This window comes from Coregonus clupeaformis, unplaced genomic scaffold (genome assembly GCF_020615455.1).
Source record: "Coregonus clupeaformis isolate EN_2021a unplaced genomic scaffold, ASM2061545v1 scaf0034, whole genome shotgun sequence".
Lineage (NCBI taxonomy): Eukaryota > Metazoa > Chordata > Actinopteri > Salmoniformes > Salmonidae > Coregonus > Coregonus clupeaformis.
In genome coordinates this window covers 226,009-370,187 of record NW_025533489.1, presented here as the reverse complement: position 1 = coordinate 370,187, position 144,179 = coordinate 226,009, and the positions used below count along the sequence as shown (strand labels likewise).

General features: G+C 44.2%; 1 protein-coding gene and 3 pseudogenes across 1 annotated transcript; 1 reads left to right on the top strand and 3 right to left on the bottom strand.

Moving 5' to 3' along the window:
- LOC121556734 overlaps positions 1-53,954 on the bottom strand; it is a 55,333-nt pseudogene extending 1,379 nt beyond the window's left edge.
- Positions 53,955-66,079: 12,125 nt separating this feature from the next.
- Positions 66,080-118,201, bottom strand: LOC121557054 (annotated as a pseudogene).
- A 185-nt stretch (positions 118,202-118,386) lies between these two features.
- On the top strand, positions 118,387-122,341 carry LOC123483139 (annotated as a pseudogene).
- A 9,007-nt stretch (positions 122,342-131,348) lies between these two features.
- On the bottom strand, positions 131,349-132,936 carry LOC123483138 (rho guanine nucleotide exchange factor 38-like; the record flags this gene model as incomplete). Its single annotated transcript, XM_045212640.1, has 3 exons — positions 131,349-131,417; positions 131,821-131,957; positions 132,627-132,936. Coding segments are annotated over 3 exons (516 nt in total), but the record flags the coding sequence as incomplete, so codon positions are not given.
- Positions 132,937-144,179: the final 11,243 nt, after the last annotated feature.

The window sequence follows — 144,179 nt, the reverse complement described above, 5'->3', positions numbered from 1 at the left end:
TGTTTGCAACGCCAGGGTTGTGGGTTCGATTCCCACGGGGTGCCAGTATGAAAATAAAAAAGAATAATGTATGCACTAACTGTAAGTCGCTCTGGATAAGAGCGTCTGCTAAATGACGTAAATGTAAAATGTAAATTTTAAAGCCTTGATACAATTGAGACATGAATTGTGTATGTATGACATTGAGGGTGAATGGGCAAGACGAAAGATTTGAGTGCCTTTGTACAGGGTATGGTAGTAGGTGCCAGGCGCACCGGTTTGAGTGTGTCAAAAACTGCAATGCTGCTGGGTTTTTTAATCTCAACAGTTTCCTGTGTGTATCAAGAATGGTCCACCACCCAAAGGACATCCAGCCAACTTGGCACAACTGTGGGAAGCATTGGAGTCAACATGGGCCAGCATCCCTGTGGAACACTTTCAACGAATTGAGGCTGTTCTGTGGGAAAAAGGGGGTGCAACTCAATATTTGGAAGGTGTTCTCTATATATGCTACTGTATACTGCTTTACACTCTCTATATACCACTGTATCCTGCTTTAAACTCTATATATTCTACTGTATACTGCTTTACACTCTCTATATACCACTGTAAACTGCTTTACACTCTCTATATACTACTATATACTGCTTTACACTCTCTCTAATCTACTGTATACTGCTTTACACTCTCTATATACTACTGTATACTGCTTTATACTCTCTCTTATACTACTGTATACTGCTTTATACTCTATATACTACTGTATACTGGTTTACACTCTCTATATACTACTGTATACTGCTTTATACTCTCTATATACTACTGTATACTGTTTTACACACTCTTTATACTACTGTATACTGCTTTACACTCTCTATATACTACTGTATACTGCTTTATACTCTCTATATACTACTGTATACTGCTTTACACTCTATATACTACTGTATACTGCTTTACACTCTCTATATACTACTGTATACTGCTTTACACTCTCTATATACTACTGTATACTGCTTTACACTCTCTATATACTACTGTATACTGCTTTACACTCTCTCTATACTACTGTATACTGCTTTACACTCTCTCTATACTACTGTATACTGCTTTATACTCTCTATATACTACTGTATACTGCTTTACACTCTCTCTATACTACTGTATACTGCTTTACACTCTCTCTATACTACTGTATACTGCTTTATACTCTCTATATACTACTGTATACTGCTTTACACTCTCTATATACCACTGTATACTGCTTTACACTCTCTATATACTACTGTATACTGCTTTATACTCTCTATACACTACTGTATACTGCTTTATACTCTCTATATACTACTGTATACTGCTTTACACTCTCTATATACTACTGTATACTGCTTTACACGCTTTATATACTACTGTATACTGCTTTACACTCTCTATATACTACTGTATACTGCTTTATACTCTCTATATACTACTGTATACTGCTTTATACTCTCTATATACTACTGTATACTGCTTTATACTCTCTCTATTACAAAAAATATATATACTTTACCCCCTTTTCGTGATATCCAATTAGTAGTTACGATCTAGTCTCATCGTTGCAACTCCCCTACCGACTCAGGAGAGGCGAAGGTCGATAGCCATGCGTCCTCTGAAACATGACCCTGCCAAGCCGCACTGCTTTTTGACACACCGCTCGCTTAACCTGGAAGCCAGCTGCACCAATGTGTCGGAGGAAACACCGTCCAACTGATGACCAAAGGCAGCTTGCAGGCGCCCGGCCCGCCACAAGGAAATCCCGGCCAGCCAAACCCTCCCCTAACCCGGACGATGCTGGGCCAATTGTGCACCGCACCATGGGTCTCCCGGGCACGGCCGGCTGTGACACAGCCTGGGATCGAACCCAAGGCTGTAGTGGCGCCTCAGCACTGCCTTAGACCGCTACGCCACTCAGGAGGCCCATACTGCTTTTCTCTCTCTCTCTCTCTCTCTCTCTCTCTCTCTCTCTCTCTCTCTCTCTCTCTCTCTCTCTCTCTCTCTCCCTCTCTCTCTCTCTCTCTCTCTCTCTCTCTCTCTCTCTCTCTCTCTCTCTCTCTCTCTCTCTCTCTCTCTCTCTCTCTCTCTCTCTCTCTCTCTCTCTCTCTCTCTCTCTCTCTCTCTCTCTCTCTCTCTCTCTCTCTCTCTCTCTCTCTCTCTCTCTCTCTCTCTCTCTCTCTCTCCTCCTCTCTCTCTCTCTCTCTCTCTCTCTCTCTCTCTCTCTCTCTCTCTCTCTCTCTCTCTCTCTCTCTCTCTCTCTCTCTCTCTCTCTCTCTCTCTCTCTCTCTCTCTCATATATATACACTACTGTATACTCACACTCTCAGTCCCCATGCCCCACAGTGTGATCTGGGTATGTCTCCAGCCGCTGCCTCCCGTCCTTCCCCACACGGCCGGGCTGTACTGCTTCCCTTTCTTCACAAACACCTGGAGCATACCCACGTGGTGCCCTGCCAGCTTGTGGCGGAACGACAGGCACAGGTTACCGTCGTTCCAGGGAGGGGTCAACGGGAGGACCAGGCGCGCCCCTCGCCCACTCCTCTTGTTGCCCACCTCTGGGATGGTGAGGTATTTTCCACCTGTGGAGAGGAAGAGGAAGAGGAAGTGACATCACAATCAGGGTAGTGTTCAATAGGAGAAAACGGGGGAAAACGTTTAGAACTAAGGAGATGCTACATGAAATTGTCCAATAAGATCACTGGTTTTGGTTTTCAGTTGCATGTGTCACAATCAGATGGCTTCATCCTTTTCTTATTGGCAGCTCCGTTTTACAGAATATTGTCCTCATTGAAATTAATTTGTCAAACCCCCAAAATGTCCTCCTGGGACTCTAAGTTATACTACTAAATAAAGTCAGACTAGGCTGAATTAAATGTGCTCTTGACATATGATTGAGTGAAACCATTGCAAAAACCAATTGTCCTCCTGTAATCAAGTGTTTTGTTTTGAAGTGGGATGTCAATGACTACATTTTGAATACTGTTGAATAATGCAGTCGCTTCAAAAGGCATTTGTTTCTTTAATGAATAATAACCACAGCTAGTTCTACCAAGTATCAGACCTTCCAGTGTAAAACCAGCAACACACTTTTAGAGCCAATGTTTTAAAATGAATAGAACATCTCTGTGCTTATCATTTAAATGTTAGTATCTGAATGCAAAAGTGAGGTTAAAGGGTTAGTTAACTTTTTGAAGTTGACATGCATCTCATTTTCACCTTCCCCTAAGGAAATGTTGTTTCCTCTGAACAGTTTCAGAAAATGTTTACCTAGTTATTTAGGCGATGTCCAGAATAATCTGGTTGCATTAATCTGGCTAGCAAAAAGTAAAGTCTAAATAAGTGAACTCTGGTTCTTACCAGATGGGTCTGGTGTGGTCTCCCAGTGCAGGTCGCCATCTTTGTCCCGGATCCAACCAAAGGCCGTTATCAAAGGAGCAGCTCAGGTAGCCAGCCTCTGAAGACGAATTTAAACAACATTGTTTCACATATTTCAAGTACCTTTTTCCCCACAAAGGCTCTCCTTGCTTGAACGTAGCTCACACAAAGGCTCTCCTTGCTTGAACGTAGCTCACACAAAGGCTCTCCTTGCTTGAACGTAGCTCAAATCACTCCTGCTGTGTGCCTTTGATTCCAACGGATGCAAAATAGTTTCCATTCTCTCTTATGTACATGAAAGAACTTACAGGAGATGTGAAAGACGTAGAAAGGTGGTGAACGAACAAGAACAGCAAATATTGATTTCTCTAGAGCGGTGGACTGAGAGCGCCGTGATGGATGAAATGGGAATGAACTGATCTGAAGTAAGCCTTCATTTCACTACATAATGTGTGTGGATTTGTGTGTATGCTTGTGTGTGTATGCTTGTGTGCTTGTGTGAATGCATCGTGTATTCGCATCTGTGCGTGTGTGTGTGCGCGTGTTCCGTCTGTGTGTGTGTGCATGTTCATCGAAGTGTGTCAGCCACATCATCATTTAATTTAGCTACTCCCCATAAACCATCAACAAATACGTTGTGGTCATGACAGTGAGTAATCGAATACGAATTATCATCTTGATTTTGATTGGTTTGTTTTGGACATAAGCCATATTAATTCATGCGTCGCAAGTACAAATTGGGTCTGAGATGAAACTAGCATTCATCAATTTGACCCTGAAAATAGGGTTGTGAAAAGCACCGCAGTGGATCATTCTCTGAGCCGATGAAAGCCCTGTTCCATGGCAAACTGCTGATCTGATGAAGTACGGAGGAGCCAATATAAGCCCATAGTGGAATCATTAGGCAATTGAAATAGTGTTCTATTGACATCAATAAAACACATAAGCAAACCCCAGATGTGGTGTATAATGCTCTCAAGTACAAAGCATACACTGCTCTTCCTTATTCAAGTGTGTGTGTGTGCGTGCGTCAGTGTGTTTGTCTAACTGCCGCATCGGTACCAGTGGAGGCTGCTGAGGGGAGGACGGCTCATAATAATGACTGGAACGGAGCAAATGGAATGGCGTCAAACACATTCCACTGATTCCGCTCCAGCCATTACCACGTGCCCGTCCTCCCCGATTAAGGTGCCACCAACCTCCTGTGATCGGTACATTAAACCTTCAACTCAACCAATCAATCAATCAATCATGAAGCAATGCATTCTGGGTAGGTATCATATAAATGAGCAGGATGAATTTCACCTGTCACTTTCCGTGACAGCGCATCAAAAACACACCTGGCCACTATCATCTCTTTCCCTTTGCAGCCTTTTTCCAAAGCGTTGCAGAACACTGCAGAATTTAATCTGGGCTGGCGAATTGAACTCGTCCATCATCGTTTGAGCTACGTCCTCTGTAGAGAAGTGTTAGGAAGCGTGGAGATGGTTAGGGTTTGACAAATGTTTCTGTTTACCTGAGTCATCCTTCGCTCGTCAGCCGTGTTGCCCAGCTCAATGTCAAAGTCCACCCCAAGACGGTGGTTGTGACCATTGTTACGTGGAACTAGGGGAGCAAAGAGAAAAAAGAGAAATCAAGAGGTATTAGCCAAATTCATAAAAGTGTGTGTGTGCGTGTGCGTGTGTGTGTGTGTGTGTGTGTGTGTGTGTGTGTGTGTGTGTGTGTGTGTGTGTGTGTGTGTGTGTGTGCGTGCGTGCGTGCGTGCGTGCGTGCGTGTGTATGTGGACGTGTTTAACTATTCTTGTGTGGACCAGAAGTCCCCACAAGAATAGTAAACGAACCAAAATTTGACCAACTGGGGACATTTTGTTAGTACCCACGAGGTTGCTATTTATAGGGGGTTTAGGGTTAAGGTTAGAATTAGTGTTAGAATTATAATAAGGGTTAGGTTTAGGAGCTAGGGTTGGTTTTAGGGTTAGGTGCTAGGGTTAGGTTTAGGGTTAAGATTAGGTTTTTGGGTTAAGGTTAGAGTTAGGGTAAGGGTAAGAGTACGGGTTAGGATTAGGTTTAGGGAAAATAGGATTTTGAATGGGACTGAATTGTGTTTCCCCACAAGGTTAGGCTGTCCAAGACTGTGTGTATGTGTGTGTGTGTGTGTGTGTGTGTGTGTGTGTGTGTGTGTGTGCTACATGGACAGAGAATAAAAAAGAGCTATTTTGTTGATAATGATAGATAGTAGGGGAGAAGAGCAATATCCTCTGGGATATTTGGCTGTTATTCAGCACACCTACCAGGCAGTTGAATACGTTCTCAGACAGGTTTGACCAACTCTTTATAAGAGCATGAAAATCACTATCAAACCTTAAAAAAAATACGATATCATTTGGATAGAGACAAAACACAAATGGACTCTGTGTTTTTGATGAATTAGAACAAAAATACATTCATACACTGCAGTACACTGTACTACAAACGGGTTCATATATTAGGTCCATTCTGTCTACTGTACTCAACTCTGCTAATTCAGACCATTTGATTGGCAGCCACAGAGCGAGGGGTGTGGTGGAGGTGTGTGTGTGTGTGGGCGGGTGGGGGTCAAGAGTGGGGGGTATCTTCAGCTGTTTCTGTCTGATGCAATTGCCGTGTAAATGCTGTGATGCACGCACACACACACGACCCTGGGGCCCCTCTGTCGTGGCACAGTGACACAGCCACTACTGAAATAACCCTCAGTCTCTACTGACATAACTGTGGTCATACTGCCTTAAATACTGAAATGCCAAGCCGCCCCCCTGCTAAAAGGTCACAGGTCAAATGGAAACATGGGGAAACACAGTACTTCCTGTCTAACTCAATGTCGCTCAAAGGTCTATTGACCAGGTTTAACTTGTCAAACATGATTTTTAGATTAAGGAGCCTATGAAAAGTTACATTTTGACAACTACAAAATCTGGTGATAACACGCATGTTATCATCAAAGAAAAATAGGATCGATAAAACGTAATTGCCGACATCTCAATTTGGGTACGATACACTGATACAGTTCCACAAGCGCGACACTCTGACCTCTGAACTCCTAACCCCTGGCTCTCCCACCCCAGCTTGTGTCCTAGCAGTCTACTTAATTTACCCCAGTGTTAGCCGCTGGCTTGGGCCACCTGACCTGACATTGATGTAGCACGTCAGCCTGTCTGTCTGTGGAATCCAGGAAGCAGAGGGCTGTGCACAGATTCCCTGTTAAGACACCAGGCTCTCCAGCAATGCCAGGCATCCAGGCCATAGACGTATCCAGGCCAAGGAGGGGGGAAAGAGGGGGGGAAGGGAAGGACCTCCTGGGAGCTACATTAGTTGAGGTCTGCTACTGTACACTCTTAGAAACATTGAGCTATCTAGAACCAAAAGGGTTATTCTGCTGTCTCCATAGGAGAACCCTTCGAGAACCCCTTTTTGGTTCCAGGTAGAACCCTTTGGATTCCATGCAGAAACCCAGAGGGTTCTACATGGAACAGAAAAAGGGTTCTATCTGGAACCAAAAAGGGTTCTATCTGGAACCAAAAGGGTTATCTTACAGGGACAGCTGCAGAACCCTTGGTTGGAACCATTTTTCTAAGAGTGTAGTGCCCTGTATGTAGGCATCTTCAGCTGGGTCAATGTTGAGAAACAGCCTCAGCACAATGGAACCTCCTTCAGCTGGGTCAATGTTGAGAAACAGCCTAGCACAATGGAACCTCCTTCAGCTGGGTCAATGTTGAGAAACAGCCTAGCACAATGGAACCTCCTTCTAGCTGGGTCAATGTTGAGAAACAGCCTAGCACAATGGAGCCACCTTCAGCTGGGTCAATGTTGAGAAACAGCCTAGCACAATGGAACCACCTTCAGCTGGGTCAATGTTGAGAAACAGCCTAGCACAATGGAACCACCTTCAGCTGGGTCAATGTTGAGAAACAGCCTAGCACAATGGAGCCACCTTCAGCTGGGTCAATGTTGAGAAACAGCCTAGCACAATGGAGCCACCTTCAGCTGGGTCAATGTTGAGAAACAGCCTACCACAATGGAACCACCTGCAGCTGGGACAATGTTAAGAAAGCCTAGCACAATGGAGCCACCTTCAGCTGGGTCAATGTTGAGAAACAGCCTAGCACAATGGAACCACCTGCAGCTGGGTCAATGTTGAGAAACAGCCTAGCACAATGGAACCACCTTCAGCTGGGTCAATGTTGAGAAACAGCCTAGCACAATGGAACCACCTTCAGCTGGGTCAATGTTGAGAAACAGCCTAGCACAATGGAACCACCTTCAGCTGGGTCAATGTTGAGAAACAGCCTAGCACAATGGAACCACCTTCAGCTGGGTCAATGTTGAGAAACAGCCTAGCACAATGCAACCAATGGAATGATCGTTAAAATGTAAACACAGCCCACATGGCACTCCATGCAGGCTCAATCAAAAGAGATTAAATCGTTTTGAAAGAAAGCAAATATACTGAACAAGAATATGAACGCAACATGTAAAGTGTTGGTCCCATGTTTCAGGAGCTGGGAAATAAAAGTTCCCAGAAAATGTTCCATACGCACAAAAAGCTTATTTCTCTCAAATGTTGTGAACAAATGTGTTTATATCCCTGTTAGTGAGCATTTCTCCTTTGACAACATAATCCATCCACCTGACCGGGGTGTGGCATATCAAGAAGCTGATTAAACAGCATGATCATTACAGGTGCACCTTGTGCTGGGGACAATAAAAGGCCACTCTTAAATGTGCAGTTTTGTCACACAACACAATGCCACAGATGTCTTAAGTTTTGAGGAGCATACAATTGGCATGCTGACTACAGGAATGTCCACCAGATCTGTTGCCAGAGAACTGAATGTTCATTTCTCTACCATAAGCCTGTCTCCAATGTTGTTTTAGAGAATTTGGCAGTACATCCAATCGGCCTCACAACACAGACCACATGTAACCGCGCTCAGCCAAGGACCTCCACATCCGGCTTCTTCATCTGGCGGGATCATTTGAGACCAGCCACCGGACAGCTGATGAAACTGAGGAGTATTTCTGTCTGTAATAAAGCCCTTTTGTGGGGAAAAAACTCATTCTGATTGGCTGGGCCTGGCTCCCCACTGGGTGGGCCTATGCCCTCCCAGGCCCACCCATGGCTGTGCCCCTGCCCAGTCATGTGAAATCCATAAAACAGGGCCTAATGAATGTATTTCAATTGACTGATTTCCTTATATGAACTGTAACTCAGTAAAATCGTTGAAATTGTTGCATGTTGCGTTTATATTTTTGTTCAGTATACAATTTCAACCCAGGTCTGCCCTACTGAAGCCTGTCAATGTTATTTTCTCTAAGGCTATGCTACTCCCAGCCAAGTTGGCTGGATGGGTGTCAGGTTAACAATAACCTGCAAGGTGTGAATGTAGCAGCAACAAAATAGCTTTGTTTGTCCAGCTTATCTTTGTTGTGAATTAAAGTCACCTCACAGGATGAATGGCACCTGGTCAATGTTTGTATAAACACATACTGTTCAGATAGCCTGGTTTCAGATCTGTTTGTGCTGACTTTGCCAACTCCTTTCACCATAGGAATTGGCAGAGACAGCATAAGCGGCCTGGGACCAGGCTAGCGTTTCTCTGCCATTAACACGACAATAGCAGAAATGTATTTGACCCTGGCAGTTGGACACTATAGTGTAAAGTGCCACTTTACACTGTGAGAAACAAAGGGCTAAGTATTTCTTCAGGGAATCAATCTCCCTCGGCCAGCAGCTGCACTCCCACGCTTAATAAATCGGTTTACTCCACTGTGTTAGCTGTCCTTGTCACTAGCGCTCCTCTTGACCCTGTCTTGTTTAATTTAGTGGCAAATATTTGGGCAGTCGATAGGGCTAAAAACTCAAGGGGGATTTTCATATACTCTGTCAACCAAGACAAGCACAGGCTTTTTTCAATGTGTCTTAAAGGGATAGTTTTCTGGATTTTTACCCAATTCATAATTGTTTTCTTACCTCAAGAGAAGAAGGGTTTGTATTAGAATTGAAATCAAAGCTTTATGAAAAGCTGTGAAATAAAGAATGCCTGGGATGTGAGAATGAACGTGGGACAAAAAATCATTGGAAAACACTTCTGTTCCAAAAATCATACTTATATTGCAACAATAGCACTCCAGAATATCTGTGTTTACACTCTTGAGGTAATAAAACAATTAAGATTGGGTAAAAAAACCTGGAAAACTATCCCTTTAAAGAGGAATATGATCAGCCGATGGTGACACATTTCTGAAATGTTTGTGTGGGTAAGAAGACAGAGTTTTCCTGGGGTGCTTCTTTGCTGTGATCACTTCAAGGAAGGAATGGAAGGGAGGATGCATCTTCAAAATGATTCGAACAGGGCCAAGAAAGTGGTTAGCGCTCGCAACAAGACAATTACAGGGCAATCTGCAGATTCCCAATTCCGAGCTAAAAGTACTAAAAGTTAACTTTTACTTTACAATTTTTTAAACGTAATTTAATTTATTTTACTAAAAGTAAACAAAATCATACAGTACAAACAAGCTGATGCCTCCGAGTTCTGAACCACTTTAATCAGACAAGTTCCTTATGCTTTGACGATCATTCTTGTCCTCTTGAATCACAATCCAATTAAAATATTCTATTGATATCGCCAGGGCAACATCCTTTCCTCTCCCGCGTCGTCTTATTCAAACAACACATTTCAAAGACATTCTCCGAGGCTATTCTGCTGAATAAATTGATGTCGCCCTCCAAATAATGCAAACTGATGTGAATGCAATCTACCTCCTAGTTTATTAATTTTCTAATTATGTGAGGCCATCTGGCTAGGTCGGTGGGAAACACGATCTCACCTCCCAGCATGCACAATGGCTGCTGCACCACCACCCTTTCATCCTCACAGGCTATTGATGTCAGAGGGCCTTGGCGATTACTTTTAATCAACAGTGTTCAAATGGGCACTGTGATTTTTACATTTTTGTAATCCAGTATTATATTAGCCTGATTGCAGTTCTGTTTATAACGTCACACTGACCATTGGAGTTGACAAGACAGATCTGGTACCAGGCTAGTGTGTTCTAGTGCAGGCTAACTGTGTAAGGTCAAGTCCGGTACAATAACAACTAGGTGAATTATTGTCAATAACTGCATTGCAAACTGTATTATCATATGGTGAGTCCCTTAAAGGGGGAATGGAAACACTAGGATTTAGATTGACTTCCCTAAAAGTGTTTCCATTCCCCCTTTAACTGTGTTAAAATAATGTTTCTCTATCCTCTATTGCCACCCCCTGTACTGGCCTAGATAGATAGTAGACTATACTTTGGCAAAAGACTGACAAACCCCCTCAGTTCAATGGCATTCAGATGTTCTCCAGTTTCTGTTGAAAATGGGTTAAGATAATAATAATACACACTTCATTTTCTCTGGACCGCTTCACAACTGATTTGCTGTGAAGTGTTTTCGTTCTGTCATTGGGGATGGTCGGATGGACATATTTCACAATCATGCCTGATATATTACGAAGCGACTGAAATAAATATGGATATGCAAATGTGGTCACATCCGGTTTGCAGAAACTTGTCAAGCATCTTATCAAGATAACTTGACCACATATTTATATTTTTTATCAAATCTCCCAATCAAATCTGCTGAAAAGTAGCTGAGGTGGAAATTCAGAAGTTTATGGATGCTATACACACACACACGCATAACAGTCAATGTAAATCTCAAGCAAAACAAAAAAGCAGACTTACTGTGGACGTCGCCTCTCTGTTTGGTGACCTCCTTCTCGATGGTGTTGTGTACTGGGGTGACCGGCTCGGGCTGTTTTGGGGGTGGCAGGCGGGTGGGCACCACAGGGGGTGTCCTGCGGGTGGGGCGGTGGAGAGGGATGGGGGGACGCCGTGGGGGCACGTATGGCTTACGGGTGACCACAGGGGGTCTCCTGGTGGGTATGATTGGTCGTCTCGTGGGGACCACTGGCTTCCCGAGGGCGGGGGCATCGTTCTTGGAGGAGGTGGGGGTGGTGGTGGTGGTGTGGCCTTAGTAGGTGCTCTAGTAGTAGTGGTAGTGGTAGTTGTTGGTTTGGGAGTGGTTGTGGGTTCTTTTGGGGGTGGTGGGATGACTCTCTTGGCGGTCATGGGCGGTCGGATCGTGGTGGTGAGTCCTCTGCGGTCCCAGTCAGGGATTCAATGTTGTGGTGGTTCGGGGGAACCTGGGGGAATCGATGACCACCTTGGGAATGGCTGGAAGGAAAAAGAAGACAGGAAATGGATTGACAACTGAAATCTGTGTTGTGTTCATTAGGGAATGCAACATAAAAACATTTGAAAATGTTTTGCAACGAAAAACAAATTCCGGTTCTAATTGGAGGTGTCCATAGATAGTCCCTCCCTGTTTCAGTGCATTTATTTTCTCTGTTTGGTGCTTAATGAACACCATCCTGGATGCTTCGGTGTTAATGAGACATTAAGAGGATGGTGACTGTAGTGACCCAACTGACCCTTTGAAAGAAAAAGGCCAGCTCTTTCATCTGCAATGACTTTACCTGAGTAACCGGGCAACCAGCTTTATCTCTGTATCCATAAAGCATACTTCCCTCATTAAGGGACTTTAAAAGATCTTATCTTTGAAACCAAATCACTCCCATATAATCAAGACGCATTACACTCATCAGTAAAATCACCCGTCTTCATTTGCAACGTTCATTTCCACTTTATCCCCTGATAGAGCAGCTCCCCTCTATTCCAAATTAGACATGAACCCCTTCTCTCTGTTGCTTTTAGTCAGAAGTTCTCAGCCCTGAGCTAAAGCCAGACAGACAGCCAGACAGCCAGACAGACAGCTAGAGAGCCAGACAGCCACCAGCCAGACAGCTAGCTGGTATTCCTGTGTGGAGTGATACCAACCACACCTATAAAATCCCTGCCTTAGGTCTCCCACAAAGCCTCTGGTGTCATAAAGGAGACCAACCCATCCTCTATTTACGTCCTCACTTCCCACGTCGAGCAGAGTAGAAAAAGGCATTTAGGCTTGGGAAAGGCTTCAGATTGAGGACTGAAGGGGGGTGAGGTGGGGTGTATTCTCAAAGAGATCACTCAAAGAGAGTCTCGGCTCACGCTTTCTCGGGTTACAGAGGGGCTTTGATATATGACACACAAATAGGATATCGCAAATCAACCCTCTCCCCCTCGAGGCCACTTCTCCATCCTCACCCACAGGTAAGAGCGGACAGATTGTTTCAAATACCAGTGTCTGTGGGATTCTGCCAGTGCTCTAGGCGGGGGGGAGGTTCTGTGTGCTCTATGCTACACTGCACATCAAACAACACCCTTTTCCCTATAAAGTGCACTACTTTTGACCGGGCATATAAGCGTTATGGTCCAAAGTAGTACCCTTATACGGAATAGGGTGCCATTTGAATCCAACACTGACTAAACGTGCAGCAGTTCAATCAAAAGATTAAACTACTGAGGGATATAATGATAATGAATTACTTTTCTTTTGCCATTGAGCCGCTGTGTGAACAGCGACAAGCAGCGACAAAAGAGACAGGCATCAGAGTGGTCTGTCAGGTTAGTGGAAGGAGACACCAGCCAGACCAAGTAAAAGAATAGATGTTTACTACCCCTTTTTTTTTTTTTTCTTTAAAGATCCCACAATGCCAGGCGTCAAGCAGTCGCGCTCTTTAAACCCCGTACCTGAACTATTATCTCACTCAATGAGTACCATTACAAAAGACAAAAATTTCAGCCCATTGCTCTTAAGTTTGCAGTCTACTTTTCCTACCACGTAATCTCTTCAACCCTCCAGCCTTCAAAAAAACACACCAAATAAAATAAGGGCCCTTCCCTTTAAGGCGATGGGGCCATTCAGTGGCCCAGCTTACGTTTGCATCGTGCCCATCCCCCCTGTAGCCGTCTTTGCACTTGCACTTGTAGATGCGTGTTATAGCAGGTGGCGAAACTGTTGCAGTGGTTTTGGCCTAGACACTCTCATCCACATCTGAAAGACAGGAGAACACACGCTGATTAGGGAGGGGAAGAGGGAAAGAGAGGGGAAAAAAAGAAAGAAAGAAAAAAGAAAAAAAAAAGAAAGAAAGAAAGAAAAAAAAAAAAAGAAAAAAAAAAAAAAAAAAAAAAAAAAAAGAAAGAAAGAAAGAAAGAAAGAAAGAAAGAAAGAAAAAAAAAAAAAAAAACAAAGAAAGTATCTCTTTCTTTCTTTCCCCTCTCTCTCTCTCCCCCCCCCACTCTCTCTTTCTTCTTATCTCTCTCATAAAATAATTAATGTAAAAACAACACCTGCGCTCTACGCGTTAATGACTCAGTGATGGTCCCAACATTTCAACAACCTGTCTGTTGTCACCTTTTACCTTAAACCCCGTAAACGTGTGGAAATTGATTTTTTCATCTGGTACTTCCCTTATTTAATTAACCCTCGTACACTTGCAGATTTAACTCCCGAAGGTTTATCACTTACGGACCCGAGGACACATGGCCATGCCCATTCGCTCACTCGTCCACATCTGAAAGTAAAACATTACAGATTAACTACAGTTCAGATTTTATCATTTATTAAATACTTAGAAGGGGAGGTATTAATACTAAAGAAAGGGAGGAGCTGTACAATATCATGGCTCTGATTCAATCTTAATAATACCACATTTAAATCAACTAGCCTACCTTCTTCAGGTTTTCAATTTCTTTATTAATATACATATAGTTTTACCTATACCAAAGCCATATATATCCATGTAAATCAATGAATATAATTATTAATGTTAAGGTTGGCTAGCAACACATCAACGCATATTGTATGTATTAAATGAATAAATCCCATAAATATACCTACAGTTTAATCTCATCTTTCAAACCTTCCTCTTTTCACGACTTTTCTCTCTTTTTGGGTTTATTCAACACTGCACCCATTATGCATTAAATCCTACGATCAAACAATACACACACGGTTGTGGGGTTTAGCTTATTCTGTCAGGATAACTCAAATCCCTCTGTAGCTACATGGGCAGATACATTAAAGGACTACTGCTTTGGTGAGTCTATTTTATTTATTGTGCTGTAAAATGTTGCATGATTGAAACACTCTGACATTACGCCAACTTAAACATACAGTGTTATGGAGAGTCTAGAAAGATGGATGCATATATAAGTAGCCCTACAATAGGCCAAAATGTGTACAAGGTTTCCAATCAACCATTTGCTTTTCTGTCTGAAAACCTACCCATAAAAAACTGGTCGTCTAGAATAACAGTGCCGTTTCATTCAATCCTTCGTATTTAGTGTTTATCGGCTTGTATTCAGTTCTGGATAGCTGTTTTTTCTGCTACCATTTTTTATGAGAAGAAGAAATGAAATATGAAGCTGTCTAGTTTCTGGAACATCCAAAAATCCCAGGAATTAATCATTAATTAGCACTCATTAATCCCAGGATTACTCATTAATCATACTATTGTCCTCAACATGTTTCTACTCCTCTCCAATCTCCTTCGCTTGTCCAATATAGGCCTATCCACGTCAAATTTTAGCATTTTCTGATTTATTTTGCAATTTCTGAGGGATTTGACATGGGCTTCCATGAGCTTACCATAGGCTTCTTCAGTTGCCAGAGGAACAACCACGACTAGTAGACTGACCAACATTATCATCCAAATCATCCTACTCTATCAACTCTATCTAGTACCCTTGACCTTGAGTGTTGATTTAAAGCAACACCCTCTTCCATAAAAACTCCTCTTTCCAAAAAAGGGTTCAAGGGGTCTCCTCAAATATTTCCAAGTCGTTTAACACTGTTAACACAACGCTCTCTCCTTCTACAACAATGATTGATGTGCCTTTTTTAAGCCCACACCCCCTGCCTCCCCTCAGTCTCAAAGCTGTGACTAGTGTGCATCGCCGGAAGGCTCAGCCAGCCAATCGACAGACTTGTATTTAAGCTAGACCAATCGTCCAGAGCCTGCATTTAGATGTGACACGGATAACTGCTTCAATTTGTCCATTTTTACTCATTTGTGCATTTAAAGGGGGGGGGGGGGATTTTTACTCCCCAGTGAACTTCAGTCAGTCACACCTTCATTAAGAAAGGCCCTTATACAGTCTCCACGTATAAAAAATGTAATTAGTAGCTCAAAAGGGAAGCTAGAGCGTGAGAGAGAGGGGGAATCCCTGGTTTCAGACTATCAAATCCAATGACAAGCAAAAGTGAAGGGGGTGTTTGAGAATATCAGGTAGGTTTTTCTCCCTGCTGCTGTGTCTTCCCCGTTCAGGAGTCCTAATTTGATATTTCTATATCGTGTTTTCATTGCTGCCAAAGGTATTTTATCGAGCTCTGTAGCAACCAAATTTCGGCAAATTCAAAACTACAAACTTTAAAAATTCTATCTGACATTGAATAATTGAACCAGGCTCCCACACCCCTTGTTGTGTGTGTGTGTGCGTGCTCTACGTGCGTGCTGATATATTTAACACTAGAACAGAACATACCCACACAGAGTTCTTCCATCCAGGCGCAGCTGAGGCCCTGGCGGCAGGCACTGGCTGTGTGCCTCTCCCTTCAGCACCTCCCAGCCGTACTGGCAGTTGGCCATGCCACAGGTATGGGTATCTGGAGGGTATACAGCAGCAGGTTATAGATGGCTAACACACACAGTACACACACAAACATTAAGGACACACTGGCAGATTTAGTAAACGCAGGCACAAACACAGCAGATTAATTGCAACATCCCCCTGGATCTACAACCTAGAGTAGGGTTGGAATATTGGCACTTACAAAATACCCACAAACCCAGACACAGAGATCTTACATTGTAAGTCTGTATCTCCCAGGGTCCTAAACAATGAAACCTAGGCCAGCCTGGACTAGAAGTACATCTGTTCTAATATAACCAGGATACGTATTCAGAGAACACACACCAGGCTAACAGGTAACCCCACATTATTATATTCCCCTCTTCGGAGTCCTTTTAGCCGGATCCTAACTCCTTCATCCTCTTCCCTCCCTGCCACCCTCGCAACCTCTCCTCAACCTCTCCCTCTCCCTCACACCTCCCCTCCCACTTATCCATACCCCTGCCTCCTGTCTTCTCCCCTCTCATCTCTCACCCCCTTTCTCACCTCCGTCGGCCTCCCTATCTTCTCCCTCGCTCTCTCCTCATCTTTCGACCCCCATAGCCTGCCTTCACTCTCCTCTCCTCTCCTTCACCCCTCCCTTCCATCTCATCTCTCACCCCTCTCTCCTCTCTTCTCTCGCCCCCTGTTTGTCCCCACCAAACACCCCTCTGCAGTTCCATTCTCATTGGTCTTACAGGAGTTCAACTCTCTCAAAATAACATGAAATCATGTTTCTTTGTGTGACCCCCACCTCCCTCCCTCCCGCCCCACTTCTACTCTACTCCATTTCCATGAAATGAAAGTTGCTATGTTTGTTGCTGCAGCAGGTACTCTGGAATAGATTGTGGGAGAAAGAATGAGTCTGGTAATCACACCCAACTCAGTGTACAAAACATTATGAACACCTACTCTTTCCATGACATGGAGCTGACCAGGTGAATCCAGGTGAAAGCTATATCCCATATTGATGCCACTTGTTAAATCCAGTTCAATCAGTGTAGATGAAGGGGGAGGAGACAGGTTAAAAAGAAGATTTTCACGGCTCCCACAGTTTCCTGTGTGTACTCAGAGCAGTCCACCACCCAAACAGCAGCCAGCCAACTTGAAACACTTCCACTGAGGAAGCATTATAGTCAGCATGGGCCAGCATCCCTGTGGAGATCCTTCCGACACCTTGTAAGAGTCCATAACGGACTCCAATTAGGAGAAGTGTTCTTAATGTTTTGTACACTCAGCGTATTACGGTAGATAGAACACACATGGATATTCTGATGTTATACTTCAACGTATCTTTGGGCTTTTTTTTTTTTATAATGCAAATGAGGCCTTGGGCGAGCTCTGCCAGAATCTAATCAAAAAACAAAACTACTTCCCTCTCAAAGAGAGGGCCTCCAGATTCAAGTGGGGCATATCATTAAATCATCACAACACTCAGTGACCACATTCATACTTTGATAAGGTTCTCGATTAGATTGTGTGGTTGCAAAGGTGCAAAAAATAATAAAAATAATACCCACTGGGGGCAAGTAGAACACACTATTTCCTCCAGAAGATGAATCAGAATACCTTCAGGGCTAAGCAATATAATCCCATTTACATGCAGGTTAAAGTTCCACGTCTCCTATATATTTTTTCATTTTAAGTCATCCCAGTCTCTTTGACTTGAGATCACTTCCCCCATGAATACCCTATTCCTATATAGTGCATTACTTTTGACCAGTGCCTATAGTCATTTAGGAGCGCATACAAGGGTTGGCCACCCAAGCCTGCCTGTAGAGGTAATGGTGAGTGGATAGAATGGGATTTAACTTTTTTTCTTCAAAACATTTTATCTGGCAAGACTGTGGTCAAAGGTCTTCATGTGGATGTGAAAATGGACTTCATACTGGAGAGAGAGCACAGTATTCCTATGGCTTTAAAGAGCAGCCGTTCCTTATGAATACATTTGAGGTGAGGGAGACCGAGGCGTGAGAGAGACGAGCTGAGAAAATATAACAGAGAGAAGAAACGAGAAAAAAGGAAAAAAGAGAGAGAGAGAGAGGAAAAAGAAAGAGAGAGAGAAAGAGAGAGAGAGAGAGAGAGAGAGAGAGAGACAGGGAGACGGAGACGGAGAGAGAGAGAGAGAGAGAGAGAAGAGAGAGAGAGAGGGAGATGAGAGAGAGAGAGAGAGAGAGAGAGAGAGAGAGAGGAGACAGGGACAGAGAGACAGAGAGAGAGAGAGAGAGAGAGAGAGAGAGAGAGACAGGGAGACGGAGATGGAGAGAGAGAGAGCAGAACAGAGAGACACAGACATGATGCAGAGAGAGAGAGAGAGAGAGAGAAAAATGAAAGACAACAGACTGACAGACAGAGAAAATAAGCAAACGAGTCAAAAAGAGAAGAGGGACAGACAGACAGAGACAGTCAACACTGAAATGCTGCCCATATCCTCCCGCCAGTTCACACCCACACAGACCCACGTCTGCTGACATTCCCTCACTTCCCACCCAGGTCCCGTCAAATGGCATAGCTGTGCCATTGAGGCAGTAGCACTTTGTAGCGCTGCCATTCATACCTGTGTTACGGCTGTGGCTTCAGCACTTTCACACTCGTTCAGGTCTGGAGGGAGGGAGAAATGAGGGAACATAAACAGGAGTAGGGTGGGGGACGTGAGAGGGAAGAGGAGAGAGGTATCATGAAGGAGGTGGGTGGGGGACTGAGAGGAAGGGAGAAGGAGATCAGAAGAGGTAGGGTGGAGGGACGGAGAGGAAGGGAGAAGAGAGGGATCGGGAAGGAGGTAGGGTGGGGGACGAGAGAAGGAGAGGGGGAAGGAGAAGAGAGGGATCTGAAGGAGGTAGGGTGGGGGTGATCGGAGAGGAAGAGAGGAAGGAGAAGAGAGGGATCAGAAGGAGTGTAGGGTGGGGACGGAGGAGGAAGGAGAGGAAGGAGAAGGGAGGATCCAGGGCTGAGGTAGGGTGGGGACGGAGAGGAAGAGAGAAGGAGAAGAGAGGTATCAGAAGGAGGTAGGGTAGACGTGAGAGGAAAGAGGAGAATGAGAAGAGAGGGACTGAGGAGGTAGGGTGGGGGACTGGAGAGGAAGGGAGAGGAAGAGAAGAGAGTCACAGAAGGGAGGTAGGGTGGGGGACGGAGAGGAAGGAGAGGAAGGAGAAGAGGTATCAGAAGGAGGTAGGTGCAGGGACGGAGAGTGAATAGAAGAGAAGAAGAGGTATCAGAAGGGAGGTAGGGTGGGGACGGAGGGAAGGATAGGAATCAAAGGGCATATGGGTCAATCTGGGTCAAACCAAGCCTCATCCATTTTGTGTGGTGTGTGTATGGGAGGGGTGGGGTGTGAGAGTAACCTAAAGGAAGTGGAAAAGTAAGCCGTGTTCAGCAAGCCCGGCGCGACCTTCCTCCTCTCCTCCCTCTTTTTCACAGGAAACAGTTAACAGCTGTTACAACCTTAAAGCTAGCTTTAGTACATGCACTGCAAATGGTAAAAACAAATCCCTCCCTAAATCAAGACGCAGCACCAAAACTTCATTCCGATGGTGACATTACTGTTGTGGTATCGCCTTGACAACACCATCTGATTTCAGGGTTTCTTTTGTGACTATAAATGTACTGGATCACACCCTCTACCAGTCTGATATTATTAAAAACTATCCCCTTTGTTAAGGGTTAGACCCAAGGCTCAACACCTGTCAAATACTGCTGAGAAAAAGCTCAAGTCACATTCTCTTTATATTGGTCTGAAACACACAGACACCTAACAGTGAGTAAGGAGGTTGTCTATCTACGAGCACTGATGTCCACGGTTGAAAAATGCTATAATTCAAAGGGGTTACTTTTTTTTTGTTAGCGCACTTCACCTGCCAGAGGACTCCTTTTGAAGTGTGTTAAATAGGGTCCCTTGGGAGAACAGGGACCACCAGGGTAGCTTAAAGAGATACTTTGGGATTTGGGCAATGAGGCCCTTATCTACTTCCCCAGAGTCAGATGAACTACTAGCATGCTTGCAGATACAGAGACTTCCGGTCATTTGCGCTTGACGTTAGTTAGCATGAGCTAGCGTAAACCACCTCTAACTTCCTTCATACTGGCACCAGAGACATAAAAGTTTCCACAAGTTCATCTGACTCTGGGGAAGTAGCTAAAACGCCTCATTGCCAAAACACAGAAGTATCCCCTTTAAGTGTGTGTGGGGGGGTGACACACCCACACCTTCCTGCACGCACACTCACACACGCACCCCCACCTACCCAACAATATAAAATAACATCTACAATTAAGTCGAAATTTATGCATATCGCCTTAGCCAAATACATTTAAACTCAGTTTTTTCACTTCCTGGACATTTAATCCTAGTAAAAATTCCGTCTACCCTAGGTCTTAACATCACCACTTTATTTTAAGAATGTGAAATGTCAGTCATAGTAGAGAGAATTTATTTCAGCTTTTATTTCTTTCATCACATTCTAGTGGGTCAGAAGTTTACATACACTCAATTAGTATTTGCATTGCCTTTAAATTGTCTTTAACTTTCAAACGTTTGGGGTAGCCTTCCACAAGCTTCCCACAATAAGTTGGGTGAATTTTGGCCCATTCCTCACATGAGCTGGGTGTAACTGGAGTCAGATTTATTGGCCTCCTTGCTCGCTTGCTTTTTCAGTTTCTTGCCCACAAAATTTTCTATAGGAATTGGTAGGGCTTTGTGATGGCCACTCCAATACCTTGACTTTGTTGTCCATAAGCCATTTTACCACAACTTTGGAAGTCTTGGGGTCAGTTTTGAAGTCCATTTCCAGAAGACCCATTTGCGAACCCAAGCTTTAACTTCCTGACTGATGTCTTGAATGTTGTTTCAATATATCCACATTTTTCCTTCCTCATGATGCCATCTATTTTGTGAAGTGCACCAGTCCCTCCTGCACAAGGTCACCCCCACAGCATGATGCTCAAGCACCCCCGTGCTTCACCCGGTTGGGATGAGTTCTTCGCTTGCAAGTTACCCCCTTTTTCCTCCAAACATAAGATGGTCATTATGGCCAAACAGTTCCATTTTTGTTTCATCAGACCAGAGGACATTTTTCTTCAACAAGTAAGCAATCTTTTGTCCCAATGTGCAGTTGCAAAACCATAGTCTCACTTTTTATGGCGGTTTTGGAGCAGTGGCTTCTTCCTTACTGATCAGCCTTTCCCAGTTTTGTCGATATAACACCTAGTTTTAATGTGGGATATATACTTTGTATCTGTTTAATGATGGATATGATACTTCAGTATCTATTTCCTCCAGCATCTTCACAAGGTCCTTTGCTGTTGTTCTCGGATTGATTTGCACTTTTCGCACCTGTTAAAGACTCTAGGAGACAGAACGCATCTCCCTTCCTGAGCAGTATGATAGACATGCAAGCATTGCCTGGTGTTTATACTTGCATGCACTATTATTTATACAGATAAACGTAGTACCTTCAGCTGGAAAGTTCTCTCAAGATTAAATCCAGACTTGTGGAGAGGTCTACTATTTTTTTTCTGAGGTCTTGGCTACGATTTCTTTTGATTTTCCCATGATATCAAGCAAAGAGGCACTGAGTTTAAGGTAGACCTTGAAATACATCCGTTACACCTCCAATTGACTCAAATTATTTACATTAGCCTATCAGAAGCTTCGTAAAGCCATACACATCATTTTCTGCAATTTTCCAAGCTATTTAAGGCACACACAGTAATGTAACTGATCCCTGGATTGTGAACAGACATTTACATTACAATGAATTATGGGAGTGGAATAATCAGTCTGTAAAAAAATTGGAAAAAATTACTTGTGTCATCCCCCTTCCATGTCTGAGGCCACACCACGAATAACAGATCTCCATCTCAACTGGGGGCACAGTAGCTAAATGGTTTACGCCTGGCCCTTCAGACTAAAACCACAGGCCCATCTTTATCTCTCTGGGGCAATAAAAGTGCGGAATGGGAATGCATTCTTTAGGCGCTTTGGCCGCTGGCATCCCCGTCTGTATCGGACAGATACAGGATTTGGGGCTGAAGGAATGGGAGGAGCGGATTTGTACCTTGGTCGTATACCACTGTATTAATGTGAACGGTTGGCTCCTCATAAAGGTCGTGTCAACGCCCGATTGGGTGGAGGAGAAACGGTCTGTTTAAATCCTCCGCTGTGCATTGGGCTTAAGTCAATTTCCAATGCAGTAAATGTTAAGTCTGACAGTCTGACAGAACGGGTTGTGGCAGTTAGGAATAGGACACTGTGGCTACTAGAATACAGTAAATGAGATACGCTGATTATCATTTCCTTCCATTGGTCCCAATAGCACTAATTCACATAAAACAACTAAGAGAAGCTTCTCTATTGGGTTTCCTAAGAGAAGCTTCTCCATGCGTTCAGTGGTTTTGTATAAAACCATTAAGATTTTAGTAAATGAACTATCCAGAAGTTGTTTTATTTTTACTAAATTTTGCAATAATTACTTTAACCCACAAGCAAAATTAATCTGATACAGTTTATATCCAACATATCTTTTACACTTCCTGATACCCTTTGAGTTACTGTCGATGAAGAGATGGCGCATTTGGAGCTTTCACACACAAAGTCATCATACATTAAATATCGACTCCACCAAGACATGAACTTGGAAATCCTTGACGAATGAGAAACTGGAGTGCCCATTTCAGCTCTCTGAGATTTCTAATCAAGGCGCAATTACCAAGTAATTTATACACTAGAAAAGAAAAGACATTGTCTCTCTTTTGGAGTATTATCTTTGGAGAGGCAATCATACACCTGTCGGGTGTTCTTTGTCAACAAAGTGAATTCATACATGCAGAATGGTGATATACGAAACAAATGTAATTTTGAGGTTTACGATCGAGATAACGACAGATATATTATTGGCTGCCGTTTGTGTAAAAATCCTCATCCTTTCATCGTTAACTTTCCGAACTTAACTCAAACTTGTTTTGCACAAAGAACAATTCCAACACTTCAACTCAATCTTGTTAGCATCGTTAACACTGTCCGACATACAGTGATTGCCGCTAACTATCATTAGCTCAGCAACATGGCCAAACACACAAACGACAAAGTTTCTCGAATAACGCACAACTCCTCCCAGACTTCTGTCTGCTATTTTGGTCACCATCCACTGTTTTCTTTATTATCACCTTTCATTTTACGTACCCTCCCTGACAATTCAATAATCACACACCATGCCACACACACACACGCACACACATTTCAGAACCCTGGAACTGGTATTTCCAGCCATTTCTCCACACTGTCACACCCTGCTTTGACATCTGCCGGAGCTTCTACCTTCATCACTAATAAGAGCTGCTGTGGAGAACACAGGGGTAACAAAAATCAGAGAGAAAGAGAGAGAGAGAGAGAGAGAGAGAGAGAGGCATAAGAGTGGCATGGCGGCGGCGGTATGCTGTATATATAGATGGAATAATGGTGGAGAGGTAAGAGAAAGAGAGAGGATATATAGATTCGAAAGCGAGCGACAATACAATGGTAATATTAGACATATACAGAACAAAAGACAAGACGGTTTTACAGAAGACATTTTTGTAAAAGACAGGATTTGGCTTCCCAGGCAGTGACAACTGGAAAAAAAGCTTTCTGAAAATGTAAATGAAAGAGAATGAGTGGGAGTGGAATGAATGTTCTCAGACCGCTATAAGCTCTGAGCAGCAACTGCGCAGCCAAAATGACATACAACCTAGCTCCGAGTCTGGCTTCCCTGTTGGAAGATCAACAAGATAGAGGGGAGACAGGAGTGGAGATAAGGAACCGGAACAGAGAGCCCGATGAGGGAGGATTACAGATAGGAGAGATAGAACCACCACTTGACAAGGTGTTGGGAGTCTGTTCTGTGTGTCTGTGGAGTAAAACCCTTCTCTGATTGATAAATCCGTAACTGGGCAATGAACTATGTGATGCATTGAGAGAGGAGGAAAAAGAGAGATGAAGAGGGAACTGAGTAGAAATAGAGGATGAGGACAGAAACATGGACGGACAATACAGACGGCAGAGACTGTTAAGTAGACAGAAGCAAAAGAGAGAGAAGGGAGAGAGTAGTCCAAGTATTGGGTGGACTGCTTCGAGGTCTTTGCAAAAGGTGTCACGTTCTGACACGCCACTATCACTTCAACAGATCACCCAGGGCTCTGGTCAAAGAGCATGCAGAGTGGTCCATTGTTCTAAGGTGTCTGAGAAACCAGATGAGAATCCATAAATCGGTGATGGATCCCCCTCCAATGACTTTGGGCTGTCTAGGTTCAGGGGAAATACAGCATGTGTGGGGAACAGGGAAGAAAAACCAACGAGGCAGGTTGACACAAAGAATTAAATTGGGAATAGCAGAGAGAGAGACAGAGACAGAGAGAGAGAGAGAGACAGAGACTACAGAGAGACAGAGACAGGAGACAGACAGAGACAAGAGAATAGAGACATAGAAGACAGACAGAGACAGAGAGACAGAGACAGAACAGAGACAGAGACAGAGACAGAGACAGAGAGAGACAGAGACAGAGACAGAGAGACAGAGACAGAGACAGGGACTATAGAGACAGAGACAGACAGAGAGAGAGACAGAGACAGAGACAGAGGAGGAGAGAGGCATGACAGGGACACATACAGATACAATGAGACAGAAGACAGAGAGGGACAGAGACAGAGAGAGAGAGAGAGAGAGAGACAGAGACAGAGACAGAGACAGGGGAGAGACGTAGAGAAGGGAGAGAGAGACAGAAACAGAGACAGAGACAGATGGACAGAGACAGTATAACAGAGACAGAGAGAGAGACAGAGACAGAGACAGAGACACGAGAGAGAGAGAGACAAAGACAGACACAGAGACAGAGAGGAGAACAGAGACAGAGACACAGAGAGAGAGAGACATAGACGAGACAGAGCCAGGACAGAGACAGAGACAGAGACAGAGAGAGAGAGACATAGACAGAGACACAGACAGACAGACAGAGACAGAGACAGAGAGAGAGACATAGACAGAGACAGAGAGGGAGCAGAGACAGAGACAGAGAGAGAGAGAGAGAGAGAGACATTAGACAGAGACAGAGAGAGAGCAGACACAGGCAGAGACAGAGACATAGACAGAGACAGAGAGATAGAGACAGAGACAGAGAGATAGATAGAGACATAGACAGAGAGACATAGACAGAGAGAGAGAGACATAGACAGAGACAGAGAGACAGAGACAGAGACGAGACAGAGACAGAGACAGAGACAGAGTACAGAGACCAAGAGACAGAGACAGAGACAGAGACAGAGACAGAGAGACAGAGACAGAGACAGAGAGAGAGATATAGGGATAAAAATAAAGATAGGAAACCGAGGGTGCTGCAAAAAGAGTCCAGAACAGAAAGGGTTCAGGTGCCAAGAGGCAGAGTCGGCAGAGGCATATTGGCATCATGGCATGCTTAGCGTTCGCTCTGTCATTCCCTGCTGCCAGGGCCAGGCTTTGGCATCGGCTCTCCTAGAAGAAGTAGGGAAGGAGAGGAGGAAAAGAGAGGGGAGAGGGGACTTCATTCTCCTCGGCCCACCATGAGGACTCCATGCATGTGGGCATGGAGGCACAAAGTGGTTGGTGTGACGGGAGCGGAGGGCACCCTTCACCACCTCCACGTTCCACAGTTTATCTCACCCTCCATCAACTTGGAGCCGCTGAGGCGGTGGTCTACAGAACAGATAGGGGGTGACTGTCCCATGTTAGGGTTACATGAGTCCGTTCCTCTTCTTAAATAGGGAGGGGGAGACAAAACAACACACAAAGAGAGAGAGTAGGAGATCTCGCCAGCCAGGTGGGAAACACCCACCCCCATTCTGGGATTAGTGCCTCTGACCACGACTGCATTCCTGGAGGCAAGAATGACATTATGCAGCAAAGAGATTACCTTGTGGGAATTGGACATGGCGACTAGAATCCTGCAAAAAGAGAAAAGAGAGAGATTGGAGCCAGTTTCTCCTTCTTCTCCTTCTTCTCCCTTCTTTTTCGACTTCTCCTCCCTTCAGCATTCCTTTGTGTCGCGATGACAATATGAAATAAGCGTCTCGGACAGAGAGTAATCAGGTCTGGATTCTGATACCTCTGCCTGTATATCAAATCCAAATCAAATCAAATTTTATTGGTCACATGCGCCGAATACAACAGGTGCGACATTACAGTGAAATGCTTACCTGCCCTTAACCAACAGTGCATTTATTTAAAACAAAAAAGTAAGAATAAAACAACAGCAAAATGAGAAAAAAAAAGAGCAAAGTAAAATAAAGTGACAGTAGGGAGGCTATATACAGTAAAAATAAATACACATAGAGGCTATATATGCCCATAGTCATTCGCGGGGCACCGCTAGTGAGTGAGTTGATATGTACGTGGGTAGAGTTAGTGACTATGCATAAATACTTTGCCGAGTAGCAGCAGCGTAAAAGGGTGGGGTGGGGCAGTGCAAATAGTCCGAGTAAGATTCTGTTCAGTCTTATGGCTTGGGGGTAGAAGCTGTTGGAGAAGTCTTTTGGACCTAGACTTGGCACTCGGTACCGCTTGCGTCACAGGTAGCAGGAGAACAGTCTATGACTAGGGTGACTGGAGTCTTTGACAATTTTGCGGGCCTTCCTCTGACAATTCCGCCTGGTTATAGAGGTCCTGGGATGGCAGGGGCTTTGCCCCAGTGATGGTACTGGGCCGTACCCACTACCCTCTGTATGTGCCTTGCGGTCAGAGGCCAAGCCAGTTGCCATACCAGGCGGTGATGCAACAGTCAGGATGCTCTTTGATGGTGCAGCTGTAGAATTTTGAGGATCTGAGGACCCATGCCAAATCTTTTAGTCTCTGAGGGAATAGGCTTTGTGTGCCCTCTTCACGACTGTCTTGGTGTGTTTGGACCATGATAGTTCGTTGGTGATGTGGACACTCAAGGAACTTGAAGCTCTCCAACCTGTTCCACTACAGCCCCGTCGATGAGTATGGGGGCGTGCTCAGTCCTCTTTTTTTTTCCTGTAGTCACAATCATCTCCTTTGTCTTGGTCACGTTGAGGGAGAGGATTGTTGTCCTGGCACCACACGGCCAGATCTCTGACCACTCCTCCCTATGGCTCCCGTCTCATCCTGACAGTGATCAGGCCTACCACTGTTGTGTCGTCGGCAAACTTAATGATGGTGTTGGAGTCGTGCCTGGCCATGCAGTCATGGGTGAAAACAGGAGAGTACAGGAGGGGACTGAGCACACGCACCCCCACCCCCTGAGGGGCCCCCGTGTTGAGGATCAGTGTGGCAGATATGTTGTAACCATACCCTTACCACCCTGGCAGCGGCCCGCAGGAGTCCAGGATCAGTTGCAGAGGGAGTGTTCGTCCGACAAGGATCCTTAGCTTAGTGGGATGAGCCGAGAGGGCACTATAGGTGTTGGAATGCTGAGCTGATCAATGAGTAGCATTCTCACTGTAGGTGTTCCTCTCTGTCCAGGTAAAGGGCACTGTGGAGTGCGATAGAGATTGCATCATCTGTGGATCTGTCAAAAGGGCGGTCAAATTGGAGTGGGTCTAGGGTTTCTGGGATTATGCTGTTGATGTGAGCCATGACCAGTCTTTCAAAGCACTTCATGGCTACAGACGGTCAGTGCTCGGGTCGGTAGTCATTTAGGCAAGGTTTCTTAGAGTTCTTGGAGTACGGGACTATGGTGGTCTGCTTGAAACATGTTGGTATTACAGCTCAGTCAGGGACATGTTGAAAATGTCAGTGAAGACACTTCCCAGTTGGTCAGCACATGCTCGGAGTACACTCCTGGTAATCCGTCTCCCTACTGCGGCCTTGTGAATGTTGACCTTAAAAGTCTTACTCACATCAAGCTACGGAGACTGATCCATAGTCGACCGGAACAGCTGGTGCTCACATGCATGCCTACAGTTTTTCCCAGCTCGCCTCGGCGAACATAGAAGTGGTTTAGCTCGTCTGGTAGCTTGTGTCACTGGGCAGCTCGCGGCTGTGCTTCCCTTTGTAGTCTGTAATAGTTTTCAAGCCCTGCCACATCCGACGAGCGTCAGAGCCAGTGTAGTATGATTCAATCTTAGACCTGTATTGACTCTTTGCCTGTTTGATGGTTCGTCGGAGGTCATAGCGGGGATTTCTTATAAGCGTCCGGGTTAGAGTCCCGTTCCTTGAAGCGGCAGCTCTACTCCTTTCAGCTCAGTGCGAGATGTTTCCTGTAATCCATGGCTTCTGGTTGGGGTATGTCGTACGGTCACTATGGGGACAACATCCTCGATGCACTTCTATTGATGAAGCCAGTGACTGATGTGGTGTACTCCTCAATGCTGTCTGAAGAATCCCGGAACATGTTCCAGTCTGTACTAGCAAAAACAGTCCTGTAGCTTAGCATCTGCGTCATCTGACCACTTTTTTATTAGCCAAATCACTGGTGCTTCCTGCTTCAGTTTTTGCTTATAAGCAGGAATCAGGAGGATAGAGTTATGGTCAGATTTGCCAAATGGAGCGAGGGAGAGCTTTGTTATGCGTCTCTGTGTGTGGAGTAAAGGTGGTCCTGTTTTTTCCCCTCTGGTTGCACATTTAACATGCTGGTAGAAATGAGGTAGAACGGATTTAAGTTTCCCTGCATTAAAATCCCCGGCTACTAGGAGCGCTGCATCTGGATGAGCATTTTCCTGTTGATTAATGGCCTTGTACAACTCATTCAGTGCAATCTTAATGCCAGCATTAGTTTGTGGTGGTAAATAGACAGCTATGGAAAAAATATAGATGAAAACTCTCTTGGTAAATAGTGTGGTCTACAGCTTATCATGAGATACTCTACACTCAGACGAGCAAAACCCTGAGACTTCCTTAGTATTTGATTTTGTGCACCAGGCTGTTGTTTACAAATATACAGAGACCCACCCCTCGTCTTACCCAGTCTGCCGTTCTGTCCTGCCGATTTAGCGTTTATAGCCTGCTAGCTGAATGTTGTCATTGTTGTCGTTCAGCCCACGACTCCAGTGAAACATAAGATATTACAGTCTTTAATGTCCGTTGGTAGGATAACCGTAATCTTAAATCGTCCATTTTATTCTCAAAGCTTGAACGTTGGCTAATAGGATTGATGGGAGGAAGCAGTTTACTCGTTCGCCGTCGGATCCTTACAAGGCACCCGGATCTGCGTCCCACGATATCTCCGTCTCTTCCTCCGCCGAATGACGGGGATCTGGGCCTTGTCGGAGTCTGTAGAATCAATCCTTCGCGACGCCTCGTTGAAGAAAAGTCATCGTCCCAACGCGAGGTGAGTATCGCTGTCCTGATATCCAGAAGCTCTCTTTGGTTATAAGAGACGATGGCAGAAACATTATGTACAAAATAAATTACAAATACGCGGAAAAACACACATAATAGTACAATTGGTTCAGAGGGCTGTAAAACGGCAGCCATCTTCTTCGGCTGCTGTATCTGGGGTTCAAAGTGTGTGTGTGTGTGCGTGTGTGCGTGTACATTTGAGTGTGTGTGTGTGTGCGTGTGTGTGCTATTGAGAGTGTAGTGACTGGCTTGATTAACTCAACCAGTCAGTAATACCTGGTCCTAACTACTTCCTTGCCAACTTGGTCCAGTCTAGGGCCTCTTGTCTGTCTGTCTGCCTTCCTTCCTTCCTTCCTTCCTTCCTTCCTTCCTTCCTTCCTTCCTTCCTTCCTTCCTTCCTTCCTCCCCTTCCTTCCTTCCTTCCTTCCTTCCTTCCTTCCTTCCTTCCTTCCTTCCTGTCTGACTTTGTCTGTCTGTCTGCCTGCCTGTCTCTCTGCCTACCTGGTTACTTGCCTGTCTTTCTGCTTCCCTGCCTGCCTGTCTGCCTGTCTCTCTGTATACTGACCATTAGGTGACCTTGGGTGGAGGAGAAATGGGACAGACTACATGCTACATGGTAATTGAGCAATGCAAAGGCCTGGGTGACACAAGGCTAATTATATGATGACATGTAAAGTATCCTTTGTAATCCTGTGGCAGCTGAAGTGTTTGACTTTCAACTTTAAAAATATCTCCCCAACTAAACAGACAGCCAGAGAGAGAAACAGACAGACAGACAGACACAGAGAGATAGATAGACAGACAGACAGACAGACAGCTAGCTGTTGATTTTAAACAGGAGTGTTTAACGTCATCTAACTACAGATGTTTGTGCCGGAGGTACAAGGCTGCTTCCAAATCTTATATTAGCTAATGCTCTCAGAATAGAAAGCGCTTATGATGACATAAGCCAAGCGGTACTCGACTTGAGGTACGTGAAGCATAATATTTGGAGAGATGCCACCGCTGCTGGCTCGCTGACACGTATAGGAGAGAGCGATAGAGAGAGAGAGCGATAGAGAGAGAGAGAGAGAGAGAGAGAGAGAGAGAGAGAGAGAGAGAGAGAGAGAGAGAGAGATGTAGTGAGAGGGGGAGGGAGGGGAGAAAATAAAGGGAAAGAGAGAAATAAATAAAGAGAGAAATGTAGAGAGAAAGAGAGAGACAGAGAGCGAAATAAATGGAGAGAGGAGGTCTATAATTGTATAAAGAGGCTTGTCAACTCGATTACAGATATATTTCTTTTGATGTTTGAAACTGTTACATGGCGCTGCTCCCCTCACAGGACCTTTTAATAGCATCTAAACAGCAAGAGACAAGGGGTTAATTGAAACCTCCCGTAGAAAATTAATAATCTTATTAAAGTGATTTTGATCTGCGGGGAGTGACGGAGCGAGGGGAGTGTGTGTCTAGCACACCGTCTCAGTGCTAACTGGATTATCTTGGTAATGAGTTTGATTTGGTGTGATACAGCATCAGTACCCATCTGGCCCACACCACATGAGCCCCACCATGACAAGATGTTATTCTGTTAAAGGGGCAATCTGCGATTGATACTTCTGTAGTTTGAACTGCAGATTCCCCTTTAACACAGAAAGTCACGGCGTTCCTCAAAATAAAATCATTGACATTTCAAAACAAGCTGGACGTGATTTTGATCATTAATTGCGATAGAGCAAAATGCTGTTAACATTTGGTGTTATTGCAGGGGACGTTTGTTCCATGACACTGAATTAATAGCAATGTACAATTTATAACTTTAATCATAACACTAAGTTGCTGGAATAATTGCTCTCTAATACTAATAGATCATGGGTAGACATTGGTCTTGCCATTACAGTGGTACAGGGAACAATAGCAACACAATGTTATGTTCCTAACCAAGCTAGATTCTAGACAGAGACTTTAAAGTAAGAGAGAGAGAATTCTCCTCAACGATCACCTCTATGGTCCCGCTTGTTGCTGCTACTGTGTTGTGGTGTTTTAACACTGTTGTTAATCACAGTGCCTTGAGGGTCATTCATCTGTCCTCACCACTCAGTTACTGCGGAAGAGGAATGCCAAGCCCCCGAGCATGCACCTTACTGCACTGTACTGTGTGTGTGTGTGTTTGTAGCTACTGCTTGTAAACATGTTTCTGTGTTTACAACCCCACATCACTATTTAAACCATTACAGTTCATGTCACCATCTAAGTGGGTGTCTAACCGAACATGAATTAAACATAAAATAGATCAAAGCAGTATCGGCGAAAAGGAAAATTAATATTCACAGTGTGTCAACGACTGACATTAGAATGGCAAATCAATGGTTAAAGCAAATCACTACTTTGAATGGAGAAAAAATCCAATCTATAGGTTTTGAATAATTAATTCTGTTTCTACTGACGATGTGAGCCAACTTGGAATGATGCCCCTGAAGGTTATCTCTATTAGACATACATTATCTCTAAATGATCGATCGCTTGAAAAAATCCCCAGATTGCCCCCTTTAATGAGCTCTTCAGTCAGTGCTTGTCTAAGGCACTTAATTGCCAAATGAGTTCCATGCACACTTAAGCATTTGACATTATTTAAATGATAGTTTGTCAGACAAGTCTAATTATTATTATTGGTAAAAGAGCAACGTCCATCCTCGTCGAAGTAACGAAGTCAGGGAGGTGTTCATTAGAGCACGAAAACGTTTTAAAACATTTTGCAGCGGAAAACGATTTTTTTGGACCTGTCTAAGTAGTCCCTCCCAGTTTGAGTCTGTTATCTTCCTTTTAGTTACTAATGAGCATGACCCATGCTTGCTTATTTTTCTAGCGACTACGTCAAAGTTTAGCCGTCTAGCCAATCTGCCTTGAGCCACCTTAGCCTGAGACATGTAGAATGACTCATTTCTACATTCCGGAAAGGATTTCAACCCCCCCCCCCCCTCCTCTCTCTCTCTCCTTGTTTTTAATTACATGCTATCCTATTCCTGTCTTAAGGCGTGAATTCCACAAGTAGTTTCAAGCCACTCAGATTTACCAGAAACTAACCCTCCCTGACTGAGGGGGAGTCTTCAATTCAATATTTTCAATCAAGTTTGATCTTTATCTCTGTTTCCCACACATGCACACACACACACACATACACACACACACACACACACACACACACGAGTAACACACAAAGGCACACACAGACAGAGACAGAGACAGACAGAGGCACATGCACACTCTCTCACTGTATTGTAACTCTCAGTAGGCTACTCATTGCGCTGCATTTTCAGCCTGCTCTCTGAGTTATCTCAGGACAGTAATTGAGATGTTATCTGCAGAGGGAGGTTGCACTCCAGGCATCACTCACTGTGTGTGTGTGTGTGTGTGTGTGTGTGTGTGTGTGTGTGTGTGTGTGTGTGTGTGTGTGTGTGTGTGTGTGGTCCCGGCACACAGCAGGCATTACCATTTGTGCTGATTCAGGCCTTTTCTACCACCCTCCCCTGTGTGATTATAGAATCTAACTACTATGGAGAGAGCTAGCCTGCATCCTGCATCAGCTATGAATCAATGAATAAAACGGCAACATTAATACGCCTGTTCCTGTTGCTATGTATATGTGCATTGTAGACAATAAACAATGATTACCATGCCATCGCTCAGGGCTGGTTGAAGTTTGACTTCCATTAGTTTCCTTTGGAAAATGTTAATGTCAGCAGGTCTGGATGGAGGTGGATGAAGGGGCCCTTGAAGCACTGAGTAAAGGCATGCTGGCTCAGATTAGAACGACCACTAACTCACTATGGCGCTCTCTCTCTCTCTCTCTCGGAGTATGAAAGGTACCGTATATTTTCACACAGAAGACACCAAATGGTCTATCCAATCTTAGTGTAGGGTGTAATCACAACGTCGTCAAGCGTCACAATGTCACGATCACAACGTCAACCCAGTTACTGGTCTTACCTTGGTTGCAGGTCTTCCCAGTGAAGCCGGGGTGACACTTGCACTTGCTGGGTCCGACGCAGTCTCCATGCTTACACCCGTGCTGGCACAGAGCTGTTTGGGGAGGATTCCCATAGATAGGAAAGAGGCAAGTGAGAAGAGCAATTTCCCGGCACACACTCAGAGCCTGTTTTCATAAAGCATCTCAGAGTAGGAGTGATGATCTAGGATCAGGTGCCCCGTGTCTATGCAATCTTATTCATTATGATCTAAAAGGCAAAACTGATCGTAGATCAGCAATCTCAGACACTTTATGAATACAGGCCCTGGTCTCAGATCAGATATGAGAAAGCGTTTAATCCTGTCCTGACTTGTTCAGTTCCTTGGGTGTGTATTACTGTTGATCTACTTAAGTTTATTAGATTTTTTATCAAATAATTTAGCAAATATTTTCTTACTTACTTTAAAAAAAATGCATTGTTGGTTAAGGGCTTGTAAGTAAGCATTTCACTGTAAGGTCTACACCTGTTGTATTCGGCGCATGTGACAAATAACATTTTATTTAATTTGATTTGTTGATCTACCAAGTAGCACAATGCAAGCACAATGTGTGTCATACTTGTTGGGATTAGGAGCGGTGGGAATTGTAGTTCAACAATGTCCAGAGATAACATTTTAATGTGAAACCATGTTTTCATATAACTTATAAACGGTATTACTGTACAGCACTGGCTCATTGGGAGGGGAGAACCCCTTTTCCTTGTTGATTTTTATCCATTTCAAACCGACAAGCCATAAGCTTGAACTTGGTGAGAGCACTGAAGTCTTGATTTTGGAAAATGGCCAACACAACTAAACGATACGAATAGCCTAATACCTCACTATTAGCACGGCGTTAAAGCACACAAAAGCAAACGCTTGCCTTGAACATTATGTTCAGTATCAGGCAGTAGAAACAACATAAAACAGTGAATATTTTCTGCCTGCTGGTTGTCCATTGTGTGAAGTGTTGTTTAGGCAGCTGAAGGCTTTAAGACTTGAGGGAATAGTAAAGCTTTACAGTATCTCTGTGTGTTCTGGTGTTGGAGACGGCTGCGTTCCAAATGCCACCTATTCCCTACATAATGCACTACTTCTAACCAGAGCTCTATTGTACCCCCACTTCCCAAAGTAGTTGCACTACATAGGGAATAGGGTGCCATTTGGGATGCAGAAACAGAGCTGGTGGCTTGCCCTGCTCTGCTTTCTGTTCTGTCTAACTGTGCTGCTCACTGTGTTCACTGCAGCATACTAACCGTGGCTGATATACAGGGCCTCAGCCAACTGGTACTAATTTCCATTAAAAGCTTCATTAAGTCTGTCATAATAGGGACCAATCAGGCTCGTTAATTATTCCTACGGTGGGAGTTGGAGACGGGGGGTGGGAGGTTATGTGTGTTTGTGGCGGGCGGCGGGGTGAGTGTGCGTGTCGCATCATGATTGGACACGTCTGGGTGAGCTCACTTATCTTGTCACAAGTTTGTTGTGCGCCTGATACCGTCATTATGTGGCTCCAGGTCATCTATAAATCACTGCTAGGCAAATCCCCGCCTTATCTTAGCTCATTGGTCACCATAGCAACACCCAGCCGTAGTATGCGCTCCAGCAGGTATATCTCACTGGTCATCCCCAAAGCCAACACCTCCTTTGGCCGCCATTCCTTCCAGTTCTCTGCTGCCAATGACTGGAACAAACTGCAAAAATCTCTGAAGCTGGAGACTCTTATCTCCCTCACTAACTTTAAGCATCAGTTGTCAGAGCAGCTTACCGATCACTGCACCTATACACAGCCCATCTGTAATTAGCCCACCCAACTACCTCATCCCCATATTGTTATTTATTTTGCTCATTTGCACCCCAGTATTTCTATTTGCACATCATCTTCTGCACATCTATCACTCCAGTGTTAATACTAAATTGTAATTATTTTGCACTATGGCCTATTTATTACCTTACCTCCATAACATACTACATTTGCACACACTGTATATAGATTTTCTATTGTGTTATTGACTGTACGTTTTGTTTATTCCATATGTAACTCTGTGTTGTTGTTGTTTTTATCACACTGCTTTGCTTTATCTTGGCCAGGTGTCGCAGTTGTAAATGAGAACTTGTTCTCAACTGGCCTACCTGGTTAAATAAAGTAAAAAAAAATTAATGTGAAGTACAATGTAGAGGTGCAGTGGGAGACAGTGATATGGAGACTCAATATCATGACTGATGCTTAGTGGCAATAGACAATGGAACTGTACAGAGGGCTATGAGCATTGCTTAACTATAAAGATATAAGCAAGCATGAAGAGTTTAATTTTGGCACTGAAAGTACACCCTACAGATGTAGGATCTTAATTTGATCACTATTTTTTTGCTGAGAATTTCCCTGCACAGCAGGAAATGTAAACTTGTAGTGTATTCAAGGTTTAAAAAGTATTCTAAAGTTAGTAATTTCCACTTTACATCTACATTTACATGTTAGTCATTTAGCAGACGGTGTTATCAAGAGCGACTTACAAGAGCAATTAGGCCTAGCTCAAGGGCACATCGACAGTTTTCACCTTTTACATTTCAGACTTGATTTTCCTTAATAGAAAATGTATCAACCCCTACAAAAAATGTATGTTCATCATAATCCACATCATAATTCACATTTCCTGTTGCTGAAGGATAACTTTCCTGCTGTAGCAAACTGCCTCAAATTAAGATCCTACATCTGTATATAGGTTACACAAAATGCCCATTCACAAAATGTCAATTGAAATCGAATTAGGTAGCTATATGAAGCGTATCATTGCGGCGGTTAAACCTTTGAGCATGGGGCATTGGAGTTGATAGAGGGATAGTGTTCATATTTCGGCTTGGAACATTGTTCATATTGAATTCACAAGCATTAGTGGGGAATCCTTCACCTGGAGGAGATAGCATCGTCTAGTCTCATTCTACTTTATTAGAATGTGTAATCTAATAGAAAAGACAGCGTTAGCCCACTTTCCAAACCTGGGATACACAGTATGAGGTAGGGTGTTAACGCGAGGATGCCGGTGAGCTGTGAAACCGCTAGATTACGCCGCTGATTAAAAACAAAAAAGGGGTTGAGTTAATTTGGCGGGGGGAGCTGACTCGGGGAAACGTGTAAAACTTAGTCCGTGGGACATTTGTTAGGTCAAGTACAAGTCCTTATCTGGTCAGCGATTCAGGCCGATTAAAGTCGATGAAATCATTTATTAATACAGCCGACACGGTCACTGTCACGAGCTGTGAGGGGTTTTATTTTACATTTTTCCACAGAGGTATGAGGACAAGCATGCTCAGAAGTAACCCATCCCAAGCTGTTGGGTTCAGAGAAAGGTTGGTATTTTTAAATCTGCGGTGCGGCCCAGGGAAATACCCTGTGTTCATTAGACCACATCAAACGACATGAGGAACTAAAAATGGCCACCGCAACCGTAGAGGAGCAACACATGGCCCATTTCAACGCGCTTCTCGTTCCCCGAATACCTACTGATGACACCCCTTCACACCAGTTTGCGTCAGGCATTCCTCTGGCCATCCATCCCTAGGGCCCATCTAAGAATCAGGACCCAAGTGTCCGGTCTGGAGCGTGAAGTCACGAGCTCTGCTGGTCAACTACTGCGTAGCAACCTAGTGGTGCCAAAAGCCCTGGTCTGCCCTAGAAAGCCAAAAAATGTACGGATGTTTTGGCCTCTAATATTAGTTTATTATGATCAAGTTCAATTCTGACGGTCGAACAAATCAAGATATTTAATTAAATAGTGATCCATTCTGACTACTACATTTGTCATCACACAAGACCAGGTGCTGACACAGACCAATCACGGGCCGGCAGGCTACAAGGAGGCTCACGCTCGGTTGAGTTGACTCTCTCAGGCAGGATTAAAACGACTACATCGACCATGATCCTTTGCTAGTTACGGCCACTTTCACCATGATCCTTAGCGATTTCTTGGTGCCATTCAGCCCCTTTCAGCAATATGGCACGCTTCAAATTCATATACTTCCGGCTTCATGCGCCATTGGGAGTTTTCCATAGGAATACGTGGATGCCGTCAGCGCTATCACTATCTACTGGTTTTAATGTCTATGCTGAGGATGTTGGTCTACTTTTGGTCTCTGCGGGTCCTATCAGATGTTTGCGGTCTTCATTGGAATGAGGAAGTATGCCCCAGCTAAATTTCGCTAACTACTGTAACTTGACAGTGTTTGGCAAAGACAGTTCAAATGTTAAGATACAGTATATGATATTGTCAAAATCGTTGTATTTGGGTAGAAGAAAAGCTGGATATTTTTATACTGTACCACTTGACATACAGTACCAGTCAAAAGTTTGGATACACCTACTCATTCCAGGGTTTTTCTTTATTTTTACTATTTTCTACATTGTAGAATAATGGTGAAGACATCAAAACTATGAAATAACACATATGGAATCATGTAGTAACCTGTTGGCTGTTGGACCTGGACCTACCGAGAACCCGATTTGTGTACCGAACCCTGCTATCCTCGACCACGCCTGCGGCCTGGGCGGACCATGACAGAGAAACCAACATACAGTACCAGTCAAAAGTTTGGACACACCTACTAATTCAAGGGTTTTTCTAAATTTTTACTATTTTCTACATTGTAGAATAGTAGTGAAGACAACAAAACTATGAAATAACACATATGGAATCATGTAGTAACCAAAAAAGTGTTAAACGAATCAAAATATATTTATATTTGAGATTCTTCAAAGTAGCCACCCTTTGCCTTGATGACAGCTTTGCACACTCTTGACATTCTCTCAACCAGTTTCATGAGTTAGTCATCTGGAATGCATTTCAATTAACAGTTGTGCCTTGTTAAAAGGTTAATTTGTGGAATTTCTTTCCTTCTTAATACGTTTGAGCAAATCAGTTGTGTTGTGACAAGGTAGGGGTGGTATACAGAAGATAGCCCTATTTGGTAAAATACCAAGTCCATATTATGGCAAGAACAGCTCAAATAAGCAAAGATAAATGACAGTCCATCATTACTTTAAGACATGAAGGTCAGTCAATACGGAACATTTCAAGAACTTTGAACGTTTCTTCAAGTGCAGTCGCAAAAACCATCAAGCGCTATGATGAAACTGGCTCTTATGAGGACCGCCACAGGAATGGAAGACCCAGAGTTACCTCTGCTGCAGAGGATAAGTTCATTAGAGTTACTAGCCTCAGAAATTGCAGCCCAAATAAATGTTTCACATAGTTCAAGTAACAGACACATCTCAACATCAACTGTTCAAAGGAGACTGTGTGAATCAGGCCTTCATGGTCAAATTGCTGCAAAGAAACCACTACTAAAGGACACCAATAATAAGAAGAGACTTGCTTGGACCAAGAAACACAAGCAATGGACATTAGACCGGTGGTAATCTGTCCTTTGGTCTGATGAGTCCAAATTTGAGAATGTTGGTTCTAACCGCCGTGTCTTTGTGAGACGCAGAGTAGGTGAACGGATGATCTCCACATTTGTGGTTCCCACCATTAAGCATGGAGGAGGAGGTGTGATGGTGTGGGGGTGCTTTGCTGGTGACAGTGATTTATTTAGAATTCAAGGCACACTTAACCAGCATGGCTACCACATCAATCTGCAGCGATACGCCATCCCATCTGGTTTGGACTTAGTGGGACTATGACCCAACACACCTCCAGGCTGTGTAAGGGCTATTTGACCAATAAGGAGAGTGATGGAGTGCTGCATCAGATGACCTGGCCTCCACAATCACCCGACCTCAACCCAATTGAGATGGTTTGGGATAAGTTGGACCACAGAGTGAAGGGGGAAAAGCAGCCAACAAGTGCTCAGCATATGTGGAAACTCCTTCAAGACTGTTGGAAAAGCATTCCAGGTGAAGCTGGTTGAGAGAATGCCAAGAGTGTGCAAAGCTGTTATCAAGGCAAAGGGTGGCTATTTGAAGAATCAAAAATATAAAATATATTTTGATTTGTTTAACACTTTTTTGATTACTACATGATTCCATATGTGTTATTTCATAGTTTTGATGTATTCACTATTATTCTACAATGTAGAAAATAGTAAAAATAAAGAAAAACCCTGGAACGAGTAGGTGTGTCCAAACTTTTGACTGGTACTGTACATGTAGCCCCCCCCCACCACATTGCTAGAAAAACATTTTAGCATTCCCCATCTTGACAGCAGAGTTCATTTCGTGCAATTCTACACATTTTGCCATGGGGCAGAGAGGAAAATTAGCTATTTTACAGCTAATTTCCTGTAATTCTACACATTTTGCCACAGGGTGGATTGAAATTGCATCCATTTTTAATATGATACAGTATCTGAGTGAGACTGAATAAGAAAATCAATGGGGCCCCTGGCGACAATTCGACCATGATTACTAAGTTTAGATAGCTAGCCGCTAGACTAACTTACCAATCTAAAATACTTTAGCTGACATGGCTAATTGAGTGACTGTCAGTGACTGACATAACAAGAGGAAAACTGCTGATGCACAACCACATTTTGTAATTGCACCTTGTGAATTCTACTATTTTAACGTGCAACAGTAAATCCCCCCCCCCCAAAAAAATAAAATAATAATCCTAACAATATATAATCCCTGATGTAGGCGTACCATTTTGAAGATTGGGAAGTAATCTACATTGAACCACAATTACTTTACATAGGCTCTTGGTTGATTAAGTTTTCATGTACTAACTAGACAGCTGTATATAGTTTCTATAAGGATATCAAACTGACAGGAAATGAATAACTAAACATTTAGTCATGCTGCTGGTGTGAACGGCAAACATCTCAGTCATGCTGCTGATGTGAACGCCAAACATCTCAGTCATGCTGCTGGTGTGAACGCCAAATGGTGGCTGCGGCACCAGAGAGTGCAAAATGTTCACAGAGTTCTCAAGCCAGAAGGGGAGGAGATATGTCTTTGCCAAGAGGATGAGGGAGGGGGGAGGATGGGGGGAGAAGGGGGGAGGTGACTATTAATAAGTCAGTGAAGTCAGGATTCAGACGATGTTTTTGCCTCACTGCCTTCAGGACCACATCTTGCCAATAATTATTTTAAAGAAATATGTGGAGCAGCTAACCTTGTGGCGGACACCTTATTCTCCCGACTACTCTGTGGGTTAGAGCGAAGACACCTGCTGCAAAACAAATGTGCAAACACAAAGAAAAGAACATTCCGGCAGGCGTTTTGTTTTGGTTGAATGAGAGAAAAGAAAGATGGCATGAGAGGCCGGAGAGCCGAGCTCAGGTCGCTTTTTGACGCAGTAGAGCATTCCTGAAATGATGCACACAGCATAGCAAACACCTAGAGTCTCACATTGCATGGTTACAACCACAGAGAATGGGCGTCGGATGTCACTTCCCCCTTCGCAACATGCAATGTAGCTAGTAGCTACATCTTGAATATACTACAAATTTAAATGTAAGCCCAGGTGTGAATCCCAACTTCCACTTAAGTCTAGTAATGCGTTGATGTCAATGGGAAACTAAGTGAAAATTCAACTTAAATGGAAGATAGGATGAGCCCCATAGAGAAGGAATGCTTCCCATCATGCAATGTTGCTAGTAGCTAATAGCTATGTTTGAAATACGTTTACAAATTGGAGTTTAGATACTTTAATTTGTTAAATTTATGGTCAAATAGTGCCGTCGTGTCCGCAGAGATTATGCATGGCATCATGCTGGCTAATTGCATATTTGTGGAACGTTCACATCACAAGCCGAGAGAAGAAAGCTAAGGTGTTTTCCACGCTTCTAACACACTGACAGGCAGCAGATTCTGTGGTTCAATTCAATTTCCTCCTCCATTCCTTTGATGGATAAAAATACCACCACCGTCACCACATTTAGAAGGAGGCCGCAGCATATTTTTCTGTGTCTGACAAATAATTGCTACAAGTGCTTAGGTATGAACAGATTGATATTTGACAAAGTATTTGATCCTTCCTATCAAAGATCAGACGGTCTACTTTGAATTGAAACACAATCTATTGATTTCTCCCTTTCAGAATCCATGTATTTCTTTATGACCTTCCCTTCCTTGTCTCTTTTACCTCATTATCACTAACAGATCAAACTACATGATTATGTTTCTATTGAATGGATCAGTGTTTTTTTGCATATCCTAACTCCCCCTGAGACCCCCTCAGAGTGTAGGGTCACGGCCAGGGTATCGGTTAAACTGTATCAGCTTACTCATTTTGTCACTTACTCATTGGCTTCCATTACCAATTAAAAGTCCTCTCCTAATCTAAGCTACTTTGTACTTCGAGAGGGAAACCGACTAAACAGTCTCGGGGACAACTGCACTGAAGATCGGGAATCCTCTTGGATTTCTTTCCGAAATCTGGGATCAAAGCAGTAAGAGAGTTAATTTGGGACTTTCCAGTTCGACAGAGAGAGAGAAGGAGAACGAGAGAGCGAGAGAGAAGAGAGAGAGAGAGAGAGAGAGAGAGAGAGAGAGAACGAGAGAGAGAGAGAACGAGAGAGAGAGAGAACGAGAGAGAGAGAGAGAGAGAGAGAGAGAGAGAGATGGAATAGGATGCAATTGAGACTTTGAGATATTTTATATAATTTATTTTTTAAATCACAGTCCGTCTGTGTAATTTGTCTAGTGTTGGTTTGAATCATTGCAGCTCTTTGTCATAATTTGAGTCTAATCCGAGAGCTTGTTATGACTAAACAACTAGGACGCGAGGGCTAAGAGAAACTTGTAGCTTTGCCAGTGATCTATTCTCATCCTGACAGTGAGTTAAACCTGAGGCACATTCGGATGTGTATGCAATCATCGGAGATATACTACAGATGCTTAACAAGGTAAATGCATCTCTGTTTATGGTGGCACTTGGTTAAAGTAAAGTAACGCCGCCTGTGATTTAAACCACCCAATCACATAACATGTCAGTGTAGTACCAATGGAGCTGGCCTATAATAAATCTCCAAGTCTGCTCTCACTTTCTCTCTCTCCCTCTCAGTTCTCGCTCTCTGTCCCTCTCTCTCTCTCTCTCTCTCTCTTTTCCCTCTTTCTTTCTCTCCACTCTCCTCTTTCCCTTTCTCTCACTCTCTCTCTCTCTGACTCTTTCCCTCACTCCCTCTCCCATCTCTCCTCTCTCTCTCTCAGTTCTGGGGACAGGGAGTTTTAAATTCTGGGCAGACCCATTCCAGTTCTCCATTCTTTGTGAGCAGTCACCCAGACCGATCATTGAACTCTTGCAGGGCTGGAGACAGCCAGAACCCAATAGCACCGCCAATCTAATCTCCGGGGCCGGCCCCAAAACTGCAGTGGTGTAATCTGTAATCCACGACGACTGGCCTCCCTCCGTCTCTCGAAGTTTAAATCAGCCCTGTGGCGGCATGATGGAGTTCTGATTGAGGTCTCGAGTGATTGGACTCATGTGGTACGCTTTGGTCGGGGGCATTTGAAGGTGTTAGCGAACACTCTGGTTTTCCTCTATGGCATTGATTTATCACAACGGCTGAGACGGATGGCTGGTGGAAAACGATATGGTTTCCTTCAAAAACAGTTGGTGGGTAAAAGTAGCTTTTGCCGAGATGGGGGACAACTCTCCGAGGTGAAGTCGACGTTTTCTCGAACTTGACATGGAATGTGTGAGACTCCTGATGGGTATTTTGAAACAGTGTTAGAGAACACCGCCAGATAACACACTGCTGTTTAATGAACAGAAACAAGGTCCTGTCAAAGGTATCTACTCACCCAAAGGACTTTAACATGTCAATCAAACATCAAGCGTAAACAAGGCTTCCTCCACTAATCCTTGTCACTGTAGATCTTGTCTATTTCTCAATTGTCTAGTAACTCTGTCCACTCCTCGCCTCGCCTCCTGTCTTCTCCTTCATTGCACTGATCTGAAATAACTGACCAGGTGAAAGACAGCCTTATGATTGGCTTGATTCCACCATATTGTTTTCACCTGTCAATTAATTTCCAATCAATGCAGAGGATGGCGCTAAACCCAAACAGAATAAAAAATATATTTTGTCTGATCAATGATGTCATTTTCTATCTACTCTAGAAACTGAGCTAACTTCCTCTTCCTGTTTGATCCAACATGGACAGCTGGGAGGACCTGAGCCAAGCCCAAAATGACCAGGAAGCAACACTTATTGAGTACAGTGATTCCTGCCAACACAACAGCAGAGCTCTTAGCTATCTAGCCTAGCGACATGTTGGGGCCTTGGCTGTCGCAAATAATAGCAACCGCAAATGCTTCCCATTCTGCTACTTTGTCTTGAGCCTCGTCTCTTGAGGTCCCTCCAAGCACAGTCTTGGTCTGGCTCTCAGTCTGAGTAGCTATGTCATTACCATAACTTGTTTTTCTCAAGCTAGGGTATATGTGAGAATGCAATTACCATATTCTGTTTTTCTTTTCACCTCAAATGAGGAGCGAGGGATAAAGAGGAGAGTCAGCTGGCGTTGAGGCAGAATGTTCATCTGACACGATAAGTGGACCTACAGGCACTAAGGTTACTCAACTCAACACTAACGCGCTCACCTAGTGGAGAAGGAAAGGGCACTAGGTCGACCGCTGTAACAGAGCGTCTGAAAGGAGGGCCTGATGCCAAACCTAAACCAAGTGAAGGTTACTGAGCTCAACACCCTCACCTAGGGGAGAAGGAAAGGGCACTAGGCGGGCCACCATTACAGTAGCCTGGTCCCAGGTCAGTATGTACTGTCTTGCTAGCTTCTCTGGTCATTGTGGGACAACACAAACAGATCTGGGACCAGGCTACCACAACAGGGCCCAGTGCCAAACGGAAACAATAGACCTTGAAGTGAAGTAAATACCTTTGGACAGGGACCAGCAGTGTTCCATTTGAGTTTTTGTCTAAAAAAATACAACATGAACAAACACCAAAAAAATCTAGCATGATTATAGCATGAGTCATGACAAGTGATTAGCAAAAAAACAACAACAACAAAACAGCTCAACAAAATACATGAGGTGAAAGGTTATGAAGGTGATATGAAGTATTATAACTATGACATGAAGCATTATACCCCCCCACCCCCAAGGCTTCTAGGTTAGTAGATTGACAGAGGCGGAGCCAACATGCAGCCCAGTCTCTCTCTCTCTCAGTCTACTCTCTACATGTTGTGCGTAAGTAAGCCCGTTGTGTCACCCATCACACTTCCGCAGCCGAAGCAACAGCTGTATCATCATGTGTGCACCAAGCCATGCAGTGTATCTCCCATTTGTCAGGCTGCTCGACACGTTCAGCGCTCCCTATTAATATCATTCACACATCTCTGCAGGATATAATTACACAGTATGGCAGCAGCCAATGCTTCTCTGTTTCCATAAGAGTCAATATTTGACCATAGGGCTAGATATTTTATTAAGGGTCAATATAATGTCAGATGGTGGTATAATGTAATACTGTAGCACTGTTAATTCTAGTAAAACGAGGTATATTGAGGCTAAAGTAGGCTCATTCTAGTAAAACGATATATATTTACAGTAGGGGCATCCTCTGAATCCATGACTGGGTTTACTCAAAATGTCACCAAATTGATTCCCTACACACCTGCATTTACATATAAATGACATTTACTAAATATACTGTACATTCACGGCAATCATTTACAATTATCTGTTTATATGGCTACAGGCTTATAATGGGAATCTGCTCATTAGAGCCTTATTCTCGGCTAGAATATATTTCCCCCAACACAGAAAACTCAACAGCAGCAGTGAAAATGTCAGTGTGTTTTCCAGAACGCGGTACAGAAAGAATCAATATTTCCCCCAAAGAATGTCCTGCTTTCACACTTTGTGTGTGTATGTCCACGTATGTGCCTATGAACGAGTGTGTGTGCCGTGTACTCGTTGGGAGAGTGTGTTCCAGAGCCCTTAGTTACTATATGTCTTCTACACTGGTGTTTAATCCTCTTTCTACACCCCAATTGTGGTTAGACCCCAGCAACTACACCCTGGTAACCCATGGCAACCCCTGTCGGTAACCCTGGTTGCCCCCGGTAACCCTAACCCAGCAGCGGGCACGGTAGAGTTGGCACTACTCACGTTGGCAGTGACCCCAGGAGCGCCGGGTCCATCCCCAGCAGCAGTCGATGCGGGCGCCGTAGCGACACAGCCCATTGGATGAGGCCATCTGCCGAGGCCACCTGTCAGGAGACAGCTCTATCAGTTCACAGCCAATTAAAATGGCCGAAGTTAAAAGCCAGCGGGGTCTGTTGGTTCTTGCCCACTCACCATGCCGAGAGAGAGAGAGAGAGAGAGAGAGAGAGAGAGAGAGAGAGAGAGAGAGAGAGAGAGCAGTCTCATTCAAAACAAAGCCCAAGGCACTGACTGACAGACAGACTGAATATGTGTTTGTTCATTCTTTACCCAGCACATAATTAAATGTTACTTGTTTTCCAAATGCTAAGCTACTCCCATGTCCCTCAGAATGTGTAAGGAAGGCAAACAAACTTATCTGTGAGCGAGCTGGCACAAAAAACACAGGGCGTTTATTTTCCATTGTCATCAACAAAACACATTTCCCAATCAGCATGTTGGCATTTATTGCCCAGGGGAGCCATGTTGGTTGGTGTGATGTCAGAGCTGAAGCCTTATGGGTGAGACTACAGAAGAACAGGATCCAATGTAACTAATATGACAAGCTTCTCTCCACATCAGTGATCACTGACACTTTAATTTGTGGGGCCAGGCAAAGACTCCCATAGCACAGAGTGAAGGGGTGTGTGTGTGTGTGTGTGTGTCAAGACTTTGTGTGTGTGCGTGTGTGTGTGCGTGCGTGCGCACGTGTGTGTGTAGAGATTAAACTGTGGTGAGTTATCATTGTGACGTTTATAATGTGATCACCCATCTTCAGACTGGGGTGTATTCAGTGATGTGAAATGTTCTGAACATCGCAGGTAGAAATAGAATGAATAGAGCTGACACGATGGCATGACAGACGGTCATATCTGCTCTGCACAACACAGTTCTATCTGAACGTCACAGTTGAACAAGCCCCTGCTCTGAGCGCCAATACCAAATAACGTAGAAGCGTCATGAGCATGGACTGTCTGTGTTCCAACGCCCAAATGAAACATTATCAGAAGCAGAATGTCAGAGCGTCATTTGCAATTAAAGAAAGTGGAGAATGGAAATGCCATCTTTCAGATATAGGAAAGAGAAAAAGAGGCTAGTGCCGTTTTCATCCTGGCAATGGGCTTGGCTGTGTTCTGTGACGTTAGCTAAATGAATCAGAGACAGTAGAAATAGAACGAATTGAGCTGGTATAATTATAAATTCTACATGACACAGAATCCTATCTGTTCTAGACAATTCATTTCTATCTATTTTGTAACGAGAGAGAGAGGGAGGGAGGGAGGAGGGAATCAGGAGCCCTGAACACAGTCCGATAGGAGACACATTGGGAATGTTAAGGAGAGAAATTGGGAGAGGAGAGGAGAGGAGAGAGGAGAGGAGAGGAGAGGAGAGGAGAGGAGAGGAGAGGAGAGGAGAGGAGAGAGAGGGAGAGGAGGGAGAGAGAGGAGAGGAGAGGAGAGGAGAGGAGAGGAGAGGATAAGAGAAGGAATTGATTGGCAGACATGATTGTGGACTGTGGGCCGAGTGTTACCGCACACACACAGCAGGCCCACTGACCAGATGGATCCACAGGTCACACACGCACACGCACACGCACACGCACACGCACACGCACACGCACACGCACACCGCACACGCACGCGCACACACACACGCACACACACACACACACACACACACACACACACACACACACACACACACACACACACACACACACACACACACACACACACACACAGAGCACCTGGTCAGATACAGGGTAGAGTCCCATTGCCACACAGCCTGCACTGAAAACACATAAACCCTCTGCCGATGGCTAATAGCATGCCTCGCTAATAAATATCAATATTGAACGTGGATCAAGGGGTGAAAAACATCATTAAAATGGCTACAGCATGATTAGCATGATGAGCAGGCTAATTAACACACATAATAACGAGGAGGAAGATTTGCTGGTCCATCATGGAGTTACTAATTTAAACATAACTCCTTGGCTGTTATTATTCAGGAACATTTTGATCCACTAATAGGGCCTAAAAGTGATATGATATTGCGGACGTAGACTCATCAACTGAGTGGGAGGATGATAATTGGTGCCTGAAGCGTTTTAGCAACACAAAAAAAAAGTGGTAGTGCAGTCGACCCTGTGCGGCGGGCGGGCAGGGCGGCACCGCCAACGAACGGGTGATGATGCAAATGAACTTTGAGCGGCACCTCAAAGAGACGTGTGATGCCATGCCAGTGGAACTGGAGGTGAGGTGGGAGGGAGGGAGACACAGAGAGAGAGAGAGAGAGAGAGAGAGAGAGAGAGAGAGAGAGAGCAGAGAGAGACAGAGAGAGAGAGAGAGAGAGAGAGAGAGCAGAGAGAGACAGAGAGAGAGAGAGAGAGAGAGAGAGAGAGAGAGAGAGAGAGAGACAGACAGACTGACAGAGAGAGAGAGAGAGAGAGAGAACAGCGAGAGAGAGCAAGAGCAAAGAGAGAAACAGAGAGAGAGACAGACAGAGAGCAAGAGCGAGAGACAGAGGGAGAGAGAAAGCTGTCTCTCTCTCTCTCTCTCTCCCCCTCCATCTCTACCACTCTCTCCCTCCATCTCTTTCTCTCCCTCCCTCCATCTCTACCACTCTCTCCCTCCATCTCTTTTCTCTTCCTCCGTCCGTCCGTCATAAAACTGAGCGTAGCCCTCGGCTGTTGGAACACGGTGGAATCATGCACACAACTGTGCTGTTATAACACGATTTATCAAAGTAGAACTGAATTATGACTAGGTCAGTTATACACTACGGAACGTTGGAGTGATGTCCCATCAAATTCTTCATGTAAAATTCATATTGTGTTATTACTGTAATCATTCTGAACACCATGTGCTGTAGCATAATTGTGTTGATGGCAGATCAGATAGACATGGATAAAAGGATGAAGACATACATATGTATGACCTTCTGCGTATGAATAATGAATAATAATCCTTAATTATAATAATATAATATGCCATTTAGCAGACGCTTTTATCCAAAGTGACTTACAGTCATGTGTGCATAAATTTTTACGTATGGGTGGTCCCGGGGATCGAACCCACTACCCTGGCGTTACAAGCGCCGTGCTCTACCAATTGAGCTACAGAGGTAAGCGGTAAGCTGTGAAGGAACTGAAGCACATAATGACATTCCTTTGGTGCCTTGTCGGGAACACAAACCATTAGACAGGGTCTTCACAACAGACCGCTGGGGGAAAGGAAACATGCTAGTCCATCATCTAGCCCAGTGTGTGTGTATGATAGGCCAATCATCTAGCCCAGTGTGTGTGTATGATAGGCCAATCATCTAGCCCAGTGTGTGTGTATGATAGGCCAATCATCTAGCCCAGTGTGTGTGTATGATAGGCCAATCTCTGCCAATCTCTGCTGTTTGAGAATGAATAGGATGACATGTTTGCTCATATAGCAGCACCCGCCCTTAAGTGGCACTAAGAGACACCATTATATTGCATGATTATAATCAGTGTCTTGACAGTGTCCCTCAGAATGATGAGAGTAATAATTATAATCCATCTATGGCGGCAATGTTGCCTGACAGTGACACACTCTCTCTCCACACACACACACACACACACACAACCTTTGCATACATATTTAATCTACAGTGGGGGAAAAAAAGTATTTAGTCAGCCACCAATTGCGCAAGTTCTCCCACTTAAAAAGATGAGAGGGCCTGTAATTTTCATCATAGGTACACGTCTACTATGACAGACAAATTGAGAAAAAAAAATCCAGAAAATCACATTGTAGGATTTTAATGAATTTATTGCAAATTATGGTGGAAAATAAGTATTTTAAGTATTTGGTCACCTACAAACAAGCAAGATTTCTGGCTCTCACAGACCTGTAACTTCTTCTTTAAGAGGCTCCTCTGTCCTCCACTCGTTACCTGTATTAATGGCACCTGTTTTAACTTGTTATCAGTATAAAAGACACCTGTCCACAACCTCAAACAGTCACACTCCAAACTCCACTATGGCCAAGACCAAAGAGCTGTCAAAGGACACCAGAAACAAAATTGTAGACCTGCACCAGGCTGGGAAGACTGAATCTGCAATAGGTAAGCAGCTTGGTTTGAAGAAATCAACTGTGGGAGCAATTATTAGGAAATGGAAGACATACAAGACCACTGATAATCTCCCTCGATCTGGGGCTCCACGCAAGATCTCACCCCGTGGGGTCAAAATGATCACAAGAACGGTGAGCAAAAATCCCAGAACCACACGGGGGGGACCTAGTGAATGACCTGCAGAGAGCTGGGACCAAAGTAACAAAGCCTACCATCAGTAACACACTATGCCGCCAGGGACTCAAATCCTGCAGTGCCAGACGTGTCCCCCTGCTTAAGCCAGTACATGTCCAGGCCCGTCTGAAGTTTGCTAGAGTGCATTTGGATGATCCAGAAGAGGATTGGGAGAATGTCATATGGTCAGATGAAACCAAAATAGAACTTTTTGGTAAAAACTCAACTCGTCCGTGTTTGGAGGACAAAGAATGCTGAGTTGCATCCAAAGAACACCATACCTACTGTGAAGCATGGGGGTGGAAACATCATGCTTTGGGGCTGTTTTTCTGCAAAGGGACTAGGACGACTGATCCGTGTAAAGGAAAGAATGAATGGGGCCATGTATCGTGAGATTTTGAGTGAAAACCTCCTTCCATCAGCAAGGGCATTGAAGATGAAACGTGGCTGGGTCTTTCAGCATGACAATGATCCCAAACACACCGCCCGGGCAACGAAGCGAGTGGCTTCGTAAGAAGCATTTCAAGGTCCTGAGTGGCCTAGCCAGTCTCCAGATCTCAACACCATAGAAAATCTTTGGAGGGAGTTGAAAGTCTGTGTTGCCCAGTGACAGCCCCAAAACATCACTGCTCTAGAGGAGATCTGCATGGAGGAATGGGCCAAAATACCAGCAACAGTGTGTGAAAACCTTGTGAAGACTTACAGAAAACGTTTGACCTGTGTCATTGCCAACAAAGGGTATATAACAAAGTACTAAAACACTTTTGTTATTGATCAAATACTTATTTTCCACCATAATTTGCAAATAAATTCATTAAAAATCCTACAATGTGATTTTCTGGATTTTTTTTTCTCATTTTGTCCGTCATAGTTGACGTGTACCTATGATTAAAATTACAGGCCTCTCTCATCTTTTTAAGTGGGAGAACTTGCACAATTGGTGGCTGACTAAATACTTTTTTTCCCCACTGTAAATGCCTGTGGACAAGTAGCACACTCATGTTAAAGAGAGCATCGCTTCATAAATGTTCATGAAAGTGGATCGCTTTTATTCTGAAAACTACTAGTTCCACACACTTCTATAAGCACCGGTTGACAAGTAGCCTTGTTCACTAGTCCTGCTGAATTACCTCTATCAATGTCCAGGAAAGTGGCTTGCTTTCTCTGTATAGACTTATTCAAGTATATTAACATCAACCCTGGGGGCTAAAATAAGGTCTGTCTATTTTTGAAGGTCTAATGTTGTTACAATATACTAAGGATGTTTGGAAGGAGAGTGAGGACATGGTTTGGAGCAGTAGCTTGGAGAGAGGAGGATTGGAATGTATTGGCTGTGTCTGGAGCAAAGCAATGTAGTGACATCATCATAGAGGCAATAGCCTCCATGAGTAGTGGCTATTTAAAGAGGGAATCTGTATTTTTTCCTACTAGGATAAGATATCTCATCCTAGCTGTTCAATGGTCTGATTAATGGTCTGACACACAAACTCAGGATTGTGGCTTTAAAAAAAAGTTGACTAGTCCTTTAAAGTTTAGCTGATTGTATAGTCTTTCATCTAGGGAAAGTGTTGTGACCTTACCTCAGATAGGCCACTTCCTGATTACACTACATAATCACTTATAGACCACATCACAAGAAGATTAGCCTAGCGCCATTTTTCATCCTCGGACTAAACATTACTGACAACAATGCTGATGAGTAATGAAAACCCCTCAACAGGGAATTACAGGTATAGTTGATCTGTAATTAATCAGGCTTGTTTTGAGCCAATTTACCACTAGGACAAAACGACCTTGCTGTGGCTGGCCAGTGAGCGGTGACGCCCCCCTCAGGTGCTAGCTTAGCCCATTAGCGCTCTCCTCCCAACAGCTAGTCCAGATAATAAATGACTTTCCTCCACAGTGTTCTCACGGGACCCTCTCCAAATTAATTTAGATTGAAGTCAGCAGGTCAGGTTTATAACCGGGAAATAGGCCAATAATGACCCGCGTGACAAGCCACGCTCCATCAGCGGGTGACACTAATTACGTATGCTGCTCGGTTAATGTAAATTATCATTATGGGTTGGGCAGGGAAGGGCATCATGGTGAAATATCAGCACAACTCACCAGACTGGGACCGATGCCCTGTCACAACACACTAACATTACCTAATATTAGTCACTGTGACCAAGAACCTGGAGTAAACATCCACAAACACACACTATCACATCTTCACACACACACATGCCCCAACCCGTGTTTAATGATAGAGAGGTAGGAAAGTTCAGCCCTATCAATCTCTAAGAAATATTCTATTGACTCTGAAACCTTATTTGTGTAAGGTATCAGTGAGGTATGGATTGTTCTTAGGGCTCAGTCTGTCTGATAAATGGGGGTGAAAAAAACAAATTAAAATGCTTGACTGCGTTCACTATTGGAGTAATATAATGTCTTAGAAATACTCTCAACTCTATTTGTCTCACTCTATTGCTATTTGTAAGGAGTCCAATCCAATTATAGTATGAGACCTGAAACTCCCTCCTATGGAGATACAGAATAAAGGTTGTCTTCAATGCACCATAGGACCAGCACTCAGATTGAGGATCCAATCCAAAATGCCACCCTATTCCCTATATAGTGCACTACTTTCAACCATGGCCCATTGGGAACTCCACAGGGAATAGGATCCCATATAGGATGCACCCTAGCCTTCAGTTCCTCACTTGTGTGGCCAGTCTACTGTATCACTCTCCCAAAGGAAACAGTCTTTATGATGATGAATACTGCAAGGCAAGTGCATTGGAGCCAGTCCAGTGAAAGTGAACCTGCCTTATTAATAAACAAGCTTGAAAAGGTATCCTGAAGGAATACATATCTGGAATTCCTAGAGGGCTTACTGTGTATATAGGTAGAAAAAAGTATCTAAGTCAAATTATATACAATGACCTAAAATTGAATTTATGAGTATATAATGATGTTTTTATTACTGCTTATTAAGAGCTTTATAACATTCATTTTAAAGAAAACATTTCAGATGCACCAGATAAGGTAGATGTAGATTTCAATCTCAGGAACATTCTTTAGATTGGACACGTTTCTCCTCTTCAAATACTTCACCGGATTCGTGTTTGGACATGAACCACCAGGCAAGGTAGGTGCTGTCAGCATGATATCAGCTCATTGAGAGGGAAATCCAAGCAACTGACTTTGCCAAGAAAGTAGGGTACTGGCTACTCGGGTTTTACAAATGTAGGCCTAAACACCGCAACACTGTGTATTACCAAAGATGGTTAAGAAACTCTGTGGTATTCGGCATACGTACTAACATAGACCTAGTAGATCCGCATAAAGAATGCCAAACAAAAAGCAACAGCAAAAACATTACAAATAGTACTGTTATAAAAACAAAAATCTAAAAAATATATATATAAAAGTACACCATTCATTCAAGATAAACAATTCTGTTAATAATTGTAATGAAAATGAGAAGAAGAAAAACAACGGATTACACTGGTATAGGTCTATTCCTTCCACAGTGCGTCAAGTGCGACTACAGCCCGAATAATTTCAGCACATAAGATACGTTTCAGTCTATGCATTGCAAACTCACATTTTCACTATGTGGAGGTCGCGTTCATAGAATTAGGAATGAATAGCATCTCTGTGGTGATATTAACCTCTTTAGAAACTCGCTCAGAGTTTGAGTGCAACACCTTCTCCACAGTCCACAATCACCAACGCAATTTGAACACTTCTAAAAACAACATCATTGATCGAATGGAAAAACTGTACCAAAAGAATATGCATTGTAGCCTATTGAACAAGATGTGTAGATGTGTGCTCTTACCTGCCGTCATTCTCAGCACTTGCCCCTAAACAGCATCCGTACAACACCATCAACTTTATCCATAATTCCATGGTTAGGGAATGAGCGCACACCGCGCTTCCTCTCCTAAAATCCAAGTAAAACGTCCGACTAGACACCGCAATGTGCAATCGTTTGAACGAAACGAAACACCAGATTTGTTCCCTACCAACGTTAAACGCACTGGCATGAGAGGAGGTTCGCTGTTGTCCTTGAAACAGATCCTTTAAAATGTTTCCGAGGTGCAGCAAAGGCAGTGTGAGAAACCAGCCCCTTGCTTCCTCGCGAAGTGACCCAGCGCGTGTGGAGCGGGGTGCACTCTACTGGTGTTAAATGGACCCCGCAGCTTTCTTCTCTCACGGTCTCTCTATCTCTCCGCACAAGTTCACTGGGCTGCTACCCAATGAAAACGCATCAGGGCAGTCGGAGCGGCCACTGCTCATCTGCATGACCGTTGTGAATACACTGCTGTTAGTCATTTGTCGTGGTATAGTGCTGTGCCACTTCACGCAGAGGTAGGCTGGAAATCCATTTATAAAACATAAAAATAAAAGCCAATTGACGACGGTCCATTTATTTATTTATTATTATTTGGGAGTCCCATTGAGATCAATATCTCTTTCACAAGGGAGGAGCCTTTCCATGTGTGATACAGGTTGCACTCATGCACTGGCTGTGAATACTTTGAATGCCTTAATTAATTGCATAGCCTGCTGAGACACGCAGTAGCATCGCCCACCCAGTAATAAGGAGTTCTAGCCTACTGCCTATACACCCTGTACAGAATTTACAGTACAAAACATACTTTAGGGGAACATAAAGGTATCATATTTTTCCCATAAATGCACAGATTGTGCTTTTGAGGATAAACGTTAAAAAGGTCTCGCATAATAAATCAATGCAAATCCATCCTTCAGTGATATCATCCCTGAACAGAACTCCAAGGCTAGATATCAGGCTCAACATTATAAATATATTTAAAGAGACAGTTCAATTCACTTTTTCGCATAGTCAATCATAATTAATCACAGAGGTACATACAGTTGAAGTCGTAAGTTTACATAAACTTAGGTTGGAGTCATTAAAACTAGTTTGTTCATGACACAAGTAATGTTTCCAACAATTGTTTACAGACAGATTATTTCACTTATAATTCACTGTATCACAATTCCAGTGGGTCAGAAGTTTACATACACTAAGTTGATTGTGCCTTTAAACAGCTTGGAAAATTCCAGAAAATGATGTCATGGCTTTAGAAGCTTCTGATAGGCTAATTGACATCATTTTAGTCAGTTGGTGGTGTACCTGTGGATGTATTTCAAGGCCTACCTTCAAACTCAGTGCCGCTTTGCTTGACATCATGGGGAAATCCAAAGAAATCAGCCAAAAATTGTAGACCTCCACAAGTCTGGTTCATCCTTGGGAGCAATTTCCAAACGTCTGAAGGTACCACATTTATCTGTACAAACAATAGTACGCAAGTATAAACACCATGGGACCACGCAGCCGTCATACTGCTCAGGAAGGAGACGCGTTCTGTCTCCTAAAGATGAAACGTACTTTGGTGCCAAAAGTGCAAATCAATCCCAGAACAACAGCAAAGGACCTTGTGAAGATGCTGGAGGAAACAGGTAAAGGTATCTATATCCACAGTAAACGAGGTCCTATATCGACATAACCTGAAAAGCCGCTCAGCAAGGAAGAAGCCACTGCTCCAAAACCGCCATAAAAAAGCCAGACTACGGTTTGCAACTGCACATGGGGACAAAGATCATACTTTTTGGAGAAATGTCCTCTGGTCTGATTAAATAAAAATAGAACTGTTTGGCCATAATGACCATCGTTATGTTTGGAGGAAAAAGGGGGTCGCTTGCAAGCCGAACAACACCATCCCAACCCTGAAGCATGGGGGTGGCAGCATCATGCTGTGGGGGTGCTTTGCTGCAGGAAGGACTGGTGCACTTCACAAAATAGATGGCATCATGAGGAAGGAAAATTATGTGGATATATTGAAGCAACATCTCAAGACATCAGTCAGGAAGTTAAAGCTTGGTCGCAAATGGGTCTTCCAAATGGACAATGACCCCAAGCATACTTCCAAAGTTGTGGCAAAATGGCTTAAGGACAACAAAGTCAAGGTATTGGAGTGGCCATCACAAAGCCCTGACCTCAATCCTATAGAAAATGTGTGGGCAGAACTGAAAAAGCGTGTGTGAGCAAGGAGGCCTACAAACCTGACTCAGTTACACCAGCTCTGTCAGGAGGAATGAGCCAAAATTCACCCAATTTATTGTGAGAAACTTCTGGAAGGCTACCTGAAACATTTGACCCAAGTTAAACAATTTAAAGGCAATGCAACCAAATACTAATTGAGTGTATGTAAACTTCTGACCCACTGGGAATGTGATGAAAGAAATAAAAGCTGAAATAAATAATTCCCTCTACTATTATTCTGACATTTCACATTTAAAAAATAAAGTGGTGATCCTAACTGACTTAAGACAGGGAATCTTTACTAGGATAAATGTCAGGAATTGTGAAAAACTGAGTTTAAATGTATTTGGCTAAGATGTATGTAAACTTCCGACTTCAACTGTATGGTCATAAAGGATTATATACATACAAATCGGGCAGAGTTAAAACCTAAACTCTTAGAAAAAAAGGTTCTGGATAGAACCAAAAGGGTTATATTGCTATTTTGATCAGAACCCCATGGGGTTCTTCTTCACTGAAACAAAATTGTTTCCATATAGAACCCTTGTGTTCCATATAGGGTTCTATTAGGAACCAATTTCTGCCTACTGGGCAGCCAGGCCCAGCCAATCAGAATAAGTTTTTTACCCACAAAAAGGGCATTATTACAGACAGAAATACTCCTCAATTTCATCAGCTGTCCGGGTGGCTGGTCTCAGATGATCCCGCAGGTGAAGAAGCCGGATGTGGAAGTCCTTGGCTGGTGTGGTTACACGTGGCCTGCGGTTGTGAGGCCGGTTGGACGTGCTGCCAAATTCTCTAAAACAACGTTGGAGGCAGCTTATGGTAGAGAAATTAACATTAAATTCTCTGGCAACAGCTCTGGTGGACATTCCTGAAGTCAGCATTCCAATTGCACGCTCCCTCAAAATTTGAGACATCTGTGGCATTGTGTTGTGTGACAAAACATTTAAGAGTGGCCTTTTATTGTCTCCAGCGCAAGGTGCACCTGTGTAATGATCATGCTGTTTAATCAGCTTCTTGATATGCCACACCTGTCAGGTGGATCTTGGCAAAGGAGAAATGCTCACTAACAGGGATGTAAACAAAGTTGGGCACAACATTTGAGAGAAATAAGCTTTATGTGTGTATGGAACATTTCTGGGAACTTTTATTTCAGCTCATGAAACATGGGACCAACACTTTACATGTTGCGTTTATATTTTTGTTCAGTATATATGAACCTTTAGGGGTGCCATATAGAAGCAAGCATAGAACCCTTTTTGGTTCTATCCAGAACCTTTTTTTCTAAGAGTCTAGGCAACAGTAAAAAAATATTATGTTGGAAAATTGGACCCACTAATATGACCATTATACACAGGACACGCGGTGGCCGAGATGCAATTACAGTGACCTATTTCAAAAACTACTTTAATACCTCTAATAATGAGGTATTAATGAGATAGAAAATCTAATATATACAGTGCATTCTGAAATTATTCAGACCCATTGACTTTTCCACATTTTGTTACGTTACAGCCTTTTTCTAAAATTGATTAAATCGTTTCCCCCCTCATCAATCTATACACAACACCCCCATAATGGCAAAGGAAAACAGGTTTTCAGAAATCTTTGAAAAATGTATTAAACTAAAAAAACATAAATATTACATTTACATAAGTATTCAGACCCTTTACTCAGTACTTTGTTGAATAACCTTTGGCAGCGATTACAGCCTCGAGTCTTCTTGGGTATGACGCTACAAGCTTGGCACACCTGTATTTGGGGAGTTTCTCCCATTCTTCTCTGCAGATCCTCTCAAGCTCTGTCAGGTTGGATGGGGAGCGCCGCTGCACAGCTATTTTCTGGTCTCTCTAGAGATGTTCGATCGGGTTCAAGTCCGGGCTCTGGCTGGACCACTCAAGGACATTCAGAGACTTGTCCCGAAGCCACTCCTGCGTTGTCTTGGCTGTGTGCTTAGGGACATTGTCCTGTTGGAAGGTGAACCTTCGTCCCAGTTTGAGGTCCTGAGTGCTCTGGAGCAGGTTTTCATCAAGGATCTCTCTGTGCTTTGCTCCGTTAATCTTTTCCTCGGTCCTGACAAGTCTCCCATTCACTGCCACTGAAAACATCCCCACAGTATGATGCAGCCACCACCATGCTTCACCGTAGGGATGGTGCCAGGTTTTCTCCAGACGTGACGCTTGGCATTCAGGCCAAAGAGTTCAATCTTGGTTTCATCAGACCAGATAATCTTGTTTCTCATGGTCTGAGTCCTTTAGATGCCTTTTGGCAAACTCCAAGCGTGCTGTCACGTGCCTTTTACTGAGGAGTGGCTGCCGTCTGGCCACTCTACCATAAAGGCCTGATTGGTGGAGTACTACAGAGAAGGTTGTCCTTCTGGAAGTTTCTCCCATCTCCACAGAGGAACTCTGGGGCTCTGTCAGAGTGACCATCGGGTTCTTGGTCACCTCCCTGACCAAGGCCCTTCTCTACCGTTTGCTCAGTTTGGCCGGGCGGCCAGCTCTAGGAAGAGTCTTGGTGGTTCCAAACTTCTTCCATTTAAGAATGATGGAGGCCACTGTGTTCTAGGGGACATTCAATGCTGCATAATTGTTTTGTTACCCTTCCCCAGATCTGTGCCTCAACACAATCCTGTCTCGGAGCTCTACAGACAATTCCTTCAACCTCATGGCTTGGTTTTGGCTCTGACATGCACTGTCAACGGTGGGACCTTATATAGACAGGTGTTTGCCTTTCCAAATCATGTCCAATCAATTGAATTTACCACCGGTGGACTCCAATCAAGTTGTAGAAACATCTCCAGGATGATCAATGGAAACAGGATGCACCTGAGCTGAATTTCGAGTCTCATAGCAAAGGGTCTGAATACTTATGTAAATAAGGTATTTCAGTTTTTTATTTTGAATACATTTGCAATAAATTCTAAAAACCAGTTTTTGCTTCGTCATTATGGGGTATTGTGTGTAGATTGATTAGGATTTTTTTTCTTTAATCAATTTTTGAATAAGGCTGTAATGTAACAAAATGTGGAAAAAGTCAATGGGTCAGAATACTTTCCGAATGCTCTGTACATAAACTCAGCAAAAAAATAACCATCCTCTCACTGTCAACTGCGTTTATTTTCAGCAAACTTAACATGTGTAAATATTTCTATGAACATAACAAGATTCAACAACTGAGACATAAACTGAACAAGTTCCACAGACATGTGACTAACAGAAATTGAATAATGTGTCCCTGGGGGGGGGGTCAAAATCAAAAGTAACAGTCAGTATCTGGTGTGGCCACCAGCTGCATTAAGTACTGCAGTGCATTTCCTCCTCATGGACTGCACCAGATTTGCCAGTTCTTGCTGTGAGATGTTAACCCCCTCTTCCACCAAGGCACTTGCAAGTTCTGGGGGGAATGGCCCTAGCCCTCACCCTCCAATCCAACAGGTCCCAGACGTGCTCAATGGGATTGAGATCCGGGCTCTTCCCTGGCCATGGCAGAACACTGACATTCCTGTCTTGCAGTAAATCACGCACAGAACGAGTAGTATGGCTGGTGGGATTGTCATGCTGGAGGGTCATGTCAGGATGAGCCTGCAGGAAGGGTACCACATGAGGGAGGAGGATTACTTCCCTGTAACGCACAGCGTTGAGATTGCCTGCAATGACAACAAGCTCAGTCTGATGATGCTGTGACACACCGCCCCAGACCATGATGGACCCTCCACCTCCAAATCGATCCCGCTCCAGAGTACAGGCCTCGGTGTAACGCTCATTCCTTCGACGATAAACGCAAATCCGACCATCACCCCTGGTGAGACAAAACCGCGACTTTTTGCCAGTCCTGTCTGGTCCAGCGACGGTGGGTGTGTGCCCATAGGCAACATTGTTGCCGGTGATGTCTGGTGAGGACCTGCCTTACAACAGGCCTACATGCCCTCAGTCCAGCCTCTCTCAGCCTATTGCGGACAGTCTGAGCACTGATGGAGGGATTGTGCGTCCCTGGTGTAACTCGTGCAGTTGTTATTGCCATCTTGTACCTGTCCCGCAGTTGTGATGTTCGGATGTACCGATCCTGTGCAGGTGTTGTTACACGTGGTCTGCCACTGTGAGGACGATCAGCTGTCCGTCCTGTCTCCCTGTAGCGCTGTCTTAGGCATCTCACAGTACAGACATTGCAATTTATTGCCCTGGCCACATGTGCAGTCCTCATGCCTCCTTGCATCATGCCTAAGGCACATTCACGCAGATGAGCAGGGACCCTGGACATATTTCTTTTGGTGTTTTTCAGAGTCAGTAGAAAGGCCTCTTTAGTGTCCTAAGTTTTCATAACTGTGACCTTAATTGCCTACCGTCTGTAAGCTGTTAGTGTCTTAACGATCGTTCCACAGGTGCATGTTCATTAATTGTTTATGGTTCATTGAACAAGCATGGGAAACAGTGTTTAAACCCTTTATAATGAAGATCTGTGAAGTTATTTGGATTTTTACAAATTATCTTTGAAAGACAGGGTCCTTTTTTTGCTGAGTTTATGTACAAAATGACGAAGTGAAGACCTGGATGGCAAGACAAATCAACGAAACATATTAATGTCAGAAATGGTCTGATATCCAACTCGTTGCAGACCTTTAGGAGACATGGTGGACAAAGGGTGAATCCTGCTACAAGCTCTCACAGTCTCACGTCAGAATTAGACGTTCATCCATGTTTCTCAAACATACAATTTCGAAGTTGTTCCAAACCTGAACTTTCAAAGTGTTTAAGGTTAAGTTTAGGCATTAAGTCCGAATTTTTAAGGCAATTCTCTTCTCAGTAACATTCCTGTCCATCGGCTTCCTGTATAGGTCCGTGCTAAAGCCAGCCCCTCCCTCTTTATCAAAATGTCCAGAAAACTTGTTACATGCGCATCAAATGTGAGTGTGAATTTCAGATGCTCACTGCTTGTATTGATGGAGTGGAATTTATGAAGTTCCTCTGCTGTGCCCTGGAATAGAAAGAATGTGTCATCAAAGAAGCGTTTCCAAGAGCTTGATATGGCGCAAGAATGGACTGTTGGGGCTGAAAATCGAATTCTTCTCAAACAACCCACATACAGATTGGCATAATTCGGTGGCATTTTACTACCCATGGCAGTTCCCTTCTGTTGAATGAACATGTCATTTTCAAACATGAAAAAGTTCTTAGTCAGAACAATCTCAGCAAGTTCAACAATACAGTTAGTGCTAGGGAGTGTCCCAGTGGGTCGTTGACTAAGATAGTGTGCCATGGCTTCTAGGCCTCTCTGGTGGGGGATGTTTGCAAGCCATAACCATCTCCCGATCAATATTGTCCATTGTCTTAATGGTGTTAATCATGTCCATAGAATCGCATACATATGCATCTTTTTCCACCAATCTGCAGTATGTTTCTAGGGGAGGGATTTCTTTATCTATTGACCAATCAGCGCTTACAAAAGGTTACCATGGTAGTACAATGAAAAAAAATACAATGGTACTATCATGGTTGTGCGTTACCATGGTAGAATGTATAATCCAGGTTAAATCCATGGTATTTTCCATGAGCCATTGTATGAATGATGCAATACCATGTCGGTACCATCATACTTCAAGGATAAAACCATGGTACATTTCCATGATTCAGATCTATACCATGGTATTAATGAAAGTACAATTGTTGTACCATGGTACATTTTTGTATCTAGATTAGAGCTTTTGACAATAATTGGGCAAAAGATCAGAATTGGGCTGCCTGTTTAAACGAAGTCTATGCATCCCACTACGTAATTTGTAGTCACAGATGTTTCTCCACTGTTTTTCATATCATCATGGTTGCTTGTTAGTTTAATTATAGCCTAGGCAGCTGTTTTAAGTTATTTAATTATTTAGAGAAGAGTTCTGAGGGGAACATGTTTTTACCAAGCAATTCTATTTGACATAGCCCATCATTTGGTCCATTATCAATATTGTCGTGATCCTTGCTAAATGAGCCACATTACAATTCCCACAAAGTTGATTATCCCTATTGGTGCAATGCGTAGGGTGTTTGCCTTTCACACCAGCGACTCAGGTTCCCTTCCCCGACGTCCAATATCAATATTGTAGTGATCCTCGCTATATGAGCCATGTTACCATTCCCACCAAGTGGGTTAACCTTATTGGCTTCCCTGCCCCACCATTTGGGACATTGGTGTCAGAAGTGGGATGGCGGCCGTGAGGCCATCAGAACACACGGCCCGGCTGTGTGAGTTGGCTGAGTATTTCGAAGCAAGGGACGTGCCTTCCCATTTGGAGGGGGCATTGTAATCTTCACTTTATGAGACACGTTACAATTCCCACAAAGTGGGTTAAACCTATTGGCACAATGCGTAGGGTGTCTCCCTTTCACGCCAGCGACCTGGGTTCGCTTCCATGCCCTGCCGTGTGCTACAATATCATTACAGAACATCTCTTGATTATGACCCAGATAGAAAGTACCGTCAGCTGTTGTAATAACTTGATCTGTTATTCACTGAAACATTGTTGAACATGTAACCAAAGCAAATGGTTGAATGTGTCTGGCTGTTCATGTCATTCAAACCCAGAGAGTCTGTGTGGATGGTTCAACCATAGGATCCAATTAATGGATATTATGGCCCAATTTCAAAACAACCACTAGAGTCTAGACCAGGGGAACTCAACTCTCTCCAACAATGTCTGGATCCTGCTGGTTTTCTGTTCTAACTGATATTTAATTGCACCCACCTGGTGTCCCAGGTCTAAATCAGTCCCTGATTAGAGGGGAACAATGAAAAAATGCAGTGGAACAGGCTTGGAGGTCCAGAGTGTAGTTTCAGGGGTATAGACCATATCTTTTGGAGCTCTGAGAGGTTTTGACAGGTGTATGCAATATATAGACATGATGCACTCTGCTTGCTATCTCCACAATGATTACCAGTCCTCCACTCTCTCCACATTCACTTGTGACAAGTTATTTTTATATGTCCGCAAAGTGTGCTTCCCTCTGCATTTCGCTGTTCAGTTGAGGGAGTGGTTTGGCTTTTAAATCAGTTCTGCTGCCGTTCTTTGAGAGAACACTCATCCGTCGGTTTCTCATTGAAGAGTTGTCTTGTCTTCTGAGTTGTGATGCAGTAGTAGTACTAGTAGTACTAGTAGCATCTGTTTTTCAGAAGGCATATCAATAAATTCAATGTTACAACGAGAAAATAACCTCGTACTGATAGTAGAAAGGGTGCAGCTACATTCAGCATGAGATCACTAACACGTATCACGGTCTCCAAGACTACCTCAGAACTTATTTGTAGCTATTTTTGATACATGGTAGAATTCACCCTCTACTGACCCTGTCCCTGAGTTGGTCATGAATATTCTGCCTTGCTCGAGCATACAGGAAGAAATTGAGGCACTAGGCCTCCTTGAATAAACTCCACAAAAAAACTAGTACGGTGTAGTCTGGTTACATTAAACCCAGTTGGTTCCTTTTAATTAAGCAATCACTAAAATTGCAGAATGTTTTTGATTGTATTAAAAAAATCAACACTCCCACATAGATAGGTTAATTACTGGTGCTGGCCTCCATTCCATAGAATAAAATATATGGACTTGTTACTTTTGAGTTTCATCCTCTAAGATAAAAGCCTCTAAAAATAACTGCAGCTGTATGAAATGGTCAAGGTTGGATTGTAACTACTTTCATGCCCATTTTAAGGGGAGCTTGTATATCAGTGCCTGTCTCTTCTGCGGTCTCTGTACGCCTGCCAGCCCAGCAGGGCCAAATAATATAATCAAGGACATCGTAAATAAAGACCTGGTATTTGTCATAGGGGGAATTCATATCAACAGACCAAATACGGGAGCCATAAACTGTTACCCTCTCTAACATAAACAACGTAGGGGTGCAATGAAATAGGGGAACGTTTATAAATCGAAACTAACGGCTTCCATGCGGGGTGAATCATTTTAATTAAAAGAATCAGTGGTTAATAAAACAAACAGCTACAACACAGTTTAGTTCTAACTTCTAATCTAAACAGAGCGTTTTCGCAACCAATTACTCAACCTTGTCAGTTATGGTGAACGGTGTGGAATGTTTTGAAACGCCTACAGGACTTTGATGATCCTGAACGAACCCCCAGGGTGGCAGGACCTCTGCTGTATTAGAACACATTGATATATGATGATAAATCTACATCCCTCCTGCACCAAGCAGAGAGAGGGCCACAAACAAATAGATTGGAAACGGGAACAAAATCCACCCTGCAGGCTCATTAACTGCGAAATAAGCTCAGGCTTCGCTGTTACCTTTATACACACAAACACACACACACACACACACACACACACCAGCCAAACCACTCTCTCTGAGCAAACACACGCACGTACGCACAGCCATCAGCCAACACTCTCCATTCCCCTATGAGCATAGTAGTGTATGGCCGGTTGCCTCTACCTGCTCGGCACTTCAATATCCCTCCCTAATGCACGCTTAGCTGGGCCATTCCCCCCTACTCTCTCTTGCTGCCTATATGCATTTCTGTCATGCACACTTGGGGCAGAGCTGCAGGCGCTGAAGGTCGGGGAAGCAGTTAGGGGAAGGAGCCGTTTCCCTTTGAAATAATCCCATCCCCCTGGATGAGAGCAGTGTCTCTAGCCATTCACCCCGGGATAGATTGGCTCTGCTTACGGAATTCAGATGAGCTGAAGATTGGAAGCCTTGGAAGTGTCAGAACCCTTAGTGGAACAATGAGGCTGGGTGAGATTCCATTCTAGTCCTTCCATGTTCTCATCTCAAGCCCTTCCAAGGAATTCTGTAATGTATCGCCATGGTGATAAGGCCTCGGCCCAGGTAGCAACGAATGAGGTGCAAGGACCAGAGGATGGTGGGATGAGCTATAGGAAGACGGACTCATTGTAATGGCTGGAATGGAATAAATTGACCGTTATCAAACATCTGGAAACCACATGTTTGACTCCGTTCCATTAATTCCATTCCAGTCATTACAATGAGCCCGTCCTTCTACAGCTCCTCCCACCAGCCTCCTCTGGCATGGACATCACATATAAACTACCAACTGCGAGACTAAACAGCTTTAGGGAGTGTATATATAATATATCATTACAAATAATGGTTTTTGAGGTAGTGTGTATTTTGTGGTCTCTCCCTCTACTAGTTTCTAGAAGCAACACAGTGTACTCCATCGAGCACACTGACCTTTCCAACAGCCAAGCCTTCATAAAATATTCATAGATGCTATCGATGTATTAGGATATGCAAAATACGGCCTTTTTTCACTGGCACTCAGCACAAGGCAAAACAATCCTTGAGGAATCATGGTAAATGCTGCATGAGCCCCATTTGAGAGTTCCGCTTGCTTTGATAAAATTCGGTTTGATAAAATTCGGAACCTTTATATAAACACTGGAATAGAAATAGAAAAGCATTGAATGTCTCACATGGACCGCCTCCAGATTAGAATGAATCATTTAAAAACTAAGCAGGGCAGATATATTTTTTTGAGCAGGTTTTCTTTTGTTTTTCTTCTTGTAATACCTGATTACTGATTATGGGTTAGGAGAGGAGAGACAGGAGACCGCTGAGCGCTATTACAGAATCGCTATTCATACGATTAGCAAAAAACAGCATGTGGAAACATGATCCATTTATTTTCCCGTTTGGGGTAGGAACATTAATTTTACTTAATGTGAATCCTGTTTGAGCAGACAAGAATGGCCGCCACACAATTTTGGCGAAAAATTGAAGAAATTGTAGGTTTTAAGAGTTAAGACACCTTTTCACATCGCAGCCAGCCCTGATATGGCTAAATAATAGAGCAAAGTAAATGGTAAAAAAAAAAAAGACAAATAAACATTTTCCAAGACTTTTGGAATGTACTCAAGTTCCAGTGTGTGTATTAATTCAATATCCACATAATTGCCTCGCTCATTAAAACTCATTTTAGGATAAAATAAAGACATTGCTCAGTTCCAATTCAATAAAATAATTCCAAGAGAACTAAACACTTGGACACCTGCCCCAGGTCATCATTAGGGAGAAGGGTCTAAAGGGCTTTCTCTTGATTGTAGGTCAAATATCATCATCATCAATTCAACCAAGGTGATTCATTCTTCTCTGATCTCAAGACAAATCCCTCAACTCCTCCGAAATGATTGATTTGACTTAGTATCTTGGTCCAGCGACTGATGCTTTTTTTCCCCCCTTACAGTACTGTATTCTCAGTTTGGCACTGACTATATGTTGGGTCCTACTCTATGTTCTTCTTTTTGGACAAGTCCCTCCCTCCCTGATTCACTTGGTTTCAATACGTTTTCTCTCCCGACTGAACACAACCCTGGGTCTTGTTCATTAGGGCAAACCGTAGCAAAACATTTAGCAACAACAAACGGAAATCTTTCTTCTTATTGTACAAGTCCAGGTAGTCCCTTTTGTTTTTCGACCTTCCTTTGGGTGCCAACTGAACATGCCCCTGGTTTACTGTGTGGCGTAGTTGTCACCTCCAGCCCCTCCTCCAGCCCCGCCTCCAGCAACACCCACCAGCATGTTGTTCTTGGGGGAGCAGCTGTCTGGCTCCATGGTCATCACCCTGACAGAGTACCCATGAGTCTCTGCTGCCCAGGAGCGGTCCAGATCCACCAGGCCCATGCACTGTTTACCTGGAGGAGAGGGGTCAAAGAGCACAGTGATGATGTCACTGATGCAACAATAATTACGTTTATTTATATTCCACACACTGGCAGCTAAGAGGTGAATTGCATAACCTAAATAAATACAACTGATAGAATGTTCCCCTGTCTCACCGTATAATTAGCTTTGTTCTAATCATTCTTAGAATTTGCATTCATATTAATATGGATATACAAAGTGAGTGCTGCATCCTTTGTGGATAACACCCTTAGGCCTCTTCTGTACTGTAGAAGTCTTTAAATCAGTGTATTGAGGCCTCTACAGCACTCAAGAGTCTCCGACGGACCGACGCTCAGATCTGACAGGCTCAGGGAATAAGCAATAAGATCAAAGATGGTAAGTGTGAGTTGAGGAGAGGTTGAGGAAGGGGTGTCATGGCAGCGGCAGCGCCCCGTTAGTGGAATCTTCTATGACAGGAAGTGTCAGGTATGGAACGTACGAGGGCGGTTCAAAGTGAAAACACAACAGGGAGTACCTTCACTAATTATTCACAAGTATTGAATGTGCTGGTATGGGATAAGTTTTGCCTTTAAAATCATGATTAATAAGATCCTATGGACAGGGGGCCCTGATCCTAGATCAGCAAGCCTACTCTGAGACCCTTTTAAAATATTGACCCAGGTACTGAAGGGGTATCAGTTTGATGGAGAAAGATGATCAACGTCCACCAATCAGTGAGGTTATGATTAGACCATTAGAAGTCCTGCATTCAATATACTGGATATAATCATTCCCCCTTTGACTTTGCCTTCAGCATTATGGAAAAATGACATTGGCCACTTGTAAGGGATCTGTTTGTGTTAAAAGGTGGTCATTTCACAATGTGTGTGTGTGTTACCTATTAAGCGTCGTTCTGGAGGCAGCTGGACCGCCGTCTGGTCTGCGAAGCGGCAGAGGATCATGTGCTCCTAAATGGAGGAAGAACAGAGAGAAAGACTTAACTCAAACCACACACAGCTACAGCTAAAACTCATCAGCTAACTAATCACTAATGGATGCACGTATGACTGTAAATTGCTTTGGATTAAAGCGTCTGCTAAATGGCATATTTATTAAATGTTTTATTTACACAGACTTCAACCAACCCCAGCAGCAGAATGTTCATTCCAGGCTTTCCTGAAAGTCTCTGTATGAAGCCATATTGTACATCATTAGAGTCACATCTCTGACCTCTGGGAGGATGAGTCTCCCTTCCTGCTGTTAAAACTTCCTCCTATTCTTCCCCAGAAGGTAAAAACACCAAAACCCAGGGGACAGTAGCTATCTTCTCATGTCTTTCTTTTTTCACCATCTAGTCATCTTCTACACCCCTTTTTCTATCTACAACCCCACGGTAAAAACACCAACCCCAGGAGGACCCTAGTTAACCTCTAGCTCTAACTGATTCCATTCGTCACTGTGGAAGGATCAGGAGAGTACCGTCCTAGCCAGGGTTCAACCACTATGACTCGGCACCAAGCACAACACCTCACATCATTAGCGTTCTATTACAGCCATCTGTCATGGAGCTCCGCTGTCAGTCTGTTCAACTAGCTCAGGGGGGGAAAGAGTGCACTGTGATTGGTTGGTTCACTGTGTTACAGTAGCAGTGAAATGCAATATTGGTTTCTGTTCGGTCAGTGGCTGTTGTGGTGAGGTGAAGAGGAAATTCAGTGACTCTGAGGACAATGGAAGTTGATCAACATTGTTCTTCATTTCGGCCTTTAGCCTTCATCAGGGTTTTAGAGTGGAAATAACATAGTCTCAGTAATACAGCCTCTCTCCACTAAGACGAGGAGCAACACCCTAAAGGAATTGCTACAAAATGAAAGAGAACAGAATCGTTAAAATCATATCGCGATGATTCGCCACAGAGGAGGTTCAGAGAGAGAGAATTTGTATGTTAATAGCCGGAAAATGAATCCGGTTGCTTAAATGGAATATTGATTTCTCTTGTCACATGGTGCAAAGTGTTTGTGTGCATATTTCCAGACTGCCATTACGCAATCAACTATGTGGCCAAGTTTCTTTGTCAAAGTTTCTATCAAACTAGAAAAACACAGAGATAGATGGCACACACAACTTTCCACCACCAAATACCCTAAATTCAGTGCAAAATACACAAGCAGTATTTTTCTTTAATCTGTTAATACAAATCTGTTAAGACATTTATTGCAGAGAATAGACCATTACCAAAATATACTAGTAGTAGTCAGAGAATAGACCATTACCAAAATATACTAGTAGTAGTCAGAGAATAGACCATTACCAAAATATACTAGTAGTAGTCAGAGAATAGACCATTACCAAAATATACTAGTAGTAGTCAGAGAATAGACCATTACCAAAATATACTAGTAGTAGTCAGAGAATAGACCATTACCAAAATATACTAGTAGTAGTCAGAGAATAGACCATTACCAAAATATACTAGTAGTAGTCAGAGAATAGACCATTACCAAAATATACTAGTAGTAGTCAGAGAATAGACCATTACCAAAATATACTAGTAGTAGTCAGTTTTCGGACCCATCAACTGTCATGTTCCAGTTGTCATGGCGAGGCCCTATAGCAGGCCTCAGCTGATTAGAGTAGTGAGTGACTGAGGCCATACATCATTAAGAGATTATGATGTCATCAACTCCTCCCAGTTCAGTGCACTGTCAGTGTCAAGCGATAAGACTTGGGCCCTTTTCTGATACTCTGAAAATGCATTCTGCCTTCCTTTAAGTAATCACTGATCTGACATAGAGCCTTGCGTTCACCTACCCAAAATTGATGACTCCAAGGAACGGAGTGAAGTAAGGATGCATTTGTCCTCCTGTGTGGCTCAGGACAAATACGTCTGCTAAGTGACTAAAATGTACATTTGGAATAGTATTTGAACCTCCGCTGACCTCAATCAAGCCATGAACTTTCTCAACATTCAGTCTCTTGACCGTCGATCTACTCATGATTAATGTTGTTTTGAAAGTGCACGTTTTTTTTGTTGCTGTTGCTTTTCTTTTATGTAATGAATAGCGCTATAAACGTTGAATAAATTATTATTGGAAGAGAGCCTTGGTAGAAGTGGTGTGAGGCTGTAACAATGTGATTCCTGGAAAAGCTGGCTTTAGTTACCAGGATAAATCAACAGGAGAGCTATTTCTGTCTCTCTCTCTCTCTCTCTCCCTCTCTCCCCCTCTCTCTCTCTCTTTCTCTCTCTCTCACTCTCAGAGTCAGAGAAAATGACTTGGACTCCACTTGAAATTAAACAATGCATGTGTTTTGTATAACCTCTTGTAATTCGTGGCAAGGGAGCAACTGCTTTCAGCACGACTGTAAATGATGATGCTTTATAACTGAGGGGTCAAAACTGTTGTAGCCTGTGTAGGAGAACACTGTTCGCAATTACCATAAATAAATAAGACTTTAATTAAATCAGACTTAGTTCAATATTCGCTGCTGATATGATATACATCCAAACAAACAATACATTCAGTGGGGAATCTAACACTCATTTTAAATTAATTAAACCTACCTTGTAACTCAGTGTCTCCAGAAACTTTTGCTGCAAAATGAGAGAATGTGAAAGAAGTGAGATATTTTTTGGAATAATGCTCAGAGAAAAGACAATTAAATGTGAAAACATTTCAGTAAATCTGCACATTATGCTTTTCTGTGGGAAAACTATTTGTATTGCATTGTATACACTGATATTCACATACTGAGTCAAGTATCCATCTTCTTTTGTCTTGATAAGTCATGATATAACAAACTATCTTCTTATGATAAACTCGATACATGACAAAAACCCTAACAATGCTCATTTTGAGCAAAGTCTTTATCCAATGTTCTGGGAAACTGGCAGTTTGTTTGTGGTGTTAAAGAGTAGTGAGAAAGAGCGCAAAGCTAACTAATAATCACCATGGCACTGAAGACGTCAAAGGTCATGTCACGGGCAGTCAGACCACTGAGGATGAACTAGTCAAGGCTGTGGTGTAGTGTGGAGTAACATGAATACTGACACTGCTACAGGGTTAGCTTGGGCCCACCTCATATCTAGTAATAGCCTTTAGCTATACCACAACCTTCAGTACATTCTCTCTTTAGAAGACCATGTTTTGTGGTCATTGAGGCCTTTGTGTTGTCAACATGTCACGTATCCTTCCTCCTAGTTCTCATACCTGCCACGTCACACACCAGTCAGTCAACAGAGTGCTGTCATGGCAACAGGAACAACAGCACAAAAAAACGAGGTCCCACATTTTTCTCCCTCGTTCATGCCCTCAAGCACAATTCCGACTCTTCGGATCTTACCTCAGCCCAGGAAAATATCAAGACATCAAATTCATTAGTTGTTTCGGCTCGGCCCCAGAATGAAATGAGCAAAAGTACTTTTCGGAGTGAGCAGTGATTCGTCTTAGCCAACTTATTTGGTTATGGGGTAGGTTTTTACTCTGTCATTTTGTGACAGCAGCCCTGTACTGAAAGATCTGATTGAATGGACTGAGACTGAATGAGAGAGCAGGGTGACACAGAAGTCCTAGACGCTGTGGAAGAGAACATAAGCCAGAGACCAATGCAGATAGAGAAGGAGGCAGAGAGGTACAAGACCAAGAGAGAGAGGCAGAAATGGTGGGAGATACAGTCGATAAAGATAACAGAAGAAGACCGGTAAGGAGACACAAGATACAGACAGTGACAGACAGACAGACAGACAGTGACAGACAGACAGTGACAAACAGTGACAGGCAGACAGACAGTGACAGACAGACAGACAGACAGTGACAGGCAGACAGTGACAGACAGACAGTGACAGACAGACAGACAGTGACAGACAGACAGTGACAGACAGACCGTGACAGGCAGACAGTGACAGGCAGACAGAAAGTGACAGACAGTGACAGACGGTGACAAAGAGACAGATAGGCAGACAGAGAGACAGAGAGACAGGCAGGCAGGCAGAAAGACAGGCATACATTGAGACAGACAGGCAGACAGACAGACAGACAGACAGACCTCCTGGGGAAGGTGAACTTCAGTGTGTTCTGGACAAAGCCGTAGCAGCAGGGGCTGACCACGAAGGCCGCTCCCGCCTGGACACACTGCTCCACCACCATGTCTGTCGCCACGCCACACGCATGGAGGGCCACCTGCAGACACACACACACACACACACATTAAAACACAGGCACACACATTCACAGGCGCGTGCGCAGACACACACACATTTGCACACATATTTTTAAAAAATGACCCAATCAGAACACCCTCTTTCTCTGCATCCATCACATTACATCATCACGATATGATACACCTCATTGGAAAACATCTCGGATAGCAAACCAAACCCTGAGTCAATAGGGAAAACAAACTGAACCGTTTGAAATAAACTCATTGATTAACTAGTTAAAGAAGCCTCTTGATGCTGAACGTGTGGAGTAAACAAACTTTGAGTCGTTTAGCAGTGGAGGCACGGAGGAACCGGATTTCCCATTGAGCAGGTAAACCGTGCCTGACGCTCTGCATCTCAACAGACATTACTAGAGGAGTGGTTAGAGGTTGCTGGGTGGAGGGAGGGAGAGAGGGAGAGAGGGAGAGAGGGGACTCTGGGACTCTACTGTAGCAGACTGTTTCCTAATATCCTGGTCCTGGGGACCCACTGTGCATACTGGATCTACTTCAGGTCGATATCCATGAGTACAGTGTTTGTTGATCAGTTGACAAATTCATTCCGGTGTGCTAGTACTGTCTGAAATACATCAGATAAGTGGCATGGTTTGGGGTACTCAAGGAGATGTTTGGTAAACACTGGAGTAGTAGATGTTGATAATTCTGATGCTCTTCGACTGAGAGCTAAGACATTTCCATCAAAATACCAAACATCTATGGTAGCTGGACTACAGCACCTGGAACCACATTTTGTTGGGAGTAAGTTGGACCAGAGCCATGCATTTAGAAAGTTGGGCTCGATGCGGTTTCTGCATTATGATGCATTTACATGACACTTCAACATTCTATGGCAGTCATGTTAGCTCCCAATTAACATTACATGGGGAATATTTAAACAATGCTATGTAACTAACTGAATGTCTAGAATTGGAACAAAATATATCACATTCTAAAAGTTGTCCTAACTCTCTAAACAGTATTACATTTACATTTTAGTCATTTAGCAGACGCTCTTATCCAGAGCGACTTACAGTAGCAATTAGGGTTAAGTGCCTTGCTTAAGGGCACATCGACAGATTTTTCACCTAGTCGGCTCGGGGATTAGAACCAGCGACCTTTCGGTTACTGGCACAACGCTCTTACCCACTAAGCTACCTGCCGCCCCATATGTATGGCTCTGGGGTAGTACTTATCAGCAAACTATTACTACTGGCTATTCTCAATCAGCACTCTAGCACTGGGGCCCAGTCAGAAACACTAGCTAGCTAACGTCATCAGCTTCGAATGGAAGATCCAAAATGAGGTGTTGGGAGAACTTCAAAAGATCCACAAAGACAATGTTAGAGATAAGTCCATGTCCAACGGATTCTGTTCAACGTGTGAGACAGCCTCTTCCAAGATTTAAGATGAGAATCCTAGCAAATCCCCTGCTAAAGAGCTCCCATTCCTTTGGGATGACGTCCCCTAAAGTTACTTTAAGTCCACATCAAATGCATCATGGCAGGCTGACTACTGTAATCCATCACAGCCCTAATATATACCACCTGCTCCTTCACATCCATATCAGAGCTTGGCTCTTCTCTGTGGATTATGACATTTCTGTAACTATAAAACCGCAGCCAAGTTTTTGTATACACTCCTCTCTCATTCTGTGGTTGCGGCAGAAGGCTTTAGAATAGCTCAGCCAGGCATTTCCAGGGAGAGTTGGACGGGCTCCTGAGAAATATACTGCAGCCTAGAGATTTAAGGAACCTTAATCCGACTGTTGTTTGGCCTCCAATATAGTGCGGAGCACCTCTCCCCCCACCACCCCCAGACCACACTGGAGCCATGTAGTACCTTGGCCTGGGTTGGCCCGTCTTTGGCATGACTATCTGGAGGCATCATTCCAGTCACGGAGGGGAACTAGAAGACAGGTCCTTATAGGAACAGAGTGCTGGAATGTTAGATGCAACTCTTTAAGCCAGGGTTCTTTTGTCTTTTGTCCTGGGGGCATACTGTAGTTTCAGGTTTCCATTCCAACAACAAACCAGCATCTCATTAAACATATTACACCAGTGAAGGCAAATCCCTGTAAAATGGTTTATTGAGGTCAGTATAGGGAAAGTATCAGAAGTAGAATGGCCGACAACAGCAATACTACCAAGACCACCAGCAACTTCAGCACGAGCAGCGCCAGCGGAAAAGAAAAGATTACAAATAGAAGGTACTAGCCACATATTGGTAACACATTCCGAGGCCTCCTTTGTCTTTTATCGTCGGCCATCTTGGAAGCTAGTAATAATGTGTGGTAATGTGATAAAGATGGAGGTCCTTCCTGCCAACCAGACCAAAGGAATGTTGTTAGCTGTTTTGCATTGCAGAGGAGGAAGCTCTGCATTAAAATTCCAAAATGTATTCTTTGTTCTTGAAACACAGTGTACTACGTTGTGTTCTAGTATCGGTTCCTTAATAAAGAGGGAACGTTGCAAAGGAAAACACAGACAGACCACGTGATAAAACAAGACTAAAGAAACAATTGCAAAACTAGACTAAAGAAAGGGACTGTCCACGTGGGGAGAGCCTGTTTCCATTAAACCAGAGGCTTCTGTGGAGGCCGGTATAAATTATGGATTAATGCAAACCGATAAAGGATTGAGGAGTGTTCAGAAAAAGCACTCTTTATTAGTCTCACCTGTCTTTTGGGGGGAAGGTGGGAGTAGATCTTATTGAAGATTCTGGTCCATAATGGTTTTTCCCCCTCTCACCTTTGCACAAGTACAACTTTACATCATAATGAATAAGAACAGGCGGTGGGCTGAAATATGAGCTCTGAAACTCTTTATTCATGGCTAATACACCCTGGTCCACACACACACACACACACAGAGACACACAGTCTTAGCATGAAAAACACTTCACGGCTAACCACGGCAATACACCCTGGTCCACACACACACACAGAGACGCACAGTCTCAGCATGAAAAACACTTCACGGCTAACCACGGCAATACACCCTGGTCCACACACACACACAGAGACACACAGTCTCAGCATGAAAAACACTTCACGGCTAACCACGGCAATACATCACATCCCGTGTGCATCGGGTGCTTATTACCTCTGGTACTGAATTTACATTTTTCCCCGGTATTACTTTTAACACTCTATAGTGCAATATGGGAGGCTCTGTCAGTGATGAGGAGAGACAACCTACCTACCTACCTACCTACCTACCTACCTACCGCACAGAGCAGCTTTACTTTGACTCCCACTGTTCTAGTCTACTCAGACCCTAAAGCTCATCTACCCCTGCTGGTTGGAGAGGGCTAGGGAGGGAGAGTGAGTGGGAAGAGAGAGAGAGAGAGAGAGAGAGAGAGAGGTGGGGGTGATAGCGAGAGAGAGCGGGAGAAAGCAGAGAGAGTGAAAGAGAGAGAATGAAGGGTGAAAGAGAAATAGATACTCGCGATAGAGAGAGGAAGAGAGAGAGAGAAAAGAGAAGAGAGAGAGAGAAGAGAGAGAGAAAAGAGAAGAGAGAGAGATAAAAGAGAAGAGAGAGAGAGAGTAGGTGAGTGAGAGAGAGATAAAAGAGAAGAGAGAGAGAGTGAGTGAGTGAGTGAGAGAGAAACGAGAAAGAGAGAGAGAGAGAGAGCAAAGATAAAGGGACCACACTGAAGACTCAGATCTTCTCAGCAGTATTCAGATGATACGCTCCACTACTCTCTGTTCCTCAGAGGACCTGGCTCTCCCCAAGGAGAGGGGGGGGGGTGCAGGCCTCAGCCATCACTCTAATACTAAGAGAGGAGAGATACACTGGTGGATATTCTATGAGAGGAGATCTATGGGGGATAAACTCTCTGACACCAAGCTGATACACACCTGGCCTGGCACACGCGTTGTTCTTCCAACATGAGAGAGCAAGCCTCCATAGCTAAGAATAGGGAACAACCTAATTAGCCTGAGTAAATGACTATCTAGGGCTAGAAATGGAGCCATGTATAATACATACTGCCATTATTCAGCATGATAGGCTGCACCTGGGGGTGAGGGAGTGGGCACTAACTGGCTGCACTAAATAATATGCTGTGCATTCACACCACGGACACCTGGGGGTGAGGGAGTGGACTATAAAAAGTGTGTGTGTGTGTGTGTGTGTGTGTGTGTGTGCGCGTGCAGAAAAACATTCCCTGACTACAGTAGATACCAAACACACTCCCCAACCCACACAGTACTGTGGAGAGTGCATTGCTGTTATGTTTGTTTTTGGCCAAGTGGAGCGGGTCTCCATGAAGTGGCTGGTCTGCAACAGTAGTCAGGCACTAGCTCTAATAACAGCAGGTATAAATATACCTTCTATTGGTCCATAGACAGAGAGATGGGAGTAGGGTGGAGGAAGCTTTTAGCACAATGTCTAGTCTGAAACTCACTACGGTGACTCACTCTGTCTGAACACATCGTAACATAACGTACCTGGGACAATAGATGGACATAGTATACGTTTTACATGTTGTTTTTTAAAGGTAGCACCGCAGATACTGAGACGAGCGAGATGCAAGACTTCGCTCTCACACAGTATCTGTGCACAGGTTTGCTTCACGCTGTCACAGAGTGGTAGCCAGGGGACCAAAACAGTGGAGAAGTTGAGCTTCGCGCTTCAACGCTCTTAGTTGTTGTGGAAATTGACCCACTACGCTGTTTCTTTCTGCATCTACGTCATATCACTGAGTCTACCTTTAACATCATGTTTGACCTATTTTAGGGAGGGACTGGTGGACTACCATACACCTGCTGGACCTCAGGCTGGGGGAAGCAGGGAGGAGCAGCAAGCCTGAAGTAAAGTCCAGATTCTAGTCTGAATCTCAGCTATGATGACTCACTCTGTCTGAACAGGAGAGATGGGCATAACCTACATGTTTTACATTTAGATTTGAACATTATGTTTGACATATTTTAGAGACGGATGCATGATATACTGTAATATAATATAATATAATAGATATTTAGTTGTCCATTAAGTCCAATCAATTATTTATTATTATTATCTGACACTTGATAGTTAAACGTGAATGTTTTCATTGTTTCTATCAAATAAATATATTATTAACACCAACACTTGGCATCTAGGTTTAGTACACATACAGGCTTTACAGTTCATTTGTGGCGTGGGAGATGACTTCCTAGCCTGGTTAACCCCGACTGAACTCCTCACTCACCATGATAAGTGAAGTGACACAATGGTGAAGTTACCATCCAGACTGGTTTAACCAAGCTAATGAATTCCTAAATCAAACAAGCACCTGTTCTGTGGCCAACAACCAACACAAGCAGATCAAAATAGACGTGACGATACTGTAATTAACGACAACTCTTTTAATTTGGGACTAATTAGGCAGTTCAGGTCGTTAGAGAGCCACTGATGAACGTGGGCGTTTATTCCATTCTGTCAGGAGAGGAGAGGAATTGGAAATACACTGCGGGAGACGCACACACACACACACACACACACACACACTGTAAGTGGTGGTTCTCATCTCATCTGGCCCACAGACTCTGTGTGGAGGAGAGAGAGGAGAGCGCTAGTGAAGTAACTTATAACTGCGGTAGGAGCGGCTCGCTGAGTGAAATAAACCACAATTATCTAGCACAGCAAGTGAGACCTGTGTGTGTTTTTTGTGGCTCGCTCACACACAGGTCTCACGCTGGCTGATACAGATGCAAATGAGTCAACTAGCGGAGTCAGATGATTCATGTGGTCAAAATGAGAGGTCAACGTAATAAACGCTGCAAATAGCTGGGGAGTTGAAACGTTTTGCCTTCATAATAAACACTTACTCTTCCAAACGGTTATTCCTTCTAACCTCTGCCTGAATAGAATATATTGCTCCTACATCTTTTGGCAGGGTGTTTGTTTTCGCTCCACTTCAGTGCTCTGCAAAGTAAGCAATTAAAAGGAAAATGTGTTTTCTTTTCAAAGTATTGGAGGAGGAGGAGGAGGAGGAGGCTTTTGATTACCCACAATGCTCAGAGAAGGGAAAGGACAAGGTCCCTGTTATAATCAGTTGGGGGTGCAACTGGAGAGCAGAAGTTACCTAAATAAACTGTCAAAAGTTTTCCCCTAAAGAAATGTAATCTTTGATTCTTCTCAAACATTCAAACATACTTATATGGGCTAAACTTATCCAAAATAAGTTCCAGTTCTGGGGAAATCATTCTAAATCCATAACTGAACAAAAAAGGAATCCTGCATGCTGTTCTACTCTGTGACAACGTAGATAAGACACTTTGAGAGCAGCAAGTCTGTGGACGATTCCTTTCTTGTGCAAACTGAGTCTTCCCTCAAGTGTCACATTGACAACTTGAGAAGATGAGCCATCTAGAAGTACTGGTGAAATCAAACCGTTTGTTAAGCTCTCTTTGACAGTAGTAGCTCTCATGGTGTACAGTAAGCACGGCAAGTAAAAGAGATGGAATGAGTTTCTATATTCATGTCTGTGTAGTGAATATGACTGTCTCAGCGGGTTAGACTAGCATGGTTCTGGCAACACCTTGTTGTGGGTTGGATTTCCTTATAGGCCACATAAACTGCATGTACGTGCCACTGTCAATGTCAACAGTCCTGTAAGTTCCTTTTGACAAAAGCATCTGCTAAATGACCATATTACATTACATTACATTATATAAAAAAATAAGCTATAATATAGTATTCATCTATACTCACCCCTATGTGGAAGGGTCCAGTGAAGTAGTCCAGGTTGGCCTGGATGAAGCCTATGTTGGTCAGGCCCAGTTCAGCACTCCTCACCTTCCCCTAACCAGAGACTCCTCCTTGTTCTCTATCAGGATCACCTACAGTTAACCACACAAGATTACCTCTTACTTTTACCGAATCAACTCTGGTCCTCTGTTGCTCAGTTGGTTGAGCATTACTCTTGCAATGCCCCAAAAAAAGTGGGTTTGATTCCCGGGACGGCCCACACGTAAAACATTTATGCACGCGTGACTGTAATTCACTTTGGATAAAAGCGTCTGCTAAATGGAATATTATTATTTATATATTATTACCGCTTACACATAGCTAATCTAACATTACTCTTAGTTGACTCTTACCTCCTAGGTTATGAATAGCTTACTAGACAGCTATAGGCTAAAAGTCTAAGAATTATTTGAAAGAAATACAATTCTACAGTGTAAAATAATTAAATTAATGAAATACTAAGCCTGTTATTTGCAAAGAGAGGAATGCGATACAACATGCTCGAATTTCAAAATTCTCTGGAAAAACACAACACGAATGTGTAACTCAGTATCGAATTATGTCAAGCCACCCTAATGCGAGCTAGCTTCAACTTGGTAGACAAGACAGTTGTGTGGAGAAGCACTGAGCTTCAACTTTCAACCTACCTGGCAGTCGGGCAGCATGTGAGCCAGAACGATCCCGACGTGGCCCTGGAAAAACACAACACGGAAAAAGACAAGACATAAATATATACGGAGGAAAAACACGCTTCAAAGCCGAGCCGAGCACATCAAAGGGGCTGTGATCAGTAGTGGCCTACCGCTCTGTCTACTCCAATATTGATCCATTATTAGCCACAGTCAGTGCTACTGCTGTGAAGTGTGCATTCCCTTCACGATAGACCACTCACTCTCTTCTCTCTCTCTCCTGTCTGTCTGTGCATGGAATAACAAGAGTTTTCCAAAAGAGAGCGAAAGAAGATAAGAGAAGAAATGTAGCCTTTCATCCTGATTTCTAACAGACAGTCTAATGAGGACAGACAGATAGGGAGTGATTGACGGATGGACAGAGGAGGTGGTGGAAGGATAGAGAGATGGACCGAAGGACTGACGGACGTACTGTACCCCTCCGCTGCAGAAATCCACCACTGTGTCCCCCGGCCGGGCCAGCTCCGTCGCCATGGCGACCAGGTTGTTCAGCTGCTGCCGTTTCCTCGACGCGCGGACGTCAGACATCTTCCCTGCAGACAGAGCTGAAGATTCAGTAAAAAGGAATGTTGTGCTTATGTAATAGAATAATAATATATGCCATTCATCAGATGCTTTTATATTGGTGGCCCCAGCGGGAATCAAACCCACGAACCTGCCGTTGGCTTCACTAACTTATGTAAGTCTTATATAAGGTGAAATAAGAAGGTATTGGATGGAATGGTATGAGCTAACAAATATCAAACATATCTGTACAATACCAGAAGTATCAATGTTTGACTGGAAGATGAATCAACATTATCTAATCACAGTACAGTCAATTCAGATGTAACATATTCTCCTTCAAACACGTTTGAATTGCTTTTTTATTTCTTTAATCCTTTCTGTCTTTTCGTTTCAGGAAGGAACCTTTATAAAAAAGCTTTTGTAACCCAAGAAGATGCTCTCTTTTTCCCATATAAATGCAGAAGTGCCAGACAGCGTTCCTATTTCATGTGTCCCTGTCTTGAAGTGCAGAACATTCTGTCACACTGTGTTTTACAGGCACAGATCTATGATGATACAGTACATGCTGTAATCCAGCTACAAGGGCCACTCTCATCATCATCATCCCTCACCAACCACACAGTTTCTACCAACCGAGTGCAAAACACCATTCAACAGGGTGAAACAAAACAAGCGACAGAGCCAAAATGGAGTGGAAACTCTTCTGCTTCAGCAAAGAAACAGAGCCACTTTGGCAGTATGCAGCCGCACAGGGTGTACGTGATTAACTCAATGCACATTTTATCCCCCTCTCCTCCTCCTCCTGTCTGTCGTGGCGGCGGCGGTGAGCCATGCGTGGCGTGCGTTTGCGGTACCGTTTCTGGCCCATAAATCCTGAGTGATGAGTGTTTCGTTTACCCCGGTGTCATGCTATGATAACCGCTCGGCTGGAATATCAGAAACACATTATTGGTGCTCTTCCTTCGCTCCTCAGCTCACTGCCGCCTCCGCAAATTGATATACGGGCGATACACACACAGGCCGGGTGGCGTGCAGAAGAGAAGAGATGACAGTAGCAACGGGGTAGACCAATATTCTCGTCACGCTAATACAAATAAGGAACTTCACAGCCCTCCCCATTGTTATTTACCTCACACTGCTTCATATTAAATCAGCTCCCAGAAGTACAAGGAGAGAATGAAAAAAGCAAAGGGAGAAGCACGTCAAAAACAATGGGGTGGTATTGACCAGGTGGTAGCAGCAGCAACTTTTCATTTCGATGGGTTATTCAGATCCACGTCTGTTCTCTCCTAAATAGCCCAGCCTCCTGTGAGGCCTACTATTGAGCGCTTTTATGCCGTCGGATTGGAGGAGCGCTTCGGGGTCTTAATTGACAATTGCCTTGCGCGGTGGGATGCCATTCAGCGGCTGATACAAAACGAGCTGAAAGCCGAATGATAAACCTGGGACGTGACGAGTGGTCCAATGCAGAGAGATGAGATGAAGGCAGGGTGAGTGCATGAGATACACGAGGGGCCCAAGCCCAACAATATGGCTGACATGAACGATACAGTGTTTTATGAGAGACCGAGTACAGAGTAGAGACAACAGAGACGTGGCTCTGGGGCCAGTTCAGGAGGATTCAACACTACAGAGTATTCCGATAGAAACGCACTATAGAGAAGAGACTTGCCTCTCTGTCATGTAGAACGGGGAATCACGTCAACTCTACACAAGACATTTCTATCGCCACTATTCGGGTAAGGGCCTGTGGGACGGATGAGTGGGATGGTGGGAGAGGTCCTTTCATGGCTCACCAACAACCACTCCACTGTAAGCATGAAAGCCTTGATGAGGGGGCAGCACTAGACTGAAGCAGGGAGGCTATTGTCCAGAGCAGACAGAGAGCTGGACCTGGGTCTCTTATCCTTCTTTTATCCCGCTCTCATCTGCAGCAGAGAGGAGTGAGAGTGACCCACACGGCCCTGGCTGAATAGCCGTAATTGTGCACCCAGCAATTTCCCTTCTGCAACACTCAGCAATTTCCACACAGCCAACTGTTCTCACACCAATAGAATGAGGATAGAAATGGAAAAACTTTACAAGTAGGACAAATATCAAAGGAAATAGCAGTGAGTGTATAATAACATAGTTATAACATAGTTATTATACACTGTAGTTTGGCTTATTAAGTTGCGATTGTGTTTTTGCCTTACTTACTGCTGAATTAGGTAAGGGTCTTGAGGAACCACAGCAAAGTCCAACTCCTAATTGAGAGAGGTAAACACACAGGCTAATCTATTACAGTGTTCTGTGGCTGGTTTCCTACACTGTCAGTATGTATCACCGAGATCATTCACACACACATGCACACAGACAGACAGACACACACGTCATTCAGCAGGAGGAAATTTCCTAACAACTCCTATAAACTTACCCATTAATCTCCCCAATCAAGTGTTAATTAAAAACCTAAAAGGCCATATCCATTTCAAATCCCCAGCTTGTAAGGAAGCACTAATCCTATCATTTTATTCATTAAACTCTCAACTACCGGTACTCCAGTTAGGTTGCATGGTGCACCTGGTAGCCTGAAGTGATTGGCTGAGGACAGAGTGTCTGTCAATCTACACTATTATGTCTATCAGTGCTGGAAAGTTGTGATATCATAACAGCATGATGTCAAGTGCTATCACTCAGCAGCATGTACTCTGTGTTATACCAATGGCATGTCTCCCAGGAACTGTGTGTGTGTGTGTGTGTGTGTGTGTGTGTGTGTGTGTGTGTGTGTGTGTGTGAGCCCTCCGTCATCACCAGCTCAGTTCTAACCCCACAGGGGATTATGCTACTCTGTTACAGGGAGGGGAGACTTCCGATATGGAACACGGAACGCCACAAGATTCCCAGTGCTCCGGATGGAGATTCCGACAACAGGGCAGGGTAAGGCAGGGCACGGTATGGTAGAGGAAAATCTCCTTAGTTTGTTTTAGGAACAGGAGCGTTGGGAAGGTGGGAAGGTGGGAAGGGGGTTGTTCCATTTCATTTCAGCAAGCCATGACACCCACCATCTCAGATTGCTCTCAAATGGTTTCTGTAGTTAGAAACAGATAAGACAATTTGATTTATCTTTCAACAAAATAATGTTTCAGGAATGCTAGTCAGAAACAATTTCAGAATAATCTGAGATGGTGGGTGTCGAAATCGTCTTTCTTATGCTTTTAGAGGTGGAACGACTCAAGGGCAAAGCACACACACACCCTGGGAAGGGCGAAGTGCCAGCCCTATTTATAGCTCTCCAGGACCTCAGGCGTTTTTCCTGGTTTCCTTTGTCCCTTTGTTGACAGGGGCTTTGTGGGCATGCGTGAGCACACCTGAAACATTCGGGCTGGAGTTGGAGACTGCAGAGAGAGGGTGTATAATTAACTTTATAAAAGACGGTTGTAACAACATGGCTGCATCCCATTCACGCCCACTGAGAATTTTTAATTGGGAGTTTATATTTTAGGTTTCCGGATTTAATAACCACTAAACAACGGATGCTCACACTAATTGTGGTTGCTTAGCTGCCTACTTCAGACTAACAAGTGATAAAATAATAGGCTTATACACCTGTAGTTACAATGCTATTTCTCTTGTAGTTGTGCATCCAAAAAAGTAATTCCTTATCAATTAATTCACTCACTCTTTGTCTGATATAGCCTACAGTCTTCAGCCATTATTTCAATTAAGTACTGCTTCTAATAAAATAGAATAAAATATTCCTGGTGCTCTGGTTTAGTGTGCGATAACGGCGTTGTTGTTTTGCTGTCGTTTTCCCAGCAGACAGCAGGTCATGATTAGTGCACATGCTGGACCAGACTGTAGTGCACCCAGCCAGACGTCTCCTTTCCCATGAGATGGGCCAAACCCCATCCCACACACTCCTCCAACTCCCCCCTCTTTCTCATCCCATCATCTCTGAAATTAAAGCTTGACATTTCACTCTGTTTTGTTTTGGCACACACTCAGAGCAAGGTCGGGCCTCTTACGTCTGCTCTGAAAGACTGGGCAGGATTTGGACACCCAGCTTGACTAAAAGCCTCACATAAACTCATTTTCATAAATAGAAATGGCTGTTTTAAAGGGTGGCCCTGCATCGCATCTCATTAAACCCATCGATTGAGATGATAAATAATACTGGTATAAATCAGCTGCAATAGTAGGCCTCTCTGTCATCTACGACCTGTTTTGTTGCAAAGGATTTACTCATAGCCTGGTCAGAGATTAACATCGCATTGACACAAAATATGACACAATACTAATTACTGCTACTGCCTTGACGGAGAGCTCTGCTAATACTGTGGAAGTATAGGTTTAGTCAGCCAGTACATGTTTAGGGATTTCCCCATGTATAAACCCCCCTAGCAGACAATAGGAATGTATGTAGGCTTTATGTTGACTACAGATACCAGCATGCTGCATAACTATGATGATTCATGCTGCTTAATCTGAATGAGGGCAACCAAAGGTGACGAATACCTGAGGGCTATATCACGTCAGACTATGTTGCCAAATAAGATTGGGTGTGGGTTGCCAGATTGGGTTGACGTTGCCAGGTTGGGTTGGGGTTGCCGGGTTGGGTTGAGGTTGCCAGGTTGAGTTGGGGTTGCCAGGTTGGGTACAGGTTATTAGGTTGAGGGCGACCTCCAAAGTGAAATACTGTATGTCTGGACTGTAAAATACTGTAGTTCTGGATTCCCTGTCTATGCAAATGATAACTTTAATGAAATCTCCACAAGGTGGTTGAGTAGAAGCCCTAATAATATGGTGGATCTTGAAAACAACCGTAGTTTACACAACCATCTTCTATGTAATTCAGAAGGGATTGTGGAGTGAAAGGAGGACAATCTACATACTGATTTATGCACTCCCCCACACTCCCTCCCCATAGCTACATTCCCATTTGGTTTAAAATTCAGAGCCAATTTATAAACCAGTCGCAGTGACAACAGTGAAGTATATCATCAACAGCATGCGACTGTCATCAGGCGAGGGCTCAAAACAAGCCAAAGCCGACACCTGTGTGACAGGTGGGCCACATCCCACAATCCACCACCGTCTTCATCTCTATCATTATCATCCATCTTATGGACAGAAACAAAGACAGCGAAAGAAAAAACAGACTTAAGAAGGACACTGCAGTGACGGCGAAACACAATCTTACGGTCGGAACAGACGTTCTCATTTAGACTCACCGAACAGGCATTTACGGTAGGTAGGCCCTTGGGGGGGGAAAAAAAACAAAAAACAACTGCTACCGTTGTAAAACAGAGTGACAGACAGGAGACAGATGATAAAACTAGCATAAGTCAAAGTCGTAGCACAGGAGCTAGCCTATAGCGTAGAGCCATCTGTTGAGCAGAGCATGTCGTGCAGCCAAAACAACTGTGGAGGAGACAAAGAGGACAAGGGCAGCCAACCAGAAGCCACCGCAACATACTACCCATAAACCCCCTTCTCCTCTAGTGGAGCAAGATGGAGGTCATCCAACGGAGAGGAGCGCGGTCACAGTCAGTCACGTACGCTCGGAGGCAGCGGAGACGGATGTGTGTGTGTGTGTGTGTGTGTGTGTGTGTGGCCACCCACAGAGACAGTGGCCACCCACAGAGATCCACCACTCTTTTTTTTATTATTATTGTTGTTGCCGTATGAAATGCAAAGTAATTCCTCTGTCTTCCTCCCCATTGACTTGACTTGACCCCCTAGATGTCATTCTGCTCACATAGTGGGTTAGCTAGTATACCCGTTTGGTAATTCTGACAGGAACTGATGGCTGTTTTCTTTCTGAATGACTTCCCTTGTTGTTTAACCTTACACTGAGTTCTGCTATGTGAGCTGACTAGCTGAGCAGTAACAGAGTTGCTGGTGGTGTCTGTGTTGTGTTTGAGAATGATAATTTTGCCAGTTATCTGTTCTTTGTGGTGATAATGACAACTGGGCAGGCAGCCAGAGAGGACAGCCAGGGTGACGTCTAGGGGATTCTTAGCCTTGGATGGATGCCGGGGGGGTGTCACCTTTCCCAGTCGGGTCCGGGGTAGGGGCCAACCTGCTGGGGTTAGCTAGTCAGGCGAGCCTGGGGATCTATGGGGCCTGCCTCTGGGCTGACACACTGACAGGAGAGCAGGATCCCTGCTGGCTTTTTTCTGGCACAGAGCCTTTATTTCTTCCTTTTCTGATGCCGCAGCGCTGTGACGGGCCTATCAAATGCAGCGGAACTCTGATGGGGCCCTATCAGATTGATCAGAATGTAAACAGTGGGCAGCCTCAGTACGGGGCTCTGTGTTTAGATGACAGGGATCTGGATGAGTGCTCCCACGGCTACCGTCAGAGAGAGGAAGATGCTGGTTCAAAGACAAAACAGTGTTGAACACAGACTGAGCTGACATGATAAGTATGCATACATAAATCATCCAAGTAGGCCAGCAATGCATATAGGCTATATTATTCCTTCTAGGTAGCCTATTCATATTCATAAGCACTGATCACGTCAATGTAGGCTATATTCCTTTAATATATAAATTTTCAAGCACTAGGCCTCATGATCAAGTCAGTGTTCGACAGGAAGCACACATTATATCCATGAGTAAAATTACACTTTAATGTGTAAAGTTGTTCTATCAACTAGGCTAAGTGATATTTCAGGCTTTAGAGAGAGAGTAGTTTAAAAAACGTTTACGCTCATTTATACCCTAGAACATATTTTTCACACCACACAACCACTTAAGTCAAGGCTAACAAGCAAAAGAGAGTACTACGCCAACATGAACTGAGGCAAAAAAACGGAAAAGCTCACAGGGTAGGTTTGAGCGGTATATCGTATATACCGGGTATTTGGAAAAAGCCACAGGATGTTTTTTCCCAAATAAAAAACTAGTTATTTAAAGTTTTTTCAATAGATTTCAATATTTGTAGCCTACTTTTCAAGTTATTACCTGTAGTCAACTTGTGCAATACGTTACGAGATAAAGCAGATTGTGTTCTTCATTTCACCCATCACATTATTTTACATTATGAAGCTTACCGTAGTTCCACAGAACAGTTGAGCCAGTCACGTGTTTGTTTGTACATAGCACAACAGGAGAAAGCAGGAGATGGTGAGTCCATAGCGTTCTATATCTATCAGCGAGTCTCTGTTGTGCGCCGCATATGAGGTGATGAAGTTACACGTGTACGCAATTCACTACTAAATGTTTGCCCTCAGATATCTTATAACGGCTTTCTGCCAGAAGTCAAAGAGCTCTGGAGGAGTTATCTGTACAGCTGCCATTTCTTCTCTGTGCTTCCTACTAGCGGTTTTTTTCTCCTCCTCCATTCTTCTCCATGTACACATGCTGCTCTTCCTTCAGAAAAGGCATGCATCACAACTTTGTTCATTTGCACAATTTATCTCGTTCACTTTCGCTTGTAAATGTCCACACTCACCGAAAACAACATTTGGTAGCTACTAGCTATGCTTGTATAACTTTATGAGCTGGATTTGTCTGTCTTTGCAATTAGTTTGTTTGTTTTTGCTTGTTTTCGACTCGTTAGCATTTAGCTAACAGCATCTATGTGATTTCACTATTAGTTTGTGCAAATTTTGTTAGCATTCTGGTAAGAGAGGCCTAATGGACTTTTCTTGCGTTTTTAGCGCCCCCTTGTGTGTTATGCTGGTAATACGTAAATCCCAGGATGAGAGAAGGATTGTATTACGATATGAAAATCTGGATTTCGCCCAAGCCTACACAGGGGTAAAGTGAGGACCGCTTCGTCCAATATAGAGGCTGAAGAATCGCATTGATTTCCTGCCTGTTAGCAACACATGTGCATAGCCATTAAGATGGAGTTTCCATCGCCTTGTAAAAAAGCCACATTCGTAAACACAGTGATGGAAATAACAGACTGCTTATAAAAAGACGAACAGGAATGGCATGCATGTAATCCAACCATTAAAACGCACCTCAGACTTGCTCCTAGAAGGCATTGGCCAATTTGGCCTCAGTCCAGCCGAAATATCAGGTGGATTTTCAGAGTGTTTGTGAGAGACCATTGCGAATTTGTCATGTTAATTGCTGAGAGAAAACCCTGAGAAGGGTGGAGATAATCCATTTAAGAACTGTGGAGTCAAAAGTGAAATAGCCAAGCCATTCACAACTAGTAACTCGACCAATGTATTTGTGCAACAGGTGTGCTTGTCTACCAAACACGGGTGTGGCATGCCCATGCTCAAATCTTGAAGGTTACAGAATAAATTACTTTACATCTATTAACATTCGAGAGCTGAAGCAAGCAAGAGCCTCCTTGAAAGAAGCGGAGAAAAAACCTCACAATACAAAGTAGGGCTGCACAATATATCGTTTCAGCATCGACATTGCGATGTATGCATCCTAATAGTCACATCGCAGAAACGTGCAATTTAGTAAGGTAAACATATATCAGTCTACAATATATATTTTTTAAATGTTAAACTAGCATTATATCTGTCTGATATAACATAATTTACTCAGATGTATGGGTTATTGGATACACAGTTTATTATTGTTATTTTAAACACGGAGTTGGTTGCTGCACGTGGTTGACATGCAGGCTCTGCTTGCGCGTGACGAAATGATGAGCGAGGAACAGGCAAAAAAAGACCGAAATTGAGAATTTGGTTGCAAAAAGAAATGCATCGTCAATTATATGGAAATATTTCAGCTACAGACAGGATGATGTTGACCAAAAACAGGTACTTTGTCGAGGTGCCTTGCAATTGTTGCCACAACACGAGGCAACACGACCAATTTGTTCGATCATTTAGGCGGCACCACAAATCTTCGTATGACAAGTACAAAGCATCTCAATGCCCTCCAAAGCAAAAATCTACTTCGGATGCCTTTGCCAGTATTACACCATACGAGAACGGTTCCAAACGGCAGAAAGAAATCACAGATTCAATAACATTTCACGCCGCCAAAGACATGGTACCAATTAACACGGTTACCAAAGAGGGTTTTAAAAATAATGATCCGGTCGCTTGACAAGCGGTATGTAATGCCATCACGCAACTATTTTTCTCAAGTTGCCATCCCAGAGTTGTACGAGAAATGCAAGGCACAAGTTGAAACAGAGCTGTCACAAGTGGAATATTATACAGCAACAACGGACTTGTGGTCCAGCCGGACAACGGAGCCCTACATAAGTCTGACCGTACACTTTATTAATGAGGACTTCCACCTGAAAAGTCGCTGTTTGCAAACTGCATTTTTCCCCAGAGGATCATACATACATCCTGTATTTTTTCATATCGCAATATATATCGCAGGAAAACAAAATATCGCAATGTCAGTTATTTCCAATTTGCGTGCAACCCTAATACAAAGCCTGCTGGAGGAAGCTTGTGAATGACCTATGCTACCCAAGGAGCAAAAGCTTTTACGTAACAGTCACAATGATTCTCTGAATTGTGTGGAAAACAAGCTTGAGCACAACTATCGCTGACAGAATAGTCACTGCATGCTTGATTTCTTTAGCCTACACGCTATGACAAAACATTTTCCATAACACCCTGTACCCACACCAGTATAAAGTCAACAAAGTGTAGGCCTAAATACGTAGTCGAACTTAAATTACACACCAATTATCTCCATTCATTGTAATGCGAGATTCCCCCCCCCTACATTTCGAAGCAGCCAGCCAAGCATGTTTTCCTTGTTTGTTTAGCTTGGATGGCGATGGCAGCAGAAGCTGCTTGGGCTTGCTGCCTCCAAAATGAGCCACTAGAAATAATAACCGTAGCTGAGGAGAGACAGATTAGGACTTGATAAAGAGAGTTGCACTGTTTTTAAAAGACACCTTCAACAACCCCGTTATATGACAAGTCCCTGGCAGACGCCCATGTTTCTTTTAATGGACGCCACAATATCTAGTTGGCAGCTACTGATTATTACCTTGGCATTCCCACAGAACTCTTCCCTCTCTACTCCTCACCAATTTGAGATTTGAAATGGCTTGCTTAGTGAATATTGATGTGTATATTGATGTGTATTGTTGATGTGTTTTTGATGTGTATCCAGGACTCATCTGAGAAAGAGACCTTGGTCTCAGCATGACTGCACGTGGAAATAAAGGTTAAATAAATAAATAAGTTGTGTTGGCACAGTAAAGCGCTATCTACGGGAGCGAAGACGCTCACTTACAACCATATGGTCGTCATTAGGAGAATCTATGAACCAAGAAGAAGAAAAAGAACCACTAACTTGGTCAATCTCGAGGGTGTGTTGACGGCAATCTATAGCGGTGAGGAAGTACATTTTCACAGCACTCCTCTGGGAAAGTGTGATGTTTTAACCAGAATCACAGACATTCTTAAAGCACTACACTATGAGGGACACCATAATTGGTAGTGGTGATTCAGTCCAGTACATATTGTAGATGTGGAAATCTGACTATGGACAGTCACAAACCCTCAGACCTTAGCACAGCAATCAATCTCACTTTCCTCTGGGAAAGTGAGATGTTTTAACCAGAATCACAGACATAAATTCCCAGAAACCCCTAGTCTGAGGGACACCATAATGGGTGTTGTGGTGATTCAGTACATGCTGTAGATACATGCTGTAGCAATGGGAAGCCCACTATGGGAAGCCACAAACCCACAGACCTTAACTGCACTTGAGCTTCTGAGGCACGTGAAACAGCTCAACGCCAACCAATAAATAACAACGTAAGTATTAGCTATGATTTAGCTAAGGGTAAAGACCCTGTTGACTGTTGTGCTGGATTCAGGACCCACACATTTACACTCATAAACATGGATGAGCACAATCAGAGAAAATACAATCATTCCTGCTCGGGCAAAGCTAAAACTGTTGACAAGTTGTCATCTGAAAATGTTTGCTTTTGCACATATGCTTTAGTCAGTGAAACCTTTCAGTGTAGTAGGATGAGAAAGTGGTGACAAGAAAACAAAAGGTAAATAAATTAAAAGACCAGGAGAAATAACTTCTCACCACGCATCTCTCAACAGCTTTGGAATGTCTGTCAAAACATACACGGTTTAATTCAGCTTTAGGCAATGGCACTGTTAAAAATAAACATTTTACAATCTACACATGACACAAATGTAGGAAAACAAATCCTCTGTGTCCCAGACTTTGTAGGTGGCAAAACAATATTTTGGGTATCACAAATGTCTTGCTGATACAGAAAGAAAATTTTAAATCTGTCATATACAATTAAAATATGGAAAAACTTGATTGCACTTTAAAAATGGATTGATATCACTTCTTCATGAGAAAGATTAAAGGGATAACAAGAATGGATTTAAGTGCGAGTTGAGAAATCGAAGATATGCTCCTGAGATGAGACGTCAAAATAATAAAGAAATAATGAATTTGCACCATCCCATCTGTTCCAAACAACACTCTCACTAACAGCTAATGGTAGCTTTCATCCAAAACTGCAGACGGAAATTAGCTGCTAGCTAAACCTGGTACAACGCATCATTTCCTCAAGTTTACTGAGGCTGTTTTTGTTGTACATTGTCCCTGCTCAAATACACTTGCGATAGATAAACAAAACCCTTCATCCCATCAATGCCCACCCAAACCTGGGAAAGACGTCAGCTTCACTACAGTAACCCCTGTGGGTTTTGTTTGGGGTACATTCATCCTTTATCCCTCTTTGGCTCTGTTCTTCACCGCCCTAGCTGTCAGTCAGCGAGTAAGTGGCGCGACGCTGCATTCTTCATAGAGACCATGTCATTGTCTTTTGGCCAGTAACCTTTGGGAAATCCCCGAAAACCCCAGGCAGCCGATGGAGGCTGTGCCCACGGCCCCATTGAGCTAAGCGCTAACCCCAGGATCAGAGAAGGCTGGCTGGGCTCCAGACCCTGTCCTCCCCTCCCTCTGCTGGCTGGCTCTCAGACGGGAAAGGCCACGGCAGGGCTGCTAGATCCAGAGCCCCTCTGCTGGGAGAGATAAAGGGATTCTGCCACCGCCTCCGTGGTCATTAAGCCACCCATCAGGAGAAGACATGGTTGCCCAAAGTCAAAGAGGTTTAGGAAGAAAAGTTGCCCCGTTCTCTCCTCTTCATCCTGCCTGGCTCTCTCCATCTCTCCCTCTGTCCCCTGAAGTCTGGGGGACAGGTCTCTTCTATATTTTCTCTCTCCCTCTCTCCCTCCCTGAAATCATTAGTCCTTTAGCACCATCTGCAACACCCACATTTTATATCAGGGAATGAGCCACTTTGTCTGGATATCGACCGATTTCCTTATTAGGAACCTACATTTCCAAATGTCTCGGCGACGTTTGGATATAATTTGTTTTTAAGGCATGCCAGCCGGGGATAATGGCCGGATCAGTCACAAATGCTACATGGTGCCCTTTCGATAACTATAGAAGGGGATTTGGATGAATCAGTATTCTATTACAATGTGTCAGCCAGCATACAAAAAGAGAGAGAACATTAAGATGCCATTACTCGGAGATTCTTCTTGCACCTCTTCCATCCATAAATGAGTTGCCATCTTTCTCCATTGGTCCCTGTTGGAAATAAAATGGCCACCAACATGAATTCCCAGTGGAACAGAAGGAAACAAGCCAACTTCCTAAAAAATGAAGTTCCTTAGTTAGAGAATGTTCTATCCAAACTGAAGCTGTGTAGCCAATCACCTTTCACGCATGTTGCTGTTATTGAGACAAAGGCTCTAGCAGCTCCATGGAGAACTGACATCTGTTTGTTTTCAGATCCACTGAGCTGCATGCAGACGTAGACCTGTTTCACACTCCTAGACCAAACCAACAGGTATCCGTTCACACACACACACACACCTTGTGACAACACACCCCTATCGGTGCCTCGGCCGGGACAGCAGTGTGGAGGCGTGAAGGAAGTTGGGGGGCAAACTCATCAAGGGGAACTGAAGGTCTGAATATAACACACACACATACCTCTGACATGAATGTTCACACACAGCCCATTGTTCTAACCTCTTTACTGTGCCTAGTATGGGGGGCGCCTGCAACCCCTCAACCGCAAAAAAACACATCTAACCACATTTTTGAAACTGTAAACACCGCCATAGAGCCTTCGCAAGCTAACACCACCGAGGTTTGAACCCAAGACATCCAACACACATCACCTGCTGCATTGTTCTTCTTGCCCATCTATGCGATTCACAATAACAACACTATTAGTTTAACCCTGTTAATTAATGTGAGGAATGCTAGAGACGACACCAGTTTGTGGAGGGGTGACAGATGGAGGGAGGAAGGGAGTGAGAGAACTCGCTCCGACACTGCTGACACCAGTTAGAAGGTGAGAGCAAGCACAGCATCGAGAAAAGCGCGGAAAAGACATGCCGTGGTTGGTGCAGTGTGTCAGAGCAACGTATGTGGGCTGCTAGAGAGAAGGGAATGAGAGAGAGACAGAGTAAGAGAGTGAGAGAGGGGTAGAGAGAGAGAGAGAGAGAGAGAGAGGGAGAGAGGTAGAGAGAGAGAGAGGAGAGAGCGAGAGAGAGAGAGGTAGCGAGAGAGGAGAGAGCGAGAGAGAGAGAGAGAGAGAGAGAGGTAGAGAAAGGGGTAGAGAGAGAGAGGAGAGAGAGAGAGGAGAGAGAGAGATTGACAAGAGACAGAAAACATGCTCCCCTCGCTCTTCTTCTCTCTCGCTTTCACACACACACACACACACACACACACACACACACACACACACACACACACCTGCTTTCTTGCTGCAGTCTGCCATACTGTGAACCTGCTGAACTCTCACAAACACCTCCTGCTGGTCTGTGACATAAATACTGTAAGTAACAAAATTAAGGTAAACTGTTGCTACAGTTACCTAGGAATAAGAGTCTTCAACAACAGCATTTCTTGAGTGAATCTGCTTTACCTAAAACAGGCGAAAACTGACAGCTGAAGTAGTACTCTTTTGTTTGGCAATAGGCCTCTACCAGACATTACGGCCAACTCAAGCTTGCATTGGGATTCCACTAGGAATGGAATCATGACAACTGCCTGGCTTGAGTTGGGCCTTGGCGAAATGTCCACTGACTTGTTGCATTTATTTCCATACACATCTCACAGGTGAGATAGATCAGCATTTTTATGTGTCTGCGTGCAGTTTGAAGGAAGTTGAAGCTAGCTGTTCCAGTAAACTTCTAGTCATTTTGCTAACACTAGTTAGCAATGGCTCTAAAACGTCCTTCAAACTGCACGCAGACATATAAATTGTATCTTTGAAGTTCTGGGTAAGCAAAAAAGGGCGTAATTGGCCATATCTCACACTATCCCTTTAAAGCTATGTGCTGGATGCAAACCACATCTTGATGCTTTTATTGTCTGGTGGCTGTAAGATACAGAATGAGTTCAGACAGTGTCAATTGTATTCATAACATATAATCAGAGAACTAGAGACAGCAGGAAAAAGTATTTTTTGTAAAGTCTTAATAAATGCAGATTTTCGAATGCGAAACTTTGGTTGGTATGTGTTTTTCAAGACGACGCTGCTTTGCAAATAGGTTTGCAGGAACTCAACGGTTTCGCTCAAATTGTTTTTTTCTATCGTAGTCTAGAGGATAATAAGGATAATCTCACTTCTCCAGACACAGTGGGCCTCGATTGCCGCGACATGTGGGACGGAAATTGGATCCTTGAAAGTATGAATGTGAGCAATGAAATGATTTACTTTTCACTCAAAACTTTTAATGTTGTTACTCACAGACAGGCACAATCTCACTGTATTTCTTTTCATTAGTCCACTGTTGATACAGTCCCAAAATGTTTTGCATGTCAGCAGTCAAGTTTTCAAGACACTGGAGTTTCAAGAAGCAAAGTGTCACCAGCCACATCATCATGATGATGCAAAATGCATGATTCATTTGAAATAAATACCAAAAATAATTTGAGTTATTTTCCCTTTAAATAAAGAGAGGCTTTATTGATTGTCTGTTTCACATACTACTACTGTACAATGCTATTGATGTCATCATACTTTGTCCAATGAGCTCAAACTATACAAACAACTCAAAGCCTCTCTTATGTTCATTAGAATCCTCTGTTGGGTGGAGAAAAATTGTTCTGCTTTGAAACCGTAACAGACAGACGGAAGGAAAAGAAAGAGATGAGAAAGTGCTCTCTGTTGGGTTAATGCCTCTAACACTCACTCCAATCCCATGTCCAACTACCTTGGAAATTCTCATCAACAAATCAATGGTTACGTGAGCTAGGATTACGGTGGGGCGGCCGGCGTCCCATTTTATGAGCTACCACCATGGTCCCCTCTGCATTACAAAAGGAAGTTGAGTCACTGTGGTGGTCATCCACTGGCACACCCATTCAAATGGAGGTTGATTGTCATGGTGAAACAAGTGACAGGTCTTAAAAAAGGGGAGGGAGGTCTTGGTATGAGGAGAGGGTCCTGGTATGAGGGGGGGGGAGGGGGAGGGTCTTGGTATGAGGAGAGAGAGGTCTTGGTATGGGGGGGGAGGGTCTTGGTTGAGGAGAGAGGGGGGTCTTGGTATGGGGGGGGGGGGTCTTGGTATGGGGGGGGAGAGAGGGAGGGGTCTTGGTATGGGGTCTTGGTATGAGGAGAGAGGAGTGGTCTTGGTATGAGGGGAGGGAGGAGAGGGAGGTCTTGGTATGAGGAGAGAGAGGTCTTGGTATGAGGAGAGAGAGAGGAGGGGGTCTTGGTATGGGGGGGGGAGAGGTCTTGTATGAGGAGGGAGTTGGTCTTGGTATGAGGGAGGGGGGGGGGTCTTGGTATGAGGAGAGGGTCTTGGTATGGGAGAGAGGGAGAGGTCTTAGGGGGGTCTTGGTATGAGGAGAGAGAGACCCTTCTGTGTGACCTTCTGTAATGAGCAGAATGACCAGCATTTATTCACACATTCTGACACACAATTATAACATCCTTTTAAAATCTTAACATGTTTTTTTTTAAAAAAATGATCTGCATTGCATTGCTTATGGCATATGGCCTCTGCATTCAAAAAGAGAGTTGAGTCACTGTGGTGTCCACCATTAAAAGAGGGGCTTGATTGTCATGGTCGGAGACAAGTGGCAGGTCTGAAGAGGGGGGGAGGTCTTGGCGTAGAGGTCTTGACATGGGGAGAGGTTGGTGGGGAGGCGAGGCCTTGGCATGAGGAGAGGTCTTGGCGTGAGGGGGGTCTTGGCGTAGGGGTCATGGTGTGAGGAGAAGGTCATGGTGTGAGGAGAGAGAGGTCATGGTGTGAGGGGGAGAGAGGTCATGGTGTGAGGATAGAGTCTTGGCGTGAGGAGAGAGAGGTCATGGTGTGAGGAGAGCGAGGCCTTGGCATGAGGAGAGAGGGTCTTGGCGTGAGGAGAGAGAGGATGTCTTGGCGTGAGGAGAGAGAGGGGAGAGGGGTGTTGGCGTGAGGAAGAGAGTTCATGGCGTGGGGAGAGAGAGGTCTTGGCGTGAGGAGAGGGGGGGGTCTTGGCGTGAGGGGGGGGGGGAGAGGAGGTGTTGGCGTGAGGGGAGGGGGGTCTTGGCGTGGGGGGAGAGGTCTTGGCGTGGGGGAGAGAGAGGGAGAGGTGTTGGCATGAGGAGAGAGAGGTTCATGGCGTGGGGAGAGAGAGGTCTTGGTGTGAGGGAGGGGGAGAGAGGTCTTGGCGTGAGGAGAAGAGGGAGGGGGGTGTTGGCGTGGGGGGAGGGGGGGGATGGAGTCTTGGCGTGAGGGGGGGGAGGAGAGGAGGTGTTGCGTGAGGAGAGAGAGAGTTCATGGCGTGAGGAGGAGGTCTTGGCGTGGGAGAGGAGGTCTTGGCGTGAGGAGAGAGGGTCTTGCGTAGGGGAGAGAGGAGAGAGGGTGTTGGCATGAGGGAGAGGGGGTTCATGGCGTGAGGAGGAGAAGATCTTGGCGTGAGGGGGGGGGGGGAGAGGGGTCTTGGCGTGAGGAGAGAGAGGGAGAGGGTGTTGGGGCGTGAGGGGGGAGTTCATGGCGTGCGGAGAGAGAGGGTCTTGGCGTGAGGGAGAGAGGAGAGGGTCTTGGTAAGAGGGGGGGGCCACCCTTCTGTGTGACCTTCTGTAATGAGCAGAATACGCCCATCTATGAGAGACAAACTGTAGTTCTTTCCAAAGTGATCTACAATTACATTGCTTATGGCATAAGGCTTATGATGCTTTAGCTTACAGATACATTTCTATCACAAAAAGGAATATCATACCTGTAACCACTTTTGGGTGCTGACTATTTTTGAAATAGTTTTCTTTCAACATTTCGCTCTCTTACAGATACGTTTCTATAATCCCTTTCCAGACATTAGGCAAAACCACTCTAGGGTGCATATTTCCTGGCTTCCTTTCTAGGGGGGAGTAGCTTTGTATACCCCATAGTTCATATTCTCAACAAGTAATTAATTAATCATCATCTAACTAGTGAAAACAAGTCCACTCCAGTTGTCCAGGCGGTTTCCCCTCCATCACTGCGAAACAGTGATTATTGAGCAAAGCAAAACTGGGAGTTGGGAGGGATATATTCATGATATACATTCGCGGGGACAGCCGATATTCCAAAACACACACCGTGAGTGCTGCATTCAAATGTAGCCGTCGGCTCAAACCTCAAACGGTTTCAGCAAACAGTGAAATTGGTTGAAATCCCCCTCAAACGGTTGTGTTTAACTCCAATCACAGAAATAAAGGTGCCAATTATCCCCCTAATTGGGCTAACAAACTTACCTTTATTGCTAGGCCTAATTTATTGTATTGGGATCTTTAAATACCAATTTAAAGGGTTAAAATTAGTTTAATTAATTGAATATGTAAAAAATACCTTTCCCATTTACCCCTGACCCTGGTTTGGCAGGACCCTGGATGAACCTTTCACACATTTCTGCCACCAGTTCCTCCTCTACCTCCTTCTCTCCATACCCTTGCCACTCACATCCACCAAGAACTCCCACATCCCATCCGCCACACACCCAAAACAACAAAATATTAATTATCACACCACCACGCGCACCAATGCACACACACACAAACTCAATACACACCCGGGTAGAATAACAATACACACTCCCACGGACATGCGTGCGGGCCCACACACCTTCTGACAGAGTCATTCCACATTCCCAACAACGTCTCCCAGAGGGACAGACTTCACCCCAGGGCCCTCAGGCACAGCTCTCTGAGCTGTGATGATCGGACAGACTTCTCTACTCTCCAGCCTGGCTGAGCCTTCGAGGCATACTGCATAATGGCAGAAGTGTGTGTGTGTGTGTGTGTGTGTGTGTGTGTCTACATAATTGGCTGAACTTTGAACACCAAGGCTCTTGACAAGTTTTAATGTCTGTGTAAAAACAAGCGATAACATTGTATGTTATCTTACCTTAACAGAAGGGACATCATCTACAAATAGTGTTTTGGTGAGTTGCTGCTAACATCTCCTTCAAAATTGACAGCATCTCAGCCCATTCTAAAAATATGACTTTAAAAAACTATTACTTATTCTATATCCTTCAACTCTTCCTTCGAAATTCCCATTACTACCTAACCACTAACTCCTACTGTTTATTTATTAAGTTTTATGATCAAAAACAGATATATATATTCATTTGCCTTGGAATATCCGCACAAGCATCCACTGCACCAATCAAGAGTTCAGTTCTGTCCGGTCTATCCTTGATTCTCTTATCAACTCCTCATAACATCCTATACATACTTATACTACTTATAGCTTATATCACAAAAGCTATCGGGTGTCATCCCAGATGTGAGGGATTACTCATCGGGTCCCTTCACATATTCTCTCAGCATGTATTGGACTGGATGAAAAGCGTGGGCTAAGACAAGTCTACTGTTCTGTCGCTCAAATTTACATTTTTCTTTGCGCTCTTATCCCACTTACAGTTAGTGAGTGTATACTTTTCTACTGCCCCTGGAAGCGAACCCACACTGGTCCCCATGCTCTCCACTATCTGACTCCAAATACAACATTTTTTTCTATGTGTACATTTTGCTGAGATGACTCAATATTCCACCAAAATCTTTCAAATACTGTCCCATCTCAGGTACAGCTGTTAGAGACTTGGGCCTGTTTATATATAACCTATGTCTAAAAAACAGTGCCATCAGCTCACTGCTACATGAGGTCGTTCCACATAGGAGTCCCTTTGGGTAGTGTCACACCTCATTTTAACATTCTGTCATAAAACATGTTAAAATTCATTAAAAAACATGTTTTCCCATGTCAAGAGGTTAAATTATATTAAATTACTATATTATGTGCCCATTAGGGTGCCAAATAAAGTAACAGGGAATAGTTGTATTTAAAAAGGAGTTCAGTTCACGTAACAGAATTTACTTAAAAATGAGGAAAGTTTTTGTTTAAATTTTTTTTGAATCACATGAAACAAACAAGGCAACAGTAAACATGTCGTCCCCCAACAACTGATGCAGCTGTGGGGGGACAATAACACTCTTCAGAAATACTGTCAAAGCAACAATAACTTCGCTTTACAATGATGGTGAAAACATGGAGATGTTATGGGGTTAAGTGTTCAATCTTCCTAAAGGCACAGAGAGGGTCACAGAGGGACATGTCAAAATGCTGAATTTTAGCTCTTTAGAAAGTCTTCATTCATATAAAAAATCAGATTGATTGAATTTTTCCATGTGGTCTATATTAAAGGGCACTTCATTTAATATCACTTTTAAAATGCAATATTGGTCCACAATTTCTAATTAAAATATCAGAACGACACATAAATGATCTCTATAATGTTCTATAAAATGCATAAAATGTTCTATACCATACCACGTCTCCTCAAATTTTTTACAATTATACAAAAATGTCATTTTAAACAAGTCACCCGAGGTCACCATGTCAATTTCAAATAGCAAACACGTTCATGCTGTTGTCAAAAAACCGCACCACATTTAACATCGGTACTTCACCTCCGCTTACACCTTCACTAAGCCAACACCCCCACACAACTCCTTGGCAACAATATCCACAGTAATGAAACTCTGTTCGTTAATCTCCTTGTACCAAAACAAGACTAGACGCCTAATGAATATGTTATAGGTATGACAGCTATGTGTCTCTTCCTCTCTCCCTCTATCCATCTCTCCCCCTGCCTCCCTCCCTCCATCTATCTCTCCCCCTCCTACCTTCCTCTCTCCCTCCATCTATCTCTCCCCCCTCTCCTGCCTCCCTTCATCTATCCATCTCTCCCCCTGCCTCCCTCCCTCCATCTTCTCTCTCCCCCCTGCCTCCCTTCTCTCTCTCCCTCCATCTATCTCTCCCCCTCTCCCCCCTGCCTCCCTTCATCTATCTATCTCTCCCCCCATGCCTCCCTACCTCTCTCCCTCCATCTATCTCTCCCCCTGTCTTCCTCTCTCCTCCTTCTCTCCTCCTCCCTCTCTCCCTCCATCTATCTATCTCCCCTCCTCCCTTCCGCTCTCCCTCCATCTATCTCCTCCTCCCTTCCTCTCTCCCTCCATCTCTCCCCCTCCTCCCCTTCCTCTCTCCCTCCATCTCTCCCCCTGCCTCCCTTCCTCTCTCCATCCATCTCTCTCCCCCGCCTCCCTCCCCCTCTCGCCCCTGCCTCCCCCCTCTCCCTCCATCCATCTCTCCCCCCTCTCCCCTGCCTCCTCCTCTCCCCCTCTCCCCTGCCTCTCTCCCCTCCATCCACCCCCCCCTCTCCCCTGCCTCCTCCTCTCTCCCCCTGCCTCCCTCCCTTCCTCTCTCCCTCCATCCATCTCTCCCCCCTCTCCCCTGCCTCCTCCTCTCTCCCCCTGCCTCCCTTCCTCTCCTCCCCTCCATATACTCGCTCCCCCTCTCCCACCTGCCTCCCTTCCTCTCTCCCTCCATCCATCTCTCCCCCCTCTCCTCCTCTCTCCCCTCCTCCCTTCCTCTCTCTCTCCCTCCATCCATCTCTCCCTCCTCCTCATCTCCCCTCGCCTCCTCCTCTCCCCCTCTCTTCCTTCTCCCCTGCCTCCTCCTCTCCCCCTCTCTCCCCTGCCTCCCTTCCTCCATCCATCTCTCCCTCCCTCTCCCCTGCCTCCTCCTCTCTCCCTCCATCTATCCTCTCTCCCCCACCTCCCGTCATCTCTCCCCCCCTGCCTCCCTTCCTCTCTCCCTCCATCCATCTCTCCCCCATCTCTCTCCCCTGCCTCCTCCTCTCTCCCTCCCCTCTCCCCCTCTCCCCTCCTCCCTTCCTCTCTCCCTCCATCTATCTCTCCCTCTCCCCCCTCCTCCCTTCCTCTCTCCCTCCATCAATCTCTCCCCCCCCTCCTCTCCCCTGCATCTCTCCCCCCTCTCCCCTGCCTCCTCCTCTCCCCCTCCTCCATCTCTCCCCCTCTCCTCCTCCTCTCCCCCTCTCCCATGCCTCCCTCCATCTCTCCCCCCTCTCTCTCCCCCTCCATCTATCTCTCCCCCGCCTCCCTTCCTCTCTCCCTCCATCTCTCCCCCATCCTCCCTTCCTCTTCTCTCCCCCTCTCCCCTCCTCCTCCTCTCCCCTCTCTCCCCTGCCTCCCTTCCTCTCTCCCTCCATCCATCTCTCCCCTGCCTCCTCCTCTCTCCCTCCATCTATCTCTCCCCCTGCCTCCTCCTCCATCTCTCTCCCCCTGCCTCCCCCTCTCTCTCTTTCCATCTATCTCCCCTCCCTCCCTTCCTCTCTCCCTCCATCTATCTCTCCCCCTCTCCCCCTGCCTCTCTTCCTCCATCCATCTCTCCCGTCTCCCCTCCTCTCTCCCTCCATCTCTCTCCCCCTGCCTCCATCTATCTCTCCCCCTCTCCCCCCCTGCCTCTCTTCCTCCATCTCTCTCCCCCCTGTCTCCCCTCCTCTCTCCCTCCACCTCCATTCCTCTCCCTCCATCCATCTCTTCCTCTCCCCCTCTCCCCCCTACCTCCCTTCCTCTCTCCCTCCATCTATCTCTCCCCCTCTCCCCCTCCTCCCTTCCTCTCTCCCTCCATCTATCTCTCCCCCTCCCTCTCTTCCTCTCTCCCTCCATCCATCTCCCCCTCTCCCCCCTGCCTCCTCCTCTCTCTCCCTCCATCTATCTCTCCCCCTCTCCCTTGCCTCCTCCTCTCTCCATCTATCTCTCCCCCCTCTCTCCCCTGCCTCCCTTCCTCTCTCCCCTCCCATCTATATGTCCCCTGCCTCCTCCTCTGTTCCTCCATCTCCAGTGGGGAAAAAAATATTTATCAGCCACCAATGGTGTGCAGGTTCTCCCACTTAAAAAAAAGATAGAGAGGCCTGTAATTTTCATCATAGTACACGTCAACTATGACAGACAAAATGGGGGAAAAAATCCAGAAAATTCACATTTAGGATTTTTTAATGAATTTATTAGAAAATTATGGTGGAAAATTATGTGGTCATAACAAAAGTTTCTCAATACTTTGTTATATACCCTTTGTTGGCACCTGACACAGGTCAAACGTTTTCTGTAAGTCTTCTCAGTTTTCCACACTGTTGCTGTATTTTGGCCCATTCCTCCATGCAGATCTCCTCTAGAGCAGTGATGTTTTGGGGCCTGTCGCTGGGCAACACAGACTTTCAACTCCCTCCAAAGATTTTCTATGGGGTTAGATCTGGAGACTGGCTAGGCCACTCCAGGACTTGAAATCTTCTTCCGAAGCCACTCCTTCGTTGCCCGGGCGGTGTGTTTGGGATCATTGTCATGCTGAAAGACCCAGCCACTTTCATCTTCAATGCCCTTGCTGATGAAGGGTTTTCCTCCAAATCTCCACGATACATGCCCCATTCATTCTTTCCTTTACACGATCTCGTCCTGATCCCTTTGCAGAAAAAACAGCCCCAAAGCATGATGTTTCCACCCCCATGCTTCACAGTAGGTATGGTGTTCTTTGATTCAACTCAGCATTCTTTGTCCTCCAAACACGAGAGTTGAGTTTTTACCAAAAATTTCTATTTTGGTTTCATCTGACCATATGACATTCTCCCAATTCTCTTCTGGATCATCATCACTCTAGCAAACTTCAGACGGGCCTGACATGTACTGGCTTAAGCAGGGGACACGTCTGGCACTGCAGATTTGTCCCTCTTGTGTTTGATGTACTTTTTACTTTGGTCCCAGCTCTCTGCAGGTCATTCACTAGGTCCCCCCGTGTGGTGGATTTTTGCTCACCGTTCTTGTGATCATTTTACCCCACGGGGTGAGATCTTCCGTGGAGCCCCAGATGAGGGAGATTATCAGTGGTCTTGTATGTCTTCCTTTCCTAATAATTGCTCCCACAGTTGATTTCTTCAAACCAACTCCTTACCTATTGCAGATTCAGTCTTCCCAGCCTGGTGCAGGTCTACAATTTTGTTTCTGGTGTCCTTTGACAGCTCTTTGGTCTTGGCTCATAGTGGAGTTTGGAGTGTGACTGTTTGAGGTTGTGGACAGGTGTCTTTTATACTGATAACGTTCAAACAGGTGCCATTAATACAGGTAACTAGTGGAGGACGAGCAGCCTCTTAAAAGAAGTTGTTACAGGTCTGTGAGACCAAAATCTTCGCTTGTTTATAGGTGACCAAATACTTATTTTCCACCATAATTTGCAAATAAATTCATAAAAAAATCCTACAATGTGATTTTCTGGATTTTTTTCTCTCAATTTGTCTATCATAGTTGACCGTTACCTATGATGAAAATTACGGCCTCTCTCATCTTTTTAAGTGGGATTCCTTTTTTCCCCCCACTGTACTCTCTCCCCCTCTCTCCCCTGCCGCCCGCCTCCTCTGTTCCTCCTGCTGCAGTGATGGCACCTCCTCTGTTCCTCCATGCATGGCTGCAGTGATGCACCCCTCATTTTCCTGGTTTCTCCTTGTAACGTGGGTGTGTGGAAGGGGAAGTGTGTGTGTGTGTGTGTGTGTGTGTGTGTGGAGTGAGGTGCTGAAAGATGTTAAAGGCCCAGTCACTACAGGTCCATGAGAAATTATCTGTCTCTTGTCTCCACTCTAACTAATTACCTACTCAGAAGACGGGGCATTCTACCTACCTACACTACGCCGCAGCACGTCACACTGATCTCTTTACTCTGTTCATCAACTATCCACACATCAGGTTTCTCTTTCACCCACTCACTCACACTGCCCACACTACTTAGCTCTGTTTAGCAGTGTATAGGAGCATGCATGCACATATTATATATAAATATAAGGGGGGGAGGAGAGAGAGAGAGAGAGAGTGCTTGAGTGTCAGTTTTAGCAAATGTCTGACTGGAGTTATATAAAGAACAGTATGTCGGTGTGATAAGGAATAAATGACTAGAAAGGAAAGGGACAAGTGGAATATTGCCAATGTCTGCACATCAAGGTTGGAGTAACTACAATGCGAAATCATCCAGACCATTATTTCAAGTTTCTGTGTTAAACTACTTCTGAATAACTGTTTTGTCAGCTGAATTCATTGGAGGGATACGGAGGGGGTGTTGGAATACCTCCCGTATCCACCCACTGGCCGAACCCACCACATAACTAATAAAAAGGAAGGACAATTCTTATAACAGACAACAGTACCAAGCGACATGTACATTCACTCCCACACAATGTCCTTGTTTGAATCCAAAATTATGTTAGACAAAAGCACAGGAACAAGCTAAAACAATCCTCCCATTTTATCACAGACAACAGTTTGGGGGCATCTCAATAGTTTGAGTTGCTTCTGTCCTCCCTTCCTTTAAAGTAAAGGACACTGAAATGAGTTCAGTGTGGGTGGGATACATTTCCTCACTCTATTACCCACTGTTGACTCACTAACTCCCACTGGTGTGTGTGTGTGTGATCTCCTATCTGTAGCATACACATTCCTCTATAATGACCTCGATGTACTCCAGCTGCTTTAATCCCGTTAAGATGAGCCTTAACGTCACACACATGTGAATGTGCACACACACAATAATGAACTGCTACAACTAAAAATAATTGGTCGCCAAAATCGTTTGTTCTTTCAACCAATCGATTGCTAGAAATGTTTTAATGTTATTTCTCCTTATATAACATTCCTCCCCTACTCATTCAGGCAACTTGTTTACTAAAATAAGTTGTTGTTGCCTGTTTTGCATGTTATTTTGGCATTAATACGTGTCACATATCAGTTTGAAAACATGTAAAATTAATAAAGCTGCATACAAACATGGTCTCTTTTTTTGCTTTGTCCGGGTTAGGGGGGGGTTTGGCTGGCGGGGATGTCCTTGTCTCATTGTGCTCTAGCGACTCCTTGTGGCGGGCCGGGCAACTGCAAGCGGTCTTTGGTCGTCATTTCTACAGTGTTTCCTCCACACATTGGGGCGCTGGCTTCTGGGTTAAAGCAGTGTGTCAAGAAGCAGTGCGACCTTCCCCGAGTCCATTGGTGAGTTGCACCGATGAGACACATCGTGACTACAATTATCCGAAAAGGGGGTTTCGCCAGGGGCAGAAAAGTTTGAATACATTGGCCATCTGTCAATCCATACTCCTGTTCAAAACAACTGAAATCTACTGAAATCTCAGACTTATGAGTTCAACAACTGGGAACTCATACTAGTCCACTGGGAAAATATGGAAAATAATTTTAGCGGTCATCCAACTATGAATTCCAAGTCGGGATTTCGGACTTCTTTCTACAGCCCACAAAAAGGACCTCCCCACCTTCCTGTTCAAGTGAGCATAGCACAACAAGGTAGTCCAAAAATGGCTTAATATGCCAGGGAGATATGTATACTGTAACTAAGAATTAATACTAAGTGTAATAAGCTGTTAGTAGCCCATGTCCTCACCCTAATCATTTGGTAACTTTCCCCCTCATAATTTATATAATATATATATAATATCCATTTAGCGCTTTTTCCCACTTACGTCATGCGTGCATACATTATTTTTTTGTGTATGGGTGGTCGATCACCCACTCCTTGCGTTACAACCCTCTCTCTCAGCTATTGGTGTGCACATGTAGCTATACTGTTTTAGGAAATTAATCATTAATTTTAAATATTTTATTGTCTCTTATATCCTTTAATTATCCTACAGTTCTGACTTGGTGCACAGGAGAATACTGTAAGAGCGGCCCATGTTCTGAATTCCTCGATGTACATTTAAAAAGTGCTAACAAATTGTTATATTGACTACGTCCTCCTAGCTCCGCTCATTAATGTCTTAATCCAAGTTACGGATTCCTCTTATCCGCTCGATCTCCCCATTATGCCATAGTTTTTACATCTCAATTGTCAGTAGAATCATTTTTACATTTACATTTTAGTCATTTGCTTCGCTCTTATCCAGAACTTCAGTTATTTCTACCACCCCTGGGCACCCCACAACCCTGCTTGCAAGCACCATGCTCTACTACATCTGTTTAAGCAAGTCAGCCATTTCAGCTATGTTTTTCGCTGCCCGACAAAGCTCCGCTGATAGTCAGGTGTAGCAGTGGTAAGGATTCACTACATGGTGCTGAAAAGAAAGCTCTGCTGTTGGGACAGCTTTATGTAGGCCCTAACAGTTTGTGGACACCGTTATAGTGCAATTAATGTATTTTTTTGTGTTGTGGCATTGCTGGCATGCATAAAAAAAAAAAAAGATGTACATGCTAAAATCGCCACTGGACACACCTTATGTGTTTTAATAAAATCTACTATGTGCATTGAGCTTGTCTGATGCTTAAGATTACGGTTTGATGCCTCAAGAGGGCGCCAGTGATCTAGATGACCAGAAGAAAAAAAACTTTACCTGATCCAACTATTCTCCTCCCGCTCCTGCTGGCTTTCGCAGATTCTGCCAGTACTCTCCTGAAGTTGCCGGTAATAGGCTACAGGAGTCGCAACCTTTCTCATGTGGAATGCCAATTTATCTAACCATTTCTACCGATCTGTGTGCCAGTCATGGTTTTCATATGCACCTTTTCGTGAAACAGTTTCATTTCATTTATAATAACGTCTTAATATCTCAAAATCATTGTCATGTGGTTAACCAAAATTCTATCCAAATCTAAATGAAAATGATACAAACCTAAAAAAGTTACTTCTATTGCCATTGCCAATTATGTAAAAATAGCCTGCATAAAGCCAACAAATAAAAACATTGCAGCCTGCAGGTGGAAAATATCCTGATTAAAAATAAATATCCTATAAACCACATTGGCTACATGTGGCCTGTCTGCAACGAACTTGAAACATTGTATCAACTATTAACTGGGTCCGGCCCAAAGCTTGCACTAGCGAACTTGCAACATTGTATAAAAATATTCTGGGCCCTCAGAGTTTCCTGCGCCAGCGAGCGCCGGGACAGACACAGCTGTAGGCTATTTGCGCAAGGGATAAGAAGCAGCGCTTGACTTGGGCAGGAGCTCACCAGAGCTGAGTATCGGCACCTCAAATGTTCTACTGCTTGAGCTCCTGTTCCTCTTATAGAATATTAGCTCAAAAGTATTGTGGAGCTCCTGCACCTAAATATAAAACAGTACCAGCACCCAAAATGAGTACCGAACCTATTTCAGTCCAAGTCACGCACTGATAAGAAACCTATTTTACTGACGTTTCCACTGGATCAGAGCATGACATTTTCCCTTTCACGTTGAGTGGTTATCGAAAGGGAGAGAGCTGGAAAGATTTTTTCAAATACATTGAGGAACTATTGTAATTCTCAATGGATGTAAAAAATAAAGCTCCACAGGTCATTAGTGGTGGTGCGTTAAGCCAATCAGAAATACTATCAGATCCCCAAATGGGCACATTTACATGCATACATTTGTGCGCATGGCCAGGTAGCCTATAGTCCTACTTCGATGCGTGTGCGTCCTTACTCAACATTGACAGGAGTGCTCCAAACAAAAAGACAATTACTAAATTGACAGAACTCATCAATGTAATTAAATAAACCAAAACTTGTTTCTCACAAGTGTAGCATAGGTTGTTGCACTCGGCAAACAATGTGTCCACTCCGACAATGAGAACAGGAAGACTGGAATAATAATATTGGATGCATTAAAATAAAGACCGTAACCAAAGTAACAAACATTGTAGATGAGAAATTATAGGAATTAACGGTAAACGTACAACTGGTGATATATGTAATGGGGAATTGATATACACTAAATGGGAGGTGCATGGAGATGCGGTACAGAGCTCGATTTGGCCTCTGCATGCCTCTTGAGGCGCCGCACTTGCGTCACACCCTCCTTATGGAGCCCCCTACCACATTTTCGAATCAAGCATAAATTGGCTTTTAGTCTAGGCCTCCGCAATGGATTAGTTCACTGAGATGGGCACAAATATATATATTTGTCACAGCTCAAATAAAACAATGTTGGTCGACTATCAGCCTAATGATCAAACAATCGACCAGTCGACTAATTGGGGTCAGCCCTAAATGGAACTCCTTCACGCTGCGCTGGAATAACACTAGCATCTATCATCCTCATAAAGACGCACACACACACACACACACACACACACCGTCTCATTTATTAGGCCTTCTCATGGTATAATCACACTAATAAGGAAAGTGCTCGCTCGCCCCCTCCAAGGAGAGAGACTCATTTCTCTGCTCGACTCACGACACCTGGGACTGCAATCAACACTGCTTCCACCGCCCGTCCGTCAGAACACGGCTGCCACGGCAACTGTGTTCCGGCGACTGCTCTCGGTCGAGGAGTGTGTCCCGGTGACAGGCCTGTTTCTCACTTAGCCCCAACCACACTGGGAGAATACATCACAGCAAGGTACCGCTTTAGAATTCATTAGGGTGCGCTCCTTGGAGAACGCATTACGTCTCGAAAGGCTCGGCGGTCACAGACAGATCAACTGATTGTGTGTGTTTTGGTTTGAACGGGGCAACTTCGTCGATGAAACTCACCAAGCCAAAGTAGTAGTGATATTTTATGCAAACATTTATGCAGCGCGTACCGGGATCTCCACACATATCAATGGTGTTTGATATGGCTTTCTGGCTCAGTAAGGGTGATTGGATGAAGGGAGGGAAGGAGAGTGGATGAACGAAGGGAGACATGAAAGGAGAGAGGGAAGAAAGGAGAGGGATGGAGAGGATGGAGGGAGGAGAGGAGAGAGGGATGGAGGTAGTACCTTCAGTGGGGTTGACGGCCTCCGGTAAACTGTCCCAGGGAGGGTCCAGGAGGGGCGAGGATGAGGGGAGAAGACGGCCTCGATACCACTCTCCTGCGGGAACACACACACGCGGACACACACACACACACCATCAAGGTTACCATAGAAACTTCTCTCTCAGAGCCTCCAAGGTCTTTCCGGTCTCAACAAGCAGTAATGAAGCGGTTTACAGAGAGTAGGGACCGCTCCTCCACCCTGACCGCTGTTTCCACTCTGAAGAACCACCTGAGGACAAGACTGCTTCTTCTTTTCAATCCTTTGTTCTCTCTGTTCTCTCCCTGTAGAGAACACACACAGTCTGGTTGGTTGGCCTGGTTACCTGGCTCATAGGGGGATGCAGGTGTTCTCCAGAGGGAAGTAGGAGTCTCCTGTAAGACCATTGAAGACTACATATTACAGGTAATGAGCAGTGGATAGGGACAAACATTTCATCTTTGCACACTGTCCTTTTGGATACTGGATAAAAGTGTTATAAAAGCTTACTTCACCAAGAACATTCCTCATCAAAAGCTTGCAAGATATTAGAAGAAGTAGCATTATTAAGAATTACCTTTTATCTTTCATTAGTACAAAACACTGCTCTCTTTCTCCAGGCATAAAAGGGCAGTTGTTTTTCTAAAACTGCATATTAGATCACCAAGGACATTCTTCATTGGAATCAAAAGCTTTGACCTAACCTTCCTTGGCAGTCAATCAGAGGGAACATTTTAAACTATAAACGTGACCTTGAAGGCTCCGTTCTGTTCGTTGTTGTTGGGTAACAAAAAGAAAATGGCCTCTTGAACCAGTTCCAAGCTTGTGCACTCTAGCGTAGGAGACAGTAGGTACATACTGAAGAGATACATTTGGAACCTGTCACTCGTATTTCTCAGTGCACCTGGCAAGAGGCCTTTGGAAGACTGGCAGGCACACAGAGAGCTGGGAAACAGGCTTTATGACTGACAGACATCACTGTGTGTGTCAATCTTCTCCCTCACTACAGTGTGTGTGTGTGTGTGTGTGTGTGTGTGTGTGTGTGTGTGTGTGTGGGGTGGTGGTGGGGGGTAGTGAGAGAATAGGAAGATAAGGTGAGCCAGCTCTGTATAAAATTATATATTCAGCTTCACAGTAGGAGGGAACTTATAGACATACCTGGATAATGGCGCTGGAGGAGAAGGCTGCCGTTTTACAGCCCCTAACCAACTGTGCTATTATGTTTTCAAGGGCTTGTAAGTAAGCATTTCACTGTAATGTGGAAAATAAAATTGGATTTAGATTGTTGGTGTGGTGGACAGATGAGATGTAGTGCTGGCTTTGGTAAGCTGCAGTGAGGGATAGCATGTCACACTGTTGGAGCCTAGCCCTCTGTCTCATTCTCCCTCTCTTGTGGGTCTCTCTCTGTGCCTGGGCTGGCCTCTATACACACACAGGCCCCTTGGCTCCACCCAGGTCTCTCTCTGTACCCTGGGCTGGCCTCTATACACACACAGGCCCCTTGGCTCCACCCAGGCCTCTCTCTGTGCCCTGGGCTGGCCTCTATACACACACAGGCCCCTTGGCTCCACCCAGGCCTCTCTCTGTGCCCTGGGCTGCCTCTATACACACACACAGGCCCCTTGGCTCCACCCAGCCTCTCTCTGTGCCCTGGACTGGCCTCTATACACACACAGGCACCTTGGCTCCACCCAGGCCTCTCTCTGTGCCCTGGGCTGGCCTCTATACACACACACACAGGCACCTTGGCTCCACCAAGGCCTCTCCCTGTGCCCTGGGCTGGCCTCTATACACACACACACAGGCACCTTGGCTCCACCAAGGCCTCTCCCTGTGCCCTGGGCTGGCCTCTATACACACACAAGGCCCCTTGGCTCCACAAGACCCAGACCGTACAACGCTGCACTCCAGTCCTGCCGGGTGACGACCACACAAACAGCATGTACACACACAAAGCCAACCAGCATCGCAATCCGTCTGGGCAGGCGAAGAACGGCATATTTATATGTGTGTGTGTGTGTGTGTGTGTTTCGTATGTCGGTGCTCATATCTCTGTGCTCGTATGTCAGTGAGTGTTCCAACTGTGTGCACCTGTGTCTACTCCATAGTCGACCAGGGTTGAATATCACATTCTAAGAGGGCAACTTGTTATCAACATTTACGATTGGCTGATGCACTTCCTGCCGTTGTTGGATATCATATCTGTGTGGCCAGCAGGAAATCTCTGATTTATACTTGGGACCAGCCGTGCCAGAGAACGTGAGGGTGTTCAGGGTTAGGAAGGTTTGAGCCAGCTGAGGAATCAGTTTCCTGCCTTGACAGCTGTGTCTGTTTATGTCCCGTTGAAACCACTACTCAATAACGTGTTCCAGGCAGTCATTTGGAGTCCAGCGCTAACCGTGCTAACAGCGCTAGCAATTACATCCTGAAAGGCTGTAGGCTATATTGAGAGTGTGGAGTAATTATGCTAGCGGGTGTGTACTACTGTATTGTTTTTATTCAAATCAAACTCTGGGGGAAAAGTGAAAGATGTGCACTCTATAAAGTGGTGGCTAAATATGAAAGTGGCTTATGGGGTGAAATATTCGACTTCAATTTGATTACCTGTGGTTCTCTCAACACTATAATATATACTGTTTGAAAAAGGATAAAATAATTGCTTATCCTAAACTGTTCTCCATATTATAATCAATTCAATTCACGAGGAATGCTAGGGAAAGTATTACATTTAAAGTCTATAATTTTTATAAGCATGATTTAAAATTCAAAAAGACCTATGAATATTTAGAACGTATAGATTAAAAAAAAGAAAACCAGCAAATAAATTCTGTAATTCATGTATCTCGACTGTCACAACGTCCGTTGTCGTGGTTACTGAGCTGCTACATCAACAAATCCAAATCCATCTGTGACTAGACGGTGCAGGACTTCTCAAAATTATCCGACAGAATGACCTACTTTTATTTATCACACTCACAACCGTAAACTATTTTACCTTGTAAATAATAATATAATAATATGCCATTTAGCAGACGCTTTTATCTAAAGCGACTTACAGTCATGTGTGCATACATTTTTACGTATGGGTGGTCCCGGAGATCGAACCCACTACCCTGGCGTTACAAGCGCCATGCTCTACCAATTGAGCTACAGAGGTCGTTGTTGTGGTGGGTTTTCCTGTAACAATGAATAAAAAGTAGCTAAAGTTCAGACGTCGTCAGCTATACTCTGGTCGTTATTTGAACTGGCTAGCCAGCTAGCAATTTAGCCAACAACGAACCAAACTATTGTTTAGAAAGTAGCTTTGAGTTGCCTGACTTGCTATGTTGACATTTACTGAATTATTTTTTAAACGGATGGGTTTATTGGTGTTCAAATATAGCTGCTGATGTCATGCAGAGGCTGTCGTTTTGTATTTATAGTTTTTCATAATGACAAGTTTGATGTTGGGACGAAAATAGAATGTTAATGATGTCACAGCGATAAACCAACTGCAAACCAGCCTTTACGCTTCGAATACACCGACAGGGCTTTGCATTTTGGTACACCAGAAGTACATTCATTTCCAATGGAACGTTGCGTTTGCCTTTCTGTGTGGTGCATACGTTGGATTTATCGAACATATGCGTAAACGGGTTGACAGAAATGGTAGCAGAAGGTGAATGTTGACCTTTTGTTGCGCACATAACTAGACGATGCTGCATACTATTTTGCGCAATGACACAGTTGGTGTGTTCAAAGCGTTAAAGTAAGAACGCAACAGCAAGGACGCAATTATCTGTGAGAAAGCGTTAAATTATAGGAAGCAGGCTAATTTCACAACCAATTGGAATGCATAAATCCTTTATCGTTGCAGCTCAGGGACACAGTAGGAAGAGTGAGTGCTATAAAGGGACAGTTGTGTGTGCGCGTGTGAAGTGCCTAGAGGCATTCAAGAGAGAGAAAGGCGCTGCTGCTAGAGAGCATGTGACAGCTTTACTGAAACGTTCAATGTGCCTCCTCATCTAATCTTCCCAAAAGAGACAGTGGGAATGAATGAGGAAGAGTTGAGAGGTAGAGAGAGAGAGACAGACAGAGGGAGGGGGAGACTGATTAAAAAATATTCAATTACTTTGAGTTTAGTCATTGTGGGCCTGGGACCTCCAACGAAGTGCACCTCCTTGATCGTCCCCAGGCTTTCCTGATTCGCTTGGCTGGGCTGTTGTGCCTCAGCTGTGGTTGGGGGGCCGGTGGTGGGGGCCTTGGGGGTTGGAGAGAGCCATCCCACCCTGGGCTGCCCTGGGGACCCCGGGGACTTCCTGGACCTGGAGGTACCAGCGCAGCAGGAGAGGCAGCTGGGACAGCGCGCTGGCGTTGTGGCTCTGGAGGGGGCTCTGTGGTATAGGAGGAGGAGGAGGAAGGAAGACAGGGGGCCTGAGTCAGTTAAGTGATTCATCAGAAGTGTCATCTCCACTGAACCAAGAGCCCAGGTTCCACCAGGCTGATCCCCTCCACTCATCACCTCTCTGGAGATGGAGGGAGAGGGAGGGAGATAGAAAGACGGCACTGAGAAAGGCCAGGTTGGGGGAGGGGGAGAGAGAGCGAGAGAGAGATGGACAGCTGTATAGAGGTGTGTGTGGGGGGGGTTAGTTATTTTATCCTTGTGGGGACCTAAAATCCCTAAAAGTTCCTCTTGGGGACATTTCCCACGTGCCCATGAGGACAAGGGCTATTTTAAGCTTAGGGTTTAGGGTTACAATTAAGGTTAGGGTTAGAATTAGGTAAGGGGCTAGTGGTTAGGGGTTAGTGTTATGGTAAGGGTTAGGTTTAGGAAAATAGGATTTTGAATGGAAATTAATTTTAGGTTCCCACGAGGATAGAAGAACATAACGTGTGTGTATGTGTTTCCGAGAGAGAGAGAGAGAGAGAGAGAGAGAAACAGACAGAGCGTAGAAAGAGAAAGAGGTGACAGTAGATAAAGCCATGGGTCTTTTCTCTGGCTCTCTGTCCTGTGGATCTGTGGATAGACAGCGGTGGCGGTGTGGCAGAGGAGAGGAGACATGCTAGGCTGAGTGTGAAACTGGAAACCACTGGAGCTCAGCTGACCCCTAAGAGCCTCATTGTGAGAACTTCACTTCATTCCAATCCCAGGCTACAGCTATGAGAACAGGAGGAGAGAGGGAAGAGAAGAGGGAGAGAGACCCTGTCGACAGCTTTGGCTCCGAGCATAATAGATCGATAACTAATACCTCATAAACCCCCCAAACCACCAAAACAACACTAAACTAAATATGAGAAATCGATAAGTAAATAGTTCCCAGGAGAATTCAGCGAGGGCAGATGGGTTATAAATCACTGGTGCAGATATGAAGCTGCATCTACTTTCCAAATGAAAATAACTTTCTTTTACAAACTAACTTGATGATAAACTACAATAAGTGATCGGCAGCAAATCTCATCCCTTTCAACACCACTCTCGCAGCCTAATTTATCACAGCCTAATTTCCGATCTGTCTCAGTGACAATTACATTATTTCAAAATCAGCACGTCGAACCACACATGATCCCAAAGCAGGTTCATTGAAATGCATTTCAACCAACTACATTTAAATGGACCCATTTGTCATTGTGGTGTTATCACCCATAGCCAGGTGGACCACCTTTGAAAATGGAGACTGTGCCAAACACACACACAGTGCCAAGAGACAGTCTTAGGAAGGCACTGTTCTGCCTGGTTTCCACTGTATAAAGCCTCTCTGGGTGTACAGGTACCACCTGAGAGACATTCAATGTAGCAGGGCGTCATGCATCATTTCAAAGGCCTTCATAATGTGGTTGCCATGGCAACGTGTGTAAATACCCAAATGAGGCAGCAGGTGATGACGGGACAATAGGGTAATATGCTACTGTTAGAAATAAAATGTGCCACACACTCAGAGCTACCACTTGTCTAAAACTAGCATGGAGACTAGACAGGCCTGGGAAATGGAAGTTGCAGAAAGATTGCAGAAACACAATTGCAAGAGAAGTGCTGGTAGTTTACATAATTTATTTAGCGACCAGCAGAAAGGAGGCTCGGTCCATGGAATATAAATCAGTGCATAATGCAAGAATTCTGTAGCCTAAAGCAAGAATTCTGTAGCCCGAATCCCAGATCTGTTTGTGCTGTCTTGCCAGTGACAGCAATGAAGTTGGAAAGACAGCACAAACTCGATCTAGGACTCAGGCTAAGAGTTCTGGACTATAACTTCCCTTCAAATATACAGTACCAGTCAAAGGTTCGGACACACCTACTCATTCAAGGGTTTTTCTTTATTTGTACTATTTTCTACATTGTAGAATAATAGTGAAGACATCAAAATATGAAATAACACATATGGAATCATGTAGTAACCAAAAAAGTGTTAAACAAATCAAAATATATTATATATTTGAGATTCTTCAAATAGCCACCCTATGACAGCTTTGCCCACTCTTGGCATTCTCTCAACCAGGTTCACCTGGAATGCTTTTCCAACAGTCTTGAAGGAGTTCCCACATATGCTGAGCACTTGTTGGCTGCTTTTCCTTCACTCTGCAGTCCAACTCATCCCCAAACCATCTCAATTGGGTTAAGGTCGGGGGAATTGTGGAGCCAGGTCATCTGATTCAGCACTCCATCACTCTCCTTCTTGGTCAAATAGCCCTTACACAGCCTGGAGTTGTGTTGGGTCATTGTTTTGTTGAAAAACAAATGATAGTCCCACTAAGCCCAAATCAGATGGGATGGCGTATCGCTGCAGAATGCTGTAGTAGCCATGCTGGTTAAGTGTGCCTTGAATTCTAAATACATCACTGACTGTGTCACCAGCAAAGCACCCCCCACACCATAACATCTCCTCCTCCATGCTTTCGGTGGGAACTACACATGCGGAGATCATCCGTTCACCCACACCGTGTTTCACAAAGACACAGCGGTTTGAACCAAAAATCTCCAAGTTGGACTCCAGACCAAAGGACAAATTTCCACCGGTCTAATGTCCATTGCTCGTGTTTCTTGGCCCAAGCAGGTCTCTTCTTATTGGTGTCCTTTACTAGTGGTTTCTTTGCAGCAATTCGACCATGACGGCCTGATTCACATAGTCCCCTATGAACAGTTGATGTTGAGATGTGTCTGTGACTTGAACTCCGTGAAGCATTTATTTGGGCTGCAATTTCTGAGGCTGGTAACTAATTAACTTATCCTCAGCAGCAGAGGTAACTCTGGGTCTTCCATTCCTGTGGTGGTCATCATGAGAACCAGTTTCATCATAGTGCTTGATGGTTTTTGCGACTTTATTGAAATGTTCCTATTGACTGACCTTCATGTCTTAAAGTAATGATGGACTGTCATTTCTCTTTGCTTATTTGAACTGTTCTTGCCATAATATGGACTTGGTCTTTTACCAAATAGGGCTATCTTCTGTATACCCCCACCCCCTACCTTGTCACAACACAACTGATTGTCTCAAACGCATTAAGAAGGAAAGAAATTCCACAAATTCACTTTTAAGAAGGCACACCTGTTAATTGAAATGCATTCCAGGTGACTACCTCATGAAGCTGGTTGAGAGAATGCCAAGAGGTGCAAAGCTCTCATCAAGGCAACGGGTGGCTTTTTGAAAAATCTCAAATATAAAATATATTTTGACTTGTTTAACACTTATTTGGTTACTACATGATTCCATATATGTTATTTCATAGTTGTGATGTCTTCACTATTATTCTACAATGTAAAAAATTGTAAAAATAAAGAAAAAATCCTTGAATGAGTAGGTGTGTCCAAACTTTTGACTGGTAGTGTATAACTAACATATAATCTCCTAGGGCCTTCCTTACCAGGTATTGATGGATACACGGCAGCAACACCACATCAGTCAGAATGAAGTACAGCCCCTCAGCAAACACATGCTCCAGCGGAGGCAGCTCTGTGGTCTTCACTTTCCTGATGTCAGAGCTCTCCCTAGTGGTCGTGGACGGAACTGCACCACTATGCACGGACAGCTTGGCCAGGGCTGCTCGGAGTTCCTAGCCCGTCGGCGGACTGCGAATCCTGGGGCTGGGTGACGTCTGTCCCTTGGTCCTCCTGGAGGTCCTGAGAGGTTTTCTTCTGGTTCTTTTTCTTCTGCTGCTGGAGCTTCTGCCGGCGGATCTTGTCATCGTTATGCACCTTGACGGGCTCGCCTAGTGTCTTTTCAAGGTTGAGGAGGGCAGAGGGGAGGTGCAGGGATGGGTTGGTGGGCTGCCGAGGTGGGCCTCCACGGCCGAGGGATACTGAGCTCACACAGCCTGGTCCACTGGCTCACCTATAAGGGGAGAGGAGGAACAGGCATTCATTATGACTAATATTTTTGTCAATGGTGTAGAGTTTTATTTTTATACAGCAGTACTGTGTGTCCAAGACAAACAGCGGACAAGTTTATCCCATCTTATTCACTAGCTCATAAAAAATCACTTTGGGAGAATATAAGATTCACTTGGTTTTCCAATGGGAAAGCTCCTATGGAAGTATGAGAATATAACTATACCAAAAATAAAAATAAACACTCCTGTCATACATACACTAAAACAGAATCATTCATAGTTTTGCTAAATGGCACTGCATGCATATGATAATAATTTAGTGTTGCCCCTTACCTCAGCGCAGGCCTTCAGACAGGTCTTCTTGAACCCTAGAAGTGATGCTGCATCCTTCCTACTGGGGTCTGCCTCACAGGTCCTATCTATAATATGCCTGAGCACCACAGCCAGCCCGGCCCTGCAGTACCTCCCAGTCTCATCCAGTACCGCGGGGAGACGGCAGCCCCTCACCAACACAGGCAAGTCCTCGACATGGACCATCGAGACAGCTAAAGACTCTGGTACCTGTCAAAGCAAAATTGTTGTTACACATATTTATGTTGACATGTATTCACCTTCACTATAGTGTGTACTGTTGTTGACTGAAACATACTCAGTAAAGTTTTCCCCAACACCTTTGCCTGTCATGACTGTCAATATGCTTTGCGTTGTAGACAATGACAAACCTGTGACTTCCAGGATTGTGAGCTGTGAGTGTCAGGCTTGGCAGAGACGAGGAAGACTTTGAATGATGTGCACTGGCAGTAGGACAGGAGGAAGAGCGAGATGGAAGTGTGTAGGGGAACAGAGGGCTGCTCGTTTTGGGAGGATAATTCCAGGTAGAGGCACTCTGGTTGCTGCTCCTGATGTGGGTCTGTCTGCGTCATTGTTACAGGAGGTACTGAATAGGTTGAATATAGGTGTCGATCAAACCTGTAAACACGACAAGTGGTATTGTGGCAACTGGCAACAAACTCTGACCAAAGTTAGCTGACTAAACTCAACTTCACGATATGTACATCTCAAGATGTATAGCTATATCGTGAAGTAGAGTATAGCCTGCTAGACTAAAGTAGCTAGCTAAGACTGCCTCATGCTTGCATTTCGAACGTTGACTTAGCTACTGACTGTTAGCTAGCTAGTAGCTGTCTAATTAGGTATGCATTTAGCTAGTGCTCTATATGACAGTTAGCCCCATGCCTCGTTTCTGTTTAGTGTCTGACTACCAAGCAAACAATGATACATTGAAATTAGCTACTTACAGTTCATGTGAAGCTCACTGTGCAAATTTGAAAACCACGTTGTTATGGTAAGAACGTCACTTCCTCAAGTAAGTTTCCACGTGTAACACTCAATACAGACCGACCTGATCAGTGGTAAATACATACCACAATTAAATGTAAACATTGTATTATAAAATAATGTATACACTATATAGTTATAGTGGCGTATTTTGAATAGTTTTGATAATCCAAATATGCTACGGGTAATTGTCGAGGTCCGTGGAACAAATTAGCTTGCTTGTTTCTTCGGAGTATTTAGTGGGTGGACAAGAATGCCGCTAGAAGGAAATAAAGCTGTTTCAGCTACAGTAGCTCAAATGCCACTTGTCAAGTTACTGTAAATATTTACGTGTCATAATAACCACATGAGTGTGTGAAATACACGTTAAAGATATTTGAGAGTAAGGTAAGGTAATCAAACATGATGAATCTCAACTAACCTTTGCTAGCTTACTAGCTAGCTAGCTACTTTAGCTAGCTAGCAGGTTTCCCAACCAAGGCTAACGTTAGTTACTTGATAAAGCTAGATAGCCAACTGGACAGCTTCAGAAGCTGACAGTCACTTACAAGTCAGTATTTCTTACCTAACATTACGTTCATGCAAGTTAGTGTAGAAGCAGTTGACCTTTGTGTCAATAGTAACTAGTTAGTTATGTTTTCTGTATTTTCTAGCTTTGCCAGCCACCAATATCACTAACGTTACTTACTAGCTGTCAGATGACCAATTAGCTAGTATTTATCAACTGGATGAGGCTAAAAAACAGGGGGGGCCTATAGTCAAAGTGTAAGCCATATTCTACATATCCACATATTCTTTATATCTACAGCTCAGTGTGATCATGGCTGCATCAGTGAGTCTGGAGTTGGACCCTGTCTTCCTAAAGGGACTGGGATACCTGCACTCAAAAAGCAAAGACTCTGTGGATAAACTCAGAGCTCTGCTGGACGAGTCTCTATCTGGCAAAGGGAGTGATTCGTCTTACCGCTCATCACTGAAGGTATGGACTACTGTAGCTTAGTTGGTAGAGCATGGTGCTTGCAACAGCAGGATAGTAGATTCGATTCCCGGGACCACCCATACGTACAAAACACATGACTAAGTGGCTTAGGATAAAAGGGTCTGCTAAATGGCATATATCATTATAATATTATATGGCATTCATTCACCTCTCTTCAGAACATGATGTTGTCATCATTTTACAGGCTGGTGCTATTATATTCTAATGATGTCATCAAATGGGCTTTTGTCAGTAATCCAAAGGAAATCCATAGACGTACATAATTGAGGTGTAACATATGAAACCTTATCTAGGCACCTGTGCTTTACCCGTGTCACTCATTGTCCTTTCAGCCATCCCTTCTTCTACTATAGGCTGCCGCTTCTCTCTAGTTCTTTCAGTCACTCCCAACATTTGTTTCCTGGAGAAGTAGCTCTGAAGCCTTGTGTTTCCATGTTGTGTCCATCTACAGGAGGTGGAGGGGACGAAGGTGACAGTGTCCAAGATGAGCATAAATAAACAGGACTACAAGTCCTCCTCCAGCTCCTCCTCCTCCTCATCCAGCAGCAGCAGCAAGTCCAGCAGCTCAGAGAAGAGCAAGAAGGAGGTGGAGAAGAGGCCTTCAGAAAAGGTAGGAAATGGAATGGATGCTGTGGCTGAGTAGAGGAAAGGGATTCATTCATGATCTAGGCTAGTTTGTTCCAGAACCAAACCAATACTGCAAATCATGGAAAACACAACAACAAAAACGATGTGTAATCGTTTGTCATTCATAATGTTATTACATTGGATTTTGAGACGTTCCATATCCATATTCCAGTAATTCCATTCCTTTTGTTGAGACAATCTAGAACCAAACATGCATACACAATTATCCATTGTACATACATAATGTTATACATTGGATACATAATTGGAGACATTTGTTCAGTGTGACATATCTTCAGTTTTTTCGAGATGACATGGAATGTAAACCGTCATTAGAGATCATACGTCAACATTTTAATATGAAATCCCTATTATTTGTTGAGGTTGACATAGAACTTTAAACTGTCATACCACCTACACTAACAACTTTATAAACCTTCATAACACCTTTATTAACCCTTACAGCACCTTCCCGTTGTCTTCCAGGTGAGGGTAGAGCCAGGTGAAGGACCTGAACCGTCTAAGAAGCCTCCCTGGAGCCCAAGCAGCATGAGAACCGCTCGTCCCCGTCACAGTCCAGCCCTTCAAAGACATTCCCCTGCCTGACTTCTCCAACTCGGCCGCGGAGACCAACGCCGACGACTTCGCCATGGAGATGGGGCTGGCCTGTGTGGTTTGCAGGTACGTGCTGGACCTTTTTTGAATGTCACCTGGGTTGTGTTCATTAGGGCACGCAAAACATTCAATCATTTCGCAATTGAAAACAAAAAAGTCCAGTTAGTCTCTTCCTGTTTGTCCTTTTTTTTCTTCGTTTGGTGCCTAATGAACACTACCTGTAACTCTTTCAGTGATGAATGACTGTATGTACTGTGTGTAATGTACAGTATATGTATATTTTTTACTGACAAATAAAATCAATCAATTAGTCTCATTTTGATGACCTCAGGCAGATGACGGTGACGTCGGGCAACCAGCTGGTGGAGTGCCAGGAGTGCCATAACCTCTACCACCAGGACTGCCACAAGCCCCAGGTGACGGACAAAGGCGTCAACGACCCGCGCCTGGTTTGGTACTGCGCCCGCTGCACCCGGCAGATGAAACGCATGGTAAGAGATGGATAATGACCAAGTCATCCTGGCTGAGTCTGAAATGGCACCCTGTTCCCTACATAGTGCACTACTTTTGTCCAGATCCCTATGTGCCCTGGCCAGAAGTAGTGCACTACATGGAATATGGTGCCATTTGGGAGCGTCAAACCATGTGACCAATACTTATAACAAGGGGTGTATTCAGTGAGTTGAAACCTTCTGAACGTTGCAGATAGAAATGTAATGAACAGAGCTGACACGATTCCTTACTGACGGACAATCATATATTTTTCTACACAATACATTTCTATCTGAACGTTCTGAACTCCCAAAAATGACCCCAATTGAATGGGTTCTTATGCTGTTGTTGTTGTTCCTGCCAGGCCCAGAAGACCCAGAAGCCTTCACAGAAGCCGGCCCCAGCCGTGGTGTCAGCAGCCCCCCGTGGTGAAGGACCCTCTGGTGAAGAAACCGAACTCAAGGTCAAACCCGACCATCCAGCACCTTTCAGGCCTTCAAAGCGAACTGAGGTGAAGGTAAGCATTAAGAATTCAGAGCTGCATATTTGAAATACAAGTCATATTTAGGTTAAATTACATATTTCAATAAGATATACCTTGTCTAATGCAACCTGATCATGTAATTCCCAGACAATATACAACATTACATGGCATACAGTGCAATAGCCTTTTCAAAGATGGAGGACATTTAGGTTGAATCGAAAGACAAAATGTATATATTTTGTCATGCAAACAGACCATGTGTGTAATACCTGGACATTATCCTAGGGGGAAAGGATCAGAATCATTTGGAAGTGCTTGGAGTATTGCATCTCTAACGCTTGTTTCTTTCTCTCCTCCTAGGCTTCTGCAGCAGTATCTGCCAACCCCTCTAGTACCGGCTCCTCCTTGCAGTCGGGCAGCGGCCTCACAGGGTGGGCTGCATTCGGGGCCAAGACCTCCGCTGGCCCCGGCGCCAGCACCAAACCTGGCTCCTCAGGGGCCAATCGGAAGTAGCAAGACCTCCTCACATCTACCCCCGCTGGCCAGAAACCTGCCGGACTCTCCGGGCCTGACCAGCTCTAAGTCGGGGCGGAGGACTGGCGGCTCCAAGATGGCGACCGGAGGAGGATGGAAATAACGCTGATGGTGGAAACGGTTCGGTGAAGCCTCCTCCACCTCTGGCCCTGGGGAAGCAGACCCTGAACCGGTCCTCCAGTGGGGAGAACCAGGGGGAGGGGGACAAGTCCTGGGTCCTCCCCCAGTGGGTCTCAGCCCAGCCTGGGAGGGAGCGGCGGAGGGTCTGGGGGCAACGGAGGAGGGAATGGGAGCGGTAACGGGTCGGCGGCGGCTGAAGCGCCAGCGGGTGGCAAGGCGCCCACGTCCCAGGAGTCTCAGCTCAACGCCATGAAACGCCTGCAGATGGTGAAGAAAAAACGGCGCAGAAGAAGCTGAAGAAATGAATGGAATGAGAGGAGTAGTGAGGGAAGGGAGGAGAAGGAAAGAGAAGTGTGTGTAAGTAAGATGTTTGAGGTGTAAGTTATGAATGGGAGGGCGTGCCAGAGCATTGTATTAACTGTAACGTGGATATAACCGAATCCAATTGAATACTTGAATTTCATTATGATGTATGAAATGCTGCTGGAGATGTTGTTAGTGGCTACAATATGCCTCTACGTTCTGTCCAAACTCCGCCACATCACAGAAATTTAAATTAACATTATTATTTTTTTTTGGGGGGCCAAAACTTAATTAAATGTATTATTTTTATGACATAGTAGAATTGTCTTGTTTTTTGTGAGAACTCCTGAAATCACGAAAGTCTGAAAAGCGACATGAGATCATCAGCCAGCGGTCATCAGATGAACAGGATCGTGCACCACTGATAAAGACTCTTTATTCATCACTGATAAGTCATATAAAATATACACATTACATGGAGGAACTGTATAACTCTAAAATGCATGATCTCAAAATATATTTGCTTGACATATATTAGATATTAGAATAAATCATTATTTTCATTGGGACAACACACATTCACAATATAAATTCATCAACACTGCAGGTGGCAATACTAAGTGCTCAGCACAATGATAGCTTCATTATTAGTGCATAATGTGGCTTTCTCAATTGCAAATATGCAATAATTTTAACCATGATCTTTTGATAATTACATTTTCTGGTCAATATATATATTTTTATAGACACAGACAGTTACATTTAAGCCCTATCCGAAATCGACCCTACACCTGTGGAGATTTGAGAGGATATGGTAATAAATCTACCTTACCCTGATATGCTAGGCGGAATTTTCACCATGTTGCTACGGTACACCTATAAAATCCTCTCAAATCTCCACAAGGGCATAGGGCCGGTTTCCTGAACAGAGATTTGGCCTAGTCCTTGGGAGTCTCCATTAAAATTGTGTTTTAGTCCAAGACTAGGCTTTAATCTGTGTCTGGGAAACCTTCCTGTAGGGGCTAGGAGTCCATTTGGGATTGGGCCTTCTTAATCCCAATCTATTCCTTTATGCGTATGACATTTTGCTGAGGTAGTTGGCTGGGACGTAGCCCTTCTGTCCATTGGCCTCGGCCAACCACCAGTCCTTGTTGCCTCCCAGGTCGCTGAACTTGAGGATCCTCACGTGCTGGTACTCTGCAAGGTCAGCTCCTGGTCACAGCGCGCCTTGAATGCGTACACCGCATAAAACTGGAGAAACAGACAGAACATTCAAGATTAGATCAGCAGTTATTGTACCATACATACAGTATACGGAGCAAATGGAATGGCATCAAACGCCTGGAAAACATGTGTTTGATGTATTTGATACCATTCCACTAATTCCGCTCCAGTCATTAGAATGAGCCTGTTCTCCTCAATTAAGGTGCCACCAGCCTCCGGTGATACAGTAAGTAGTGTGGTGTAGTGGAGAAAATGTTGGGTTCATGTTCCTCAGAATCAGACCCCAAACTAAAAGTGTGGCAAAAGTTTTTCAAAGTGCCCCGGCATACAGTTATTTACTCAAATTCATTTGCAATGCAATCTGTTGAAACTTTAAAATCCACAATGTATCAAGGTATTGGTTAATTGCGATTGCAAAGCGGATTCCAGTGGAAAAATTTGCTGTACAGTCTCGACTGAATTCAGTGTGGTATTTCCATAATTCACCAGTCGGTGGCACTGTTAATCCATACAAAAGAAGAAACCGATCCCATCACAACTCACTGTAGTCCCAAACCCACCATCACCAATATCCATTTACAATCTCTATTAACCGCCTCATATTCTGATGGAGGTCAAGCGTCCTCCCGGTCGCAGCAAACCAATACATAGTAAGAACAGATCCTGCCCTGCGGCTGCTAAAGGGGCTAATGTTGAGTTACAGCGCTGGTGTCGTATAGATGTTATTCACTCCATATAATCTCTATGGGAGATGGAAGTGTGACCCTAAACCTATCAGAGACAGACACACACAAACACACACACACACACACACCGCCCCAAGGCTTCCACCAGGCCTAACAGAGTGGGTTTTCGAATCATCTGCACTATAAACCAGCACACTTCACTTTTTACTGCTCTCCATGCAATAACCACGCTCATATGTCATACCATGGCTCTGAGGAGGCCTTTACAGGCATTTCTATAAGCTAGTAAAGATACATTGCTTGCTTAGTCAATTCCTTTTTGTAGATTATTAGATTAGCTTGTCATCTATGTATTTCCTGTGCTTTGCTTTCAATGTGATATTTATTGTTTGTAAATTACAATGTAGCCTGTATATCAAATAGTCCATTTTGAGGTGTTGTTCAGCGAATGGAGTTTGCCATTCATTCTATTGAGATAGTTGACATAATGTAAAGCCTACTGAAAAGCACACCTAAGCCCTCTGCTTACTGTGAGCCCTGACAACTGAACAAGGATCAGTCCTTCCATTTCATAATGCACCTGTCACGTAGACACATATTATAGAAGTTTATAAATTGCCTGGCTGGGCTGATGAGACAGTGGATTGCGTAGTCAGATGGAACAGAGTAAATAGGCATTTTAACGTCATAGATTTTGCGGTGATAACTTGTGAAATAGACACCTGCTAGAATGCTGTTTTAACCAATCAGCATTCAGAATTAGAAGATTATGCTACATCAGGGTTCTTCAATTCCGGTCCTGGAGGGCCAAACACTTGTCCCAGGTCTGAATTAGCCCCTGATTAGAAGGAGAGGATGAAAAACAGAGGTGTTTTGGCCCTCCAGGACCGGGAATTGAAGAACCCTGTGCTACATAGTGCACTCCTTTTGACCAGAGCCTTTATAGAGAGCAGGGACCATAAGGGTTCAAATCGACCCCTTCTTTAACCCAGCATTACCCCACCTGCTGGTCGTCTGTCTCTGTGTCCACATCCTGGCGGACGTCTGGCTCTGTGTCCCCCCTGTAGGCTGGATGGGGTGGAGCAGCTGTCAAGCGAGGTACTGGAGGTGTTGTAGAGGCTGAAGTTAGGTATGCTGCCCATGCTCTTATGCTGCTTCGCCGTATGCTGTTTTCCTCCCGCTGCCCGACACAAACAGGCTGAGGTTGTGGTCTCGTCCAGCACCACGATGGACTGCTGGGGCTCTGTGGTCCCTGTACCCTGACCTGTTCGACCCTGATCCCTGTTGGGGTTGTACTGCTTCAGGAAGGATGAGTAGACGTAGCCCTGGGTACCTGGGAGAGAAGGAGAACAGAGGGATGTTTGTGTCTGTCAGACATATCTGGGTTCAAATAGTAGGTGCTTCCAGGTGCTGTGATTAGTGTGGGCTTCAGCCTGCCTGGACTGCCAGATGGGCGTTGTTTTCACTTTTAGGGACTATTCCATTGATTCAGATAAAGTATTTGAAATAAAATAATATAGGCTACTATTCAAATCAAATCAGGTTGTATTTGTCACATGCTTCATAGACAACGGGTGTAGACCAACAGTGAAATGCTTACTTACGGGTCCTTTTCCAACAATGCAGAGTTAAAGATAAGAGACGAAAAATAAGTCTGTGAGAGAGCTAGGTGCAGGGAGGCTCAACAAATGCACAGGTGGTTGGGTTGGATGTGAATAGGGTTCTTTGTGAGACTGGCTGTACTGTGGGTAAGTCACAGGGAGATCGGTGTCACTGTCAACGAATAAGGGGATGAAAGAATGAATTGTCTGATTGCACGGTCTATAAACTGCCTATAAAAGTAAGGTTTCTTTAAACCAGGAGTATTGTTGCAATGGGAAATGGTAATTTTGTTTACTGCGTTGGCAGCATTAATATCGACCATATAATAAACAGCTTCTTATGAAGACTAGTAGTCCCAGTGGATGAAATAAATATGTGAAGTAGTTTCAACATGCACACACACGCAAACCTTTCTACAACTCCTCGCAAAAACTTGGCTGATTTGAGCCTTGTTATTCTGCAGTACAGAGAAGCGCAGCAGGCATCTTCTTTCTCCTCCTCAGCCTGTGTTTCTCATGCCCCCCAGGGAGAGGCTTTGTACTCTAAGTAACTCTGCTTACAGCGAAGGCGGCTCGCCGCAAACAACTGGCAGGCACTCAGCGCTAGACGACGCGCGGCGCGGAAAATACATGGTAACAAACTCTTTTGAGTTGGCCTTGTTGTGAGGCAGCAACTCTCTAGAGAGAGAGAGAGACACAGGCGTGTCGGTGAGGTTAGTTTGTTCTAGGTATCACTGTGACATCACAGTCAGAGCCTCTGGGAATTTCCCCACCAGGCTGGCTGACTTGTCAGCTGTAGGTAGGTTAGTAACCAGGAAGTGAGATGTGTATCTACGGTATCTACAAAACACACCACAGGACAGAAGAGCTAGGAGTTTAGTTCCACAGTAGTGAGGGGGATGTTTGTCTAGAGTTAGGTCATGTAGATCAGACCTGTAGGATGGTGTACTACAGTAGCCATTTTGCACAAGACACACCTGTACAACGGACATAAACAGAGCATTATGTCTACATGACATAGACCTTAACGGTTGAAGTAGTGGATGAAACATCCCTCTATTTGGGAGGTCTATCACCGCTAGTTTATAGAAATGTGCAAATAAAATGTTCTCATACAGAGAAAACATTAGGGCTGTGATGATACCAGTATCACTATATTAGTTTCATGGCAAAAATGAAAACAGGAAGCAGATCAAGCTCTTTGGTTCTTTAAAACCTGCTGTATGTAAAATAAATAAATGTGACCGTTGATGACAACATTATGATGTTTGTTTCCAACATTAGGGTGGGTTTTCCTTAAGAAGTTAAATCCGCTTTGTGTTTTGTTTCCTTGCCACAACACTAACAGTATCGCGATACTGGTATCGTCCGGCCCTAACAAAAAATGGTACACATCCAATAACTAAGCCCCTATTGCAACATGAGACAGGAAGATCCAACAGTGCCACGTCACATAATCCAACCTATGACAATGAACTTACTGCCAGTGTCAACCAGCCAGCGGCCCGGCTCCCCAGGGGGTCTGTGTCCTTCAGCAGGCCCACCAGCTCCCCCTCCAGCAGGCTGACATCCTGCTCCTGACACCCGTTACAGTTCCTCTTCAGCTGGTACAGCCTGTCAGCTGGATACTCCTCCAGCAGCCTGGCCCTGTTGCCCTCTGTCTGACGCTGGATCTCTGGGACCTGTGGAGGGGTGGGGGAGAAGGGAGTTAGGGTGATATGATCCGAGTCATCAGTGTCCCAAAGGGGGAGTGGGGGAATGATCGCTAACGAGCCCCCCTTGGGTTGGTGGGGGATGGGGATGGGTCTCAAGAGGGAAGGTGGTTGAAACCGATCCAAAGGAGTCTTGCGCTGATCAGACACACACACACACAAGTGTCTTGTCTTTGGGGAGTGATACCTGTATCGCTGGGGTTGCCAAAGCGCTCCATTTAATCACAACCCAGAGAGCTCGGCAGAGTCTGTTGGCTCCGATAATATCCCCAACATTGTTCTTTAATTGACTTTTAATTGGTTCAATTAAAAACCTCACGGAGCCCATCCTGGAATAGGTGGTGGGGCTGTGGGGTAATGCTGGGGTCTACTGGCATTCCTACAGATAGCTGGCTCAGTGAGGATGCTCCCAGATGTGTTTGTGCTGTCTTACCAACTCTTATGGTCATTGGCATGACAACGACAATAAGAGTTTGGCTATATAGCATAAACAGATCTGGGACCAGGCTAGCGTTTAATTACCTTAGCTTATCACATACTGTAGTAACAATGGGGGATACATTGAGGCAAGTCCTTCCAGCTTTCAACCGTGTATTTTTTTCTTCCCAAACTTACAGCTAAAATTTTTCTTCGTTTTCTCGAAGCTGACTTTGCGTTCTATTAGAGTCTGTGCGTTGTCCTTGACGACAGTCAGGTTGTTGAGCTCATCCATGATGCTGCTTTGGACTTCACTGATGTTGGACAAAGGAGCCTTGACAAACAGACAACACAAGTTTCAAATAAAACGTTTTATCATACTTCAATGTATGGTATTTAGCGTCAACTCACAACACACTATGTCCACCACAAACCCTTTCCCTTTCACACTACAAAATATCTTGCTGTTCAAATAAAGTAAGCCCTCTATTTCACCAAACAAATCTCCACATGAACCCCCCTATCACCCAGATACCCTCTGCTGTCCCTCTCTCTCCCTCCCTCCATCTCCCTTCCACCCTCCCTCCCCCCTCCCTTCCTCACGGTAGTTGCTGATGGAGGGTGCGTGGGTGGCAGGCCGTGTCCATCAGGCCTTTGAGCAGAGTCACCAGGCAGAGGACACAGTTGGACAAGATAGTATGGGCGGCCATGTTGAATCTCTGCAGCTCCCTCCACCAGCTGAGCATTGAGGGCTCGTAGTCCCGCCGCCCGCCACCTGGCCCTGTAGTAACAGATTTTTCTTTTAGCAAAGACATTTATAGCATTCTGAAATTGTCTTATTTATTCAACATTTATGTTTTATTTATTGGGACAGCAACATATTTCAGTTTTTAATGAGAACAGCTATAATGCTGAAAGACCACTAAACTAAACTCTCAATAGCAAAATAATTTTCTGTTTTAATACTGTCGTTAAAATGCTATCATCCCTTCAAAATGAGCTATTTGAAGCTTCAATATAACATTTAGGAATGTTCATTCAAATCGTTATAACGGAATTGTTGCTAGGTAACATGATCGCGACAAACCGGCCTTGTTGACCTCACCTGGTCCTCTGATACAGGCGATGGAGAGGAGGAAGAGGCAGAGGCTGAAGACGTGGAGGAGGAGGAGGAGGAGGAGGAGGAGGGAGAGCGCTCCAGGCGCTGCAATAGTCCAGTAGTTTGTCGTAGCGTTTCTGGATGAGTTTCTGCGGGGGCAGCAAACATGCCTTGGAGGGAGGCGAGGGGTGCCAGGACCAGATCGTCATCCTCTCTTTCTGGAGGGTCATATAGGGAAGCAGTGATGGAGAATGAGGGTTTTTCAATTCATTACATTAATCTTGCCCTGGAGACAGCTCTGCAGTATGGTCACTAGCTGACACATCCACAAAGACATAAAATCTGATTTGAAACCCTAACCTTAACCCTAACCTTAACCACACTGCTAACCATAATGCCTAACCCTAACCTTAAATTAAGACCAAAAAAGCTATTTATTTTTTTTCATACATTTTTATGATATAGCCAATTTTGACTTTGCAGCTGGCCCATCTAGCGGAAATGGCTCAGTTCTGCCTCCAGGGCAAGATTCATGACAATAAACGTCAACCTGCTTTTTGGTGTGAGATCACACAAACATACAGGGAATCGACATACTGTAGGGCATTTATTTTAGCATAGATTACAAAATAGACACTCTTGTCTCATTATATATGGTTGTGGCTGTGGGAATCAATCAAATGAGCACAAAATGGCCTACAAATTGGTCTGACACAAATAGTTCTGCCATCTGCACTTTAGTTTTTATAATCTCCTCTGAAAACGTCTTGCCTTGCCCATTTCAAATAATGATGTGTCTATTTCGAATAGTAACAAAAGGCATCGTAATGAAACTCGTTGATACAAAAGAGCCCCCTTTTTCTCCACCCAGAGGGCAGGTGCGTTGCAGTTTCAGAGGCTAGTTACTGTTTGAGCTGTCCTGAGCTTTTAGCGCTGTTAGCGCTGTTAGCTATTAGCGCTCATTATAGTCTCTGTGGGGCCTCGAGTGGCTCCTCATCCTTCACTGAGAGCACCAAGCAACACAAAGAACTCTATTCAAAAGGCTCGTTATCTCGGGAATGAGCAACAGATCTATCCCCCCACAGAAAGGAGGGCAGATGGCAGAAGAGAGGGGGAGAGACAGAGGAGGGTGAGGAGAGTGCAGCTTTATAGGGATAGAGGGAGAGATTAAATGTGTCACCAGGCAGTAGTGGAAGCCGAAGGTTGACTGACAGATCACTCACTCACTCTGACGGGGAGTGGAGAGAGAGGGAGCCGTGTAAGCGCAGGAGGGCACAGCTAGGGCCAGCAGGCCCCACAAGTGAACAGCGTCCACGGAAAAAAAGGATAGACAGGCTGACAAGCAGGAGAGAGAAGAGAGGAGAAGGCCGCGGCCTGAGAGAGATGGAAGACGGAAGAGGAAGAAAGGAAAAAAATGGATTACGTTGTCAAAAATAACATTCACAGCTCCTCAACAGGAAATAGTTTGTATTTACTGTGAGAATGGGAGTATCCCAAAGTGTAGAGTCAAACTTACAAAGTGCTTGTATGGGTCATTGCCGTTCTTCAGGTGCTGAGTACTGTTGGTGTCTATTTTGTCTGGATCCTTCATGATGTCCTCCAGGTCTGCAGCATTCTGGACCTCACACCTACCATCTCCTACACAACGTGTAAAAGACACAGTCGCTATTGCTTTCCATGGGTATTACTCCCGTATTTAAATATTATTCACTGGAACATTGAGATTGTCTACACCACCTTATTTGTTCTGAATATTAGGATATTTTCAATCCATCCATCCATCCATCCATCCATCCAACAATCCATCAATCCATCAATTTATCCATCCATCCATCAATTCATCCATCAATTCATCCATCCATCCATCGATTCATCCATCCATCCATCCATCCATCCATCCATCCATCCATCCATCCAACAATCCATCAATCCATCATTTTCCATCCATCCTCTTCATCCATCCATCCATCCATCCATCAATTCATCCATCCATCCATCCATCCAACATCCATCCATCCATCAATTTATCCATCCATCCATCAATTCATCCATCCATCCATCCATCCATCAATTCATCCATCCATCCATCCATCCATCCATCCATCTCCATCATTCCATCCATCCATCCATCCATCCATCCATCCATCCATCCATCAATCAATTCATCCATCCATCCATCCATCCATCCATCCATCCATCCATCCATCAATCAATCAATGGCTGGTACAATATTACCTGTATGTGTATCAGGTAACAGTGAGCGTTCTTGACTAGTTTCTCACTGCTTTCTCCAGACTCCTGAACAGCTTCTCCTCCTTGTCAAATATCTCATCTCTCACCTAGAGAAGAGGGAGGGAGAGAGACAGAGTGACAGAGAGAGACAGGAGAGAGAGAGAGGGAGAGAGAGGAGAGAGAGGGGGGGAGGGGGGGGGAGGGGAGAGAGAGGAGGGAGAGAGAGAGAGGAGGAGAGGAGGGGGGGAGGGAGGGGGGGAGAGGGAGGGGGGGTTACCTTTAACCCTCACTTGCTTACTCGTGGTTCGATATAGTTGACCTTTCCAGCTCCTTAGACTAGTATTGACTTTTTAATAAAGGCAGGTTATTCTATTGATAACCTCAGGACAAAAATAATTATTACACAAATGTTCCCAAGTTGTGGTTATGTCATTGACACATTGTATTTACTCACATTCATATTATATGACTTAGTGTAGAGTGGGAGAGGTGTAGCAGGTAGTTAGTTACCTGTGGCTCCACACCGGTGAGGATCTTGAGGTGTCCTGTGAGCCTGTCAGACTTCTTCCTGATAGAGTGGATGCTGAACTTGTTCAGTTTACCCATCAGTGTCCCCCCATCCTCCTCTGTCCTCTTGTACTTCATCACTACAGTATGACAGAGAATCATAGGTTAAGGACAAGAACAAGTTGGAGCCACACTGTACAATTAGGAATTAGAATACTAATGTTATAAATAAATAAATCACATTGTATTTGCCACATGCGCCGAATACAACAGGTGTAGACATTACAGTGACATGCTTACTTACTGCCCTTAACCAACAATGCAGTTTAATACTTCTTTTTTTTAAACAATAATTAAAGAGCAGCAGTAAAATAAAATAACATAGGGGTTTTCGCCTTACGAGTCATTGCTCTAGTCGAGTAATTGAGGTAATATGTACATGTGGGTAGAGTTAAAGTGACTATGCAGAAATAATAAACAGAGTATCTTGGCGCTCCGGTAATGTTCAATATAATTTAATAGGATCTCTATGGTTGAAGCACTAAAGGGGTCATGACATTTAGTAATGGGATGTATAGCATGGTAATAACTGCCATACAGTATAATACTTTAATTGCTTCCAATCTTAACCACAATTTTCTGTGTTCTTTAAAATGTTTGATGTATCAATTACATTGAACCACCACCATATCACGTAGAGATTTATGTCAGTTCTGCACATTTCTCAGACAGTGTATTTAGAACGTGTGCAGGTGATATGTACGTCACACATTTCTTCATCTCAGACTATAGCATATTTAGAGCTGTACCGATGTCCTTCCTCCTCTTGAACTCGTTGATGTTGACGTTGATGATCTTGGCGGCGGTCAGGGCCTCCTGGAGGGGCCTGTTGTCAGGGTGGTCGCTGGGCGTGGCCTGCCATAGCTCCCCCAGCAGCAGAGGGTACTTCATGACCCGCTGGACCGGTTTGATGAGCAGAGAACCCATGTCCAGCAGGTTGGGTTTACCTCTGAAGACCGCCACAAAGCATAATGTTAATAGTAATGTTACTACACTAGAGGCAAAAAAAAAAGCTTTCAGCGGAATTCCGCCGGTTTCCAGCAGAGATTGCCGCAGAAAATATCAATAATCCCAGCAGGTTAGTTTGGGTTACACATTATTACACAGTTATTAACACATGCTAGTACAGTTAACATGTTAGAGCATGGCGCTTGCAACGTCAGGATTGTGAGTTCGATTCCGGGGGCCACCCATTCATTAAATGTATGCACCCATGACTAAGTCGCTTTCGATAAAAGCATCTGCTAAATGGCATATATTATTATTATGATTAATATTATTATGATACAGCTAGTTACACATAATTAGTCTGTCAATTCATTATACATTTAATAACAATGTTATACTTAATACTCATTTAAACCACTGAAAATCAATATGGATAGGATGTACATTTTTATATTATAGTGTAAATTATTCCAAAATATTGTTACAGGAGCGATGTAAAAATCTGGTGTACTTACTCTTGGTGTATATCTGCCTGCAACGAGACACAAAGTCATTGCTTTAATAAAAGTTATTATTGCCAGCAGTATAAATGCCTCTTTGGGAGGAAATGCTTAGTTGATGAATGAGGGAACTATCTAGCAGCGACTCACTTCAGTGATAACACCGGTGATGAAATGTTGCTTTATTCCTTCCTCTTTCTCATAGGACTTGAGTAAAGAGTTAGCGTCGTCGTGGTGATAGCAGTAGATTTTATAGACGTCCTCCAGCGCTGCTTTGGCCTGAATGAACACTTCCCCTATGGTGGGAAAACAAAACGTGATACATTTTAATTAACCAGTATTAAATCAGTCAACCTGAGTGGCTTATTTAGACATGTGGCATATTATAATGACAGTATGGTCAAGATATGGGTCATGTCCATTAGGTCAGCAGTGAAAGCGTTTTTAAAAGTTTTGCAAAGGAAAATGAAAATGAAAATTTCTTATTGGACCAGGTAAATCCAGGTAGTCCCAACCCTGTTTTAATCCATTTTCTTACATACGTTTCCCTAATGAACAAGACTCAGGTGACTGAGGTTAAACAGAGGTCAGAGGTCAACGTGAGGTCACCTACCTATGACTAGTGCTTCAGGGTCGGGCTCAGCTGTGGCCTCCTGCAGCCGGTGGAGCAGCGCGGCCCGACACCTCACACACTGTCTCCATGTTAGTAAACAGACGATCCACGTCCACCACCTGGAGACACACAGAGAGAGATACCTTTTAGACACATAGCCAATCATATGTATACTTCAATGTTCTGTTACAACCATATAGCCTATGTTAGCCTGGCATGATCTCCCCCAAGTGTAGATATCCCTATTGGGGCAGTGGCTAGCCTGGGAAGAGCACACCCCTGATATTCGCTACACTGGTGTCAGAAGTGGGATGTGTGCAGTTCAACCACCATGCATCATCTTTTGAAAATAACTTATTAGACTAACACTGCCTGAATAATGAACAATACAACATTCACTACCAAGCAAGGTAGCACAAGGTAACCACCCCTCTGTATCTCTGTAAGCAGATGATATCACCCACTGAGTACTCTGTCTACTTCCTCATTACCTGTCTGTCTCTGAGGGCTTGACCACCTCTCTGATGCAGAGCTCCAGGTCGGTGAGGAAGTCCCTCTCTGTTTGCACCAGCTCCTGGATGACCTTTGACCTGCGGCTCATTTTCCTCAGGCGGACCTCCTCAGGCTCGAGGGCCGGGAGGCCAGGATCGACGGCAGGGAGGACGGGGAGCCATTTTCTCTTAAGAAGGGGACAGGGATACGTTTAGGATGTGTGTTGGATGGCAAGGTTTTCTTCTATGTAGAATATACCCAGTGGGCATAGATGTCAATTCAATGTCTATTCCATGTTGGTTCAACGAAACAACGTTTATTCAACCAATGTGTGCCTATTGGATAGTCTCTGTCTGAACAGATAATATATAAATATGACATAACACAATAACATGGTGAGATATGACATGATCATTGACACAATTAACGTGTTAACTACACATCATATTTCTACACATCAATTAAAATGTGAGATCTGTTTAAAAAGGGGCCATATCAAATGATCTATTCATGCATTCACTGGCAAAGTAAAGAGAGAGCACACGTGTACAAGAGCCCTCTGCATGAAGTTGTATTTAAATACATGGGTACGGTATGCGGCGCATGCACGCGTGAGAAAACATACATCTCTCCCAACACCGTCACCTGACTTCATCCTCCCAACCCTCTGCCAGTGTTTCACGCTGATCTAATTGTTTTGACTGAGCGCCAACCAGCCCCCATTAGCATGCCTGTCAGGTTCCTCTCCTCTTTTCTCATCCTTTCTTTTTTCCCTCTTTTTATTATTGCCCTACTCCCCCTAGTCAGTCCCTAGCTGGCGGTGCTTTGCATGGCGGGTGAGGAGAGACTGTGTGTGTGTGTGTGTGTGTGACGAGGAGGGAAGTGTGTGTTCAGGGAAGGGAGATGTTTGCTTTCCGCGTCTGCCGCCTAATCGACCTCAACACATCACTTCCCCCTCTCGGGAGAGAGATTGAGAGAGTGAAGAGGAAGAGAAAAAGAGGGGCGAGAGAGAGAGGGAAGAGCGAGAGGGGGTGTGGGGGGAAGAGAGAGAAGAGAGATGGAGAGAAAGAGGGAGAGAGAGAGAGAGAGAGAGAGAGAGAGAGAGAGAGAGAAAGGAGTGGAAGGAGGAAGAGAGTGCTGTGTCAGGTTACTGAACTAAATGCGTGCAGGCATTCCATCTGCTCCAGCTGGGGATGCACCTGACACATACACATACACATACACACACACACACACACACACACACACACACACACACACACACACACACACACACACACCCATCCCGCTACACAACCCAACCTCAACCCCACCCCCAGCACACATCAAGACAGTCAACAAAAATCTCGCACAAACACTCACACCCACACCACACCACACCACACTCATACATGCATAATGCATACACATTCCACACCCACCGCCCGTCCTATCACCTCACAACCCACCCCTTCCCCCTCTTCCCCACCTCTCAGTCTCACACTCCTACCAGTGCATTCATGTCAACACGCCCCTGGCATTCACTTGTATACATGAGGTATTAAAAACATAACATTCAAAAGCTTTGACTTTGGAGAGTTATTTGACCATTTTTCACAGAGAGGTGGAATGAGGACATGATGGTGAAGGGTAGGAGAAAATAATAACATGTCAAGCCCTCTAAAGCTGCAAAAAGCTAAATGGACACCTTCACCCCTCCTGGCTATCAGGTTTCAATGGCCTGCACATTTCAGTCCCCTTGTCAAAAATATAATATTTTACAATTCTCTCTAAAAGAATAGTGGTCAATTACTATATTGTTGTAGCAATTAAAATGGCTTGACATCACGTAAAAGTGAACCATGTTAATTCATTAAAATAAAGCGTTCAAATTTAAATAAATGTGAATGAAACGTGTCGCATTACAACATAACATCTGACATACAGTATAATGGCTATTCAAGAGACTATGCTGCAAGTGAAAACCTCTACCCGTGAGAAAACTGGCATAAAGTGCAGATTCAGCAGCGGGCTGAGTACCTTCTAGCCAAGCTCCCTGCCTGGGTAAAACCTGCGACCTTCTGGCCAAGCTCCCTGCCTGGGTAAAACCTGTGACCTTCTAGCCAAGCTCCCCTGCCTGGGTAAAACCTGCGACCTTCTAGCCAAGCTCCCTGCCTGGGTAAAACCTGTGACCTTCTAGCCAAGCTCCCTGCCTGGGTAAAACCTGTGACCTTCTAGCCAAGCTCCCTGCCTGGGTAAAACCTGCGACCTTCTAGCCAAGCTCCCTGCCTGGGTAAAACCTGTGACCTTCTAGCCAAGCTCCCTGCCTGGGTAAGACCTGTGACCTTCTAGCCAAGCTCCCTGCCTGGGTAAAACCTGAGTTATTGAAATAAAACAGCTCCACAAAGAGGACCAGCATATTGTTAAATGAAGCACTTCTATCACCATATAGTCATATCACAGGATCAGTGTTTGATAGAGCCATAATGTAATGGTCTAAGTCCTCCCATTGGCCCCCCATTATGCTGCTGTATTATACTGGTTTGGTTGCAGGCGCAGGAGTTCCCATGAAGCGGATACGCCAGCCCTTTCACTAGGCTTGGCCATTGAAAACGATCTAACGTACGAAGGCCTTGGAAAACAAGGACCCTGACGGATCCCGTTCGCCACGAGGAAAAACGACACGTTAGACCCCCGGTCACCACCCTGCAGAATACAATAGGATTGAGAATGCCATTTGAGGAAAGGACTGAGTTCAAGTACATTAGGGGAATAGAGGTGGTGCCTCTTAGGAAGGACGAGAGGGCCAACGCTAACGGCTGAAGCAGTTATTAAACGACTGGCTTTGGGGTTAGCTGGGGGTTGTATAGGATACCACACTGAGTGGTGTTTGGCTCCAGTCATCACAGTACTGTCCTACTGTACTGTACTCTAGTGTACTGTACTGTAGTGTAGTGTACTGTACTGTACTGTACTGTACTGTAGTGTACTGTACTGTACTGTACTGTAGTGTACTGTAGTGTAGTGTAGTGTAGTGTACTGTAGTGTATTGTGGTGTACCTACTGCGTCCGTTTCGTACTTTTTTTTTCCATGGTTTTTTCTTATAATGTACTGTACACTCTGTTTCTACTGCTATGACTAAAATGTAAATGTAAATGTAAATGTACTGTACTGTACTGTAGTGTACTGTGGTGTACTGTAGTGTAGTTTACTGTACTGTACTGTAATGTACTGTACTGTATTGTGGTGTACTGTACTATAGTGTAGTGTAGTGTACTGTACTGTACTGTACTGTAGTGTACTGTACTGTAGTGTATTGTGGTGTACTTTACTGTACTGTAGTGTATTGTGGTGTACTGTACTGTAGTGTAGTGTAGTGTACTGTAGTGTATTGTGGTGTACTGTACTGTAGTGTACTGTTCTGTAGTGTAGTGTACTGTAGTGTACTGTTCTGTAGTGTACTGTACTGTACTGTACTGTAGTGTACTGTACTGTAGTGTACTGTTCTGTAGTGTAGTGTACTGTAGTGTATTGTGGTGTACTGTACTGTAGTGTAGTGTATTGTGGTGTAAGTAGCTGGTGCCTCCTATTCCCTCCTAATGGCCCATGGGTGAGGCTTGGCCTGAGGACAGTAGCTTGGTTGATAGGGGCTCTGTGTCCCCCCGTAGTACGGACACACTATCTGATCCAATAACAAGACACAAAAGGCCATTGTTGAGGCAATTCACACACACACACACACACACATACACCCCACGCACACCCCCGGCAGTCTGCATACCAATTGACCAGTTTGTCTTATGAATGTTTAGGTTGTGGATGACTGTTCACAGATTTCAATAACTCACTATAAACTGAGGAGGTGAATTACTGTATGACACTAGCCAGTGTGCAATGTCATATCAGGGTGGTAACGCTTTGTGACTGACCATAACTTCTGGTTGCTATGGACCTTGAGGCCAGGCTTGTTCAACCTGTTTCACAGCAGACAGACTGCTAGACTAGAACTCAGTGTACAGGAACAACTCACACACTTCTCCATTTAGATGGTGAAGCCATCATTATGTCAATATTTGCAATGTCCCTGTACACTTATACTCAAGGCAGCTCGTTTTAGCGTGAGGAGAAATCCTTTAAAGTGGGCGGTGGCGGTGGCAATCCGTTTACTGAAAACAATCAGCTGTTTGACAACTGAGTTGTGACGCTGGTCCTTGGGCACAAGTCAAGAAAATAGAAAGTGATGATAGGCAATGAGTGCCTGTGTTTCAGGTAAACAGAGGACGTGCTGACAGGACAAGGAGTGTCCTACATCCACACCCTATTCACTACATTTGACCAGATACCCATGGGCCCTGGTCAAAAGTAGTGCACTATATAGGGAATAGGGTGTCTCAGTGTTTCAGGTCAACAGTAGGTGTGCTGATAGGGCAAGTGTGTCCTATTCAGCATGTCATTATAATACGAAAGAGTTTAAATGGCTCTTTTGCTTGGTTAGATGGGAGATTGACGGCATTGTTTAACTGTCTAAACTAATGCCCCTAATTGACATTAGCAGAAGTGTGGGTGTCCATTGTTCCCTTGTAGAGGAAACTTACAGAACTAGTGGCACAAGAATCTCTACATAGATAACCTCTTATTTTCTGTCAGGCTGCCAGTGACTACTTGGCTGGTTGGCATTTATTGGGATGACTCATGTACTGGAAGCAGCTCTGCAGGGTAGTCACTAGCTGGCACAGCCACAAAGTCATACAATCTTATTTTAAATCTAACCCTAACCACACTGCTAACCTTATGCTTAACCCTAACCTTAAATTAGAGTTTTTTTTAAATGTCATGAATTTTTACATTATATAGTCAATTTTGCAGTCCTGCCTCCAGGACAAGATTCATCCCAATAAATGTAAACCTGCGCCTGAAGGTCTACATTCCAAGTGCGTGACAACATCTAATGTAATGCAGTGGAGGAAGGACAGATGAGGTGAGTTTTCCTGAACTGCTGATGAGACAGGCTGACTGTCTGGGGAAAGTGGGAGAGGCTAAAAGGACACTGCGTACCCTGACCTTAACCCTGACCTTAACCCTGACCTTAACCCTGACCTTAACCTAATTTTAACCAATTCTGAAATTAAATATTGGTTTGCAGGTCAGGAGTCTCCGTATAGCCTTTATTATGACGACCAGTAACAATACTTTTGTTCAATTTTGAACCCAGATTGTGTTAAAATAAAAACTGTTATGATAATTGTATACGAATTTGACTTTAGTGAATGTGAAGGCTGACCATGTCGTGACAGCCACCTAGACATAGTTTAGGCTATAGTAGCACAGTAGTAACACTGGTGATGACACGTGTTCATATTTCTGTATGTTCACATTTCCCCTTTAAAGTCTCAGAGACCACACACTGGTTTAATAATTAAATGCTTCAATCAGTGATAGAAGCCCCATTGTAGTTCACTCATAATAGGTTTCCTTATCTTGTTTAATACCAGGCCTGTACCTATAGCCCCTCCTCTGGGCTGTCAGCTGCTGTGGCTCGGTTGGAGCACGGTTTGCATATGTGACCTCATCCCTGCGGGAATAGCTTGGTGCTCCCTCTGTCACATAACAACACAACAGGTGCTGGGCAGAAACATCCATAGCTACAGTGCCCTTCGTCTATCTGGCTTTCACCCCAGTCACACGTGTTCCTCTGGAATCTATGACACACTACCGTTGATTTGCTGAACGTCTATAAATGCTTCCCTGTTGAAAGTCAACAGACATGCTGATCCAAGTAAAGTGTCACTTTTTCTTTTACAAAGAACAGGAGCAGAACTTACTATCGTTCAAGCCAACAGGAAGCTTTGAGATATAGCTAACCTGTAGAGTTACTAGTTGCCATAGTTATGACCTCAGGGGATCCAATTACCTTTAAGTTTGGCACTGTACTCTGTCTTGTCCGACTGACTCCTCCGCACCAGGGTCCCCAGATTGATGTCCCCTTTAATGTCGGCGGCAGTGTCATCGTTGGCCACCACGATGGTGTCCGTCTTCCTCCTCTCCAAGTGCATGTACCGCAGAAAGTTAGGCCTGGTTCTCCTCTTGATGACTTTGTCTTTTTCCTTCTCCTTCTCTTTCTCACTGCCGTTGTTGGCCTCCTTGTTGGGATCCATGGCGACCAAGAGGCCCTCTTCTTCTTCTCCCCCGGTGCTCTCTGTCCAGCCAGGGAGAAAGAGAGAGGGAGAGAGGGAGGGAGAAAGAGAGAGCCTGAGAAGTGCAACAGGTGTACTGTAGTGCACTACTGCCAATGCCACACAGGTACTGTGGCCCCTCCTTCTCCCAGGCTCCTGCCCTGACGTACCTGTCACAGGAGAGCTCTGTGGCCCCTCCCCCTCACAGGCTCCTGCCCTGCCGCACCTGTCACAGGAGAGCTATGTGGCCTCCCTCCCTCCCAGGTTCCTGCAATGCCATACCTGTCACAGGAGAGCTCTGTGGCCCCTCCCCCTCACAGGCTCCTGCCCTGACGTACCTGTCACAGGAGAGCTCTGTGGCCCCTCCCCCTCCCAGGCTACTGCCCTGCCATACCTGTCACAGGAGAGCTCTGTGGTCATGCCCCCTCCACTGCTGTACTTCATGGCCCTGCACCCTCCACTGCTGTGCATTGCAACCTCCCCGGGAACACCTGTATCTAGAGAGAGATAGAGGGATGAGAAGGGAGGAGTGGAGGATAGTGGGACTATGACCACTAACTAATGTATTATTTTGGTTTTACTAAAGAGAAGGGTCTTGAGGGACAACATGCAAAGCAAAACACTGCATGGAAAACTATAGATATTACATCGGCTACAGTATGCGGCAAGACAATGAGACAGCGTTTGTACATTTTATTTGTAATGTAAATGATGGTTATTGTTTTTCTTCCATTTGAAGAACCTGGGGTCTATATCTAAAGGTGTTTACCATTCAGAACACACATACAACAAAAATACATCAAATATATAACCAATAGATGACCTTTATTGCTGAGATCTCAAGGAATCCCTCATCCATGTTCATGAGATCGTTATTTTCCACCAACTGTAAAATTAGATGCATGAATTCAACAAGTGGGTTGCTGTGAAAAGAAATCTATTCAAATGTCCATTAAGTGATTCATTGCAACAGATGCTGCACTTTAGGCAGATAAGTATTGAAGGATAAAAACAGAATGCACAGAATCCACTTATAAAGACAATAAAATGTTCACCAATATACAGTATATTCTTCATAATAGAGACATTTTGAAGATACCGCTTAAAGTGGGTCCAGGAGGGCTACAAGCTATAACTAGGGCCCAGAGTTTTTCCTGGTGAGGTCACAAAGAAACCTGGTCCTAACCATACTGTATATTAACAATGATGAAAAGGTGGTTGAAAAAAGTGACTTGCTTACCTTTATAGGTCAACGCTCTTCTAAACTACAGCGAAGCAAATAGGGGATTAAAAGGAGAGTACAAAACAACAGGTCAAAGTGCACAGTGAGGAAGGAGGAGGGTTTTAAAGTCTGTATACTCACCTGCGTACAGCATTGGACCTGTGTTGACCATTCCTAATCGGCTGGGCTAGCCGATACGTCAGCTTATGTAGTTAAGACAAGCTACAGAAAACATTGAAAGCAACAGTCATGAAGCACTGACTGCACTTGAGAGAAAGAGAGAGGGGCATAATAGTGTAGTTTAAACATAATTTACTCTATACACTATGTCTAGTAAATGAATGAGCCAATCTGAAAAACAAATGTTATTCTAACCTACAAAAATGATATGATCACAGGAACACAATAACACAAGGTTCTCACTCTGCTGATAAAACTGCCATACATTAGTTTCAAGTTTCAAGTTTTAATGTCACATGCACAAGTACAGTGAAATGCCTTTCTTGCAAACTCAAAAAATACCACAACGCAACAATGCAACAACCCAACAATGCATTCTCTTTCATACTTCAGCCAGATCTGGTTCAACAGGTATATCACATACAACAATAAACTACTACAATGATTTCTAGACAGAAAGTGCATTCCATAGTGAGAAGACAATGAATGGAGGCATCATTTCCCTCCCCACTGAAGCACAGGGCAATAAAGGCTCATATTGTGTTTCCACCTCACCGTGTAGTGTGATGTAGGACACCCGTTAGTCCTCCATTAGACTGTGTTTCTCCCTCTAAAAAGTCTTATCGACTCCATTGATACTCAACTCCAACTCCATCTTCTTTACAATTTAGAGACAGCGTAGAGACTGTTTGTACCTCTGAATTACATTTGCCTCATACGTCTATATCCCCCCAAAAAGTATAAATGCAGCTTTTACAAAACAATGTTAAGAGTAAATAATCACTTGACTTTGATTTATTTATCAAGATCAACAAAGTGACATACAATAAAGTAACATCGACTCAGAGTATTAAAATAAACATAGTAAACATTACACATCAGGTTGAATGACGTCATCCTGATTTTTTTATTTATTCCAGAATAATTATTTCCCCTTGTGTACCAAGCCTGTTCAGTCTGCTGAAGTTCATATGCCCTGAGGGAGCTTGTGGAAGTTAGGTAACCATGGGTGTGGACTGAGGTTCCGGCTTGGCATGGGGCTGCTATGCTGCTCAAAGAGAGACTGGCTACAATGACTTCACACATGAGAGAAAGGGATTGTCAAGAAAAGTGAATCACGTCCATATACGAACAAACTCAAGATAAAACACACAATAGATGCAGTAAAGAGGTCAATGGAACTCGACCAGAACAATGGAAATGGAATGGAAACGCGTGGGGGAAAGATGCCGTGGGGGAAAGATTCCCACATCTCCTCATTGCCCCCCAGCAAAATTACCCTACATTTAGCCTATTGTTTACATGTGTATTTCACACTATGTTGAGGTAAAAATCAGAGTATAATGCTTGTACGGATGTCAACCCCAATACATGTTCATGTCATCGTCCCAATCAACTGCATTACAGTTAAAAATGGCTTTGACTACCACCACCAATTTCTCTATGCTAGCTATGCTACCAGCTTATACGAACAGGAGTTAGCATTTAGCAGTCACTTCTTCTAAACCTGAAAAGGGACTACTTCTAAATGTTCAACGTGGTCTCAGAGTATTTTGTATTATTCTGTACGTAAATCCGAGACACTCCATTTAGCATGAAATGTTACGTTTCATATGGTATGTTACAAATTGTAATTTGTACAATATGTTACAAAATGTTTTTTTACATTTTAGTCATTTAGCAGACGCTCTTATCCAGAGCAACTTACAGTTAGTGAGTGCATATTTTAAATACTGGCCCCCCGTGGGAATCGAACCCACAACCCTGGCATTGCAAACGCCATGCTCTACCAACTGAGCTACATCCCCCTGCCGGCCATTCCCTCCCCTACACAACGCTGGGCCAATTGTGCGCCGCCCCATGGGTCGCCCGGTCGCGGCCGGCTACGACAGAGCCTGGATTCGAACCAGGATCTCTAGTGGCACAGCTAGCACTGCGATGCAGTACCTTAGACCACTGCGCCACTCGGGAGTTATGAATTTGCAAAACGTACGTTAGCTAGGTGGCTAGCCCTAACAATAGCTAGCTCTAGGGATTAGGAGTTAAGGTTAAGGTTAGGGGAAGGGTTAGCTAAAAGGGTTAGGGTTAGGGGAAGGGTTAGCTAACATGCTAAGTAGTTGCAAAGTAGCTAAAAAGTAGTAAGTAGTTGCTAATTAGCTAAAGTTGTCCGTGATGAGATTCGAACATGCAACCT